General features: G+C 40.6%; 8 protein-coding genes across 11 annotated transcripts; 2 read left to right on the plus strand and 6 right to left on the minus strand.

Moving 5' to 3' along the window:
- Positions 1-2,405: 2,405 nt before the first annotated feature.
- On the minus strand, positions 2,406-30,542 carry klhl4 (kelch-like family member 4). Of its 2 annotated transcripts, XM_061079584.1 has the most exons (12): positions 30,433-30,542; positions 26,359-26,822; positions 17,966-18,133; positions 15,039-15,175; positions 14,467-14,663; positions 11,215-11,427; positions 9,897-10,083; positions 9,595-9,819; positions 7,535-7,697; positions 6,036-6,248; positions 4,160-4,331; positions 2,406-3,814 (listed from the first exon to the last, which is right to left on the minus strand). In XM_061079584.1, exons 2-12 carry the CDS (start codon positions 26,814-26,816, stop codon positions 3,755-3,757), a joined length of 2,193 nt encoding a protein of 730 aa, XP_060935567.1. In that variant the 5' UTR covers positions 26,817-26,822; positions 30,433-30,542; the 3' UTR covers positions 2,406-3,754. The 2 variants fall into 2 exon arrangements, with proteins under 2 accessions (XP_060935567.1, XP_060935568.1); XM_061079585.1 differs by lacking the exon at positions 26,359-26,822.
- A 2,425-nt stretch (positions 30,543-32,967) lies between these two features.
- ahnak (AHNAK nucleoprotein) lies at positions 32,968-63,361 on the minus strand. 2 transcript variants are annotated; one of them, XM_061080267.1, is made up of 7 exons: positions 63,146-63,361; positions 55,814-55,876; positions 52,453-52,514; positions 52,189-52,345; positions 51,869-52,086; positions 43,034-51,767; positions 32,968-42,865 (listed from the first exon to the last, which is right to left on the minus strand). In XM_061080267.1, exons 4-7 carry the CDS (start codon positions 52,343-52,345, stop codon positions 34,449-34,451), a joined length of 17,526 nt encoding a protein of 5,841 aa, XP_060936250.1. In that variant the 5' UTR covers positions 52,453-52,514; positions 55,814-55,876; positions 63,146-63,361; the 3' UTR covers positions 32,968-34,448. The 2 variants fall into 2 exon arrangements, with proteins under 2 accessions (XP_060936250.1, XP_060936249.1); XM_061080266.1 differs by having other exon boundaries at positions 32,968-51,767.
- Positions 63,362-75,944: 12,583 nt separating this feature from the next.
- eef1g (eukaryotic translation elongation factor 1 gamma) lies at positions 75,945-83,124 on the minus strand. Its single transcript, XM_061079263.1, has 10 exons — positions 83,074-83,124; positions 82,093-82,251; positions 81,805-81,868; positions 80,881-81,023; positions 80,565-80,708; positions 80,333-80,462; positions 79,090-79,291; positions 78,308-78,480; positions 77,127-77,251; positions 75,945-76,311 (listed from the first exon to the last, which is right to left on the minus strand). The coding sequence occupies exons 1-10, from the start codon at positions 83,083-83,085 to the stop codon at positions 76,153-76,155; spliced, it is 1,311 nt and encodes a 436-aa protein (XP_060935246.1). The 5' UTR covers positions 83,086-83,124; the 3' UTR covers positions 75,945-76,152.
- A 172-nt stretch (positions 83,125-83,296) lies between these two features.
- Positions 83,297-85,675, minus strand: polr2g (RNA polymerase II subunit G). Its single transcript, XM_061079768.1, has 8 exons — positions 85,568-85,675; positions 85,179-85,288; positions 84,806-84,965; positions 84,563-84,613; positions 84,397-84,462; positions 84,124-84,195; positions 83,934-83,967; positions 83,297-83,587 (listed from the first exon to the last, which is right to left on the minus strand). The coding sequence occupies exons 1-8, from the start codon at positions 85,577-85,579 to the stop codon at positions 83,574-83,576; spliced, it is 519 nt and encodes a 172-aa protein (XP_060935751.1). The 5' UTR covers positions 85,580-85,675; the 3' UTR covers positions 83,297-83,573.
- A 329-nt stretch (positions 85,676-86,004) lies between these two features.
- Positions 86,005-90,553, plus strand: si:ch211-175m2.5 (uncharacterized protein LOC568697 homolog). Of its 2 annotated transcripts, none has more exons than XM_061079324.1 (6): positions 86,005-86,099; positions 86,220-86,378; positions 86,469-86,630; positions 86,719-86,818; positions 87,125-87,255; positions 89,364-90,553. In XM_061079324.1, the coding sequence occupies exons 2-6, from the start codon at positions 86,325-86,327 to the stop codon at positions 89,652-89,654; spliced, it is 738 nt and encodes a 245-aa protein (XP_060935307.1). In that variant the 5' UTR covers positions 86,005-86,099; positions 86,220-86,324; the 3' UTR covers positions 89,655-90,553. The 2 variants fall into 2 exon arrangements, with proteins under 2 accessions (XP_060935307.1, XP_060935306.1); XM_061079323.1 differs by having other exon boundaries at positions 86,292-86,378.
- A 10,754-nt stretch (positions 90,554-101,307) lies between these two features.
- On the minus strand, positions 101,308-128,339 carry LOC133011964 (neuronal acetylcholine receptor subunit alpha-7-like). Its single transcript, XM_061079911.1, has 9 exons — positions 128,270-128,339; positions 119,210-119,349; positions 117,080-117,124; positions 116,057-116,166; positions 107,085-107,332; positions 105,557-105,751; positions 104,592-104,678; positions 102,033-102,142; positions 101,308-101,913 (listed from the first exon to the last, which is right to left on the minus strand). Exons 1-9 carry the CDS (start codon positions 128,337-128,339, stop codon positions 101,308-101,310), a joined length of 1,611 nt encoding a protein of 536 aa, XP_060935894.1.
- Positions 128,340-133,500: 5,161 nt separating this feature from the next.
- Positions 133,501-134,061, plus strand: LOC133011401 (uncharacterized protein C3orf85-like). The gene is made up of 2 exons (XM_061079132.1): positions 133,501-133,658; positions 133,992-134,061. Exons 1-2 carry the CDS (start codon positions 133,501-133,503, stop codon positions 134,059-134,061), a joined length of 228 nt encoding a protein of 75 aa, XP_060935115.1.
- Positions 134,062-135,563: 1,502 nt separating this feature from the next.
- LOC133011836 (neuronal acetylcholine receptor subunit non-alpha-2-like) lies at positions 135,564-141,192 on the minus strand. Its single transcript, XM_061079749.1, has 6 exons — positions 141,111-141,192; positions 139,409-139,560; positions 137,470-137,514; positions 137,067-137,176; positions 135,832-136,735; positions 135,564-135,728 (listed from the first exon to the last, which is right to left on the minus strand). The coding sequence occupies exons 1-6, from the start codon at positions 141,190-141,192 to the stop codon at positions 135,564-135,566; spliced, it is 1,458 nt and encodes a 485-aa protein (XP_060935732.1).
- Positions 141,193-144,179: the final 2,987 nt, after the last annotated feature.

A 144,179-nucleotide genomic window follows, 5' to 3' on the forward strand; every position in this document is an offset into this window, starting at 1 on the left:
CTTTTTGTCTTCCCTGAATTCGGACAAGAAGAATTTGTTGCGGTGTAAAATCAATTGTCCATTACCTCGAGAGAGAAGACCAAGCGTTTGGCCTGACACGGCGTTTCATTGCAAGTTATCAAAAGTGCCAAGATAACAGGCTAATTTAAGCAGGATTGAGGAGACAATCTTTTCAGGTTTTTTATGAGCCGACAGTTTGTTGTGGCACTTGTAGAAGGATCCATCTTGTTTTCTGTCCCTGTGGTAAAGATGATCTCACGGTCTGTTTATTTTTTTTTCAGTCTTTCTTCTTTGAAAACAAAAAGGCAGCGTTTTATCTTTGTAATGGAGCGATTCTTCTCTTTTAATTTATGCGAACTGCCTTAACACCTAAATCTAAAAATATATACTAAATGAGAAAGCAGCCGGGTGCACATATGGTTTGTATTCGCAATCTGCAATCGATATAGTACATTGTTTGCTACTCAAGCTGTGCTGTTGCATCTTGCTCTCATCACTTCCCATCTCTCACTGTCACCAGAAGAATAAAATAGGAGGGAGAGCTGCTCACTCACTTCTAAAAACAAAAATCAAAAGGAGCCTAGGAGCAGAGCTCAAAAATAGAACAATCTGTCTACATTTGTCACACAATTGTGTGAGGTTGTTCAGACTTTGGTGACGCCGAAATCCCTTTAAAACCTGATAAATCATCTGTCAAGTCACAACTTGTCTCGTTCGTTGGGCTCTGTGCTTTTCTTTTAACTCAGCGAGATGCTCGTATGAAAGTTAAGGATGGTGGCGCCTTAACAGCCAATTTCCCAACATTTCGTCATCTTGTCTCGATAATTATGCAGGGTGATTAGCTCAAGTATTTGTCCTTGGAATTCTTAATGGTGGTTGACATTTATTATGAACAGTAATGGTATTGGAGATCTTTGATTTGCCGTTTGCAGTGGTGAGCGCTGTTCGGTACCACAGTGCAACAGCACCCTCTCTTGATAATTTGTGATATGATTACATCACCATGAAGGAGCTCGCAAAGTGTGTGTCTGTGTGTGCGTGTGTGTGTGTGTGTGTGTGTGTGTGTGTGTGTGTGTGTGTGTGTGTGTGTGTGTGTGTGTGTGTGTGTGTGTGTGTGTGTGTGTGTGTGTGTGTGTGTGTGCGTGCGTGTGTGCTTGTGTGTCTGTGTGAGATTCAAACAAATACAACTGCAAAACTGAATTAAGATGAACACTCAGCCAAATCGAATACAATTGAAGTAACTAGCGTCAACTTCTTCAAACAGAAAAAAAAACAGAAAAAAGCTAAAATGCCTACATACTGCTCCTGTGGTGTCATCTTAGTGTTTGTAAGCCCTGACATTGATGTTTTTAGCCTAAATGTCCTCTGTGATCCGTGAACGCGGCTCCAGAGGAGGATAACATTTGTTTTTCGTTTTTGGATGAACCATCCCTTTAAGACTTTGAAACTGATGACTTCTAGGTGGTGTATTACGTCAGACCCTCATCACGTGGCGTGGACTCTCCTGTTCTTTATCAGTGTTTTTGTGTGTTTCTAGGTGCGGTTGCCTCCCGATGGGTGGTACCTCCACCGAGTTGACAGAGCAAGACCAACAGATGTGGAGTTAAAGATATGAAAAACAGATTGGGAAAGTATAAAATCTTTCACCTTTTGCAGCATTCCTTTCCAACGCAGGAAGAAAGGCAATGGAGCCATCATTACATTCTCATGTTTCAACAGCCATTAAAAGCCTATGCCTTTTGAATTAATTGCACAAAGATCTATTGAGATAAATGTTCTACATGTTCGGGCTTTCAGTGATATTATTCTCTGAGGACGTTGACGAAGGTTAGAGGTATTATCCTTTATTGATTTCTTTTATAAGATCTGGCAGCCGGAGATGCAGATAAACAGAAATAGAAAGTTTACTGAGGGAGGCTCATCTGAGATATGGATTGTGAAAAAGGGGTTGATCTTGCTGTAATGTGTTCCTAATATGTTTGTGTTCTCTAAAAACCCAGACTGGTTTCTGGGCACATATTACACTGATTTGTATGCAGAAACAATTGTAATCTAAGCAAACATGCCAGTGGAGAGTGGAGGGACTGAAACTATTTGGAGAGTAAACAACGAAGGAGAAAGACGGCAAGCAGAGGCAGTTGGTCCTTCAATTTGTTGGTGAGGAAGTAAAAAGCTGCCCAGAGCTGAACCAACAAACAGGCTCGCTCGATTTAAGAAGTGGCTGCAGTGACGACGACAAGACTGAGGTTAATTCTGACATCAGAGTAGCTTCCCGGTCTGTTAAGGTGAAAGAGCGAGCTTAGTTTACTTAAAGCAGAACAAAAGAAATTAAAGATCTGCCCCCCCAGGGAACCACATTCAGCTCTAAACATGGATTTGATCATGCAGAGGAGACTGAAGTCCTTTTATTTATAGGTTTGGCATGCTGTACAAAATTATGATAAAAACATAAAAAGTAACATTTGGCCCCAAAAAACATGTTGTAATTACAATTACAAATAGATCTCATCGTGAGCAGGTCGGTAATGATTACTTTTATGAGCAGCTTGACTACAAATCCTAAAAAGTCTAATCCGAGTCACGTTAGAGAAGTGCTGTGAGTTTCTGGTTTTCAAGTGCTGCACCCAAAAAAAAACATAAAACAGCACTGTGGATGCACCCGGTGACACTGAGCCACAGTTTGAAGTTTCTCCAGGGTTCATCCAACATCTGAGCCATGAATGTGATGATCAAAAAGGCATTGAGGCTCCTACAATACAGAAGAGACAATGATCTCGATGTGTAATACTGTAAAATTCAAACAAAAACATTAGCTCACCTCGCATGCCCAGAAATGAAGCCGACAGAATAATAACAAGTGTAGTCACCAGTGCTCTGGTTCAGGCGAGATCCCATCAACAACAAATGTAGTTCCACAAAAACATTACACAGCAATGTGAAATATCAATATGATATATTATCTGTAATTCACAATTTTGTAAACTTTTATTTAATGAGCAACAAAACCTCTTCTAAGACAAGCAAATGACTTTGGTGTTCTGCAGCTACAGGTTCAATAAAAAAGAAAGAAAATGTCCAAATATAATATTATTATTCAGCAAAAACTTTGATTTAAATCCCGAAGTCATCAGCCTCAGTGGTCACAGTGGTTCTTCATCACTAAAGAGAATCTGTTTGGACCACCCACTAAGGAAAGACACTGGTACATAACATTTCTCACTTCGTTTTATTTTTTTATCAGAGTGGCTATAAAGGGAAATATAAACCCAAAAAATATACTGTGTGTGATGGCACTGAGAGGAAATGTTGGTGTATAAATGTAAACGTAACCTGGAGGTCGGCCCATTTACTCAAAATGCAACTTTTTACATTTTATCTTACAGACACACGCAGAACTTTCCATAAAACTAGCGCAACAAACCAGCAACAACAAAGGTTTGGCACTGATTCGCTGCAGCTTCGCCAAGTCTATGAAAATTCTTGATCGGTTGAGAATGTGGAGAATGTGCAGAGCGGAGCAGAGTTTCAGAACAGCTCCTCCCCAGTGGGCAGACATGTCCACTAATGATAGAAACAATGGGTGAAGGCTCAGTCTGTGTTTCCCTCAGAAAAATCATGGATTTAGAGCAAAAAAAGAAAATAATGATGAAAACATGACTCTCGAAGGAGGTGTCCTTGATCTGTTGTTTTGTTTGTCCACTTTTTCTTTGCCGCTCTCTCGCTTGTTTTCCCGCGCTGTCATGAGACAAAACACTCAAGGCAATTTCACCACCACCACACAGGTGCCCGCCCGGCCGACGTTCAGAGGGACCTCCTACAGGAAGACAGAGAGGTTAACATGCAGCTTCTCATCTGAGACCGTCTTAAAAAATAAAAAAGCAAACAAATAGGAGAGTTACAGAGGCGAAGAAAGAAAAGCAAGCTGTAAAATATAGATGGCATTCGTTGACCTCAGCAGATTTATCTTCCTGACGGGCATTAAGTGGAACCCTGGTGTTACATGTGCAAGAACAACCTACAATCCCATTAAAATGTATCCAATTAAAATGTCAAAAGTTCCTTAAAACTAAATGTGCATTGCTGTATTTCTTATTTATATTAACACAATAGGGATTTCATTTAAGCCGAACTTACAAATTATTTAGTTTTGTGTCATTACCTCAGTCCACTCGTTGTTCTGTGCATCATAGGATTCAACAGTGTTCAAATACGATTGGCCGTCATATCCCCCCACAGCATACAGCCTGTCGCCCAGCAGGCACACACCCACTGCATCGCGGGGAATGCTGAGGGAGGACACAGTCGTCCACATGTCCGTCTTTGGGTCATACCTGTAAATGCAATTGTTTTGGTCAAATGGTTGTTTTTTGCATTATGGATGGTGAAGTCAAACCCCCTTATGTGCACTATAAATCACAGCTGTATGAATGGTCACCAGGGGGAACTCTTCGCAGCACTGTAGACACAGAACCAAATTGAAAGTTAAAAACAAAAGTGTCTCTGGAACAGCAGCTGGTGGACGCTGGGTCCACAGAGACCTGAACTCATCAGCGAGGGCAGAAAGCTGCTGCACACAAAAAAAAGTCCTTTGCACCAAGTTGGCCACTTCCATGAGGAAAGCAAAGACGCTGTGCGGGTCTAACTTTGTATGAATTCAATGAAATGAAGTTATTCAAATGTTTTTGTCATTTTTAAGCAAAATAACCAAATGCTTGCAACCTAATGTGTGGAAAATAATTATGAAATAGTGGATTTAAATAACAGATCCCAGCAGACTTAGGGAAACAGCCTTTATCACACGGATGTGGGACTGGATAGGAACTGATATAATCAAAATGAGGCAATTTAACAAACTTATTCCTCTGATTAAAATATTAAAAGTTCCAAGAACAATGCTGATGCATCAAATATTTTTAATCAAGTTTACAAAATTGCTTTGTGAGTCTATTTAACTCTAGGAATATTAAACATTATAAAATAAATTAAAAAAACAATATGTAACCATCAGAAAGTATTAAACATGCATCCTGTCAGTTATTAAAAGGTTCATGGATAATTAAAGAAGCAGCATTGATCGTGGGAAAACTACGTGCCAAATTTATTTGTGGGGGTTAAGAAAATTATTTGACCCGTTTCTATCTATCTATCATTAGTTCTGTGAATATAGTTCTTTATACATTTTCTTTATATTGATTTTATCCTTTTTATTTCCTATTTATTTTCTTTTCTTTAAAAATTGTTTCAAAGTGTGCTTTCTGATTCTCTAGATTCTTTCTGTTTGTTTTGAATGTCCTCGTCCAGCACCTTGAATCTACTTCTGTGTGTGAAATGTGCTTAGTAAAAAAAACTGCCCTACTGAGGAAGATTAGCTTAATTTTCTCAGTTCCACTTGCAAAATGGCATCAATTAGTTATTGAAAATTATTGTTGCACTGTATGGTTAAATATGAAAATAATGGAAAGCATATATATACACTGCATTCCTCCATTAACATATGTTATCTATATTGCTTATCCTTTGAGGGTCGCGGAGGAGCTGGAACCAATACTAGCTGATAGGGAGAGAGGTGGGGTACAACCAGTCCATCACAGGGCTCACACATGGAGACAAAAACTCCACACAGAAATGAGGAGAACGTGCAATCTCCAAACAGAAAGAGCTGTAGAGTTCAATTATTATTGCTGCGAGGCGCTCATCACTGCACCACTGTGTATTCTGAGCAGTGAATTACAAATGAAGGTTCTGTGCTGGTGTGTTATTTTACCAGCATACCCAGCAGATGGCGCCAGATACCATCAAATACAACCAAGTGTGGAAAATATGATCTCTTCAGTTTAGTATCAAGTATTGCAACACTGACAGGTCTGAAAATGCAGGAACAGGGTGGAGATCCCCAGGAGTTTAACTCTCCTTTGTTCTCATGAGAAAATAAGCAGCCACTCCTAACTGAGCTGGGCCAAATGCAATCCACAACAGCCTACCCAACGTTTGTGTGTGTGTGTTTTATTTCCTCTAGGGCAGAAGCGTTTACAGACCTCTCAACACAATCGGAGAGTCTAGAACAGTGGTTGGAGGCCGGGGCATCGTGTCCGCCTACAGCATACAGGAAGTTGTTGTATGTCGCCACACCCACACCTCCTCGCCTCTTGGCCATGGGCGCACACATGCTCCACTTGTTGGTGTGCGGATCGAAGCACTCCATCGACCTCAGGCACGAGCTGCCGTCTCGACCGCCGACTGCAAACAATCTGAGGAATGAAACAAAACGGAGTCAACATCTCCAGCGTTTGACATGGATGTTCAGTCCTGTTGAATAGAAGAGAAGCTGAACTCAGCTGTCAGATGTTTGTAAAAAATAGAGACAGAACATTGTCAACGTGACAGATTTTATAAGATACAGCAGCACACAGTGGATAGCATTTTTCAAAGGCCCTTTCCTTGAGTGTTCTCTGCCACAAAGATCACATCAGTATTTTAAGTGCATGTAGCTCACAGGCCCGACAGTAGGAAAGGAGAGGCGAGGGAAACAGTTTCCTTGTTGTCTATTTTTGACCTAGATGCAGAAATAACTCAGCATCGACTTTAACGCTGAATGCTGGATGCAGCCGAGCAGCAGCGGCCTCTTTTCTCCTTCAGCACACAGACATATTTAAATGAGACGGAGAGTTGCGTTATTTTTGCCTAATTTACTCTCAAACGGGGTTGTAAGGCATTAAACACGTACAAATATACAAAGTGTTTTGCTTTCATAGACTCCGCTTACACTGTATGAATTACCACGCTAATCAGAGGAGCTCTGTGCTGCTGCAGCCACACTGCAGTTCATCTCATACAGACCACAAGAAGCATTATGTTGTCAAACTATTACCAAACTAATGCTGCACTTCAGCCTCTCCTGGGCCCGTTCACATTGACTTAACCGAGCCTGTTCTACCGCATGCTCCATTCCAAATAACACATTGTGCCAAATATCTCTACAAACAAGGCATCTTTACAGTTATTGATTTTTAGATTTCTCATCATGTCAAATCGTATGAAAATGAACATGCAGATGATTAAATCTACTATCTGCATTTCTTTTTCAGTCTGAAACAGATTGTACTTGCAAGGAAAACATTTTTTCTTACACTGAATTTCACAAAAACACAAATTAAAGTTAGACAATGATTTCCTTGCTAAAACTAAACAAACTGCCCAAAACATGCAAGAGTGGGCAAGAACACTGGTATTGTTTGGTTGTTACAGTACTGGAATATGAACCTTTTTTGCATTTAAATAGAAAACTGAACCTCTTGGCACCCCCTTCAAAGTCATGCACCAACAGTAGTATTCCTTTTCGGTGTAAATTGCCTGTACTCTGTGCTTGTTGGGGCTTCACAAATACCAGTTGAACTCAACCTGAGGCAAGATTATATTTCAAAGCAGAAGAAAAGCAAATATAATTTGCCCAAAAGTTTAAAGTTGCACATTTCCTATCAGAAGGTTATGTTGACAATATTCTGGATGTCTGATTAAAACAAAAAGTCCAACCTACTTTCCATTGAGTGCTGTGACTCCCATGGTGCTCCGTGGTGTCGACATACTGGCCACGTAGTTCCACTGTCTGGCCTGCGGGTCCCAGCGCTCCACTGTGTTAAGATAGCTCCAGCCGTCATGGCCGCCGACAGCATACATGGGGCCCTCCAGCACGGCGATGCCTACAACAATGGATACAGGTGGTAAATGTTAGTGAGCAAAACCTATTGTTTGCTATATGGTTTTGGGAAAGAAGAAGAAAAGTTGTACCATTACATGATTTGAATTCTATAATTGCAAACAATCATGAACTGGGTAGAATCTAGAAGTACCAGAAATCTCACAAAATCTCGAGAACCTTTCATCTTTTCGACTTCACACTTGTAAAGTGTATTGTTACAGGTCCAAGGAGGTGCAGTGTTGAATTGGGTGTCACTAGGACACGAGATCTGTTCGGTTTTAATAAACTTTGAACAAACAGATGATCAGCGTTCACTGGCAGTGGCGGCTGAACCGCAAGACACATTGTCGATTATGACAACAGCTCCTGTTCGGGGTTCTGCTTCGAACTTCACTGAACTTCGAACAAACAGGTGAGCAGCTGTTGTGCATCAGCGGCTGCAGGGCGTCAGAGTCCAGCAGCATGTCTGTGCATGACCTGCCTCATTTACTGCAGGTCACTGTTACAGCCTTTACAAACAGGCAGGTTTACAACAGGCACTAGAGTATTTAAATTGTGTGTTTGTTCTAGTGTGTTTTTTTTATGAATTGACAGTTTGTGGTTCTGCTACAAAATCCACCTGTTTTGTAATGACTTATAATATTTCAAACAAAAATCAAAGCTACATAAAGAACCTCTTTGAAGCTAATGAAACAAAGATTTTTCAAACTCCCATCAAGACACATCCTGTAGGCAAAAGGAAATATAAACCACATGTTGGTCACAAAACTATTAAAATAAATGAAGTGGCATTTCCAAATCAAACATTTCCTTGTTTCTTGGAGAGGTATATTTCTCAGTTCGAACCGAGCCGACTGAGTCATAGAGCTGACCAAATCTTTTCCAAAAAAACAGGAAGACTATAAAATGAAATAAATAACTGCATTGTTATTCCTCATTCCCAAGCCACAGAGGAAAGTGGTTTTCATCAGTATCAAAGCAAAGGATGTTTTAACACAATGGATTTTTATATCACCACCCTTTATTTCCTTTTCGTGGGAGTTCAATTATTCCGAGGGAGCACGAGGGCGAGACCACATTCAGAGAACCTCGAATGACACAAAACATTCGGGCAAAAACAATTCGCATATTGAGGCTCGCTTATATTACTATACAGGGGTTTTGGAATAACTAAATAAATATTTTTCTTCTTTACCCGTAAAGCACACAGCAGGAAGGGGCCGTGCATGCAGGGATGTTGATAGACACTAAGCTCTAATATATCCAGACTCAGAATATTCACAGAACAAGCCAAGCAGAGAGAGATAGCTGCTACAGGAAAGATGAAAGACAACACAGGTAATCTGTACAGTGTGATCTCCTGGGCTCGCTGATACTTCCAACCACACGGGGCGAGTGAGCCGAACGCTTTGACAAGATCTTCCTGTTCTGTTACCCAGACTGTTTCAACTGTGAAGGAAAATGTCTCTGATATGAGATTTATTGGGTTGGGAAGGGTGAAGGAGAGTAGGGCCAGCACAGCCTGCCAAGCTTTGATAGGGGAAAGGGGGAAATATCAAAGGTCTATCTCAAAAAGACATGTGTAATTTTTTGTACAGCATGCCAACTGTGACCCCTTCTGAGCATGCATCCGGACAGTTCTGAGAAAAGAACTCCAGGAAGCACGACGGAGCTGAAACTTCAAACACTTAAATGATTGAAAGAACTGTATTTTATCATGAACACCGTCTGAAAACAGTAGTTTATATAATAATAATAATAATAATGATTGTGGACAGAAGTAAGGAAAGATTACAGGGTATGTACATAAATTTCCAACGCTTTTATGAGAAAAATTCTTTCAATGTATTACCTCTTTACTTTTGTGAAATAAGTGAAGTACAGTATGACACACTTACCTAGTCCATGTCTGTGTGTTGACATGGGCGGCATGGTGGACCACACTTTATTGATCGGATTGTAGCACTCCACCATGTTGGATGTTTTGAGTCCGTCCCTCCCTCCGACCACATACAGCTTGTCGTCTATCACCGCCACGCCAAACTGCAGCCGCCGTCCGTTCATCACTCCAACCTGGACCCAAGTGTTTGTCCGCAGGTCGTACTTTTCTATGGTGGTCGAACCTTAAACCACAGACACGTAAAGTATTATTATTCAGATAAGCTTGCGTTGATGTGTATCATTAGCAAATGTCTCATACCTTTGGTGGCATCCATCCCTCCCACAGCGTAAAGTGCTCCCACAGTGGACTTTCTAGGTTTGGTTCTGGGGCTCTGAAACATGGGTCGTCGCTCGGGCAGGAGATGGTACTTCATGGCCTCCATCAGCAGCTTTTGGCATTCCAGATCATCAGAGAACATCTTGTTGTTTTCAAGATCTGCAAGGAGCTACATTACAAGAAATCTGTCAGAGGGTTTTACTGTTTTAATGTTAATATGAAGAAAGCTTTAGATGGGATGTGATGCGATGGCGATCCAGAACCTGAGCTACATAGTTAATGATTTTATTCCAGAATAAAGACATCAGTCATCTCTGTATCTCTGTTACTTCAAAGATTAATCAATTTTCTAAGATAAATAAGAATATGTTTTATAAGACGGACTTGAATAAATACAAATTCCTCTCTTCAGATGGGGTAAAAGTCAGTCCTAAAAACGTTATTATAAAAACTGATAACATATTGTTTATTTCTCTGCAGCAAACCAACATATTTTAAACCATTTGTATTTAGGGAAGTAATCTGGATGCATTTTCTAAGCAGTGCATCACATTTTATTTTGGAAAACACTTCTTTTCAGATTTAGGTGACTTATCTCCATATACCCTTAAACCTGGGCTGAGATGTGATAAAGTAGTTTTTTATGTTTTATTGAATAGTCTATGTGACTGAAAGTTATACCTGTATGTATTGATCTTGTTAATCCATTTAGTTTGTATTAAATAAAAGACATTCCGAGACAATGAAAGACTTAGATCATGTCTTCCATTGATTTTTCATGCATAAAAACAATAACTTCAATGTTTTCCATCAATTTAAATAAAATAAAATATGCTAAACTATAACATAATTAGTTTGGGGAAATAATCTTTAAATAAAGCAGCACTTTTTAGTTTTTTTTAGATGTTCATACCTTATCTACAATACAGGCTTCTCTGTGTTTGATGTTATACACATTTGGATGACAGAGTAAAATATTTGTTCCTCTTAAAAACAAGACATTCATAAAAGATGAGTTTCAGTCAATAACAATTCAAACCAAGCTACAAATCTATGTCCTGACAGCGCACATAAAATGTCATGTGTTGCTGTCATGCTGCCTCTTTGATTTATCTCTGCGAGAGGAGAGTAATTTCACTTCAGGCACTAGAAAATGGGTTATTGACACTTTAATTGGCAACTATTTTGATATTCAGTGAATCATTAACGTTTTTTTCAAGCAAAACCTATTTTTCTCCCACTTCACAGTGTGTAACCCTGATTGTACCTTTTTTTTAAGGCACCATCTCCATAATCTCACCTGTGGAGGAAGAAGAGGCAGGCGGATGTAGGCGAGCAGGACGCCGAGCTCCTTCTGTCGATGCTGCACATCGTACCGCACCCACATCATCAAAGCCTGGAAGATGGTCTCCTCGTCGGGAACGTTGATGTCATCGCTGGAGAGCAGCTTAACAATCTCAGCCGTGGGGAGCAGCAGGAACTCTTGGTTCTGAATGACCTCCAGGAAGTGTTCCTGGAACATGGGAGACATGGAGGAGGCAGATAATCATCAGTCATTAACCGGCACCCTGTGTGTGTGTGTGTGTGTGTGTGTGTGTGTGTGTGTGTGTGTGTGTGTGTGTGTGTGTGTGTGTGTGTGTGTGTGTGTGTGTGTGTGTGTGTGTGTGTGTGTGTGTGTGTGTGTGTGTGTGTGTGTGAGGGCAACATGTCACAAGGGCAGAGAATTGTTGAAAAATGAATCGGAGGAGATAGCTGATGCCAATTTAGACGTCTCTATCTACAATTTCTAACATAACTGATCCCCTCTTGAAATTTTGGAGGTAGAGATGAAGCTGTCATCTGCTTCACTTAGCTCATGAAATCAAATGATCCGCACAGCAGCCAGCTACAAATCAATCCGGCATAAAGCATCTTGAAAACAGCCTCTTCATAAGCTAATAAACCATTTTTGCTGCTGATCACATGGCACTGCTGAGCCTTTATAAGCCGTTTAATGAGAAACAGATAGGCACTGCACACCAGCATTACCATTACGCCAACATGGTGTCCAGCTCCAAGTTTTGTGGAAGCTGTTCTCTATTGCTTTCCTAAAGATTGATATTCCACTTACTGGCTAGAAGCCCGGGCGATATTACAGCGCTGCATGGCTACCTCCTCAAGGACATTGTCTCTTCCTGTTCCATTAGAGAGGATGCTATATAAAACACCCTCCCTCCCCTCCAACTTTATGGTATGTCCAACATTAAAACACATGAGACACATACATGCAGAGCAATCTATGGGTGTCATCACACCCTGATTCATTTCTAAATGAGACGGTCCACCATTAAACATTAAGCTCCCAGAATAACTTTGACAAATCAAGCTCTCACTCTGGAGTGGATGCTCCACAATTACGCAAAACAAGCGCGTTATTGATCATCAACCTGCAGCAAATTACAGTGACTTGGTCCGATCTATTACGAGACCAGGTTTCAAGAGCTTAGTACAGACAGGCTTAATGAAATGAGGGACATCTATTGATCTGTTGTGGTAATGCTGAGGGGGAAATTCCACCAAAGTCTTTGACATTGCTTGAGACCAATTATTTGTAATTACCCACCCGGAACAGAGGATGAAGAAATTGAAAGCTCAACGGAGTTTCATAAGCATTTAAAAAATGTGTTTTCAAATACTGGCAAACTCATTGCAGGGCAAACTGCTTGGAAAACAGGATCAGCGGGAGAGGATACATATTGATTAAAGTGGTGCCAAAGACTAATTGTGTAATAACAGTGTTTTCTGAAGTGAAGCAATGCTGATGTTTAATCAAAGTGGGGGGGCTGGGAGAATTACCTTTCGAGAACTTTTCCATTACCATCTAATTTGAAGAGGTGCAAAGGGACAGACGACTTCATCTGGTTAATTCCAAACATCCTGCAGTATTTGTTGAAATATTTTATCTAATATCATAATTGTATCATGTTATCAAAAATTATAAATAAAAATATACCAATCATTAAAAACCGGTAACTGGATTTAATGTTGTGGCAGACGAATGTATTTTTTTGATTAGCCATGAAACCATGGGAAATAATTGAATCTAGAAAATAAGGTTAAATCCTATTACTGGTGATTCAGACTGAATTCTTTCAAAACAGGCCGCGGATAAACACCCATCTGCAAAAACATTGAAAACCAGTGGCTGGTTTTGCTGTGCTGGCTGCTCTCTATTGCTGAAAAGATGTCCTGTCAACTCAAACAATGAAACCTTACATTTTCATCCAGTGCAACATGAAATGGGCGACTTTTTCATACAGGAAAAGGATGTCAGAGACAGATCTTGGCTGCCACTCTCAACCAGGAAAAACACGCTTATCAAAACCCAACTCGTTCCGCTCAGAACCCAGAGGATGGACTTCCAGGAAGCCCACCGCTTTCCCTGCTCGTTACTGAAGTGACTGAACAGGAAGTTGGCCCTCTTGTGCAGTTTGATGATTAGATTAACCTCCTGGTCCTGGATGGGGCTCTGTGTAAACAGGCTGAGCAGATGTCCTTTAGGAGATAAGGCCCTGCTTGTGCTGTCCCCTACGCTATAGGCCGGCAAGACGCTATCTGACAAATATGTGCATGAATCTTAATCCGATGCAAATTTTCCTCACAGAGATATATAGAAATCACATTTCCACGAGGCTGGCGGTTCAGTAATCAATGTTGTGCAAGGAGGTATCTCTTACTGACAGCCATATAACTAAATTAGATGACGTTCGAGCATGAAACTATTCAATTTCTATTCAAATGTGCCCATCGCTCATTTCCTCGCTGAAATTAGATGATATAAATAACCAAGACACCAACAGTTCTTTCCTGAAAGGTTATGACAGGTTATTTTAAATAACTAATCTCCACACAGAGGATACCCCCAAATACTACAATGTGTTGTGAACAGTATATCCATCCACGACATCATCTATAAATATTGTATCTACTGACTGAACTGACAAAATAACAGTGGTTGTCACGGAGGGTATGATAAGAGTTTTTGTGTTTCGACTGCTCCACTGATGAGTCAGTACAGCAGATCACAACACTAACACTTGATTTGCCCAAGGAGCAGTGCTCAACCCACTCATTGGCCTTTCAGCAAAAACATACTTTTACCAAATTACTTATATTTCCTTGTTTTTGCCAAAAGTTATGTTTCTTTTATCCTTTTCTTTGCCCTTACTTTTAAATGAGGTTGAATTGTTAGAGCTGGTTTCATATTTTTGTTTTTGCAAACACTTTGTAGCATCCGCTCTGAAATCAATTGTATTATTATTATTATTATTAATATTAATATTATTGTTATACCAACAAGGTCGTTGTCACCTCTCACCTGTCGTGAGGGTATAATCTGAGATGTGAGAAAAATATTATTAAGTTAAGTGTTGAGATTGGACCTTATTTTCGTTCCACTACTGTGTCTCCTATCTGCTGTGGTCTCTCTGTACTCTGAGAGTTCAATTCTTTATTACAAAATAAATAATGTATCCCAACCAGCCATGTAAATGTAAACATGTTTGCCTCCTACCATGGTGTAGTGATGAGCCACATTGAGCAGGTCCACGCAGCCTTGGGCGTCTGCGAAGGAGCGTATTCCCAGGCAGTTGGAGGGATGAAGCTGTTTCATCAGAAAGTTACAGCAGACCTGGATGACTTGAGGAAGCTGGAGGAGACAAGCTGCCGCCAATAAACTCTCAATGGTCTCCTCTTTCAGCTCAAGGACACCTGCAATATCGGGACAGGAAAAATGCCTCTTAAAGTTATGTAGCCGTAAATGGGTAACACAGCGGTGGGAGTATATAATCAAGGCAATGGTAAATATTTGCACTAAAATTTAATTAAAAAACATGTAGATTTATGTGGAATGGTTTCTCGTCAGAGTATTTGAAAATATTGTGATAATTGATATTCAGATACACAGGGCAGGGGGATTTATCAAAGGGCAATTTGTCTGGTAAAATAAAGTCGTGTTATGTTGAAGTGCTACCAGGTCGCTCAGCCCAATGATGAATTGCCTTATTGATTCGTTTTAATAACGCTGGATTTCAGAAGTCTCATAACGACTTACAAGAGCTAGTGAACGTCTTTATGAGCACTCACCAGTGTATGCGAAATGAACCAGAGATCTGAGCGCCTCGGGATCCACTCCCTCCATCTTGATCTCCTCCTGCTTGGCCTCTCTCACGTCGCTGGTGAACATCGCCGCAAAATAGTCCGACACAGCACTCAGAACCAATCTGCCATACGGAAAACATCCCGGATTAATGCTCTTGTACTGGACATTAGTTAGATTGTATGTGGGAGACCTATACATACTGACTATCTAAAGTGATTAGTGAATCAATCATAAGAGAGAGGGTGTCTCTTCACATTATCCCCTAAGTGTGATAATTCCAAGCACCACAGCCGCTCGTGTGCTTTTGCACTTTGCTAGGTCACTGTGAGATATTGAGTAACTTACTGCTCACCCACACGTTCTGTATCATTCCACTTTGTCAGAGTATGATGAATGAAATCACCCCACAGACTCCTGCTTCTTGTTACGTTAACTCATTTGTCTTGCTCGCATAGCACAGCGGCTGAATCATGAAGGAGAAATGAGATCATATGGCTTCACAGGGAATTGAGATCAAGTGGCACAGTCCAACAGTCTACCACCATTTGCATAATCTATTGGTTTCTAATATTTTCAGACACATTATACGCGTTATGTAGGTAGTGTTTCTCTCTGTCGCAACGATTACTCAAAATCTACTGAACCAATGTCCAGGAAATAGTTTTGGAGGGTGGAGCATCAATCAAGGAAGAACCCATTACATTTTGGAGCAGATCCAGGATTTTTTTCACTTTCTTTAACATGACGTGATAGACGGTTAGCCGTGGTGGAAATATGTGCTCTCTAAGCGCCCCTTTAGTTGTGTTGAAGATTATTTTTAATAGATCAAATTGCTAAAACCTCCAGTGGCTCACACTGACCCACATTAAAGCATTGACAAAATGATCCAGACCCTTCTTTGTAGAGGCCCCTTCTGCAACAGCTGTAAGTCTGCTACGAGCTTTGCAGTTCATCCCATTCTCCCGTGCAGATCCTCTCAAGCTCCCACAGATTGGATGGGAATCGCCATCTTCCACAGATGCTCTGTGCGGTTTAAGTGTGGGCTTTGGCTCGGTCACTCAATGACGGACTGAGACTTGTCCTAAAGCCAGTTCAGCCCTGTACTGGCTGTAAGCCTATGTTTTGGGTGAGTGTCATACTGAGAGGATGTGAAGAGAGGGTAAGCTTCCTTCAAAGATCTTCCTGCATTTAGTTGCATTGCATCACGATGCTGCCACCACCATGCTTCACCTTGGGGATGGTATCAGCCACATAATGAGTGGTGCTTGGAGTTTACTAGAAAGAATTCTTAGAATATTGCCCGAAGGGTATTTTTTTTCGTCAAACTATGAATTGTTCTTCCTTCAATTGCCATTGGGCAACCTCAAGGCAAGATGTCATCTGAGTTTTACTCAAAAAATCCTTGAATCTCTCTAAGAACAGACAGAACAGGCTGAAAAGCCAATTCAACAGAACAGTCCTGCAGAGAGCAAACCTGTATTTCTCAATTACAGAGGCCACTGTGGTCCTGGCTACACAACGCTTTAAAAAATGTGATTCCTGTCACACCAAAGTAGAATTTGACCATGGAGGTCTGCAGAAACTTCACTGGTTTTTCTGGCTTGTTGTTTTGTCCTGTCTTGCAATGTAAATTGTGGGGCCAAATATGTGCTATATCTTAACTATGTCAGTGTTTTCTCAACAATGATTAAAGCAAAGAGGATGTCCTTGATCACAGAGTCTGAAAGCTTTTGTAAACTATGGCACTCAGTTGAGTGCTTACATCCACCATGAAACCACATTTAACATCAATACATCTGGGTTTTTATTTGAAACTGCAGGAAATTGCACACACTAATAAATATCAATCCCCTAAACATGTCTGTTTTTTTTTCATTAAGAACCATGAATCATTCTCAGGGGATTCAAGGAAAATGTTGAAAATCTCCCTATGTCGCAATATTTACAAAAGCGAGTTTTTATAAATTCCTGAATCTGCCCATTTATCCAGACTCACACCAAAATTTACTGGATTCTTAGTTTTTGTGGTTTTGTTGAAATATGTTCAGTTGTTTCTCTGTAATTTTGATCACAAACAAAAAACAACAAACAGGCAGGGGGAGAAAACATAACCTCCTCAGCGGAGTTAAAATGATATTTCATTTTATGGTTTTCAATGATGTTTTTTAAACAGCAAAAATGTCTTAGAACATTTGACATTGCAGGTTATTGAATGAAGACTGCAGTGTAGAAATTCCCATGTACTCATTTAAAATTAATCACTTTCAACACTTCCACACAGTAAAGAGTAAATTTATTATATTGTGTGTAATGTATTATGTCTATACATCATCCCTGCTGTGCTTGGTTATGCTCTGTGAGCAAATATAAAACGGCACTGAGACAGGCAGTCAGAGAACTGTTCATTTCACCCAACTAGGTCAGTGACTGATACTTTTCTCCAGCTCTCTCTGTGGAGCCTTCTGGTTTCTGTTTCAGGAGTCTGGGTGAACAAAATGCGCCGGCGTACAAGTGCCTGCGTTCGGTGTACACGATGCTTCTCAGCATTCAGCGGATGTTGTGCAATCACATCAATTTAGCCATTCAACCGGGGAACTGGATGGCCAAATATTGACAGCTCGTGTAGCGGATCACAGTGTTCGTCCTTGTATCAAATGTACAGTGGGAATCAGGAAGGGCTGAGGTGAATTTAGATTACAGCAGTGAGCATTGTTTACGTGCAAGTGAACACCGGGTTTGCGTATCTATCAACTGTAAATCAGAGGAATCTGGCTTTGCATTTCAAATACATAATAATTTATTCACCAATATGTGAACTGCTGCCCAGACCACCGCCTTAATGTAACTCTACACTAAAGCTGATGCAAGCGTGATTAACGCAATCAAAGCAGGCAGAAGTGCTAGCACCGACCTGTGAGCCGGTATCTTGTGATCCCCCGCTATCAAGAGGACATCACACAGCTGCTTGTGCTGCAGGTACGTCTCCATCTTCCGGAACGTCTGCTCTGCGTGGTTGGTGGCCTGGAAAAACTCATCTGAGGAGTTGGTGTTCATTCTGGAGAAGGTGCTCAGAACCAACCTGGAGGGAAGGCAGAGAAAAGAGATGTAGTGTGATTAGAAAATAACAACTAAAGGGATTAACCCTGTCTGTGTTAATGTAAGATTAATGCTAGCATCGTAGCTCCTGTGCTTCTGAATGCACATTTTTCCTGCTCTCTGAACATTTCAGCATTTCACCATCAGGTCCCAAATCCTCCTTCAATAACTCTTCTGAACACTACATGAGTTTTTTTTATTCGCCCTTTACTATTCAATTTAGACATAGAAGTTTGTAAACAGTAAATGAGGCGGCTGTGGTTCAGGAGGAAGAGCAGGTCGGCCACTAATTGGAAGGTCTGCGGTTTGATCCTCGCCTCCTCCAGCCTGCATGTCAAAGTGTCCTTGAGCACGATGGGAAACGCAGTATGGAGGTGTGTTTATGAGTGAATGTGACTCATGGTGTAAAGTGCTTCGTCGTTAAGACCAGAACATTGCTATGCGGTCAAATTTAAACTGGGGAACAACAGCCTCACTTGAAGAAACGGAGAGAAAAAAAAGTGACAATACAGGTGAAATAGATAAGAAAAGATTAATTAAGGAAGACAAAATAATTCAACTCATTATTTATTTCTCTAATTTTTCGTCCTCTTTGGCCAAGTATGAAATAAAATAAATTATGGAGCTGTACACAGTAAGATAAGCAATGAAATTGTTGAGGACACAAAAGAGCTTATTCAGACACGTGGCTCTTCTCCTCTATTCTCTGCGGTGAATCTGCATCTTTCTCTAAACTGAAATTAAAACTGTTAAGACTAAACTCCGTACATAAGTGGATAACCAAGCTCTTCAATCCAATGGGACAAGCAAGCACAACAATGGATGCAACAGCTTCCCAGACGGAATTTCCCTGTGAGTGTGCGTGCATGCCTTTGTTCTTGTGTGCGTGTGTCTGCATATCTGTGTGTGCACATGTGTTGTGCTAAGAAGCCTGTTCTCTCGCTGCACTGTGGCAAGGCTGGTTCTCCGTCCCCAAAGGCTGCTAGATTACATGCTGTTTTACAGGCATCCAAGTAATCCCTCAGACTCGTGGCAAATAATGCGGCCCAGTCACTCTGGTGTCCTTCACAGAGCGAGTCCGCTCATTGACATTTAGGGTTGTTTGCTACGCCACATAAACAGACCCGAGCCGTCTCTCCGAGGGAATTTACTGTCGGCTCAGGGTGCCTCTGCTGCGTGAGCACTGATAGCGCCCGAGAAAAAATGTCACTGCTATTTAAAGAGACACTTTATGTCCTCGCTCATTACCGCTCATACGCTGATATGAAAAACTAGTAAAGATAGTTACAGATACGTCAATACAAATGAACTGAAAAGCCTGCAGTGCTTGGGAGCAGAATAAATAGACACATATACTGCGAGCAGGCAGGGTGGAGGGGATGGTGGCCCGTATTGACGTCCTGATTAACACACTATTATACAGTTTTTAGCCAAGTGTGTGACTTTCTCTGATTTGATTACCAAAAGCGAAAACATTTTCCCTCTGGGAATTCTTTATATTGCTCTCCAGTCACTGCAGTATCCTATAGTCTAATCTTTACCGGGAGACTTTATGCTAAATGCATGAGTAATTTATTGCCCTGTCAGGGTAATTCCCCACTGACTCTGGAGTCTTGGAGAGGAACACCAAACAAGACTGAATAAGCAATGGGCCATTAAACTGAGATGCATTGCCTTTGTATTGGCTCCTGGGCATGCTGTACGGATTTTTCATGTCTACCAATCTCTCCGACACTAATTGCTTTGGTATCACATTCTAGGGAGCAGTAAATTTCTGTGAGGTGTATGGTTCGCATTCTGTAGTGGGTCGGATCATCAGAGGTATAGCCCAATTTTATTGAGGCACTAAAGCCCCAGAGCACCTTGCTTCTGAGAAACTGCTGAAGGGACGTTGCTATGCATCGCATAGAACCAAGCAATTCAATACGAGACACAGGAGGGCCTATGGATCTACAAACTATTAGAATGGGCCTATGAGAACCATGAGAAGGCAAATTAACCAAACAAAATAAACTTGAATAGAGTCTTCCTTTATCCTACACATCAGATTTCCACCAGTGAGAACATATCATCTGAAGTCTTGTCACTCGCTCCTCGCACCTTCCCGGAGCTTTCGCACCTCAACGTAACTAATTGGATCCCAAAGAAGAAGCCACATCTTCAACTAACTCTGCTGTGCAGGTGAAACAGACCCTATGCAGCTTATTTTCTTGCTGTGTTGTCAAAACTGGACGACTATTTTAAGGGTGTCTTTGATAAAATCCATGTATATTTTAAAGCAAAAGTTAAAGACAATCTCAGGTTTCTTGTTCCTCATAGACCAGAGTGCAAAAAAAGTGCAACACAACAAACAACATAAGCAACAGAATAAGACAATGAAGGTTGGGTGTGTTGCGTGTGATAACTGGTGATTAAAGTGCACATCCACATGTAAACAGTAAAACGTAGCCATGTTTGGCAGAATTAATTATAAATAAATAATGGATTCAAATCTGAGAATAGAACTGTGGTTAGTAATGTATATAACCCAATATGTTGATTGTTAATTAATGATCAAATATTTGATCAATTAATAATAAATACACAATATATGCATAGTGCAATGTCCCTGTACCAATCTAACTGCATATATAGATGAAAGTACTAGCATATATGTTAGTAAAATAGTAATAGAGAAAACTGTAATTGTATTTATAACATTATGTAGTAAAGATATTATAAGTATGTTATTGTGTATCATAAGTATAATATAGTATTATGCTAAACTACTATATTACGAAAATTTGAAAACAATTATAACAATAGTACTAAAAACTTTGATACATATGCAAATAATAATAAATATAATTAAGAGTGATAATAGGTGTTATAGTTGTGATGATCGGTCGGTGTCTAGTGCAGGCTTGTCCATTGAAATGTCCTGTGTGTGTGTGTGTGTGTGTGTGTGTACAGGCTGTTTAAGAGTCTGACAGCTTAGGGGAAGCAACTGTTGCAGAACGTCATACTGCTGGTTTTGATGCTGCAGAACCTGCGGCCTGATGGCAGTGCGACAAACAGTCTGTGTGGGGGCTGGAGAGGGGGAGAGGGGGGTGGTCCTCCATGAATGAAGAGGCTGTGTGTGCGCAGCTTGTCTGTAAAAAATATCCTGGATAAGAGAGAGAGGGTCATCAAGGTCTTTCTCTCTCTCTCCTCTTTATATTACTATCAGTAACATGTAGGAAATGCATGATATTACAGGGGACCTACTTAAAAACATCCTGCTTAATGTCCTTCCCTGCGTTCCATCTGCCATAATCAAGTTCTCACTGTGCTGACACTGCCCTCTCAGATGAATGGTTATACGCTTCAAGATGTGCTTTCGTCAGCCCAGATTAGCCGCTGGCTGTAAAAGTTATGAGTCAGACGTGTTGCAGAGAATCCCAGTCTTATTCCAAGTAGTTTCAACTCCTTCCCTCTGTGAGAGGGAAAGTCGTGCAGCCTGACCCGGCCAAATGGGAAATGTCTCTTTCAAAATGGATTGTAACATCCATTTATTCCTGAAGTCTGCTGTGTAGCCCGGGTCGGGTTGAGAATCCAACAACTATGACAAAGCCTCGTTCAGAGTGTGCCAAGTCCATATATTCCATGAGATCTTTATGGCTCCGTACTTTGACAGGTGTTGTGCTGCCATTCGGCTTTGTGCGGAGAGAAATACGTACACTGACAGTAATCACTTGATCCCGGCACAGAGACTGAAACGATAACATTGCACAAAAAACAATTTTCCTCTCTGCGCTTTTCCTCAACAAGGCTTACGACAGACATTCTGCTTCTGATGCCATTGTCGCGCTGGACACACCTATCTAATATTGATAATGCTGGAGGTAATGTAACTGCGTGCAGGACCAGTGCCTTTTGGAATCTGCTCCAAATGTGGCCAGCGGGCCCTTTGTGTGTGAGAGTGCAGTGGAAAAATTGGCACGGCTATTAACGCAAAATGAAATATTGCCTTCTTATAGCTTTTACCCTCAGCCTTTACTGAGAGAGCGGTGAAAAGAAGTGGAGAAGTTCCTGTCAGCATAATGTCTGCGAGCAGGTAATGAACATCGCAGGTGGGTTACTGATTCATGTTTTGAATATTAAGGAACTACACCAAGAGGGGAGAAATCTGGCTCAGTGAAAATGAAAAATTATGAGTGAAACGATGCTTTTCTTTTATGATTTCAATTCTGCGTAATTAACTTGCACATATAAGTGAGATATCTGTTTAAAGCCATGCGGAATACTGTGCTATGTGACATGAACATATTTCAAAATAGAGGCTGCGCTCTTAAAAGAATGGTTAATTTTAAAGGTGTAGTAAATTCTAATATTATAAAATATAACTATATTTTATTGTGATTTTAAGTCCTTCTTCATAGATTCACTTACATCACCAAGCTTTGCATTTTTATTCTGAGAAATGTAGTGTACGGTGTGTGTGTGTGTGTGTGTGTGCGTGTGTGTGCGTGTGTGTGTGTGCGTGTGTGTGCGTGTGTTTGTGTGCTTTGGGGATTGGGGGCGTCCTGTAAGTGAAAAATGTGCAGATCTTTGCAGAAAGCTCCTCACTGCTTTGCTGATGGCAGGTTAACTCGCTTAGTGCATGAGACTGTTGTTGTGTTGTCCATAATTAATTTACGACTGATGTTAGTGGGTAAACAAATTAATCCACAACACTTCAGTGGATGTTTACAGATCCAAATATGTAGATCCTGCATGTTGTTTGTCTATCTAGCTAGGCATTAAACTTTAAAGCTTAAATGTCATAATATTTGTCTGGTTGAATTATTTCTCAAATTATTCTACATGCTATTATAGTAATCCCATCATGATTGTCTTTCGATGCAAATTACTGAATGTGAGCCTCAAGACACTGGTGAACTAAGTCATGACCCCTTCATGATTCATAGAAAATTCATAATTGGTTCCATTTGAGGGGGAAAAAATACCAATCATCATTTGACCAGAAATAAATAATAAATCCAACGTGTCATCCTTCTCACTGCTGAAAACTGGATGTTTTGCTTCCATTTCCCTTGTGTACAGAATGCTGATCTGGCCAAGTTAAAGAATCAATTACATATGATCACAAAATCTCCTAATCCTCTGGGATACATTGCAGAGATTACCACGGATCTCCTGCATTTTGCCGTTTGCAGCATCTTAAAGACGCCTCCGCTGCACGAATCACATGCAGACCGAGACCCTCTAAGCCTTGTGGTGTTATGAGCCATCCGACAAATATCTGAATTACTGCTGTTGACAGGGGGGGAAAGGGGGTGGTGGTGTTTCTTTTTCCAAGGTGGTAGAGAGAGAATTGAGATATCATTCAAACTAACAGCCCGCTGACTCAAGCCTCTGTTAGTGTTTATGTGGGAGAGGTCAGGGTTTCTATTCCACTCAGGTTAACTTCTGTCGTATATTCTCTGCCCACAATGGGCAGAGGTTATTTGGATGAGAGTCGGGAGGATAGCACAAACACACAGTTTACAGCATTGGGATTAAAGGTTGGAAACAAAAGATGTTATATCCTATTTGATTTAACAGCTCTGTATATACAGTCTAGTCTGTTGGATGAGAAAGGTTCATTATATTCAGGGGGAGGCATCTTAGAATGAGAATAATTTCACCAGCATAGACCAGGATATAAAGGAGTTGCTGCCTTTTTGAGTTATCTCTAATAGTCACGGCACCCACACAGGTTTTAAAATGTGCTACTAAACATAATTAACTACATTTAATAGAAAAACATTTTATCGGCTCAAGGTTTGAAGTTTGATTTCCTGCCACAGAAACACCAGATAACTAATGATTTATCCTTATTATCCTATAAGTATAAAACTTCACATCTTACGCCCACATGTTAGCATGAGATATAGTTTTTTATTGACTCTGCCACTTAGATGAGACGGATTGACAACAATCTTGAACACTAATAACAGAAGTGAGAAACCAAATCAATGAAAACATGGAAGAAACGGATGGGACAGATTTGCTGTGCACATTATGTGAATGAAAGTAATCACTGAAGGGGGCATGCACCACCAAATGACTGACACGTCTTTTTGAGGCAACAGAGAAACGGCTAAAAAAACTTTTGTATATTTCACAGCCGGCAGAGCTCATTTCTGGAGCCAGCCTGAGGGATAGTGACAAATTACGTGTCAAAGATTTATGATGTGAGACGTAATAGGGCCACCCAGCTGGTGAAGTAGATGAATGTGCATATCTCAGTGACATCCACACATCTGCTTAGCCGCTGATGAACATGAACAAGCCATGACACAGTCCCTGACCTAATTCGCTGTGCAGCTACGTACGTACTACAGTGAATGTCCATACGTTATTTACAGACATGAATTGTCCACAGGCTTGCTGTTGGAGCCACTGAATAATCAGACAACACTGATTCTTTAGCCTAATTTACTTCATTGATTTATTGAGATTGTCTCAAAACATTGTGCAAAACAGATTAGGTAGGAGAAAAAGAATCAAACCCCTTAAAATGTATTTCCAATCAGATTTAATTTCTGACAGTCAAATTCAAAAGAAGGAATCGCTACAATCCAGTACATCTGAGACAAGGATATATTTTATTATCCAACAGAGAAGAACCATTTAATAATTCAGTATCATTGTCAAAAGGATGATGGCCGCGTTGTATTTTACATGGCCAGCATGAACTCAAGGTCCCCCTGAGAGCTAGAGAGTTAGACAATTTTACTGTAAGGCACATCTTTTATGAATGCTCTTTTCACACATAGGGACCCCAAACATGAACATCTGCCAATTATCCCAACACGGAGAGCAGAGAATTGAGCCGATTCCGAAACTGCATCTTAACTCAGAATTATTCATGTGCTGTTCAGGGAACCCAACCGTCCACTGGCCCTGGCCTTTATTAAGTGCACATTGACACATTTTTGGCTGTATATAGGTAGAGAGTGGTTATTTACGATTGTCTGTTAAATCACAGCGAGCTCTCTTTATAGAACAAAGGGGGACAGGTTCACTTTCGCTGTTCACTTCATCACCAGCTGTATGGGGCAACAACACGCAGGAATCAGAAGAGCTTAAAGGAGCAGTCACCTCAGAATGTCACAGACAAGATAAAAGGAGAGCTGGTCTTTTCATCCTTGATGTGGAATGATTCTAGTGTTCTGCCAGACAGCATCCGTACGCACACACACACACACACACATACACACACACACACACACACACATCTCTAACCTGTTTACTTCCTGGAAGAAGATGTAGGTTCACATCGAAGTGGGGGGGTGTACCTGAAATGGCATAGGGGGGGTGTACCTGAAATGGCAGTGGGTGGGATCGGTAGCTGAAGAAAAGATCTCTGATCCAGTAGCTTTACACTAGTATTTTGGTGCAAAATACATTCAGTAACCATCGTGCTATCTGCTAGTCACGATAGCTTCTTGCATTTAAAGTGTTTTGCAGCATCAGTCTAGATAATGCATGTGATTTCACTACTTCCTCTTTTTATAGGTCCGGTACATGAAGTAATTGCCCTTTCCTGTATCCACTTTTAGATCTATGAAAGAACGCATTAGTGTGCTGTGTAAAAAACGAAATACTCTGTGGAGCTGAGCGAAGGCACAGTTCATGTATTCTGGACCACAACACAGAAAAGGTGGGGAAGAAAAAGCCTCGGCTTTCGGTCCACTGAATAATTAAAAGGATGCTTTATTGGTTTATACAACCTAACATGCTGTGGACAGTGAGGGTGAGCTGTCCCTAGGTGAGCCCTGGTAACAGCTGCCTACTCTGAATGAATTGGAAATATGATAGTTGTGCAGATCATTTAACCTTATTCTAATTAAAGGATGTACATGCATCCTGGCAGTCTAACGTGAATGAAGTTAAATTGCTGTAGCATGCTCTTCATTTGATTTCATTGTTAAGGTATATTTAATCTCTGGAACACATTTGAAGTATTTTTCCTATGTGATCTTATTTCCTGATCAAAACAAATCAGTCTCACTCTTTAATCCTGGAGTTCTGCTTCAGACATCATACTTTCTCTATGAAATATAATTAATTTTCCTGTGAAATGTGAGGGCACCATGTTTTCCCAAAATGGCATTATGCTAACCGAGCATATGCCATGCACAGTGAGTGATGCGGCGCCTCAATCTTTGCCTCGTAAGTATTGTACACCTAATAACATACCTCTCTCTGGCCTCCACCTCTGCAGGTTCCTCTGTGCTGCTCTTCACATTTTCCTGGCCAGTGTTGGGGTCCTCTTTCCTTGTGGCATTGGGTGAGGAGCTGCTCTTTATGGTCTCCTCGTTGACCTGGAGACCATGGATGGTGTTCTGTTGGTGCCATGATTGTTGCCCTGCTCTGACATAGACAGGCGTGGGCCCTGGTGTTGGTGCCAAGATGCTGTGGGCCGGGCTGCTAGTCTTCCGTAGTGCCCCAACACCTCTGTCCCGTGAGTGACTCTTCAGCCGACCCTGGGTGGGCGTCCCTCGGTGGTCCAGGCCATCCTGTTGGATGTAGCCTCCCACCCCGCCAACGCCACCACCTCCGCTGCCAGCCGAACCTTGGGATGAATGGCTGAACCAGCGCCAGCGAAGCCTGAGGATCTGCTTCACGTCAAATTCCTTCTTCCCCGACACAGACATCCTCCTCTGGGTTTGGAGATGAAGGCAATGGTACGATGATTCCCCAAAAACATGGAGAGCAGAGAGGAGAAGAGCCCTGGTTTCAGTCCTCTCTGACTAAAACGTGCCTCTTCTCTTCCGTTATTGTCTCACTACTATCATGACCGCCCCCTCCTCCTTCTATTACACCTCCGTTGTTCTTTTATTGGAGATGGAAAGCAGTCCTCTGCAGCTTTTGTTCCTGTGCCTGCGACTACTACCCTCCCTCCAACTCTCCCTCTCTGCCTTTCTCTCTCTCTCTCTCCTTCCTCCTGTGCTGCTGCTGTTTCTGTTTGCTGCTGCTGCTGCTGCTGCGCCGCTGGAGCTGACTTAATGCACATGCATGATCCACACACCCTCCCCTTCGCCTCCTCTGTTTCGCCTTCTCTCTCTCCCTCTCTCTCTGCTCGTCTCCCCTGTGCACACACACAGTGAGAGACAGACACATATACCCTGGAAATTAAATGAGAAAATCTTCCCAGCCCTGCCTCTGCTACTCTTCTGTGTGTCCCTGTGTGACTATGTATGCTTGTGTGATATCAGGGCTGCCTGCTCTTGCAGGGGGAGGGGGGGGGGGGGGTATCATTGAGCCAGGATGATGAGGTCACACCTTAACAAAGTAAATCGGTGCTTGCCGAAGGAGAGAACGAGGAAGACTACCAACTACACTGCATGATCTGGACTCTTACTTGGAGCTTGTAATCCATTCATGTATATACACACATTCTCATGCATTCAGAAAAGCAGGGATAGATAAATAAATGACTCATAAATAACCAACTCACACTGTTAAAGGAAAATGAAATTTATCTCATACCAACACGCACATGTGCAGCCTGCTATTCTCTCATCAAACAGGAACCCAAGGGGGGATGTCTCAGTGCAGGTAGTCATGCAGAAAAAAATATATTCTCCTTCAGTCCCTGCTTTGAAAGCCCCTTGTGATTACAAGTGAAAAACTACATAGTGATGAACCTTCAAGGTCAGTCAGCTGCCGCTTCAACAGTCAGGGCTTCATAAAACCGTCTCCTACATTTCAAAAATAGATCCTGCTGCTGCGGTTGCTTAATACTCCTCCAATGTAGGTAATTGATATACAACAACTAAACCCCTGCTTAAAGGCACAGGGGCAGGGAAACAGCATACAAGGTCGTTTAGGTACATTTGATCAATCCATTTACAGCATATGAAAGGTCTGGCACATGCTGTGTGGGATATCTTGTCATTACTATTGGATCTGGATGTCTCAGCTACTTTATTATGTTCCAAAGGAAACTGTATATGCCCATGAGGCAGGCAGTAATTCCTTACAAAATGATTGACAGACTATAAACCACAACATTCCTTACACCTGCTTGATGCTGCATATAGCATCTGGTGAGGATTTATGGATATTTTCATTGAAATAACTCAATGTTAATGCTGAGATCCCTATTCACACTGTTTTCACTGTTTATCACTGACATTCACATTCCTGCAACATGGATCGAAATAAAAACACAGTCTTTCTGTACTCGCTCTAAATTTCCACCCCCGTGACAAAGGTGAAAGAACATTACACTCAAACTGCTGGATTTCAACACTGCACAATCTCTAATCCGCCTCCACCACCTCCCACTGCAGGTTTGTTACCGTGTCCACTAATATCCACCAGGAGGACAACAGCGGATCTTATTTGATGGGAAAGTTACACAGGCATCAATCTGATCTATAAAATATGTTTAAATATCTTCCACTCACAGATTGCACATTGCCTCTTTTCTCTGATGATAAATAACGTATTTACAGCTGAGGATGCATGGACACGGTTTCTAGCCCCTCACATAACACATGGGCTCATTGAATCATCTGGAAACGCCTCAGAGCCCACTAGTCCTTCCTAGCTGAGAATGTCACTTTAAGTCTAAGTCCCTGTGTTCTTCACACATGCCAAACAACAACACACAAAGGATCATAAGATTTTCCGACGTGATCAAGAAAAACGCAATAAAACATTTTCAGGTCAATGCATTATTCAAATCATTTCTATGGTTACAATTACAGAAGGCTGAAAGACAACATGAAGTGTGTGGCTCATCCGATGTTTTTCGCATCGTATAAAGTGTTTATGCTAATGATACAATAACAATGGTAGAGCTTCAAACATTGTTTTCATAGTCAAGAGGCAAACCACTGAATTAATAATAAGGACCTTCTCTGTATATACAAATATTTTCAATAATATTATGCGATTTTGGAGCCTAACTGGTTAGAACTGGGGATGCAAATTACTCAGTGGGTTTACACACATGCTTTGAGTTGGTGTATCTTCAACAGCATCAGCTTGGTTGCCCTGGGCTTCAGTTGTCCATAAAAAAAGCCATTTTGGTTTGCTACGCCGTAGACCTTCACCTTTTGACTTTGACCATTTCACAACAGAGATACAATCATCCATAGCGTACTAATGAAATGAATTAATACCATGAATTAATTGTAGAGGTTTTATTGATAATGCATTTGAGTATGTTGTCCACACTTTTTATGGTGTTGGACTGAGTGACACTATAACCACTTTCATTATATTCCTTAAATAGCTTGCAATATATTTATGTTTAAATGTACAATAAGTAAATTAATTGTGTTATGAGTCTCTATACTCTTCTACATTAAGGATAAGAAATGCTTAATTATAGGCCTTAGAATTGACAAAATCATAAATAATATTATTCCCCACGCTGCAACTTATTATGTAACTAAACAACCTAATTATCATATTTCTTGTTTTTATTTTATATAAAATTATCTTTAAATATAGCTGTATTTGTGCTAAACTGCCTCCAAAAAGCAGATAATAATAATAATAACAATAATAATAGGCTCAAGGTTTATTAAAGTGAGATATGATTTAATGTATGGAAACAGATCACACTGGGTAACCTTCCTTATTCTTGCAGGAGTCAAGGACACCATCTGGCTGCACTCTGCATCATGACACATGGGATGTCAGACTGGTGTGGTAAACCAAATTATCATCTAACATCTGCCTCCCCAGTCAACATAACCTTTTTTAACTGGACAGGACAGGTAGCTCCAGATGCAATAGAAATCAAGATGTCTTGATTAAATGTTGATATTTTATATTATTATATATACTGCAAATACAGCTTAGATCAATATTATTCAAACATTTCAAAACTGTATAAATATGAATGTGATAACAGTTCAGCATTAATTAATCATAAAAGCATAGGTTAATCTATATCTAAATATTTTACATACACAGCATCTTATCTCAAGCATACTGCTCATATAAATAGTGATTTGAAATTTCAGAGCAACATATTACCCTCAATTATAAGAATATCCAGGTCTTTGCTGAAACATCCGTGATCTTTCATGTCTGTGACCAGGGTTATGAAACGAGTTTGAGCCTGAAAGCGTGTTACTGTACCTCCCGAATCAATGGGAGAAATGGTTTAAAACACATATGAATTAGATTAACCAAGGAATCAGAATACATGAGAAAAATGTTTTAGTCTCTTTCTGACTATCCCATCGAATGTGCTAAGGCATTGGTGTTCATTCACCGTCGAAAAAAGTCTGTCATCGTGCTTCTTACCTGGAGAAAGGGATTCTATTTGTACTCTTCAGCATTCGACCAGTGGAATTATCGTCTAAAATGAAAACATCCCAGAGATACATGGAATCCAAAAAACGTACACATCACAGCCGTGCAGGACTGCTCCCCTTTTTTTCTTCTCCTGGGTCCTTTCCTTTCTGTGTCATGCTCCACAAAGGAAAGGGGCACTTTCCTCTTTTAAAGGAAACTCCTGAAAAAGTTCCTTCCTTTGCAGTACAATTGTGCACATGCAGCCATGAGTAATGGGATCACATCCTGTGTTCGAGGCACAACACTGCTCTCACAAAGCCTCACCCTAAGAAAACTATAACACTTGTTTTAATTAATCTGGTCAACGTGGGAATATCTCACATGTCTGCCTGATAAAAAAATAATATTATTGAAGAAAGCCAATGTTTGTTCACAGCAAATACAGTTTAATTATTTATGATGCCAAAAAGATAGTCATCGATGTTAATGAAACAAAAAGTAAAACTGAAAATGAATGTGATCGAATTTATTTTAGCATTAACTAATGTCAAAAACCTCTGTTTAAAGTCTACAGAGTTTTCATGGTGTATATATCAGATCCTTGTAACAGTGGTTTATTGTAGTCCAACCACTTGGTGGTGTATTTTCCATTCCTCAAAGAAGACACATAAGTACACTGTTCTGATATTCCAGGGGTTTCAAAGGACCCTACAACATTTTCATTTTGCCATATTTATCTTGTTATCTGTATTCATCTCCACATTAAGGCTAAATTTGAGTGAAAGGACCAATGAAATAAAAGTCAGTGACAGTAATAAGAGGGATTCAATTTTACTTATTACCATGGATATGATCTTTCCCTAGTTTGTTAAAGTCCAAAAACTTTTCCATAAACAGTATGTAACTGATTTTAAAAGTAATAATGTATCAAACGAAAATGTGAAAACAATGTGACAATGAAGAAAATTTGTAATGATAATCGATCATCATCATCTACAGCTCCCCTCTCCTTTATGCAAGACATACGCTGTGTCCAAAATCACTCATAATCACTACAGTCCACACTATAGTGAGTTTGCCATTTTGTAGTGCTGTCTGACTGTTGAAATAATCACAATGCATCATTAAAAGAAGCGTATCAAGATGGTCACCAAACAAGCAACATATAGCCATCATGCATTGTGTTCATGGTGAAGAGATGAGAGGAGAGAGGGCAGGAGGAATAGCCCAACCTGTTATACAAAGTTAAATATGAGCAGGGTAGTGCATTATAGCACAAACTAAGACAAACAACTTTATTTATACATTTAAAGATGTTCATTCACCGTGTTTCTTTACCTGAACATAGTAATTCTACCTGTCTGATTTTTCACCGGCCAATGTTGTTGCATGTCATAATCCTGTGACAATGATGTTAAAAAAAGGAAAAGTGTCCCCAAAATAATTATTTTTCTGTTGAACTTACCATAAAGACCTCTACAGAGAAGACCCTAAGCAGTAAAGTAAGGGGTGAATGAGTGGATAATTTCAGACACAGCAACAGTGTTTTGTTCAACATTCAGCTATTTCGCCTGCCACTTTATTGTTTTTGTTTGTTATGGCACAAGACGTCTTTCTCTATTTATTCCAAATGTGAAACTTTCAGTTCCTATCGAAGAAAAAGAAAAGCAGCCAAATCCAGGCTTCATAAATTCTTACAGAGACTACTTTTTAGTGTCGTCAAGTGTCCCGTTATCATGTCAATTATATCTCAATGTTTTTGAAATTCTAAAACATATCTCCTGTTTCTTGTTTGGTTTATTAAGGTATTTTTTTTAGTAGACTTTGCAGTAGATGTGCAGGGTAATCGTAATTGTCCAAATTCCATACAATTTAACTTAACTGAGATATGTACAATCCATACTGTATACTATAAAACTTTGCATGTCCTCAATTCAGTTCAGTACTATTTCAGGATGAAACAGGGTACTCTAAACGTTTCTAAAGGGGCCTGCCCAACATCTTGAAATATACCTGTTCCATTACATCATTACTTTGATCCTTTTTTTTTTAATGGAAACCTTACTGTTTGTCCTGTTGGATAAATGCACTGTGAATATATATATATTTCTATGTGGAGTGATACAGTCCACTGTTTGTTGGTGTTTGTCATGACCTGTTTACTGAATTTAATATATCACTGTATCTGATGTTAGCTATATGTAGCTTTATCAGTCGTGAACAGCATATCACCAATGACAAATCTTCAAAATACAAATAATTAAACTAGTCAGATGAGTTGTTGTATGATTGTTAATTTTTCAGTCAAAATTAATTAATAATTCAAAAGCTTGCCTCATCTCTGCATAAACGTTTTACTAAGTCCAGTGTCATATGAGTCCAATTACCAAATATACATGGGGAACTTTTCTATGTTGTGCACCTGAGCATCGTGAAGGTTATTGAATATTTGAATAACTTTACTGTAAAGTGGAACTAACTTAATCCTAAGTATTGATCATATATCATATTACATATAAATAGTAAATACAGATTGAAGAAACATTATTAATTCTATAAATTTTTTATTTAGTTTCTTTGGCAGAATGCAAACAAAAGAATAGACCCAAAATATTGTGTTCCATTTTCATCATATCTCATCCAAACTATGCAACTCTTTATCAATGCATATGTTTGGATACAAATGAAATACAAATGTCTATATTTGTGACATGGCTTTACATATTCATAAGCAGTGTGTACAGAGAGTGACAAAAGAAATAAAATACAGAGGATCGTAAAAAAGGTAAGAATGAAAATGACAAAATAATGAAGCAAAAACTGTTTAAAACAAGTGACACAAATGCATATTTTGGGTAATTCACATACAATTTGAAGGTGAATTGATTTGCTTAAAAATGAACAGAGAAGTACTGACAGCATTTTAAAGAGTTGATAGTTTTTTCTAAACAGTGATTGTCTTTGCAATAATGGTGTATACAACACCATCACCCTTCAGAATGTGAATGTGTTAGCGACAGCCAGTGGCGGACTGCACTCATTTCAAAGTGCGCATTGTTTCGAAGCATTAGGTTAGAAGTTAGAGTGATTTTTTAAAAAGCGAACTTCCTGTAAATAGGACGTCACATTAGTTCAGTCTGTGAATATATGAATGATTTAGTGAGATAACAAATTAATGAATGAATGAATTAAAATATACAAAATTAATTAAACTGAATCAAGCAATGAAAAATAATAAATAAAATTAATGAGAAAAAAAATTGAAGACTGCGTGTGAGACAATTTCAGAGAAAATTCTGACTTAAAAAATGTATGATTTGTCATTACCACTCTGTGAATAAACCTCATAATGAATTCAACCAACAAAATAACAGACTGAGTTATTGAGAAAATACCTATTTCCAGAGACTAATTTTTATCTGTTACATTAGTTAGCCTCCAAAATTCGAGGTCTGATGCTCCAAGTCCTCCCCTGGCCAGCTCTCTGTTACATAAATATACTTCTACAACGGTTATATTATATCAAGGCTTGAAAATAAAAATGATTTCATTAAGAAAAACTGGTAACTGTTTGTATTTGTGTTTTGTGTATAAACAGGATTTTCCTTCAAAATAACTAATGTAACGATCTATTCTGTGCAATAGACCCCTGGATACAAACATACCACACCCGTTCATTAAAACATTGATTTCATAGAATGTAGTAGGACAAAATGACAAACCCTGTAATAAACTATTGATGGATATTCGGTGATATGGCATATTTTCAATAAATCTGGACTATGTACAAAACAATATTTATTATTACAATACAAATTAATCTTATTTACAGTTTGAAGGGATTTTAAACAATCTCATGCACTCCTGACTAATTATTAAAAAAAAAGAAAAAAATTACTTATTGTTAATGACATTAAGATCACTGTGTGTCTTCAGAGATTAAAACAAAGTGATGTTTAAAGAATTTACCGTTCTAAGAGAGTATTTTTGACTGTACAAGAGAGTTGAATTGGCTTCATAACCAATTATTTTTTGGGTGAGACCGATAGTTCAAGTCTTGGGAACCTAAAACCGCCTCTTGAAACACTGTCACTGCTGGAAGATGAAGACAACCTTGACTTTTTAGAGGGTAGGGACAGACCTGCACTTCCCTCTGCTCCTGCTTCACTGCCCTCACCAAGTGACACTTCATATGAGCCCTTAGACTTTGCACCAAACCCTCCAAAGGTGCCAAACTTCAACTTGCTTTTCTTTCCTTTGACCTTGCTTCCTCCCATGTCTAATGAAACGTCGCCACCCTCAGCATCTAGGTGAACTGAAGGAGAACTGACTGCAAGCCCTCCCTCATCACTCAGAGACGACGATCGATGCCTTGATTTCTTGAAAAGATCCAGTGAGGCTGACTTGCCTTTAGTTGACACACCAAGTCCAGGATCACCTTCTAGTTTTAATTCCCCAGTGTGTACACTTAGGTCTTTACTTCCTTTTCCACTGGCACTGAATTCTCCCTCAGGTCCCCGAACGTCACCTACACTACTGCCCTTTGCTTTTGATTTGCCAAATAGTTTTGGCATCTTTACCCTTACTTTACTTTGCTTTAGTTCTGGACTGGCAACCTCAACATTCTGGGCACTAACAGACGGAGGCTGTAGATTTATTCCTCCAGTTACTGAAAATTCAGATTTGACATTTCCTCCACCTTCTTGGCCTTTTAGCTGAGGGAGAGCAATACCAAATTTTGGTACCTTGATTTTGGGGAATGTGACTGTACCCTCTGGGTATTGAAGGCCACCACTTGCACTGCCCAGTGAAAGATTTGCATCAGTAGTCATAGAAGATCCATCAGAAGCAGCGTTCAGGCCTACAGATGGCAACTCTATATCAGGTGATTTCAGTCCCTCAGATAAAGACCCAGCGCCTTTTGATTTAGGTGATTTCATATCAAATTCCACATCAGGAAAATGAAGCTTACCAAACATAGGCTTCTTTACCTTTGTTCCTTTGACATGAATATTTGGTGTGTCTACATCAACATCTACAGCTGGTGTTGCTATGTCAAAATCAGGTTTCTTTGCCTTTGCTTTCACTTTAGGAAGCTTAAATTTACCCCGTTTCCCCTTTACACTGATGTCAATATCAGGGGCATCCAGACTTGCTTCAGTGTCTGGGAGATGTACATCTGTTTTGGAACCTTTAGCTCCCACACTGAACATGGGTTTTTTAACCATTATATCAGGACCTTCAACTTCTGGAGATTTCAGTCCAAACTTAGGACCCTTGAACTTGGGAAACGTAACACCTGTCTTTCCACCTTCTATTGTCATGGTTGGTGATTTGAGTTCAGGTCCTTCAAGCTTTGGAACTGAGACATCAACACCCCCTTTAGGAGTGGAACCTTTCAGATTGAAATCCACACTGGGCATGGAGAGTTTAGGTCCTGAAATATTGGGCACGTTGAATCTGGGCCCTTTAAACTTACCACTAGAACTCTCAATGTCAGCATCTAGTCCAGTGATATCCACTTCAGGTGCTTTAATATCAATGTCTGCTGTTGGAAGGCTGACATCAATTTCTGGGCCTTCAAGTTTAGGACCTTTACCACCAAATGTTGGCATTGTAAACTTGGGCATTTTAAATCCACCTTTCTGACCCTCGAAGTCTAAATCTGGTCCTTCAATATCAACCTTGGGAGCTTTTATGTCACCCTCGATCGTTGGACCAGACATATCAACATTTCCCTTCATGTTGGGCCCCTTCAGACTAAGATCCCACTCTGGAAGCTTGGGTCCTGACAGTGATGGCAATTTGATCTTGGTTCCTTTGAATTTTGCATCAGGACCTTCAATGTCAATTTCTGGCCCTTTAATGTCAACCTTAGGTACGTTCACATCAATATTAGCTTTTGGAAGGTTTACGTCAACATCTGGACCCTCCAATTTAGGGCCCTTGAATCCAAATGAAGGCATTTTTATATGAGGCATTTCAAATCCACCTTTTGGACCCGAAACATCAACCTTGGGGCCTTTAAGATCAATCTCTGGAGCGTCGATATCAACACCAGGTGCTTTTAAGTCTCCTTCGAACTTTGGCAGTGACATATCACCTTTAAATGAGGGCCCTTTCAGATTCAAGTCAACATCTGGCATACTGATCTTTGGTCCGCTGATGGTTGGCATTTTGAATTTGGTTCCTTTGATATTGCCACTAGGACCCTCAAGGTCAACATCCGGTAAGCTGACATCAACTTCTGGACCTTCAAGTTTTGGACCTTTCACTCCAAAGCCTGGCATTTTAAATTTAGGCATTTTGAATCCTCCTTTTGGCCCCTCAATGTCAACATCTGGTCCTTCAATGTCAATTTTGGGAGCTCTGATGTCACCTTCGATCTTTGGAACAGACACATCAACATCTCCCTTCATTTTTGGCCCCTTTAGACTAAGGTCCCACTCTGGAAGCTTGGGTCCTGACAGTGATGGCATTTTTATGTTGGGGGTTTTGAATTTTGCATCAGGACCTTCAATGTCAATTTCTGGGCCTTTAATGTCAACCTTTGGTACGTTCACATCAATATTAGCTTTTGGAAGGTTTACATCAATATCTGGACCCTCCAATTTAGGTCCCTTGAAGCCAAAGGAAGGCATTTTTATATGAGGCATTTCAAATCCACCTTTTGGACCCGAAACATCAACCTTGGGGCCTCTAAGATCAATCTCTGGAGCGTCGATATCAACACCAGGTGCTTTTAAGTCTCCTTCAAACTTTGGAAGTGACATATCACCTTTAAATGAGGGCCCTTTCAGATTGAAGTCAACATCTGGCCTACTGATCTTTGGTCCGGTGATGGTTGGCATTTTGAATTTGGTTCCCTTGATATTGCCACTAGGACCCTCAAGGTCAACATCCGGCAAGCTGACATCAACTTCTGGACCTTCAAGTTTTGGACCTTTCCCTCCAAAGCCTGGCATTTTAAATTTAGGCATTTTGAATCCTCCTTTTGGCCCTTCAATGTCAACATCTGGTCCTTCAATGTCAATTTTGGGAGCTCTGATGTCACCTTCGATCTTTGGAACAGACACATCAACATCTCCCTTCATTTTGGGCCCCTTTAGACTTAGGTCCCAATCTGGAAGCTTGGGTCCTGACAGTGATGGCATTTTTATGTTGGGGGTTTTGAATTTTGCATCAGGACCTTCAATGTCAATTTCTGGGCCTTTAATGTCAACCTTAGGTACCTTCACATCAATATTAGCTTTTGGAAGGTTTACATCAACATCTGGACCCTCCAATTTAGGGCCCTTGAAGCCAAAGGAAGGCATTTTTATATGAGGCATGTCAAATCCACCTTTTGGACCTTGAATATTAAAGTCTGGAGCATTGATATCAACATCAGGTGCTTTTATGTCTCCTTCCAGCTTTGGAAGTGACATATCTCCTTTAAATGAAGGCCCTTTAAGATTGAAGTCCACATCTGGCATACTGATCTTTGGTCCACTGATGCTTGGCATTTTGAATTTAGTTCCCTTGATTTTGCCACTAGGACTCTCCAGGTCGACCTCTGGTCCTTTGATATCCAATCCGGGAGCTTTAATATCAATATCCGTTCCTGGCAAGCTGACATCAACATCAGGTCCTTCAAGTTTTGGACCTTTCACTCCAAAGCCTGGCATTTTAAATTTAGGCATTTTGAATCCTCCTTTTGGCCCCTCAATGTCAAAATCTGGTCCTTCAATGTCAATTTCTGGGCCTTTAATGTCAACCTTAGGTACGTTCACATCAATATTAGCTTTTGGAAGGTTTACATCAACATCTGGACCCTCCAATTTAGGTCCCTTGAAGCCAAAGGAAGGCATTTTTATATGGGGCATTTCAAATCCACCTTTTGGACCCGAAACATCAACCTTGGGGCCTTTAAGATCAATCTCTGGAGCGTCGATATCAACACCAGGTGCTTTTAAGTCTCCCTCAAACTTTGGAAGTGACATATCACCTTTAAATGAGGGCCCTTTCAGATTGAAGTCAACATCTGGCATACTGATCTTTGGTCCGGTGATGGTTGGCATTTTGAATTTGGTTCCCTTGATATTGCCACTAGGACCCTCAATGTCAACATCTGGCAAGCTGACATCAACTTCTGGACCTTCAAGTTTTGGACCTTTCACTCCAAAGCCTGGCATTTTAAATTTAGGCATTTTGAATCCTCCTTTTGGCCCCTCAATGTCAACATCTGGTCCTTCAATGTCAATTTTGGGAGCTCTGATGTCACCTTCGATCTTTGGAATAGACACATCAACACCTCCCTTCATGTTGGGCCCCTTTAGACTAAGGTCCCATTCTGGAAGCTTGGGTCCTGACAGTGATGGCATTTTTATGTTGGGTGTTTTGAATTTTGCATCAGGACCTTCAATGTCAATTTCTGGCCCTGTAATGTCAACCTTAGGTAGGTCAACATCAAAATTAGCTTTTGGACGGTTTACATCAACATCTGGACCCTCCAATTTAGGGCCCTTGAAGCCAAAGGAAGGCATTTTTATATGAGGCATCTCAAATCCACCTTTTGGACCTTGAATATTAAAGTCTGGAGCATTGATATCAACATCAGGTGCTTTTATGTCTCCTTCCAACTTTGGAAGTGACATATCTCCTTTAAATGAAGGCCCTTTTAGATTGAAGTCCACATCTGGCATACTGATCTTTGGTCCGCTGATAGTTGGCATTTTGAATTTAGATCCCTTGATTTTGCCACTAGGACTCTCCAGGTCAACCTCTGGTCCTTTGATATCGAATCCGGGAGCTTTTATATCAATATCAGTTCCTGGCAAGCTGACATCCACATCAGACCCTTCAAGTTTTGGACCTTTCCCTCCAAAGTGTGGCATTTTAAATTTCGGCATTTTGAATCCTCCTCTGTGTCCCTCAATGTCAACTTCTGGTCCTTCAATGTCAACCTTGGGAGTTTTGATATCACCTTCTATCTTTGGAATAGACACATCAACACCTCCCTTCATTTTGGGCCCCTTTAGACTGAGGTCCCAATCTGGAAGCTTGGGTCCTGACAGTGATGGCATTTTAATTTTGGGTGTCCTGAACTTTGCATCAGGACCTTCAATGTCAATTTCTGGCCCTTCAATGTCAACCTTAGGTAGGTTAACATCAATATTAGCTTTTGGAAGGTTTACATCAACATCTGGACCCTCCAATTTAGGGCCCTTGAAGCCAAAGGAAGGCATTTTTATATGAGGCATGTCAAATCCACCTTTTGGACCTTGAATATTAAAGTCTGGAGCATTGATATCAACATCAGGTGCTTTTATGTCTCCTTCCAACTTTGGAAGTGACATATCTCCTTTAAATGAAGGCCCTTTCAGATTGAAGTCCATATCTGGCATACTGATCTTTGGTCCGGTGATGGTTGGCATTTTGAATTTAGTTCCCTTGATTTTGCCACTAGGACTCTCCAGGTCAACCTCTGGTCCTTTGATATCCAATCTTGGAGCTTTAATATCAATATCAGCCCCTGGCAAGCTGACATCCACATCAGGCCCTTCAAGTTTTGGACCTTTCCCTCCAAAGTGTGGCATTTTAAATTTCGGCATTTTGAATCCTCCTCTGTGTCCCTCAATGTCAACTTCTGGTCCTTCAATGTCAACCTTGGGAGTTTTTATGTCACCTTCTATCTTTGGAATAGACACATCAACACCTCCCTTCATTTTGGGCCCCTTTAGACTGAGGTCCCAATCTGGAAGCTTGGGTCCTGACAGTGATGGCATTTTAATTTTGGGTGTTTTGAATTTGGCATCAGGACCTTCAATGTCAATTTCTGGCCCTTCAATGTCAACCTTAGGTAGGTTAACATCAATATTGGCTTTTGGAAGGTTTACATCAACATCTGGACCCTCCATTTTAGGGCCCTTGAAGCCAAAGGAAGGCATTTTTATATGAGGCATGTCAAATCCACCTTTTGGACCTTGAATATTAAAGTCTGGAGCATTGATATCAACATCAGGTGCTTTTATGTCTCCTTCCAACTTTGGAAGTGACATATCTCCTTTAAATGAAGGCCCTTTCAGATTGAAGTCCACATCTGGCATACTGATCTTTGGTCCGGTGATGGTTGGCATTTTGAATTTAGTTCCCTTGATTTTGCCACTAGGACTCTCCAGGTCGACCTCTGGTCCTTTGATATCCAATCCGGGAGCTTTGATATCAATATCAGCACCTGGCAAGCTGACATCCACATCAGGCCCTTCAACTTTTGGACCTTTCCCTCCAAAGTGTGGCATTTTAAATTTCGGCATTTTGAATCCTCCTCTGTGTCCCTCAATGTCAACTTCTGGTCCTTCAATGTCAACCTTGGGAGTTTTTATGTCACCTTCTATCTTTGGAATAGACACATCAACACCTCCCTTCATTTTGGGCCCCTTTAGACTGAGGTCCCACTCTGGAAGCTTGGGTCCTGACAGTGATGGCATTTTAATTTTGGGTGTCTTGAACTTTGCATCAGGACCTTCGATGTCAATTTCTGGCCCTTCAATGTCAACCTTAGGTAGGTTAACATCAATATTAGCTTTTGGAAGGTTTACATCAACATCTGGACCCTCCAATTTAGGGCCCTTGAAGCCAAAGGAAGGCATTTTTATATGAGGCATGTCAAATCCACCCTTTGGACCTTGAATATTTAAGTCTGGAGCATTGATATCAACATCAGGTGCTTTTATGTCTCCTTCCAACTTTGGAAGTGACATATCTCCTTTAAATGAAGGCCCTTTCAGATTGAAGTCCACATCTGGCATACTGACCTTTGGTCCGGTGATTGTTGGCATTTTGAACTTAGTTCCCTTGATTTTGCCACTAGGACTCTCCAGGTCAACCTCTGGTCCTTTGATATCCAATCTTGGAGCTTTAATATCAATATCAGCCCCTGGCAAGCTGACATCCACATCAGGCCCTTCAACTTTTGGACCTTTCCCTCCAAAGTGTGGCATTTTAAATTTCGGCATTTTGAATCCTCCTCTGTGTCCCTCAATGTCAACTTCTGGTCCTTCAATGTCAACCTTGGGAGTTTTTATGTCACCTTCTATCTTTGGAATAGACACATCAACACCTCCCTTCATTTTGGGCCCCTTTAGACTGAGGTCCCAATCTGGAAGCTTGGGTCCTGACAGTGATGGCATTTTAATTTTGGGTGTTTTGAATTTGGCATCAGGACCTTCAATGTCAATTTCTGGCCCTTCAATGTCAACCTTAGGTAGGTTAACATCAATATTGGCTTTTGGAAGGTTTACATCAACATCTGGACCCTCCAATTTAGGGCCCTTGAAGCCAAAGGAAGGCATTTTTATATGAGGCATGTCAAATCCACCTTTTGGACCTTGAATATTAAAGTCTGGAGCATTGATATCAACATCAGGTGCTTTTATGTCTCCTTCCAACTTTGGAAGTGACATATCTCCTTTAAATGAAGGCCCTTTCAGATTGAAGTCCACATCTGGCATACTGATCTTTGGTCCGGTGATGGTTGGCATTTTGAATTTAGTTCCCTTGATTTTGCCACTAGGACTCTCCAGGTTAACCTCTGGTCCTTTGATATCCAATCCGGGAGCTTTTATATCAATATCAGTTCCTGGCAAGCTGACATCCACATCAGGCCCTTCAAGTTTTGGACCTTTCCCTCCAAAGTGTGGCATTTTAAATTTCGGCATTTTGAATCCTCCTCTGTGCCCGTCAATGTCAACTTCTGGCCCTTCAATGTCAACCTTAGGAGTTTTGATGTCACCTTCTATCTTTGGAATATACACATCTACACCTCCCTTCATTTTGGGCCCCTTTAGACTGAGGTCCCACTCTGGAAGCTTGGGTCCTGACAGTGATGGCATTTTAATTTTAGGTGTTTTGAATTTTGCATCAGGACCTTCAATATCAATTTCTGGCCCCTTAATGTCAACCTTAGGTAGGTTAACATCAATATTGGCTTTTGGAAGGTTTACATCAACATCTGGACCTTCCAATTTAGGCCCCTTGAAGCCAAAGGAAGGCATTTTTATATGAGGCATGTCAAATCCACCTTTTGGACCTTGAATATTAAAGTCTGGAGCATTGATATCGACATCAGGTGCTTTTATGTCTCCTTCCAACTTTGGAAGTGACATATCTCCTTTAAATGAAGGCCCTTTCAGATTGAAGTCCACATCTGGCATACTGATCTTTGGTCCGCTGATGCTTGGCATTTTGAATTTAGTTCCCTTGATTTTGCCACTAGGACTCTCCAGGTCGACTTCTGGTCCTTTGATTTCCAATCCAGGAGCTTTAATATCAATATCCGTTCCTGGCAAGCTAACATCAACATCAGTTCCTTCAAGTTTTGGACCTTTCATTCCAAAGCCTGGCATTTTAAATTTAGGCATTTTGAATCCTCCTTTTGGCCCCTCAATGTCAACATCTGGTCCTTCAATGTCAATTTTGGGAGTTCTGATGTCACCTTTGATCTTTGGAACAGACACATCAACATCTCCCTTCATTTTGGGCCCCTTTAGACTAAGGTCCCAATCTGGAAGCTTGGGTCCTGACAGTGATGGCATTTTTATGTTGGGGGTTTTGAATTTTGCATCAGGACCTTCAATGTCAATTTCTGGGCCTTTAATGTCAACCTTAGGTACCTTCACATCAATATTAGCTTTTGGAAGGTTTACATCAACATCTGGACCCTCCAATTTAGGGCCCTTGAAGCCAAAGGAAGGCATTTTTATGTGAGGCATGTCAAATCCACCTTTTGGACCTTGAATATTAAAGTCTGGAGCATTGATATCAACATCAGGTGCTTTTATGTCTCCTTCCAACTTTGGAAGTGACATATCTCCTTTAAATGAAGGCCCTTTCAGATTGAAGTCCACATCTGGCATACTGATCTTTGGTCCGCTGATGCTTGGCATTTTGAATTTAGTTCCCTTGATTTTGCCACTAGGACTCTCCAGGTCGACTTCTGGTCCTTTGATATCCAATCCAGGAGCTTTAATATCAATATCCGTTCCTGGCAAGCTGACATCAACATCAGGTCCTTCAAGTTTTGGACCTTTCACTCCAAAGCCTGGCATTTTAAATTTAGGCATTTTGAATCCTCCTTTTGGCCCCTCAATGTCAACATCTGGTCCTTCAATGTCAATTTCTGGGCCTTTAATGTCAACCTTAGGTACCTTCACATCAATATTAGCTTTTGGAAGGTTTACATCAACATCTGGACCCTCCAATTTAGGGCCCTTGAAGCCAAAGGAAGGCATTTTTATATGAGGCATGTCAAATCCACCTTTTGGACCTTGAATATTAAAGTCTGGAGCATTGATATCAACATCAGGTGCTTTTATGTCTCCTTCCAACTTTGGAAGTGACATATCTCCTTTAAATGAAGGCCCTTTCAGATTGAAGTCCACATCTGGCATACTGAATTTTGGTCCGCTGATGCTTGGCATTTTGAATTTAGTTCCCTTGATTTTGCCACTAGGACTCTCCAGGTCGACTTCTGGTCCTTTGATATCCAATCCAGGAGCTTTAATATCAATATCCGTTCCTGGCAAGCTGACATCAACATCAGGTCCTTCAAGTTTTGGACCTTTCACTCCAAAGCCTGGCATTTTAAAATTAGGCATTTTGAATCCTCCTTTTGGCCCCTCAATGTCAACATCTGGTCCTTCAATGTCAATTTCTGGGCTTTTAATGTCAACCTTAGGTATGTTCACATCAATATTTGCTTTTGGAAGGTTTACATCAACATCTGGACCCTCCAATTTAGGTCCCTTGAAGCCAAAGGAAGGCATTTTTATATGAGGCATTTCAAATTCACCTTTTGGACCCGAAACATCAACCTTGGGGCCTTTAAGATCAATCTCTGGAGCGTCGATATCAACACCAGGTGCTTTTAAGTCTCCTTCAAACTTTGGAAGTGACATATCTCCTTTAAATGAGGGCCCTTTCAGATTGAAGTCAACATCTGGCATACTGATCTTTGGTCCGCTGATGGTTGGCATTTTGAATTTGGTTCCCTTGATATTGCCACTAGGACCCTCAAGGTCAACATCCGGCAAGCTGACATCAACTTCTGGACCTTCAAGTTTTGGACCTTTCACTCCAAAGCCTGGCATTTTAAATTTAGGCATTTTGAATCCTCCTTTTGGCCCCTCAATGTCAACATCTGGTCCTTCAATGTCAATTTTGGGAGCTTTGATGTCACCTTCGATCTTTGGAATAGACACATCAACACCTCCCTTCATGTTGGGCCCCTTTAGACTAAGGTCCCATTCTGGAAGCTTGGGTCCTGACAGTGATGGCATTTTTATGTTTGGGGTTTTGAATTTTGCATTAGGACCTTCAATGTCAATTTTTGGGCCTTTAATGTCAACCTTAGGTACGTTCACATCAATATTAGTTTTTGGAAGGTTTACATCAACATCTGGACCCTCCAATTTAGGGCCCTTCAGGCCAAATGAAGGCATTTTTATATGAGGCATTTCAAATCCACCTTTTGGACCCGAAAAATCAACCTTGGGGCCTTTAAGATCAATCTCTGGAGCGTCGATATCAACAACAGGTGCTTTTATGTCTCCTTCAAACTTTGGAAGTGACATATCTCCTTTAAATGAGGGCCCTTTCAGATTGAAGTCGACATCTGGCATATTGATCTTTGGTCCGCTGATGCTTGGCATTTTGAATTTGGTTCCCTTGACATTGCCACTAGGACCCTCAAGGTCAACATCAGGCAAGCTGACATCAACTTCTGGACCTTCAAGTTTTGGACCTTTCACTCCAAAGCCTGGCATTTTAAATTTAGGCATTTTGAATCCTCCTTTTGGCCCCTCAATGTCAACATCTGGTACTTCAATGTCAATTTCTGGGCCTTTAATGTCAACCTTAGGTAGGTTCACATCAACATTACCTTTTGGAAGGTTTACATCAACATCAGGACCCTCCAACTTAGGTCCCTTGAAGCCAAAGGAAGGCATTTTTATATGAGGCATTTCAAATCCACCTTTTGGACCCGAAACATCAACCTTGGGGCCTTTAAGATCAATCTCTGGAGCGTCGATATCAACACCAGGTGCTTTTAAGTCTCCTTCAAACTTTGGAAGTGACATATCTCCTTTAAATGAGGGCCCTTTCAGATTGAAGTCAACATCTGGCATACTGATCTTAGGTCCGGTGATGGTTGGCATTTTGAATTTGGTTCCCTTGATATTGCCACTAGGACCCTCAAGGTCAACATCCGGCAAGCTGACATCAACTTCTGGACCTTCAAGTTTTGGACCTTTCACTCCAAAGCCTGGCATTTTAAATTTAGGCATTTTGAATCCTCCTTTTGGCCCCTCAATGTCAACATCTGGTCCTTCAATGTCAATTTTGGGAGCTTTGATGTCACCTTCGATCTTTGGAATAGACACATCAACACCTCCCTTCATGTTGGGCCCCTTTAGACTAAGGTCCCAATCAGGAAGCTTGGGTCCTGACAGTGATGGCATTTTTATGTTAGGGGTTTCGAATTTTGCATCAGGACCTTCAATGTCAATTTCAGGGCCTTTAATGTCAACCTTTGGTAGGTTAACATCAATACTAGCCTTTGGAAGGTTTACATCAATATCTGGACCCTCCAATTTAGGGCCCTTCAGGCCAAAGGAAGGCATTTTTATATGAGGCATTTCAAATCCACCTTTTGGACCCGAAACATCAACCTTGGGGCCTTTAAGATCAATCTCTGGAGCGTCGATATCAACACCAGGTGCTTTTAAGTCTCCTTCCAACTTTGGAAGTGACATATCTCCTTTAAATGAGGGCCCTTTCAGATTGAAGTCAACATCTGGCATGCTGATCTTTGGTCCGCTGATGGTTGGCATTTTGAATTTGGTTCCCTTGATATTGCCACTAGGACCCTCAAGGTCAACATCCGGCAAGCTGACATCAACTTCTGGACCTTCAAGTTTTGGACCTTTCACTCCAAAGCCTGGCATTTTAAATTTAGGCATTTTGAATCCACTTTTTGGCCCGTCAATGTCAACATCTGGTCCTTCAATGTCAATTTTGGGAGCTCTGATGTCACTTTCGATCTTTGGAACAGACACATCAACATCTCCCTTCATTTTGGGCCCCTTTACACTAAGGTCCAAATCAGGAAGCTTGGGTCCTGACAGTGATGGCATTTTTATGTTGGGGGTTTTGAATTTTGCATCAGGACCTTCAATGTCAATTTCTGGGCCTTTAATGTCAACCTTAGGTAGGTTAACATCAATACTAGCCTTTGGAAGGTTTACATCAACATCTGGACCCTCCAATTTAGGGCCCTTGAAGCTAAAGGAAGGCATTTTTATATGAGGCATTTCAAATCCACCTTTTGGACCCGAAACATCAACCTTGGGGCCTTTAAGATCAATCTCTGGAGCGTTGATATCAACATCAGGTGCTTTTAAGTCTCCTTCAAACTTTGGAAGTGACATATCTCCTTTAGATGAGGGCCCTTTCAGATTGAAGTCAACATCTGGCATACTGATCTTTGGTCCGCTGATGGTTGGCATTTTGAATTTGGTTCCTTTGATATTGCCACTAGGACCCTCAAGGTCAACATCTGGCAAGCTGACATCAACTTCTGGTCCTTCAAGTTTTGTACCTTTCACTCCAAAGCCTGGCATTTTAAATTTAGGCATTTTGAATCCTCCTTTTGGACCCTCAATGTCAACATCTGGTCCTTCAATGTCAATTTTGGGAGCTCTGACGTCACCTTCGATCTTTGGAACAGACACATCAACATCTCCCTTCATTTTGGGCCCCTTTAGACTAAGGTCCCAATCTGGAAGCTTGGGTCCTGACAGTGATGGCATTTTTATCTTGGGTGTTTTGAATTTTGCATCAGGACCTTCAATGTCAATTTCTGGGCCTTTAATGTCAACCTCAGGTACGTTTACATCAATATTAGCTTTTGGAAGGTTTACATCAACATCTGGACCCTCCAATTTAGGGCCCTTGAAGCCAAATGAAGGCATTTTTACATGAGGCATTTCAAATCCACCTTTTGGACCCGAAACATCAACCTTGGGGCCTTTAAGATCAATCTCTGGAGCGTCGATATCCACATCAGGTGCTTTAAAGTCTCCTTCCAACTTTGGATGTGACATATCTCCTTTAAATGAGGGCCCTTTCAGATTCAAGTCAACATCTGGCATACTGATCTTTGGTCCGCTGATGGTTGGCATTTTGAATTTGGTTCCCTTGATATTGCCACTAGGACCCTCAAGGTCAACATCCGGCAAGCTGACATCAACTTCTGGACCTTCAAGTTTTGGACCTTTCACTCCAAAGCCTGGCATTTTAAATTTAGGCATTTTGAATCCTCCTTTTGGCCCCTCAATGTCAACATCTGGTCCTTCAATGTCAACCTTTGGAGCTCTGATATCACCTTCGATCTTTGGAACAGACACATCAATATCTCCCTTCATTTTGGGCCCCTTCAGACTAAGGTCCCACTCTGGAAGCTTGGGTCCTGACAGTGATGGCATTTTAATTTTAGGTGTTTTGAATTTGGCATCAGGACCTTCAATGTCAATTTCTGGCCCTTTAATGTCAACTTTAGGTAGGTTAACATCAATACTAGTTTTTGGAAGGTTTACATCAACATCAGGACCCTCCAATTTAGGGCCTTTGAAGCCAAAGGAAGGCATTTTTATATGAGGCATGTCAAATCCACCTTTTGGACCTGAAACATCAACCTTGGGGCCTTTAAGATCAATCTTTGGAGCATTGATATCAACACCGGGTGCTTTTAAGTCTCCTTCAAACTTCGGAAGTGACATATCACCTTTAAATGAAGGCCCTTTCAGATTTAAGTCAACATCTGGCATACTGATCTTTGGTCCGGTGATGGTTGGCATATTGAATTTAGTTCCCTTGATATTACCACTAGGACCCTCAAGGTCAACATCCGGCAAGCTGACATCAACTTCTGGTCCTTCAAGTTTTGGACCTTTCCCTCCAAAGCCTGGCATTTTAAATTTAGGCATTTTGAATCCTCCTTTTGGCCCCTCAATGTCAACATCTGGTCCTTCAATGTCAATTTCTGGGCTTTTAATGTCAACCTTAGGTATGTTCACATCAATATTTGCTTTTGGAAGGTTTACATCAACATCTGGACCCTCCAATTTAGGTCCCTTGAAGCCAAAGGAAGGCATTTTTATATGAGGCATTTCAAATTCACCTTTTGGACCCGAAACATCAACCTTGGGGCCTTTAAGATCAATCTCTGGAGCGTCGATATCAACACCAGGTGCTTTTAAGTCTCCTTCAAACTTTGGAAGTGACATATCTCCTTTAAATGAGGGCCCTTTCAGATTGAAGTCAACATCTGGCATACTGATCTTTGGTCCGCTGATGGTTGGCATTTTGAATTTGGTTCCCTTGATATTGCCACTAGGACCCTCAAGGTCAACATCCGGCAAGCTGACATCAACTTCTGGACCTTCAAGTTTTGGACCTTTCACTCCAAAGCCTGGCATTTTAAATTTAGGCATTTTGAATCCTCCTTTTGGCCCCTCAATGTCAACATCTGGTCCTTCAATGTCAATTTTGGGAGCTCTGATATCACCTTCGATCTTTGGAACAGACACATCAACATCTCCCTTCATTTTTGGCCCCTTTAGACTAAGGTCCCACTCTTGAAGCTTGGGTCCTGACAGTGATGGCATTTTTATGTTGGGGGTTTTGAATTTTGCATTAGGACCTTCAATGTCAATTTCTGGGCCTTTAATGTCAACCTTAGGTACGTTCACATCAATATTAGCTTTTGGAAGGTTTACATCAATATCTGGACCCTCCAATTTAGGGCCCTTGAAGCCAAAGGAAGGCATTTTTATATGAGGCATGTCAAATCCACCTTTTGGGCCCGAAACATCAACCTTGGGGCCTTTAAGATCAATCTCTGGAGCGTCTTTATCAACACCAGGTGCTTTTATGTCTCCTTCAAACTTTGGAAGTGACATATCTCCTTTAAATGAAGGCCCTTTCAGATTTAAGTCAATATCTGGCATACTGATCTTTGGTCCGGTGATGGTTGGCTTTTGGAATCTTGGCCCCCTGATCTTGCCACTAGGACCCTCAAGGTCAACCTCTGGTCCTTCGATATCAAATCTTGGGCCTTTAATATCAATATCAGTTCCTGGCAAGCCTACATCAACTTCGGGCCCTTCAAGCTTTTGATCTTTCACTCCAAAGCCTGGCATTTTAAATTTGGGAATTTTGAATCCTCCTTTTGATCCCTCAATGTCAATTTCTGGTCCTTCAAAGTCAACCTGGGGAGTTTTGATGTCACCTTTAATGTCAAATGTCTTCACTGGCATGTTGAGTTCGGGACCTTTGACATCCATCTCGGGGGATTTAATACCAAATGTTGGCATTTTGATTTTTGGCATTTCAAATCCACCCATGGGTCTTCCAATATCAATCTGTGGACCTTTGATGTCAACATCGGGTGTTTTGAGGTCTCCTTCAATCTTTGGAACTGACATATCCACGGAACCTTTGAGCGTGGGCCCTTTCAGATTAACATCCACATCTGGCATGGAGATTTTTGGTCCTGAGATGTTTGGTATCTTGAATGTAGGTCCCTTTATCTTCCCACTAGAACTCGGTAAGTCAACCTTTGGTCCTTTGATATCCAATTTGGGGGCTTTAATGTCAACATTTGCTTCTGAGAGGTTAACAACAACTTTAGGGGCTCTTATGTCTCCCTCGGTTTTTGGACCTTTTATTTTGAAATCCACATCTGGCATTGTCGGCATATTCAATTTAGGTCCTTTGAGTTTTGGTCCTTCAATATCTACCTCTGGTAATTTGATGTCAATGTCAGAACCTGGAACATCAACTTTCGCTTTTGGAAGGGACAGATCAACGTCTGCGCCCTCTGTGTTTGGACCCTTTATGTTGAGTGACGGCATTTTAAATGAAGGCATTTTAAATCCACCTTTTTTGCCCTCAATGTCAAATCCTTTCCCTTCAATGTCCACCTCAGAAGTTGTTATGCCTCCTTCAATCTTTGGAAGTGAAGCATCGACATTTCCCTCAACTCTAGGACCTTTTAGTTTGAAGTCAAGATTTGGGATCTTTGGACCTCCAAAATCAACCTGAGGTGCTTTCAGTTTTGCATCAATCACTGGAGATTTAACATCAATCTCATGAGTTTTTACAATCTTTTTACCTGCTTTCATTTTTGGTACAGACACATCAGCTTGAAATTTTGTATCTTTCAGGCCATTGGGTCCAGCTTCATGTCCCTCAATGTTAATATCCATTTTTGGGATATTAATGTTTGCATCTGACCGTTCCATATCAACTTTGTCCCCTTTAATGCCAACCACAGTGGTTTTGACATCAATTTCTGGTGCTTTAATGTCAATATCAGGTTTGGTTCCTTTGATTTTTAAATCAATGCTTTCAACACCAGCTGTTGGTGCTTTAATAGCAACCCCATGACCACCAAATGATGGTATCTTTATCTGAGGCATTTTGAAATCCCCTTCATTTCCCTCAATATTTAAATCTGAACCTTTGACGTCTACTATCGGTGCCTTCATTTCTCCCTCAGTCTTTGGTACACCACGTACATCCACACCTGCCACTGAAATCTTGGCAGGCCTTGAGGAATATCCCGATTTAACAGTGCCAATTGTTATTACTGATCCTCCATTCTCGTCAGCAGAGATTACCTCTGCACCTCCTATCCCTCCTATTGTAACATGCTTACTCCCAGTGTTTGTGCTGTCTCTTAGTGTCATGCCTGCTTTAGACAACTGGGTGCCTCCATCTCCTTGCTCTCCACCTCCTTTTGAGATCTCAAAACCTGCCTGGCTACCACCTGTTATTCCAAAGTTTGGTCCTTTAAATCTGAGACCTGCGCTTCTTTCTTGTTCTATCTCTCTTGTATTTGTTGTGGTCTTAACACCCCCACTGCCCCACCGTGTCTCTGTGGAGCTAACATGTGGCCCAGTGTAAGAGACATTGCCTGACTCGAAAACTCCCTCCTCTGTTCCCTCTTTACCTGAAGGGCTGCCATGTGAGATTCTGAAACGAGGAGAGCCATCTGCAGATTCGTTCCTTGGCCCCTTGAACTCTGTGCTTGAAACCTCAAGCTGCTCACTTGTGCCACTTGGCATATCCACTGTGTAGGTAGTAATGCGGCGGGTGATGGTAGTAATTGTGCTGCCATCAGTGCTTGTGCTGCTGTGCCGCTCTGTACGAACATCAACTCCTTCTGCAAGGTCCTCAGACTTCAGCCTTGGTTTGATTTTCTTTGTGTATATTCTCTTATAGTCCTCATCATCACCACTCTGTAAAACACAAGAAGAGACACTCAGCATTGCATGCATTTTGTTTCAATAGATTCCCTATACAAATGTCAGATATCATAATACAAAGAAAAAAACCTTACAAGGATGATGTCTGGACTGGAACCTCCAAACCGGGTCTTCCCTTCCCATGTCAGTGTACCCATTGGTGAACGACATGGTGTGCTCAAGGGCGAGCAGCAAGGGGATTTGTTTTGTAGTTTCAGTCCAACCTTGTGGCGGTTCAACGTCTTTAGTAGGTCAGCTGTTTCTTCTGAGCTCATGTTATCAAAGTAGATAGTGGCTCCCACAATTTGGTCACCTGCGATTTAAGTGGAGGCAGAACCGGAAGGTCTGTTAAGAATACTAGTGATGACTTTGAATTTTGGTCGGATAGATCTTAATTCAAAATTCAAAATTCTACCTTCATATACTTGTCCAGACCGTGCTGCAGGTGACTCTCCTTTCACCTCCTTTACAAAGATTTCTCCTTCACTCGTCCGTTCAATGGTCAAGCCAGTTTCTTCTGCACCCTCCCAGTCTGGAAAGAGCACTTCCCTGGTGTCTTCCTCTTCAGCCATCTAGGGTTTAAAAAAAAAGGTTGATGGGACGAATGTATGCATTTGCATCCAGGTATAAAAGAGAAATATATAACATACAAGGAACTTATTGTTACTCCATAAAATACCTTTCTTTTTTGCTTTCCACTATTGCAGCCTTTGTACACGGGAAAGTCTACCTTGGTTGTCCCTACAAAAAGAAAGCACAGGGATAATTATTTAGACAAAATGTGACAGCATGTAAAATGTACATCACTTTACATCCACAGAGTATTGTAGTATCCCTACAAGCTAGAAGTGGGGTCTAGCTTGTAGTATCCAATATTAAACACTAGATGATGCTGAAACCCTGTCTGACAATACAGCCTCTAACTCCTCAATACACCAAACCATTCTCTCACTCCCTCCTAGGTGCTTTGTTCTTTCGAATCTTTTATGGTTTCAGACCACACCCTGCCTAGAGGATAGCAGCCTGATCCTTTGCCTACACCCCAGCCCCAATAGCAATACAGACAACAATGAGAAGAACTGTCTTGCTTTTGGAAAACACACTGAAGTGCACACACGCACGGTAACATATATTGTAAATCAACATTTTACCACACCTTCTCATAAACATACACTCTCATAAACATCCACAAACAGTACTTTCATACCACAACAGGTACACATTTGTTTATGCTCATATACACAATGCAAACCAAAGCATCATTTTGTGCTCATTAATGAAAGTGACACATAACTTTCCATCTAGGTTGTCCCTATGTTTGTGATAATTGTATTGATGAAATTCACTGTTTCGAGAAGTTGATCACATATAAGGAGCACTCAGCAATACATAGATAGAGAATCTCTTTTTATAAGCACACAATGATGCAACAATTGACCATATTTCCATCAGCTCATTTAAAGCCAGTTTACAGTCATGCTAAATTTTTCTTTGCCTGTGTATATGCATTGTAGTAAAAAAAAAAAAAAATCCACTCTTACATATTAAACCAATTAAAGCAAGACAATATATAGACTGGTCCTGCATGGTTGGGAATACTGGGAAATGCTTCCAATGCTTTGATGTATCATTAAGTCCTCTCTCTGAGTTTGCCTTTTGCAGACACGGAGGACTTAATGGGATGAGCCAGGGACACTAACTGTGATAATACCAGGCATGGATGACTTTCATGCCAAAGACAATGGTAACCACTTAAAAGCATCCACAACCTGATCTTCTTCCCTTTCATTAGTCAAATTAGCTTGAAACATATCTTTTCAACACCTCAGTATCCATCACATTAAATGCATCAAATACAGCAGATAAGTCCAAATGGGGGGTAGAGGTGCTGGGGTCCACCTTTTCCAATTAACTCATATAGATTAAAGCTGGCACTTCATCAAACCTCCCTGATCCAACTCTGAACCAAAATAATGTGTGTTTTCCTCATAGGTTGCAATCAACTCATTTTACACATTCACTTCCTCTCCTCACTCAGTTGATGAAAATACACCAAAAATTATCTTTTTCTTTTTTCCCCTCACTATCCAAATATCTATTGTAATAATTACCTTTTATATTTGAACCATTTTTCCACTTCTCCCTATTTTTTCTTGCTCAGAGGCTCTCCATGATATATATATATATATATATATACAACACATATATATATAACTATTCGGACCACCCTTGTTCTCACAGCTTTGACATATTTCTGGCAACAAACTGCAGGCCTCACAGCAATATGGGAGGGAAGTGGGGAACTTAGGGGAAGTTGGAAAGAAAAGGAAATTGTTCAAAAAAAATGAAAGTGAGCTTGATAGAAAGTGAGCAGAGGGGGATGTATGGTTGTGAAATGGCTTTGTGAAATGTAAGCATACACGTCTACAGAGAAAAGCAGGTAATACAGCCATTTTATTTTTTTTGTCACTGATGAGTATCCTCAAATGCTTAAAGTACTGCATGGGGCATCCTTGTTACCCCCAATCCCTGTTCATTCTTGCATAAATTTAGGCCTAATCTCATTTAACCCCTTGGCCCTACCCGTACCCCTTGAGAGGGTTATCTTGCCCCTTGGAAAAGAGTTACAAGGGGTAGCGGTTGAAATCTTACCCTACGAATTGGGACAGCCCTTCAAGAAGCTGTTACATCATCAGTAGTCATCGATGTAAACGTTTTGCCGGGGATGTCATTGTAATAACATTGTTAAGATCCTATATAAACCAATGCTATTGTTTGCGGTTACTTAAGTGACAAACCTATAATATACAAATAACATCTATGCTAATGCAGATGAATCAATGACATTTGAAATTGAAACCTTGGCTGCTCTGCATTATTTCACATATGAATCAAAAGCACACAGCTTCAGTTTGCTAGCAGGGTCAATTTTTAAATACTTATTAATGGTGAAAATACTACATTTGTGGGTCTCTCTCCCAGCTTGCCGGTGATTCGCAAGGCATTCTGGGTACCCCTAGGTATGTAGTGAGGGTTGGAAAAATCTCAGTTTCAAGGGCTTTAAAGCTCTACCCATCTGTCTGAACAGGTATTGGGAAATCCTACGCGTACACATGAACGCGTAAAAAGAAGGGTAAGGGATAAGGGGTAGGGGCAAGGGGTGAAATGGGATTGGGTCTCAAGCGGCCATCCCTTTTTAAACAAGCTTAGAATATGCCATAACAGCAGAAACTAGTTTAGAGAAAAGATTATTCCAAATAATGATCCAACAATATCATAGTATTAGATATGGATTGTGTTGTCGACAGATGCTAAATAAGTAAGGCTCTGTTCTTGAGGTCATAAGACAGGCAGACGGTCTACTAATCAAAGCGATCAGGCAACATGACAATTAATTAGTCCTTCCCTTTCATTTCTCTGAATTTCATGTCAGTGCGTGACATTCCTGGTGTCACATGTCCTTAAATTTGATAAGTGATGTCATCTGAAACATATTTGGAGGACACACAAAGTAAGAATTTTGGAAAAAAGCCTTGAAGGGATAAAAGTAAGGTAAACGGAGACCTTGCCATCGATCATATTTGATTATTTCCTGGAATGTGTTTTGAGCTAGGGGAGATATGGGGACAGCGGGGGAAACAAAGGCTTCTGTTAACCAGAGTGCAACAACAGAACATTTTTGGATACGCTCTCTTATGACTTGTTATTGGCCTACAGAGGCTGGTTTTTGCTAGCTTCCTTTGCTGACTACAAAGGCTGACTACTGTTTGGCGGGCTTTTGCTAAGGTTATTTCATAAGAAGGGGAAAGGGGTCCCAGTAGAACAGGTGGTCACTTGGGAAGGAAGGAGGGGAGCAAGAGGAGGCACAGCGAGTAGAGGCAGAGAAGTGTCAGGTTTCAACAAGACAGGCCCTTCACAGCTGAACGACAGTGACATGACCTTCCAGGTTCAAAAGAGTCTTCACAAGCATTCAAAGAGAGGTATGGTGTCTGTGTAGTGAATGTGTGTGAATCGTTTGCATCAAGTCTAAGGACACTTACCTTGGATTGCTCAAGCAATGCCGAGGGCTTCAGTCTGTTGCTGTGGTTCTCTTTTCTCGACTTCTGCTGACAAAACAAGGAGATTGAGGTTTAGTTACAATGATTTAACAAATAAAATGATCATGGACAATACAGAGTAAACCCGTCCTGAATTCATTATCCATCTCTTGTGCAATAAAACAACATGTTTAAGCTGCATATTTGACAGATAAGAAAATAAATCCCTCACATACGGGTGACTATTGCCCTGAGAATTGTGTCCCCACATGAAATAGAGCCACACACAATCAGGATTTACTCGCAGAATTTTAGTGTATGTGCTCAATGGACCTTCCACGATCAATCAGAGCCTTCACCGTCTAATTAACCAACCAATAGTAAGAATATTGTCACCAGAAAGTGATTAAGCAAAAACACCTTTAAGTAAATGCATTCAGGTGCATATACATTCAGGTAGAGGAACACACTAACACAATATCTATCCAGGGTTCTGTTCACCAAATCCAGGTTTTTAAGAACTATTGAAATAAAATATTTGCTAAAACATGTTTGGGAATGCCTCTGTTCTACATCTAGTGCTCGGCTGGGAGACAAGCATAGAATTTTGTTGCAACTGTATTCATTATGTTGATTCTACGTTTTAATTTTGCATTCCAAGTCTTTGTTACTTTTACTTGCTGTAAATACCCCAACATCTTAAAAGGGTTATTGCTTCAACCCACCGGCATATCGTAAAACAAAGCCTTCTCTTTGTCAGTCTCAGCATAAACAGAACCAGACTTGATGTGTGTAGAGACAAGCATCTACCGGTGGGAACATGTCCCTCAGGAAAATTCTTCTTAGAGAGACCTCCAACCCCATCATTAACCGCCCCCTCTTCAGGTCCCTATTTTCAAATTACTAAAGTGCTCATTACTATGGTTAAAATGATGCCAAATAACTGTGTGTGACAGTGAACCCATGTCTAAACAGCCAGTCTTTTAATAATTTGTCAAACACTCAATGCAGCTGAGAGAAAGTGAGCAAATCCTTTAAAAGCAGTAATATTGGAGGCGAGAGAGCATGTAAATGCTTTCGAGTTTTGCCCAAAGATGCATTGTTGTTGACTGCCTTTTTGAACTGGTCCTATAGACCAAAATGGATGGGAAAGAGCTGAGATACATATGTGGGTGTCATTATGTTTGTGTAGAGAGACTTGTGCCACAGCAGCTGTGTACACTCTGCAGCCCATACTCTAGTTACAGAGACACATTAATCAGACTATTGTGTTGGGGAGTCATTCAGGTAGACAGCCTACTGAAGGACATTTTTTCAAAGCTAAGGTTAGATTAGATTAGTGAGAACTGGCTTATATCAGTGATGCCCAAAGCAGAAATAGATAAATTGTATTTGACATCTCTGTAAAAAGAGACATTATGTATTTTGTTGGCGGAAATGTCTTAGTTGTGTTGACTGATGTGATTTGCTTCATCCAAAAATATGACAATAGAAAAAGCAAATGTCGTTGAATGCATGCAAAATATTTCACAAGGGCCATATCTTAGTAAACATACTCAAAAGATAAAATCTAGGTTGCCACACCTTGTGTACGCAATACCTTGCTGAGACCACATACATAAATACACACAGGTATGCACAGTAAAAGGAAACATGGTCACCACCAGTAGGGAGAGCAAATAGAAACATATGCTGTTGTGAAGAGTAGGAATACCACAGTCCACGAGGCCGACCTATGTGCCGTGCTTACAGAGGGAGCAGCTCAGTGCACAGCCCCACCCAGGCCTCCAGTCACACACATTCCTTGATAGAGTCGTCAGTCCAGCTGGAAGGGAGCCCAGCCTCTCCCCACAGTGACTAACTCCAAAGAAATGTCCACTTTCTCTCTAACTTTGTATCTAGCTTCATGCTATGTTGCCTACCCTGCAGCCTGCTTGAGTGCCCACTCCCCTGCTGTCTAATCCACGACACCCCCCCACCTACAGGTTCTGCTCAAATAAACAAGAATTCCAAGTTCAGTCAGACATGCACCTTTAACTGCATCCTGAAACGATGAATGAGCTCTGAGATGATAAGTTGAATGCATCCCATTTTCATCATCCAAATCATCATCAATATTATCAGTTCAGCTGGAAACCCTTGGCATTTGATTGATGCAACAAACAACAGTAAACACCTCACTACTGTCTATATCAATATATTCCATAATATCCTTCTTTGGATCGAAGGCACTAACCTGAATGGCTGACTTTTTGTTTGTTCTTAACTAGGTCGCAGCACACTGGGTATTGTTCAAAGTGGTCCTGGTCAATTGATCCTGTTGATTGCCAAATCCCATCAAATTGGCTGACAGAAAATAGGAACAGTGTGACAATGATTAAAGCTCAATCGTAAGTGAATCAGGCACAGCTGTGCTGGTGAGTGATAAGATTTGATTATGAGCAAATAAAAAGGCCCCAGTGCAGAGAGGGAGAAGGGAGAGAGGAGCAGTAACCAAATCATTGGGGTCAAAACAAAATAGACTGCCTGTTCTCGACTCTGCATTGTAGTTTGATGCAGCAAGTGCAGTAAACACAAGAAGAGACACAGCAGGCCTCGCCGTGGGTTCTCTCCTCCCTCGAACTGGCAGATAGGACGTGCATGTGTGACGCATATAAAAGGAATGTGAGTCAAAATAAATGCTTCTTTTTTGCACTCCATAGTCCACATAGCCCTAAACCAAACCACAAGTCCTGCAGGAGACCAAAGCCTGCCCACTGACGCCAACTTGGCCTGTTGCTGATTAAACTATTGTGACTTTGGCAGGAGGTCGCGCACCAAATGGAAAAACTAATGAAAACCCCTTAAACTTTCTTCTCTTGCTTTTATGAGATCACAAACAAGACCAGGAGTTGTGCTGAGATTACATTTCGACAACACTTTGATTTCCATGTACATTATACGTAGAGTTTCAAGTTCACAAAAGGACAGTGGCATAAAGTCTGAATACTGTATGAACTGGTAAATGCCAGATAACTCCTGTGTCCTGATATGACTCATTGTTCTCTGTCACATCCCCAAATATCCAATGAGGCACAATCTCAATTTGAATTTCCTCTCCCAGGGTTTATTCCATTTTTTCTTTCTATGCTAAAGTTTTACATGGAATTCTTTACTTGTCATCCTACGATCATAACCTGCAACTGTGTAGCACCTGGATATCCCTTTACGACTTTGTATGAAATATTGGTCTATCCACAAACGTGACTTAACAATGGAAGAGAACAACAGTAACATATTTGCAAAAAGTTACACAAGTTTTGAAAAGAGAAGTGATCCTGGACTGGGTCTTATGGTTAGTTTCAGAGCCAAAAAACATCGTGCAACCAGCACATGAAAAGTAGGCTGAAGAAAAGCACAGCCATATTTCTGGCGAGGACATGTATTGCATATCTAGTTAAACTAGAAAGAGAGAAAGTGAATAAGGTGACGTTTTTAGAGCTCTGTCATATACTTAAGATACCAGTTTAAGTCTGCAGGCATCCATAACAGTCTAATAAAGGCCCTGTCGTGTATCTGTCTGACTTTAACTCAATTTATTATGGCAGTTCGGTTTGTTTCAGTCTTCCACAGCTGTTGTTTGAACAAGAACAAATGCAAGTCCATTCATGGAGCAGGCGGCAAAAAGGTTAAGAAGAGGGGGCTAGATGGATACCATGGCAGCAGAATGTATATATAGACAGAAAACTACGTTAGCTTTAGAACTGTAAGCATATGCGTTCGGGTTAGTAACTGTATTCACACCACACCAGAGTAGTGTAGAGTTGTTTAGAACAAGAGCATATTGGATTCTGAGGAGTGCAGTCCTTGAGAATCTTGTGCCAGATAAAGAAAGCCTAAACAAAGCTGCATTTCTAAATTTACATTCCATGTCCTGCTGCCCTGACATTTTGTGTGCCTCATTCCAAAGGGATTCTTTGTAACAGATGCTCCATGTCGTTCCTTGTGCATGGCAACAACATGGTGTTTGAAGGGGTTTGGGGTGCAGGTCAGAAAGTAAGTGGGCGGACACCAGGCAGTGCAGTAACACTTATTGTTGAGTAGTGCATATGTTTGGCCGAACAACAGTTACTTAGTTATTAGAAAAATGATTCACATCCATTTTTTTAATTCCATGCTCGCTAAAGTCCCACCAAGGTTGAAGCTAATATAGCCTGTGAACTGTATCCACAGGCATGGGTGGGTATTAAGTGTAACTAATGATGACTCATCATAACTCTCAAGGAACTATTTCTCAATAACAAGTCTGCTGGTGCTAATTGAGAGGCACTCCACAGAGCATATGGAGGAAATGCGGAAACATTCCAAACCAGCAGTGGATGGATGAGAAGGGAGTGGCTGCTGGGTGGATTGCCTAGAGAGACTCAAATCGCACACTACAGTTTGATGTTTATTTGCAGCTGGAAGAAAAGAAAACGTCCCTCACTGGTACAGTTGTGTATCTAAAAGCTCCCTATTGTTTTATTGAACCAGCCTCTAGGGTGGGACTTCAGTGAGTCTGCTAGAACTCCAGGATGTCCAAGAGCCCAGCTTTGCTTTCAGATAAAGGCCAAGTGTGAAAAAAACATTGTAGTTTGATCGCATTCACCCTCCCCTCTTTCAGTTGATTCATGACATCCACCTCGCTTTGCCTCTCCGTGCTGACCCTCCTTCCAACCACCCAATCAACAAACCCATGAGGAAATGGGAGAGGAAGTGTGCGAGAGACCAGTTTCTTTCCGTTTCACACTGGCACGGCTGCTCCTCGCAACTGAACTGCCAGTCAACAATGGAAAGTACATAAAGTGGCTCTGGTGGAATGCTGTAATAAATATTTTTGACATGATCAAACTGAGGTTTTAAACTGTCATGACACATGTCCTTAACTTCGGGGGAGTAAAGACGCTATTCATCACATGGTAGGCAAGTCTAATAAAATAACCAATAATGGCACGTCACAGCTGAATATCGGGCATGATGGCTGAGCAAGAATTTATCAATAAAGCTTCTTAAAAATACATTTTTGTGTGTGTTTTTTTCCCATTTCAAATGTCTTGCATTAATTAAGGTGATATCTTGCAGTAACATAGCCTCAACACTGCTGCCGTGATAATATGTATTTAAATAAACCGTATTGACCTCAGGCCAACATAAGGTTGAACTTAGCGTTTTTGCTGCACACAGTCAGGAACCATTTCTCAAAGTTACCTGACTTGAACCATTAGTTGCGCATTTAATTTGGCATTAAAACACTTCCTGTCGTAATTCAGTATTTTTCGTGTCATCACCAGGTAAAACATGTATGTATGAAATGCTTGGAACACTTAACATATTTGAGCTCAAATACACCAACTACCCAAACCCCTTTGGCCCTTTAGACCATTTGTCTTTCCGAGCAGTCTGTGTCACAATCAATCACATTGACAAGGGAAATTTGAGAAATGCCAGACGCTCATAGCTATGGGGCACTCGGCATGAGTTAAGTGTGCATTGTAGAAAAGTCTGCGCAGACCAAAAGCAGCTCCCTCTAACACTCCTCTAAACTCCTCTGACTCTTGGGTGTGGCTGAGGCAGAGCGCTGTGGAGGACGGGCAACTGCACACAGGCAAATTTGACTTTCACGTAAGATTCAACAAAGGATTCTGTCTGTTTTTATCCGCTTTTTTCTCCACATGAACAAATACATCACTTGAAAAGCAGACCAGTAATCGATGACTCTAGTTCAAACCACACCTACAAGATGCCATTTATGCCTTCAAAATATCTTAGGCAGAAAAACAAACATTTCTCAACTTCTGGGTTTATGAAACAAAATTCTCTGTTTCTGCAAATGTGTGAAGTCTTTGGTCCCCCTCTACGCCTCAAGCCTGGTTTCAATTAGCTTGTCTTTCCAAACCACTACATTCCATTGCTCCCCTCCTCGCCCCCGCCCATCCCCCTTCACTAACTCACTTTCTGGCTATTCCCCCCCTGCTCGTCGTCTCCCCACTCTCCTCTCCTACACACTCTGGCCAGGAGCTCAGGTTAAAGGAACGAGGTAAAAGACACAGTGAGAAATCGCTGTCTGCCAAAGACTTTAAAAAGTAAGCCGTAGTTAAATATATGCTCCTCAATGCGAAGCAGCACTGATACTTTGGAACTTGAGCTGGAGGGAGGTGCAACAACTGATACTCATATCAACCTTGAGAAAAGATCACCACATTCCACAACAACAGACTACATTAAAAAGAACAATGTATGAGATTTTAAAAGTTCATTATGATAGCGCTTTATATAACCATGTGGACAGATTTAGAAAAAGTTATGATTAATGCTTTTCATTATGCTTGAGGCCCCAGGAAACTCAATTTAAGGACTGCTGTACGTGACGACCGTCTGCAGCATGTATGAGTTATTTTTCCTGTCTTTTCGGTTTTTTTTGCTGTAAAGGGTGTGCCTCTCCGAGGAGACAGCGAAGCAAGAGGGGAGGGAGGAAAAAAGGAGGGGGTGGAGTGAGGTGAAGGAGAGGAATCCACACCCAAGCTTGTAGCTGCAGGCTTACAAAGGGAACTACCTTTACTTTTTAAACTCCTAAAGGCTCAGCAAAAGGTGCTGGGAAGATAAGAAAAACACCTGTGCAGTATTAGCAACACAAAGAAACCTAACTCCAACATCAGCCTTTTTGCCATTAAGCCTTTTTTTTGTGAGAAGGATACAGCAGATGTAAAAAAAAGTTTGCTATCCCAAACACTAGGGTTATGTATATATATATATATATATATATATACAGACAGGAAAACCATGTTGCACAATATTAAAAATACTACACGAACAAAGAATGATGAGATATTATCTCGTCTTATCTAAAAGGGAGAGAAATTATATGGGGGTCCTCTATAGTCTCTCTAAAACAGTTGGTCCCGGAATTTGATGCAACTTGGATAACAAGCTTTGTGTACAGTTGAAGGGAAAGTGAAGTGCGCAGTCAAGTCAGCATTCATGTGGTGTCTGTGGGTACACACCCACTGCTCATGTGCTGCACTATTTTAGATCAATAAAGTTATTATGATATCCAAACAACATTGCTGCCACTTTTCAAATATCACAGACACTCTTGAGCAACATTAAAAGTGTTCCACTGGAAAAGTTCAGGAAAGTTGAATTCACAACTTTGATACTAGCGCAATTTAGTTCAATAAACTTTGTTGAACTTGGAGTAAGTGCATTTCTATAATTACAATCACTTTTTAGGCAAAGCACAACAAGAACAAAGTTCATAAACTCACTTTTTTAAAACATTCATTTTAGTCTGGGGAAATAATAAACGAGCATCTTTACCTTTGCGCAGTCTGTGCGCTCAAGAAGCCTCACTCCAGCTTGAGCATCCTGGAAAACGTGTCAAGTTCCCAGTCCAAAAGCACTTCTTCCAGTCCCAGCTCTGCAGTCTGTTAGGATTCTGTCACTCCTTTCCTTTTTCTCGATCAACCAAGTTTCCAGGGCGTATTCTCCCCCTCTCTCCCTCCCTCCTCTGATGTGAGTTGATTTTAACTTTTTCTTCTGTGTGGCTGAACCTCTGGGCTGAGCAGAGTGGTTGGCCAGGGAGCTGCGTAGCACTCCTGTTCTGCAGAGGGAGGGGAAGGCAGGGGCGGGAACCGGTGAGAGGGAGTGGTCCTCGGGCAGCCGGGACCACCCACTGCTTCACACAGAGCTCTCAGATGACTTGGAACAGGAAAAGTAACTGCTGCTTTCAAACATATTCATTGTGAAACACCTATAATTCAGTTTCAATTAATAAATATTTGTAATCACGGATTAATTCACGGCAGTCTGTGCTTTTGAAAGTGCAGTTATCAAAAGCACCTAAACGGTCTAAGTGGTCCATAACTGAGAAGATATTTTAAACCTCATGTGACTTTTTTTGGGGGGGAATGGCTTTGGATATTTTTGCTTCATCATTGCTGCCAGCAATAATGCCAAAACTGGAATTTTTTTTTTACTGTTTGAGCTAATTCAAGGCACACAACGCAGTGCATACACTGGGGTCAGCTGTTATCTGCCTTGCATAAATGCTTATACGTCTCTTCAAGGCATTCACAACCAACCAAATCTTATTCTTGTTCTTCTTCCCCTTTTCCGTCTTCTATTTAAACAAATTCTAACTTTTAACTAAAATAGTTTTTCATCTGTTTTTGTCTCACGTTTCAGGATTGGATTGAAGTAAACAGGGTAACGCACCACAAAATGGTTATCATATGATAGACAATGACATAAACATGTTATTACAGCATCTAAATTACTGCACACAAACTGACAGAAAGTTATCATTAACAAAGTGACTCAGGGAAGGAGTCCTTTACTTACGAAAGAGTAAAATGTCTATTTACATGATTGGATTTTATGTCTTCCTCATTGTTTGGTTAGAAAAAGGCCCACCATGAACCCCATCTGTCTGCATTGGAATGGCAGCATGTTTTATATTAAATAACTTATCTCTGTTTTGGATTTAAAAAAATAAGTTTATGAAAGTATACTTTGAACGTTTCATTTTCCATCCAAATATTTTAAGATAAAACCTGCTATTGTAAATGTAATCTCAATAATTGTTTGCATAAGTAGTATTCTGTCTTACCTTTGTTATTTTGTAATAGCAAGAAAGATTTTGGCAAAGTGAAAGTCTTATGTTCATATAGTCTTCATCTTCCAGCCCGCTGTTATTTCAAGTATTTTAAGAATACTTTACATTTATGCTGCAATAAATAATGTTTTTCTCCCTTTCTCACAATATGTCCGTGCATCAAATTGTTGTCTCCACACAGACATAAGAGTCTTGATTCTACAAGATGTGGTGCAGGACCAGCCAAAGCAAACTGGGTACATCCTGAATCACTCTGAATATTTAAAGAACATTGTTATTTTACACTTTCAAACTTTTCCTTTAGAAAACTCAAAACAAAGTTGTGCATTGGTGAAGTTGAATGTGTACAATGCATCCGTTTCATCGCAGTGGAGAACTGAAAGAGATGGAATGAGCCTGTGAGGGAGTGGCATATCGGGTGTGGCCTCGGTCTTACTCAGCCTGGGATTACAGGTAATGTCGCGTCAGCAAATGAGACCTTACAAGCTTATGAATGAAAATGTTGGATAAAATATGATTTCAGTAATTAAAACAATGTTTAAGTTGTCTCATGATGCCACACAGACTTGTAAATGAAAACTTCCTCTTCAACACCATCTGCCATGTTCCAGATGTTTTTACATTTTCAAAAGTAATTATTGTTATCAGGGTTTTATCACTGAGTTTAACTCTCAATGTTTAGGTTGCTATGTTCAAATGTGGAGATGCAGAAGTTCATCCATTTATCCATGTTTTTTATATTGTCAATCACTTAACCACGTCTATTAGCCTTCAACTATACAGCTATTTCAACCATTTACCCATTGCATTTTCAATATATCAGATGTTAATATTCTTAAACTATTTATCCTTCCCATTAAATATTAAATCTATTGCTTCTGGTTAACTATTTAGCATTTACTTTAAGTTAGCTATATCAAGCATTTAACCATTACTTTAAGCTAGCTGTATCAAACATTTAGTAATTACTATAAGTAAACTTGATCAGGCACTTATCCATTACTTTTTCAATTCATCATGTTTTAACATTTCTAAACAATTTTGCATATTCATTGCTTTAAATGCTAATTACTAAGTAATCTAAAAACGGATGCATTACTTCTAGCTAAATATTTTAACCATTAAGCCATTACATTAAGCTTACTTATTGAATTGTCAATGCTGTTGTTCGAACTATTTGTAGAAATCGTTGTGACTTTAAGTTTATCTCTTTTTTTCACACTCAGTGATATCTTGTAGTGTTTCGTAGCAACAGCTGACTGAATATTAAACCAAACCACAGCTCTGCACTCTTTCATCCTACACTACACTTCAGCCTCCAACCACCGCTGTGGGACCCTGTGGAACCCCTGGTTTCCATGTGTGCAAACTTCAGATGGGCTGTCCTGTGTGTTGTGGGTGCATGTGTTGTGTGTGTGTGTGTGTGTTAGTAAACATGGCCTCTGAGTGTGCTTGGTCCCCTCTCACGTCAAAGTTCAGCGTCCTGGAAACACCCCTCACCTCCGTGTCCATATGTCGCAACCACGTGCTCTGCGAGGTGAGACACTGGAAACAATGTGCGGCGAGCAGCGGAGGGAACAGAGGAAATAGCTGCGTGGCTCTGCTGGCTACGAGCAGGGAGTGGCACACACCACACACGGACATGTGCACACGCACCTCGTGCTTGTGCATGCATGCACGCTCGTACACACGTTTTAATATTACAACATCCCACCATTATGCCAGAGAGCTCTGATTTAGTTTTCTCTCCAAACAGGGGTCAGCTCTCCCACAGAGGGAGGACCCACTCTGTGTATATGTGTGTGTAAGGGTGTTATTCTGCGTGTGTAAGTGTATTTGTAGTTGTGTGCACACAGAGATAGAAGTGAAGGAGTAATCCCAACTATGTGTAAGATAAGCAGACACCCTAAAGAATGAGTGAAGCGTGTGGAATTCACTCTTTGGACTGTAACAATCTTTTTTAAACCAAAGAAATGTAAAGGTCAGTGACACCTTCACCTCCTATTGACAGAGGTCTCTTATGTCTCAACAAGATTTGGAAATAACACATGCATATTGGCGTTTTTTTACATGGGAAATGTATCAGATTCAAGATTTATACCAGAATCTTTAAATCATCGTATTTTGATACAAATGAGTGTACGCGACCAGAGTAGGGATGGTACGCTCAATGCCGATGTTTCAAAGCGATTTAGGCTCTTATTTTGAAACACGAGACAGGAAGGACTTGTTTTCGGCTCGCATGACGCAAGTAATGGCATCACGACTTGACAGTGACGTTCATTATCACAAAATGATCAAATTATCATACATCATCCGTTATTGATCGTACAGATATCGGAGGGCAATGTTATTGTACAGATACCATAATGATCGTACAACTGGCAATACTGATGCATGTATCTTCAACCATTTTGACTATTAAAATGGTGTGTTTAAGGGTGTCTCTAAAAAGTTCAACAACAAGCTGCATCTGATTCGAAATTCTGCCTAACCATAACAACAGAGCTGTTTTCCAACAAGGCAACCTCCGCAGAAAGTCCGGACCCAATTCTCCTGACATCCTCCTATGGTTTCCTTTCACAAATGCACAACGCAGCAGGAGAATGCGTCCAGTTGAGGTGGGGGGGGTACAGCGGGCATCAGTTAATTCTGCAGCGGAGATCACATGATTTTGTTTATGTCATATCGACACCAGCATCAGCTGTTATCAGCAAACACTCTCTTGGCATTTCCTCCATTGTCTTCTACGTGTACGGCGCTGCTTTGTCCTCCTGAGATATTTCTTTTGTTTTTTTGGCCAAAAATACATTATTGCTGTAATTACCTTGCTTTTATTACTTGACCTGATTCCTCATATATTGCCTACTTTGTTGAAAGGTGATATATGACCTGCCACAGCACCTGTTTGCTTTGCTTCACACATGTTTGACTTTTTACCACCGAGGTGTGGCTCTGTTGCTGCCTTTGAAGTACAGTTTCAGTTTAGAGTGATTTCTGCTTACGGGCAGACAACTCCTGTGAAGTGTGCGAGTGTAAACAGCAGGACTCCTGTCCCAACTCCTGTGTGCTGCCCAACGACCTTTCTGCAGGTAATCCAATGTTTATGGTGTCACATAAAATCCCCACAGTATAAACACTTGCAACGCTGTGTTGCTTCACTGCAGAAGAACAATATTTTATTACACTTTCTTAAACTGATGAGCTGAAATAGATTTTAAGAAAGCTATCATCAGCCATCATTGATAAGCTATGATGGGCCGAGGGTTCACTCCATTGCGGCTTTAGAAAATACAAAAGAGCAACCAAATACACAAATGCACTGCAGACACACACTACACAACCAAACATACACTCTCCAACATGTTTGTTGTTGGCTTGTGTTGTCAATTAGCACATGTTTTTTCTTGAGTTGCAATGCGCTGAGCTGTCTCTGCCTCCGTATTTCACACTTGTGAAGTCAAAATAAATCAACAGCACGAGTTGGAGGCAGGAGAGATAGAGAGCGAGCTTCTAGACGTGTAAAATGTGGGCTGTGCAATGGCTATAAAATTAAACATCTGCACCATGTCCTGAATATTTTGCACGTCTAGTGCATGTTTTTATAGACTCAATCCAGTGTGCCTGTCACTGCTCTGTGGCAGGTCACTTGAATACAAGGATATGTGGGAATGGGTGTGTTTCCTGGTCCTAGGTGTGTCAGCCAGTGTGAACCAACGCAAATAGTTTGGCTCAGACGCACGATGAGTCACGGCCCATGACTACAATGAAAACAGGGAAGCTCAGACTGTAGAGGGAAGGAAAATCAGGGGATTAGATAGATGGACGCTCGAAATGAGGGTGTGCGTGTATATGTGAATAATCTCTCCTGCACAATAAGACAAGTCCCATGGCAGTGAGCAAAACTCTAACTTGTGATATGGTCAGAGCAAAGTGACATCACACCTGGATCTAATGATTATTTAAATACCATCAAATATGCTTGAGCAACTATTTGGCTCTGCCGGGAGTCATGAGAGCCAGATGGGTGGGAACTGCACATTGGATTGTGCAACGCAGTTTAATCAGACACAAAGGAATTATCTGAGAGACAGAGAGAGAGAGAGAGAGAGAGAGAGAGAGAGAGAGAGAGAGAGAGAGAGAGAGAGAGAGAGAGAGAGAGAGAGAGAGAGAGAGAGAGAGGGGAGAGAGAGATTTTGAGTTATTAACCCCAAAAATGTGCAACAGCTTTGAAAGTAGAGTAGGACAAGGTTACGAAGGACACAATTCTCGAAATATATTTGCAAAATGTCACAGGAATTGGAATTGGAATTCTTTCCTAAATCCAGACAACGTGGGCAGAGTACTTGGCAAATGGTCTGTTTGTATTAGACATCAAGATTGTTCTGAGAACATGAGATACTTTAGAGGGATTTGATTTCAAATAATCTACTCCTGATAAAGTAGCTCAGTGTTTACTGCTCTTTTTATTCTAGTGTGTGTCTGCTACAGAAGTCAAACTCAAATAGTTTGAAAATATGTCACGTATTCAGGAGCTGGTGTTTCTGTAATTTAATAATCTATTGTTCTGAAATGAAAGCATTGGGTGAAATTGTAAACAAAATGCTAATTTACATTCACAGCAAACCTACTCAAAGTGTCGGCTTTCAGTGAGACGGCTCTTATTTGCTACATTTGTGTTCACTTGAGAATGTCAGTAAACCCAAAGGTTCAGGCTAGGCCAGTTTGCTTTTGGAAGGATCATTGTTAAAAGCAGGCACTTTACTACACAAACCAGATTGTGTGTAAGTAGAAGAGTTCTTTGTAAACCAACTTCATTGGATTTTTTTCCACACAATGCAACATTGTCAATGTTGTGACAAGTGTTTGAGCAGCCAATGCTGAAGACCCAATGAGATAAACACTGTCAAACAATCATTGTCAGTCTAGCAGAAGGTCAAGGGAAACATTGAGAAAATTCAGCTTGTGTTCTTCATGATAAGAAAGAGAACACAGTTGGCAAAGATAACTTAAAAAAGCTGAAAAATAAGCAGCATTGATGGTGACCTATCATATGTTCCCACCACTATTTCCAGTGTATTATCTAAGTGCATTCTCCTCTGTTTCTTTTTGTCTTTTTACTGTTTGTTTCAATAGAACAGGACCCCAGTAAATACAGGACAGTGTCAACAGCGGTGGATCTGCAGGGCCGAGGTTGTAAATGTGAAATAATATTAGGAGTCAGAATGTAATAAAGGCTTGTTATTTGTCATCAGCGGCATCATCTACTCTTTCAGCTCCCAGTGTTTGACTCATGACAATGATTTTTCTTATCTGCATTGTTCGGTACATAATAACGTTAATTAAATCAAGTCATTGACTCCACAGATTGTTATTACATCTCTTTAGATCCACATAGTATTTATTTCGCGTTGTGAGAATAACCTAAATGGAATCAAGTATCAATAAGGCATCGTGGTATAATCCCATGAACTGTAATAAAATATGGATGAGAAAAGAAAAGGAAATTGACTGAGCAGGTATGTAATTACCGTCTGAAAATGAATAACCTGACTTTCTACTTTTTTTGCTCTAGGCTATTGTTTCAGAGTCGTCCCGAAACGCAAACACAGCTACTTACTTTTACCTATTTGATTAACGTCCAAAACTATTTTACAAATACGTTAGAATTTCTTCTATACTGAGTGGTGAAGTGTTATCAATCAATTCAGTAACATTTGATGATTGTTGCCAAATGAATGCTACTTTATTCTTGTAGCTTCGTCAGAAGATCTCATACGAAAATATTGCACCAGTTGCTCCATTGTACTTATTTTACAGGAATATACTGTAGTTACAGGTCAGTTAACTTTACACAAAACATGAAACATGTTATAATTGTTTATAACACTTCTCCACAGATTGTTGGAGATTAGATCATTCAATCTGAAAACAGCTGTCAGCTGCAGGGGAAAACGATGCTCAGAGAGCGATGACAGGGAACAAAATAAAGTTAAGTTGAACTTAAACAAAGAGCAAGGCTCACTCTGAAGCTGAGGCAAGCTACAGTCAGGTGATAATTCCCTGTAAGGTCATCAAAAGCCGCCTCTTTCACAACATCACGTTGTTGTCACATTCTCATTTGAGGCATAATCATCATAATAAGGATTTATAGCAGTTTGAACACAGTGTAATTTCTACTTTTATCATTTTTCCTTTTTCTCTCAAACAGAAACCAGTGAAGCTTTAAATATGATTGCAAAATAAAGAGATGTAAAGATGTAAAAGCTAAGAAACCGCCTCATCAACTTCGTGAAGCCCTTTTTAAAATTCAATTAAAGTTAATCTAATTAGCGATGATAATTTGATTTCCTTCATCCTGATCAAATTCATTAGGGACCACAGAAAACCCACAGCGATGGCGTTCCTGTTCGACACATTGGCAAAAAAAGAATAATCCTCAACTCAATTCCCAATTTATTATTTGTTACACTGGATCCAGCGTATTCCCATACATGTGATGTTGTGCTTCGCTGTCCCTGGAGCCCTGTAAATACATGAGCTGGAAGTTCTCAAAACAAAGTGGACACAAAGTACCCACTGGGAGCTCAGTGTGTCCATGGAGAGATTACAGCCACAAAGAAATCCCACTCAGCTAATGACAGTGTGCAGTACTCAAGATACACTATCTTGCAGCGCACAGGTCACGCTGCCTGATATTTGCCATCGCCATAGTAACTCATCATCTGTAATCTTTGTGGAATTCCCCGCAGTGTGGGCTTCCTTACTCAACACACACACAAACACGCGCATAAACACACTGATGATTCAGAGGAGCGGGTTGTGCCTTTGGTAAGAAAAGAATGCAAAGGGGAGAAAAGGGGAATAAGAGACCAACTGAACTGTGGTTTCCACAGCACGTTGTGAGTCACGAACACGAGGGAGGGACGCAGAAGAGAAAAAAAAGGAGACTATTCTGGGATGGCTGCTATAGCAACATAATAAGCAAGGGGGTAGGTACTTGCAGGGATGTTTCCATAGCAATGCCCTGTGTGTGTATGGATAAATATCACATGCCACGAAGCTGTCTGTAACATCATCAGAAATTCTCCTCTACTTTATTAACCACAGTTTTTTGTTTTTTTAGTGATGATCTCTACTCCCTCCTTCCTGTTTCCTCACAACAGTGTGTGGACAGTAAACTCATCTAAACAGACTGACACAGGGAACACCTTTCTCAGGTTGGGTCTTGCTCCTACAGTCGTTGTGCAGACAGCGTAATCGTGTTTCTGGAAACGCAGCTTCACTGTTGCCCAATCGTTTCGAAGAATCAGCTCAGAGACGATGAAGCAACCCCACAGATTTGACACAAAAGTATACCTGTGTTTCCTATCTACTGGATAAACCCACTGTGTGATCAGTTTCTTTACAGTCTCTGAAAATCACTCACTCTTCAACTGTTCTGAATTATTTACCCGTTCGGAGCGATAAGGGGGATAAGATTGTTTTTTTTTGCAAGAGTGTCTCCTCCCTGTGAATCACCTCCCATCTGTTGTGTTTCAACACCAGAAGATACCTTCCCAGCACATTCCAGTCATAGCTGTTAATGTTCCAACACTGCAACTATTTCACTGTGTTGAACGTAAAGCTCCCAACAAGTCAATACATGAAGCGGGGATCAATTTCTCCCCCAAGCGACTCAGGGGTATCTTTGCGTAACCTCGCTAGAAGCTCCTCAAGGTCTCAACTGCCATTTTACATGAATGAGTTGCAATTGAAAAGAGGAAATCAACTGTTTTGAAAAGAAGTGAAACTATGTTAGTTACTTCAAACTGCTGGTTGTACGCCCTTAAACCTGCAATTTAACCTATTTACAAGAAGAGAGACAGTTGTACTTAAGTTTTCAAAGGAGATAATAGACAAGGCCCATTTAAAGATTGAAGGCTCAGTACACACCCTACACCACAAAGCAGCAGACACTAGGATGAGTCACTTTTTATCATAAAGTTACTTTTTGCAATGCTGGATGCCAAGTTGTGCACCAACTGGAAGAATGAGGAAAGTCAATGTTTTGTTATTTTTTCTATTATACTTTTATTTCATTGTGTTACTTCGGTTTGTTTTTCAACGCCAGGTATCAATATTTATGCGCATGGTAGCCATGGTAGTGCATATTACCGTTTTTGCTGTAGTTTGACAACAACACTCCTCATGCTCCACCTCCAGATTCTGGTAATATGAGACTGAGGCAACTCTGGGGTTTCATGTCCAAAAGTGCAGGGGCTGTCTGTTTTCCCTCTGCCGTACCTCTCCTCCGCTCTTCCTTCATGTCACACACTTTCCTCTCCTCTCTCACTCAGGCAACCTCCGTGGCTGTGGCAACGCAATCTCACACGTCAGTGTAATAATCGCTTCTCTAAAAAACGAATTGTTTAAAGGTGTAAATCGAAGGCATTCTCGTAGAGTCAGGCCTGCTCGGTTACTATATCAACTTGCCTTTCCCTGCCTTCTTCAGCTATTTCCCTTCAGCAGACCCACCTTTGACCTCTCTCATTCCATTCCAGTGCTGAATTACTATGCTGTTTTTAGTGCCAAAGAGAAATGTGCAGCTGAGACCCCATTAAGTGCACGAATAGGAAGGAACGCCCCTCAGCCAGGAACAGAGGTTAACATCCGAAGATCCCTTTTTATTGCCTCATGAAAGAGATGCACTCTGATGTATGCAGATGTGCATTTCGAAATTTTTGCTTCCATAATGCTCTTCTCCATTCTTAGATTTATCAGACGCCTTGCTTGGCTCTGCTTGAAACCCAGGTAGTTTTCACATGTCCCAAGATGCAATTCAACTGCAAAGAGAGCACACACGAGGTGAATTAACCCTCAAATGCTGACTAAGTGTCCATTTTCCTGGCCCCATTCCTACTGCTGGAGTTTAATGTATTTTTGCGGGACTTGAAACCCAACCCCAGACAGCGTCTCGGGAAAACTCCATAAAACTTTAAGGGTGGGACTATGTGTGGTGGCTGTGTGCCGTCTCTGTCCACCGGGGAGACGTCCCTACAACAATGACACACTCTACTATTGCCTGATAAAGCTGCAGAGAGGGGCAGAAGATATCTAGTGGAGGACTTGCTGTGACATTTATAACCCTCAAAGACAATCTAAACATTCTTCTCTCTTTTTAGTAACAAAATGTTTGAGCCAATTGACGCTCCTCCGAGAAATCAGTGTTGGATTTCCACCTCCGACTCCCCAGTGTTAGCTCTTCACCTCTCAGTTCCCAGCCCTCCACCGACCACCTCAGTCTTTTCCAGATGTGCGTCCTCAACCGCCATATGCTCAGCACATGCATACCATGCCTAAAGCTTCGGGGGTCTGACAGCCACACAGGGACCTAGTGTGGCGCAACAATACAGCCTCTCTCTGTGTTCCTCCCTCTCCGGCACTCCTCACTGCTGCAACTGCTTTTTAGAGAAATCCCCCTCTCATCTGCGGACTTAGGGAAAAAAAAAACACGACCGGGGAGCGAGGAATCGAAGAGAGAGGAAGGAAAAAGAGGTAGTGAGTGTGCGGCCAAGAGAGAAATGAAGACCAGGGGGAGGAAGGTTGGCAGGACTGCAAGAGAAAATGTTGCCATTGGCATAGGACTGCACATTGTTCTTGTGGCTTACTTTAGTTGAGCTGTTTAACTCTGCAGTTGCTTGACACAAACAAGGATCAGAGTGTTTTATGGACTTTGTGTTGCTACTTTTGCATAAGAAAATCACCCCAAAAGCCGTAAAACCGTGTGCGTTGTGTTGACATTGAAAGTATCTGTGATTGAGAGATGAAAAGGCCTTTGTAACGCCACTCCTTCGGCAATCAAAGGGTTAGTCATCAGCAGTGTTGTAACTGCTGCGATGCTGTGGGTGAAGCCGAAGTTATTTGCTCAAGTTACAGCCCTCTTCCACCGTGATCCACAGGATGGGTGAGTCATGTGTTCAAGGACTTGGGCGCTTCACTGTTATGGGAACATTTCCATTTTCTGATTTCCATGAGACCACAGAACAAACTAAAATGGCCTCCCTGATTCAATACTACAGTGGATGATGGTTGCGCCAAAGGGTTCTTGACTCATGCTTAGTAAGCTGGAAAAAACGACACATTTGACTCACTCCGGGACGTGCATCTCTCGTGTGTGTCAGAAACAAAGAGACCCACCCAGGGTTTTCTAAACCTCAGAACAAAACAAAAGAGAACTGTTCTAAAAGTTACCCAACATCACAGAGATATATTTCGAGATAATGTGAATTCATAATGTTAACATCACTAAATATTATATGGGCGGGTCTAGTTGTCCTGGTTTGCCCTACTGAATGTAGAACAAACAGAGAACTAGACAAAGAAATAAGCTAGGGCAGTGGTGAAAATATAAGCCTGGATGCAGGTGTGCAAACGCACAACAAATGATCCAAAGTGTTGCACAAACTTTCACACAGTTGGGTGTGGCCGATCAAATCAAGTCGTTGTCTTCGCCCTGGTAGCATTGTTGACCTGGCACATACAAATTCACTGGCTTCATAAACACGTTTGTCCTCCATCGCGAAAAAAGAAAGCTAATTAAAGGATGTTTTTTTACTTTTCATGGTCTCTTGTTAAGGGGAATAAGGATACCATCTTACAGAGGTAGGCTCTGAAACAGGCCTTTTTGCATTAAAGCTGGGTGTGATCAAACCAAGGGATGTTTTGTCAAATCGCACAACAGTCTGCCAAAAAAACCTTGGTTGGTGTGAGTCAGTTTCCAGGCATTTTAAGTTCATCAATGCTTATTATAGTTCATGTACGTAGATTTGACTAAAGCATTTCGATAAACTATATGGTACGAGTCTTGGTATCTTGTTCAAGAATCAAATGAAGTTAGTTTTGTTTTTGACTGTTTTTCATTAATTGTTTCAGGCTTCCTCTCCTTGGGGAAGCACAAGTAACATCAAAACAAGAGCCCATAGTTTAAAGCAGATGACATTCTTGTCTTAGTTTGTGCAAACCACAGAGCACTAGCCACTCATTTGTTCTCTGCTGGATAAGGCTCATTGAACAGTTTCTCAGTGTTAGGTCTTTGTCTGACCTCTGCAGACGGCAGAGGGTACTGCAACCAACACTGTTTAAGGCAGAGCAACTGCTTTGGGGTACGAAAGCAAACGAGTTTTCCATATGCTTAATGCATTGTGTCATTACCAAATTAATATTAAGTATAAAATTAAGTACATGTAGTTATTCTTAAATGTCAGTCTCTTGATATGGAGCTAAGAAGTTTAGATACAAGATTTCATCCAACCACACCCAGTATAGATGTTGGGTGTAGTCATTAGAGCGCACTGTTACCAAAACAGTGAGTCAGTGTATCAAGTGAATAATTACTTTCTCAATTTGTCTTTTTCCTGGGTGGTTGCCTTGACTGTAATGGACTTACAAAGATAAATGCGCTTGTAGATGAGTTATCACTTTTATAGTCATTTAGAATGAAATCATACACCAGACATGAAATCCCACAGATTGCATTATGGAAAATGCTTTATTTCACAGGTTGAACAAAAAACCAGTTTGGGGCCACTGAAATATTTCATTTGTCTTTAAACACTGTCGATCCAAGTCGTTCTTGAAGATAAGTAAGCACGTGTTGGCTGAAAGTCCATAGGTTTAAGTTTTGAAGCGCTGAGTGCTTTCTTTACACCGTCCTGTCCCAGAGTCCTTTTCACTTGAAGATCTTGCCCTGGTTGAAGGCTTTACCCACATGCTTAAAGTCTCCCTCCCAGGCAAAGTACTCCTTCACCATGAGCTTGCACTCCTCGCTGTCACAATCCAGCTTGCGCCAGTCATATGATTCATAGTCGATCTGCCAGTCTGGAGCCAGCTGGAAGAGGTAGAAACAAAACAATGAGTTATGTGATTGGTAGCTAATTACCCTAAAGGTTTGACCAGCAGATAACATAGACACCCTTGGTAATCAGACGAGTACTCAGGTCAGCATATCCAACAGGGAATACTTCAAATAGAATGCATTCAAAGGCAAACCAGGCAAGATGCAGCCAAAGAATTTACAACTGAGTAATTTTCTTTGTCTCCATCTCACTGTCATTTTGAGCCTCAATCCAGAGATGGAGGCTCAAACTAAAGCTGGACAGACAGCTCAACTTAATACTGAAATTAAAATTTTGAATCTATGATGTTGAATGTGCCCATAGCATGAACCAGCCTTTTACTCACAATCAGAGTTGACTGGGATGAACATGGTCTCAAGTTTGTCTTCCCCCATCAGATTAAGACTTGGTGCCATGAATAGACACTGCCTTGCCCAAAGACAGGGGACACACTGCTTTCACCACAGAGGGATGACTCCTGTAGTGCAGGCCTATTTCTACCCAACAATTATAGTCTGCATTTTAAAAACACAAAATTGTCTACTCTTAAATGTCAAGTCGTATCTTTTAAAGAATGTTTACAAATCAGACAATACACGTCTTCAGCCAGACCATGTATACCCCGACTCCAAAATAGCTTGCATATTTTTTAGAAGCAGATTAGGACATTAGTCCAGCAACTAGGCAAACATACCGTCTTTGTCTGAAACAAACTACTTTGACAAAACTGGCAGTACATGCTTGAGAGTGGTCATTGGGTGAAGTCCGGACGTCATGCTAAGTGTGTTCAAAGATTGTGAAAACTTACAGGGAAAGCCAGCTCTTGGCCTCTGAAGACCCACAGACCAGAGATGGCGCTGTCATTGTTGGTGCCAAACAAGCAGACACTAGCAAAGGCAGTCTTTCTCAGTTTGTCCAGGCGCTGGAACATACCTGTTAATTAACAACATTTGAGTCAATGACATTTTAACAATCAATAGCGACATAAATCAACAATGTTAAGTGTGGAAGAAATTTTACTCGACAGTGAATAATGCACCATTTGCAGTATAATAAATACTCCAGAGAGATTCTAGGTGACTCAATTCCCTTCAGCATCTCAAAAATGCCAAAAAGGCTCAAACTAAGAACTTAAGTGACATTTCATTACCTCGGTCAGTGGTTCTTAGTGTAACCAAAGCATGAACCAGCCTTAACCTCACAAACAGAGGTGACTGGGATGAACTTGGTTTTTATTTCTCTCTTCCCCCGTCAGATTAAGACTTTGTGCCATTATTGGACACCGCCTTGCCCAGACAGGGGACACGATGCGTTTACCAACGGGGCGACTTATTAGTGCAAGTGTGTATTCTTAAATAAGTGTTTTTTTTTTTTTTTTCTTATCAGCCAATTACACACCTGGTTTTTCCTAATTCTCAAAAGCACTCAAGAGCTGAATAGCTTGAGTAAAAAGATTGTTAGAGAACCAGCGGCCACTTAATTCTTAAGCAGCATTGGTTTATGTTCTTAGAACGTCAGAAATCCACTTCCCTTAAATATGCGTCAAAACTACACTAAACAGATGTGGGTTACAGATTTAGGCTTAAAACCAAACACACCACACCTTAAGCAAACTTTCAAGAATTCTCTAGGCCCAACTCAAAAACACATCATAAACTGAGGTGGATTAGGTGCAATTATTTTGAGCAGCAGCTCGGAGTCGACATTCAATGACTGGATTATTACTGCACGTCATTCACATTCTCGCACAATGTTTCCTTTCTTGAGGGTCATGGTAGAACACAAGATTCTACTAGAGATCAGTACTTGTTTTATAAATTACATCAACCTCAATTTCTAGGCTCCCTTTCCAAACACTGAGCTACTAGAGTATGTTGACTGAGAAACAGGAGTTTAAATCATTGACTGCACAGTGAGAGAAATTACATGATGCTTTAGTTACTTCCTTAGATCAATGCATTTGTTCTAATGGCTGCTGCAGTGTCTCACCTGTGATAAGGTTGCAGCTCTTGAACGCCAATGTAAGCTCCTCTGGGAATTTGTACTGGCCGTACCAGATGGAATACCCCTCTTTGTCAAAGTGCTCCCAGAAGTGGGGAAGGGCTACTGTCAGTGTGTCCTCGTTGGAGTACTTCCTCTTGAACTCATCCATAACAAATGCGCTAAAAAACAGAAAGGATCAGGTCATGTACACATCTGCTTTCTATACATATGAGAGACAACGTGAGCAGATATTGTAAAATAAAAAAAACATTTTGAATCTATGATATTGTTAAATGTGCCCATAGCATGAACCAGCCTTTAACTCACTGAACAGAGATGACTGGGATGAACATGGTTCTGTTTCTCTTCCCCTGTCAGATTAAGACTTGGTGCCATATCTGGACACTGCCTTGCCCAAAGACAGGGAAGTGGGGGGGGGGGGTCCGCACACAGCTTTCCCAAGTGAAGTTTACAGGCCCGTTACTGACCAACACACTGTACACCAAACATCTTTGTTTGTGAGCAATTCAATGTGACACTCAAACGCGTCACGGAGAGTCAACACCCTCCACCAACTAATTAGTGCTCATTTTAACTTGAGGGAAATTACTCAGAAATTATTTGCTGAAGTGATTGGATGGAATAAGACCGTGTACACATTTGTCCATCTAGATCACATTCAGAAACCTTTTAAATATTAGCTAGACGTGAGACAAATCTGGAGGGCAAAATTAAAATGCATTACAAAAAACTAACCCCACGGAGAAGGACAGCCTGCAGATGTTTACCTCTTTGGCAGGTGTGCATAGGGGTCCTTGGCTTTGGGCTCAGCGGCCAAAGCAACATCACACTCATCCAGCTCTTCTGGCTCAGGCTTTTTCTCTTCCTTTTTCTTCTCTTTCTTCTCCTGGGGCTTGGCTGCCTCTTTTGGTGCCTTCTCTTTCTTAGGGGCGGACTCTTTCTTGGGCTGCATCTCTGCAAACTTCTTGGCTGGAGAAATGGAACAATGAAAAACATGTTCATGTGTAATGTCTTTGGATTAGCCCTCTCTGGGGCTACTATCTGGCAAGGACTTAGGAAATAAAAAGTGAACTATTCAAAGCAATTTGACAAGATTTGCACAACGCCCATTTAGATGTAAAAAAAAAAATATATATATATATATATATATATATAGGCTACAAAACTAATTCATTTCAGCTGAACAAGAATTTAGACAAAGAAAATGACTAATGTCACTCATCCATTTCAATACATTGTTCAGTGGTTCTTAGTGTAACCAAAGCATGAACCAGCCTTTAACTCACGAACAGAGGTGACTGGGATGAACTTGGTTTTTATGTTTATCTTCCCCCGTCAGATTAAGACTTTGTGCCATTATTGGACACCGCCTTGCCCAGACAGGGGACACAATGAGTTTACCAATGGGACGGCTCATTAGTGTAAGCATGTATTCTTTAATAACAGAAAACAGTGCGATTATTGTTTGGTTTTTTTACTGATCAGCCAATTACACTCCTAGTTTTTCCTAATTCTCAAAAGCACTAAAGAGGCACTGAATAGCTTGAGTAAAAAGATTGGTAGAGAAGCAGTGGTTACTTTAAAATAATTCTTAAGCAACATTAGTTTGTGTTCTCAGAACATGTCAGAAATCCACTTAACAGATGGGTGGGTTGTGGGTAGCCGATTTAAGCTTAAAACCAAATACCCAGACCTATAGTGTTCAAGAATTCTCTATGCCCAACTCAAAATCAATCATATATAACATAGTGGTGAGGTGGACGAGGTGCACATATTTTTAGTAGCAGCTCTGATTGTAATGCGTTTGGATAAGCCTTCTCTGGGGCTACTATCTGGCAAGGACTTCGTAAATAACGGCAATTTAGATGAACACAAACATAATGCTACAAAACTAATTATATATTTCAGCTCAACTAGAATTTAGAAACAGAAAATGACTAATGTCGCCCTTCAAAAGAGTTGTCATGTACTAATGTAGTGTGAAGTCTGATCTCATTATTGTTGAATTACCATCAAACTGGCCCATCTTCTCACACAGCTTGACCTCTCCGAGGACCGCCTTAAACTGGGGCTGGTTGACGCAGGTGACAAACCAGCGGGTCACGTTGGGGTACGGCTGACGGAAAGAAGGCTCAAGGACCTAGAGGTTAGAAAGAAGAGGTTAAATCTCTTGAAAGAGCATCTAGACTCAAATCCCTACACATGCGACTTGTCAATGTTAGCTGTGGTGTGCACGACAAACCTGTTTGTAGAGCCAGATCATGGAGCAGGCCGCAGTGATGTCTGCTAGGCTGATCCTCTCTCCCACAAGGAAGGTACGGGTGCTCAGGTGTTGGTTCAGCACTGTCAGGACTTTCTTCATGTCCTCCTTGGCCTGCTCTGTTGCCTGCACAGAGCCAGATAAAAACATGACGATGCAGGATTACATTTGAAACCTACTATATAATTAAGTGCCAAGTCACAACAGCAGGGCAGTGCACTCTGGCCAACTTGCACCCACTTTCCACCAAATAATCATTTAAGTCTTATGTTTGTTTAAGAATTGCTGAGTAAGATACCTGTTTGTTGAACTGCATGATTCCCAGGGTGGGGAAGACCCATGCGCTGGCTGGTGGGATGATCTCAGAGTCAGTGAAGCTCACCCACTGCAGCACCTGGGCTGCGGCCTGGGGAGTGGCACCACGCAGGGCCTCATTGCTCACTGCAATTGAAAAATTTGACATTTAAGAATCAATTTAATGCACGTTGCCTAGCGACACAACAGTAAAATATTTAGCCAGCCAACGAGTGGACCTGATAATGGTTGTATTCCTTTTTAGGCACAGGTAACCATATGCTACTGATGGCCCAACTCAACAATGAATACATTGTCCACTGCGAAAATATATTTAAAGAATCTAAACTTAATTTCGCTTACTGGACAGACACATGCAACTATGAAACTCTAGACCTCTGACAAACATGTAAAGTCCTCAAAGAAACTGTGCAATTAAATCATGTGGTAACATGATGCGCGCTGATTTTTTTTTTTCTTTCCCCCTAAGCCACCAAGCAGCTGTTGCAAGGCCAGAATACCCTCACTGGCAGCTTACAGTCAGAGGTGGAGTCATTCGTTTAAGTCTGTCAATTGTGAAGGCAATAAAAAAAATACACTTTTTGTTTAATGTGCCCATAGCATGAACCAGCCTTTAACTCACTGAAACAGAGATGACTGGGATGAACATGGTTCTGTTTCTCTTCCCCTGTCAGATTAAGACTTTGTGCCATATCTGGACACTGCCTTGCCCAAAGACAGGGGGGGGGATCGACACACAGCTTTCCCAAGTTTAGTTTACAGGTCCGTCTTTGTCCTTACAACCATCTTGATGTCACCAAATATTATCTTGCAACCCCACCAGGTTGAAAATCCCTGTTCTGGATTAACATCCGAACTCAGGGTTGGTAAAACTAAGCATTTGATTATTGATCAAAGTTAGACTTACGGTAATGAGCAATGGCATTGCTCTCAAACAGACAGAACCCGTCATCTCCCTGGTAGGCTGGTACCTGTAAACAAAACAGACTTATTTAGAATCTACTATTCACACATAAGCAGTGTAGTCAAACCAGTTCAAAATAAGTGAAGATGTTGACGTGACGAACATATACTCATCGTTTGTTATATTCATCCCTAACATTGAAACCAGAGTGACTAAGACTTTGAGACTTTGAATTTAAACACAGCTTAACTCAGACAATACCATTAAACCAACAAAACCGGTAGCACTCACCTTGCCCAGGGGGAAGTTGCTGAGGAAGGCAGGAGTGCGGTTCGTCTGCCCGAAGGTGAAGGCAGGGGAGCTGCTGGCGATCTTAAGGCGAGCGCCACTGTACTGGGCTGCAATCTGGGCCTTGAACGCCCGCCAGTTCTCTGGGTACGAGTACAGAGTCTGTAACGAAGAGACAAAACAATTTAAAATAAAACATTGATTTAATTTGTCACAATTTTGTATTCAGGATAGCTACATGTTGAGTTTCCTTAAGGTTTTCATATCAATGTCATTTAAAGTCCAGTTAAATAACGTTGGAACTTCTACAGCTAAAACTGGTATCACTCCAGTTACAGGGCATGCTGGGACTTTGAGTTTTGATGACGCCATTTAAAATGAATGAAGCCATTTAAAACCTGATGGTTAGCCCCATCTTACACTCTTAAAAGTAAAAGGGGACATGGTGACACTTTCAAAGATGCCTAAATATAACTTACAAAAGCGAACTACCAAGATCAAATATGGTTTAGGATACGAGCCACGAACAAAAACCCAAGATATTCACGTGGCTATTTGTTAGCTTCAAAGGCTAACTAGCATCATACTCGCTCATAGAAAATCAAAGGGGTTTCCTTCACACCCTTAAGCTACAGAGAACACTCAAACTCAACTCAAACCGGGCGATAACTAAACTGGGATTAAAGTGAGATATTTAAGAATGTAGCAGGTAAGTTTCACAGAATGAAAACAGCTAATGGTAACGTGGCACTAGCCTGCGCCAGGAGAGGGGCGTCATTCACTGGCAATGCTACGTCAGTGTAGCACAAGCTAACTGAATGAACATCTCCATAAATACACACGTTATCTGCTCCATCTGACGCTCAGGACACGGATCATAACGAAAGAAGTCCAAAAAGAGCTCGGATGCGACTGATGTAAAGCGGATTGAGTCAGAAAGTTCGCACGCAGTGGATTCAGTGGCCATCTCTCCATTTTACTCACCCCTGCCGCCATCTTCAGGACGAGAGAAAGAAAGAGCGAGGGCGCGCTCCTCTGACGTATTTACGCCCAACAGACGTGCGCGCCTGTGACACTTCCGCGTTCACATTTCGGCTCTGGCTTTGTACGTCAGGGTGAAGCTGTGCCACGTTTCAGCACAATGCCATAGATTTAAAACTAGATAAGAATGTAGGTATTTAAAACAGACAAAGATAAGACAAATATATATAAGAACAATACAAATACTTTATTACTGCTCACATACAGAAAAACAAACATACAGTTGAGATGGAAATAAGAATTCCTAATGAGAGAAAAAACATAATTCATCACTTCCAATATAAAAAATTGAAATACAGTCTGTAGAGCATGATAATGAAACAAAAGTAGCTGTGGGCTTAACTGCCTGTCACCAAACCATATCAACACTGTAGAAAAATATCAATTATTACAAAGAAAGACACTACTACATCAAATGTTCCCCGTGCATCCTCTGGTGTGAATCAGCTCACAAGACCTGGAAAGGAGAGAGGATGAGAACTTCAATAAAAAAGAAAAAATCGCAGAGCAATAACTGTGGTTGTAAGACTAGTTAGCAACACTGTGGTTGTTACTGAGTTTGACCAAACAACAAAGAGATATCCTGGGTATGTTGAGACAACCTGACAGTACAAGCCTAAGAACACCTATATTTGCTACATAAAATAAACTAAAACAATTTTTAAAAAATGTATCAAACTATTAATCACAATAACCTCATTGTGTTGAATAATTTCATATAATTTAATAGATATAACAATTAATGACCGTCTAATGAGCACATCTACCACCTGTATGACAGTGTTCTGAGGTATAATACTCACCCAGATAGTCATCCATGAGAGATCCAATAGCAAACTGAAAAACAAAGAAAAACTTGTTTGCATAATCCAGTAAAATAACATACACTGCATAATTTATGAATCACCTTGTAACATCTGACATATAGTCACACATCTTTTCCTGTATTGAAGCAAAAACATTGGTCCTTTGTTAAAAACAGAATACACTTACAATGTCATTCTTGTCCACTCTTGTTCCCACAATCTTGAGCCGGATCTCATCATCTTGTTGGATAACAATGTCCTAGAAGAGAACAGAGGAAATCATTAAAAACACGTTTTCCTTAACACAAGTGTGATAACAATGATCTGAATCTTCATATTTAACCGTTAATTTTGAAAAGCTGTTAAAACCCAAAACAGTGAAATATTTTCAGCCGTAAACTATTTTTTGTTTAATAATTATGTTATACGATATAATACATATAAGACTAAATATTCTTACCTCATCAACTGTTTTATAACAAGGAGGGTTGGAATTGGGGTCAAACTCCATTTCTGAAGGGATGGACTAAAAAAAACAAGAGAAGACAAGATATATGATATAAAATATAAACATGTACCAAAGGCAAGCAATTCAGACAGCAACTGTAGATGCTACAGGGACTCACATGGCGAGAGATGAAGCAAGACATGGGACCGATTTCTGTGAACAATCCAACCTGTAAGAAACAGGGAAATAAATAACAAAGTTCAAATCTGTGTGATTCAATAACAAAGACTTTGATTCCACTTAAACAAATACCAAAATAATCATCTTGCTCAAAATGACAACATACAAATGTATCTAACTGGAATCACAGTGTGTACATGTGAACACACGTTTTAACAAGATGCACTGCACTGTTGCTCACCTTGTTGACTTGAGTGACCACAGCGTCCACCACTTCCCCCTTAAATGGGCGGAACACAATGGCCTTGTACTTGACTGGGTACAGGACGAACCCTCTGCCTGGCTGGATTACACCTGCCCCAATGTTGTCAATGGTGGTGACTGCAATCACAAAGCCATACCTGAAAGAGAGAAATTCACAAGAGGGGTCAAATCCATGCTGGAATATGAATGCATCACTAAAATATTAATATAATAGAGTTAACTTATGTAAATATGCATGTGGTTTAAGTTTGTGGAACTTCACTAACATCTGATCCATATATCATCAACAAGATTGATCAATCCATTAAATTGAAATCTCCTGCATTCAGCTGAGTATTGCAGTCACTCACTTGCCAGTACAGGTTCCCTCCACCTCTGTGAAAAGCTTCTGCTTAACGGTGTTGAGGAGGTTCGGACCAAAGTACCTCGGGTGTAGCAAGATTTCATGCTCCAATGAAATCTGTAACAGAAAAAGTACAAGAATTCCGTTATTAATAATGCAATAACGGTAAAAGAGCAAATGGACGTGATATGTCTGTGTTTGCTGTCCATGCGATGCAAGGGGGACATGTGAATGTGTCAGCATGTGATCGAAACAAAAACAATACTGGAGAAGTTTTGTTTAGCGACATTAGCAATGCTAACCAAGCAGCGATCACGGTAATCAGACCTTTCTAAAATAAAGGTCCGTTCTCTGCCATCAGCCAGCTCGTACAGTGGGAATAATACTCGTACTTACATGGTAAAACATCTCGGGTATGATCTCCAATTAGACCTCGGTTAGTATTGTTGTTTTGAAAACTCAGAAGCACCGCATCTCAGTCTTTGAATGGAAACCGGACGCTGGCTCGCTACACAGTCTCTTCCGGGTCAGTGGGTGAACCGTCGATGAAATGAGACTGTTGTGGTTTTCCAGGAAGAATTCGGTCTCTGGAATACATATCTGATAATATCCACAAATAAGTTAATATATATGATAATAAATAACTAAATACATACTTATAAGCATTGAGTAATGATTTATTTCGACTCATAACAGTAGACAATAGAAGCAAAGCATGGCAACAGTCCGCTACAGTCCGACCCCAACGTTGTGGAGGGGTAGTGCAGGAGGGCGTCGCCAGACAGCGGGCTTGACTCAGTGCTGCCCTGTGATTGGCCAGTCCGACTGTGCTCCAATGTCAACAGAGATGTTTTAATCATAAATCACTGGACTAGTTTCCCAGGATGATCAGCATCTGATCATCAGTTTTTCCAAACTTACCTAACAGGTAACTGTGATGTCAGTCAGTATGTGATGGGTTGAATTTTAGTACGTGAGCTGATTATATTATGATCGTGACTGATTTATCAATAATCTCTCGTCTTTCTTCTATGGACACGCCCTCCAGCCGCTTGCCTAAAAAGCAGTTCGGCGACATTACAGGAACCAAATAACTTTTGCTGTGATCTGACCCTTCCAGGACTCCGTAACTGTGCAAGTTCCAGGCAGTGTCATGGCGAGTAACCTCATCTCCAAGGTGTTTCGTCCTCCTGTGTTCACACAGCTTGTAAGTACTCGTGTATTCTCTCAATTCTCCTCGCTGCCTTTGGCCCCGTCCCCGTATGACCCCCATGTTCCTCTCCGGTACCGCGGCCAGGCGGCGGCGCTCCGGTCCCGGGGGAATGTGGCTGCAGCTGCTGGAACCAGACTTCTGTCCAGTGACCCTCCTCCTCCGGAGAAGATCAGCCGCTACCCAGTCCCCAACAAGAAAGACTTGCCTTATGATATAGTGGAGCTCATGGAGGAAGTTGAGTCCAAGGTAAAAAAGTAAATCAACACGTGAATAAGTGAGACATTCAACACTGCTGCACTTGTTTTAAATCCTGTTGTTGCTGTTGTGTTCACAGGGAGGCTTTTTGCCAAATGTCTTCAAAGTGCTCTCTCACAGGCCTGCAGAGTTCAGAGCTTTCTTCACCTACTACAATGAACTAATGAACAAGGAGACAGGTGTGTGTCCTTGTGTCCATGTGTCTGTGTAGATGTGTCTCTGTGTGTTTCTATGAGGCCGGTTAAGTGGTATGTAGTTTTTCCACCATGGCCTCCCTGAAACAGTATTGACACTTATGAGGGTGACGACACCTCCTCCACCACACGATGAAGGTGATTAAACAGTGTCAGGATGTGCAGGTTATGCACAATATCAGTTACATATCATTTAGGTGTACATGCGTCAGACACTGTCTTTGTGTGTTGTTAGTGTCCACGTGATGTTTGTCCTGATTTCACATTTATTCAGTGTCTAATGTCTTCCAGGCAGTTTAACCAAGGCAGATCGTGAGCTGGTCGTAGTCGCAACCAGCATCCACAACAAGTGTCTTTACTGTGTGGTGTCCCACAGTGCACTGCACCGCATCTTCTCCAAGAAGCCCACTCTGTCTGATCAGGTATCGCCTTTTACTGATTGTTGGCCATAGATATCAGACCCCTAAATATGCCTGTTTTTATCTGTGAATACTCCTCTCTCGCAATGTTTAAGAAAGAGGAAAAGAAATCAAATCCCAGATCCGCGCCAAAATGTAATGTTTTCTTTCTTGGCCCATGTCCCATCCTTCCACCAAGCTTTGTGGGAATACACCGCGTTCCACATTATTATGCAAATTTGATTTAATGGTCATAAACATTCATTTTTTAGTTTTTGAATTAAACTCATGGATGGTATTGTGTCTCAGGGCTATTTGGATGGTTGAAATCAATCTCAGACACCTGTGATAATTAGTTTGCCAGGTGAGCCCAATCAAAGGAAAACTACTTAAGAAGGATGTTCCACATTATTAAGCAAGCTACATGTTTCAGGCAAAATGGGGAAGAAAAAGGATCCCTCTGCTGCTGAAAAGCAGCAAATAATGCAATTCCTTGATCAAGGTATCACAACATTGGATATTTCCAAAAGAATTGCGCGTGATCATCGGACGGTGAAGAAATTTGTCACTGACTCACAGCACAAGCGGGTTCGTTCAGACAAAGGCAAAATAAGGAAGATTTCTGCCAAACAAATGCGTAGGGTTAAGAGAGCAGACACTAAAATGCCATTGAATAGCAGCAAACAGGTGTTTGAAGCCGCTGGTACCTCTGGAGTCTCGCTAACTTCAAGATGTAGGATGCTCAAGAGGTTTGCAAGTGTCCTTAAACCTGTTATTCGGACACCCCTAAACCAAGCTCACAAGCAAAAAAGGTTGTACTGGACTCAGGACTACATGAAGACTAACCTCCAAACTGTTTTATTTACGGATGAGTGCCGTGCAACCCTTGAAGGTCCTGAAGGATGGAGTAGAGGATGGTTGGTGAATGGCCACCATGTCCCAACAAGGCTGAGACGTCAACAAAGAGGTGGCGGAGTCATGTTTTGGGCCGGAATCATGGGGAGAGAGCTGGTCGGCCCCTTCAGGGTCCCTGACGGTGTGAAAATGACCTCGGCAAAGTACGTAGAGTTTCTGACTGACCACTTTCTTCCGTGGTACAAAAAGAAGAACCGTGCCTTCCGAAGCCAAATCATATTCATGCATGACAATGCACCATCTCATGCTGCAAAGAATACCTCTGGGGCATTGGCTGCTATGGGCATAAAAGGAGAGAAACTCATGGTGTGGCCCCCATCTTCCCCTGACCTTAACCCTATTGAGAACCTTTGGAGCATCATCAAGCAAAATATCTATGTGGGTGGAAGGCAGTTCACATCAAAGCAGGTGCTCTGGGAGGCTATTATGGCATCAAAGACATTAAAGCCGAAACTATCAAAGAACTCACAAGTTCAATGGATGCAAGAATTGTGAAGGTGATATCAAAGAAGCAGTCCTATGTTGACATGTAACTTGACCTGTTAAGATGTTTTTGATTAAAACTTTTTTTGATTTCAGTTAATATGACCTTAATGCTGCAAATTCAACAAATGAAAATTTTTAGTTCTTTACGACCTATAAAATATCTTGAAACTCTGAAACTCAGAAAGTCTGCATAATAATTTGGAACACTGCATTTTGAGTTTTTTATTTAAAAAAAAAATACTGTTATTATTGGGAAGTTTGGTCAATAAAATTTGAATTATACTCTAACAGTTGATGACTTGAAAATTATACTGACTGGCTGTGCATTAATATTTAGGAAAATCTGAGCAAAGTGTAATTTGCATAATAATGTGGAAAGCGGTGTATGTTCCGTAGTTTGTGTAAACCTCCTGCACACAGAAACCAACGAACAATCAGACATTGTGGGGGGTGGGGGATAACATCCTTGGTCGAGATGGTGACTCATCACATACACACTGACACTGTTTTCATGTTGCAAAATTTCACTGTGTTTAATCGAAGAAAAGGAGAAATAGATCTTTCTTGTTCCTTGTATCAGTTTCAATTATTCCCATTTTCACATCCATATATTTCCCCTCCTTGATATGACTACTGATATTTTCAGTTTTTTTGGTTTCCTTCCTTACTGTAAAACAAACAAGGCAAACTAAATAATTCCACTAACCAGCCCTCTCCCTGCCCTCATCCAGGTCATTACTAACTATGAGAACGCAGATCTGGGACCGAGGGAGCGTGCCATGCTGGACTTTGCAATGGCCGTGTGTCGCAGCGACACCATCACGGAGCAGCACCTCCAGTCTTTAGAGGAAGTAGGCTTTGACTGCGAGGATGCCTGGGACATCGCTGCCATCGCTGCATTCTTTGCCATGTCCAACCGGCTCGCCCACCTCACCGACATGAGGCCGAACCCAGAGTTTTACAACATGGGCCGTGTTCCCAAGGACAAGAGCAAGGAGAAGGCAGGCGGGGAGCGCAAGTGAAAAGTGACACAAACAATAGTCCTGCCCAATGCTTGTGTTTGTGAGTGTGAGTGTGAAGGAGAGAAAGAGATGGGCCTGTCTATAACTCCAGGACTCTGTTACATGCATATCGCTCTTGTCTACAAATAATATACGTGTTCAATTGATTACGTGAAAGCGACAATTTGATTTTGTGAGTTTGTTTATTTACTTTGACATTTAGAATTTTTGGTGTAAGTTTTTTATTTGACACTTGCCGTGGTGGTGGTGGAGGAGGGGGGCGGGGATTGAAATATTTTTGCAGTTGTATGTTTGCAGTGTAATTATAAAGTTCACAATAGCATCAGTTGTCTTTTAACTCTATTAAATAAGATCTTTTCGTATATATTATATTTTAATCTACATGATAAATAGCTTAAATTCAGTCCCAAGGCAACTCTTTATCTTCTTGTTTATGAAATCAAATGAAAGAACCTTGGTCACCATGTGTTGCCGAATGATGTGTTCAAAACATTATTCACCAGCTCAAAACCATTTTTTCTGCTTAATTACATTTTCTAGATTTTTACGCTGCTTTTTCTGACTCCAACACTAAACTCTCACAAGTATACAAAATTTTCTTTCATCTGGACCACAGTGCTGGCCCAGTAACACACCACCAGATGGCACCATACACATGTACATATTGAAATTTGTTAAATTACACCAGCAGAACTGAAGGGCCTTAACTTAATCTTCACTTAATCATCATTTCAAATAGATTGTTTGATATTTTATAAATCCAGATCATTATCCGTATCTGTACGAAAAAAGATAAAGATCTCTGCATTATTTCTTGAGAAATTCACAAAAATATAAAAACTAAGCCCTAGCTTGTAACCCTAAAAATGTATACAAACTTAACCACTCAAATACATAAAAGATACAAAAAATAAAAATACTTAATAATCAAAATCATGATTGTTCACATTCATTTATTTGTCGTGTGCTACATCATAGATTAAATTAATTCTGGTAGAAAGTGAAAGCTTCGCATATTCAGGGAGACATTTGCCCAAGTGAAAAAGTGTCATTTCATAAGAGACTGTGAATGTCAAGTCAATGTCGGATTTCCGCCCGAGGAACCAATGTGCCTGAAGGTCATCTAAACGGGATATCTACTCCTTATTCAGGTACAAACATAATCACATTAAATTCTTCTGAAGAGCTGAAGACACGTTGTTCCACTCACATTAGTCAAGGTCGTTTTACTGAGAGTTTCCTCTGGAGGACTCTCTGAAGATCAGATTCAAATTTCTGCTTTTAAACATCGATATCAACTTCAGCGATAAATATGAAATGAAATGAAAGCTAATTTGACATATGAATCTGTGGACCCTAGTCTCTCACTGTTACTGAGAAGAGGATGAATGGCCTAAAAACCTGACTGTTCTTAAGTAAATTGTGTCTTCAGTCTACACCCTCTTCCTCTTAAACTGTAACTTCACATCCAAAGACAATAAAAACCCAAAGACAGATGTTCAACAGGGATGTGAAGGCACAAGACGGGGACCTCGTCTTCTGTTGTAGGATAAGTTGATATAAGGCGTCAGAAATCAAAATATGAAGCATGAACCTTCACAGTCGGAAATCCAGGTCTTTTGGTTCATGAGGCATTTGAATGGTAAACAAGGAGAACTGATCACTTCACTAAAAACATTTGCTGCTATACCAATGTTTTGTTTTTTACGTTTGAAGAAGTGGTCACCAGTTACTTCAATTGTGTTAGATTTGGCTGAAATGCAGTTTACCCCAGAAACCCCTTAAGTGTTTTGTTGACTCAAACACGTCACCCACCCCTCCATCGCCATAGTGGTGAGGAGATAACGACTGGATATACATTTTTGGGTGAACTATCCCTGTAATGTAAAGCCCTCTCGAGGCAAAACATTTACTTTGAGAACAAGTAAATGTTTTTACTAAAATACCCTCTACGTGTTATATATAAATATTGTGCTCACATGTGACGGCTGGACTTATGTACAGATTTTCATATGGACAGACAATCTCAAAACATTTTGTCTCTGGCCTCAGGTTTTTGCTGGAGTAGACTCATGAAAATTAGCCATCAGCATTTGGCAGCGTACATGTTATGGTCTCCTTTTCTTGTATTACCAGTGCAGTTACAATTATTATACATTTTTAAACATTTATAATCATAGAACCATCAAAAAATGTTCCAATATTCATGTTTTCTTGGCTACTTCTAAAGAGTAGTTGTATTATATACTTAAAATTAAAACCGTCACACGAAGTGAGAAACAGAGCATAAAAGAATCATAAAATATAATGACATATATACTGATTAAATGAGAACCCTAACCCTATTAACAGATGTTTTTACTCTTTTAACTATGCTTTACTTAGACAGGAGGGATGTTCTCTCGCTGTGACTCACTGAAGTGAATGCAGATTTACAGAAGGTCTAGAACAACAAGGCAGCCGCACATGGGACATGAGCAAATGGACAGATGCAAGGATGAGAGCAGTATCCCCTCCTGTTAGGAATGTGTAATTTCCCGTAAAAAGTTTGTGTTGACATGTATGAGTGCGAAACTACATATATGCACCATCTTGTGTGTGTGTGTGTGTGTGTGTGTGTGTGTGTGTGTGTGTGTGTTGAATGTGGCTGCTTTGTGAGGATTTGCAGCTGGGGTCATTAATTGCGTTTGATTGAGTCTCCCATGTAACAGAGCAGCTACTTGTTCCCAATCTGGGAATCGAATCCCCACAGACTCGACATCTGAGATAGAACATGCAGTCAGCAGAGATGGGCAAAAGTACATCAAAATGTATTTTGATACAAAATACAAATTACCCCTCAAATTAACGTATTAAAATGAAATACAAAATACTGGTTCCAGAAAATGTAACAAAATACAATACATGTATTTTGTATTTTAAAATATAGGAAATACTTTTTCTGGATTTTCCGCTTTCTCACAATTTGGTATAGCAGAGCATTCAGGTTTGGGCTATATAATGTACACAAAGTACATTCTGGTGAACCCCACAACCAGGAAGAACAGTCACAGAATGTCAGTGTTGTTTACGACATGCAGTGGGGTCTGAGCTAATGAGGTGAGGAGATATGCAGTGTCTGTGAAAATGCTAATCAGATAATGGCAGAGCCTGGGTAGAGCCTAGCTTACAATAACTTTGATTTAACTTGTAACCACAATAACACAACACATCAATCAAACTTATAAACACCACACAGAATCAAATAAACAGTCTTGCTTATTCTAGTATAATAATTAAGCCCAGTATGTTACCAGTCCTCAGAAAGGGAGAAAGAAAGTTGCAGTTCAGTTCTCAGTTCTGTCAAGTCTTCTAGCTGAGAAGTCTCTGGTTGGTCGTAAGGTTTCTGCTTCCGCGGTTCTGTTGAGCTGTGATGCTCTTGCTTGTTGAATTTCTTACCTGCAGGACACAGAGTCGCTGCTAGGAGTTTAGTAGAGGCTTGAGTTGCGAGGAGGTTTCCTTGAGAAGGTGAGCTGGAAGACTGCACCTCTGACCTACCTCCGGTTGTTGGATGGGAAGAGGAGATGTGCTGCTGCTGCCCAGCCCTCTCCTAGGCGGTGCAGGAGAGACGGCTGGTCGCCTGCTGTCCTCAGTGGTGGTAGATGGAAAAAGAAAGAATTGGGGGAGGCCTTGGTCTTTTATAGACCCGGTTGCCCCCAGGTCATGGGACCAGAGTGGCCAATTGGAGTTGACCCCGGTGGCTCTTTACACCTTTGTGTGAAGATGTCCAGAACAGAAGGAACCTGTGGCCACCTGGGTGACTGAGTTCCTTGAATGTCTCAGAACAATGGAACCTGTGGCATCTTGGGAGATTGACTTTGCTCCAGCACATGCGGCATGTGGTTACAAGTTTTTCCACACATACAGGCCGAAAAGGAGGCCTGTGGTTTTGCACAAAACATTGCCCAACACTAAATACTCAACAGTAATGAAATACGTATTTCAAATACAAGTAATAGAAATACTGCCCATCTCTGGCAGTCAGTCACACAGCTGTGACACGGAGAGCTATAGCAAAAAAAAAACACTCCATGTGGCAAACACATAGAGGTCAATTTGCAGTAAAATTGTTGGCTGCATCGTCATCCTCAAATGTCAGATTTTTAAATATTCTAAATGAGTGACAAGAGTCATTATTACATTATGCATCATGAACTGAATCTCTTCATAATATTCCTCCCCTCAAATGTTCCTGACATTGATCCCTATTATCATTTCCAGTTTATTCATGTCATTCCAGCCACATCTGTAAAACATACAAGAGATAAAATCATTGTCTCTCAGGACCCTCCAGCAAAAACATGCAGTTAAAAGACAATAAAAAAAAGCAGTTTTAAAGACAAGTGTGATAATTATAACGTGCAATCAAGTGCCTTTAAAATAATAAAAACATAAAAATATGCAAAATTATTTATTATGCCTGGGATTTAAGTGTAGGGGTTATGGCCTTTAGGAAGAAATTTAATTTAACAGTTTCCCATCCCTGTCACAATGAGGTAACATACTGATGGACAGGTATGGGTAATATATTCAGGTAATCTTTTGGTTGTTGTTTGGATTTTTTTTGAAGTTTCAGGGATTAATATATGTAGCAGTTCAAGCGTGATGCAAAATAGGTTCAACAGAAACGTCAGTCTGCACATCCTGAATCTGATCAGGGAGCTGGTAGACCTGTCAGAGCAGCTGTCACGTAACTCATCGTGATGATAAAAGTCACGACGCTGACTCGCGGTTGAAGGAAGAGAAAACATACTTGATATCACTGTCATGAGGAACTCAGGGCTGGAACCGAAGTAAAAGTAAAAATACTGCAGATAACGTGTAGCTTTCTACATCATGTCTACAGAAACAGATTTACTGCTCCAAATCATCCCGACAACTCTGAAGCAACCACTAATGTGTTGCTTCTCCACATGGCTGAGGCTCTTTCATGACCTCTCACTCAACCAGTTTGAGAAGTGTTTCAGATTAGGCCGTTCCAGACGGATAATCCAAATGCACATTCGCTCAGATTACTTCATCCCTTGCGGATTACAGGTCATGCATCATCTCGTATTTGCTGCTAAAAGAGAGAGATAGAGAGATTCATGCAGTTGCTGTTTTTATTTGTTTGCGTACCATTGCTATTTGTATTGTGTGTTTTGAATGTATGGCTGCCTGGGCATTGACAGGTAGCCTACATTATGCTGTGTAGACCCCCTGCCTTTTTCAAGATATTCAATAAGAGTGGAGATCAGGTGCTGTCAATGTGGTCATCCAACTGTGACCTGCAGCCTGTCTTCTGAGCGCTGCAGCACACTGGAACTAATAATGTTAGTGTTGGATGGGAGATTGTTTTATCTCTGTGATGTGTTTGGTTTTCGGCTTCATTCCCATCTTAAACATCAAAGCCTTCTATCTCCTTTGTATTTTTTTTAAGTCTCTGTTTTCACCGTGTTTAGGCTTCAGATTATAGCTTGAATCTCGGGTTGTAATAACTATTTCAGAATTCTGCTCTTTCTGAGTTTGTCCTTGAAATGTGGCAAGATCATCAGCTCGGCAGACTCTTGTGAGCGTGCGCAATTGCTGTGCTCATTTTTTTTTTGTGTGTCACGAATATGAATATCATTTGACTGGTTTAATTGCAGCCATGGGTTCAGATGGGATTTTCACATCTCACATATGAAACAGGCGTTTTGGCTCAGTGAGAGAGAGGAGGAAACCCCTCAGGACAGTGACAGGAGACTGATGGATGACAGGACTCCCCTGCCCAGCCAACTCCGCCATCGCTCCCTCATTTGGTGAAGCATCACATTTGCATTCAGGCTGTCCCCTCTTTTTCCCACCCACTGAAATGAATCAGGGCTTATTACAGTAATGAAAGTGTCATGGCAGAATTAATTAAATAATGCCTTAAGAGATTACTGAAACAGGAAGGCACAGCGAAGAAATGTAAAAATAGAAAACAATAAAGAGAACGGAGACAGAGAACAGACCAGTGTGTGAAGGTGAGAGATTGTTTACACCCGAGGAGCAGGTGGCCGGGCAACATGCAGGGCAAAGAAGGGGAAAGAGCGTCATCTGGGGTGGCTGAAGCATCCAGCAAGGTCGTCAGGCCCCAGGGGATTGTGGGAGTGTTGTGTCCATGGGGACTGGAAAGAGAAAAGCAAAGAGTAAGAAAGAAATCTGCTGTGGAGTCCCACCTACCCAGAATGCACCTGCCGTACAAACGCACAAACACACAGCGACAGCTTTCTTTGAACTAATAAAGCCAGCCCAGGAGTTCAGCAGGAAGAGGTCACTTTCATATTGGATGATAATAAGACGGAGCTTCAGCCCAAACCTATTTTCTTATGGATTTTTGTTATTTTTTATGGCCTTTCTGCTTTGCCCCACAGGCACCATCGACTTGTTTATGGTTTTAAATGTGACAATAATGCAGCTGTATATTATTTACTGTTGTTGTTTTTTACTATTAGTGATTGGATTTTAATCAGTGTTCCAAGACAAAAAAGGAAGAAAAGCATCTGTGTTTTGATCCTTAACTTCTTGATTCCCCGTGAAGTGTACATCAGCTGCACGCTGAGCCCAGCAGCCTGACCGTTTGACACCATGAACGTGCAATCTGGTGTCGCTAAGGCCCCCACTGAGCACAGTGTGTGTGATTGTGTTTTTGTTGATGTATACAAGCATGTTTGTGTGTGTGTGTGCGTGTATGTGTGTGTGTGTGTTTGTGTGTGAGGCACCCAACTACCCAGTCTTCCGCTTGCACCTGCCACCACTGGGGCTCTGTATCGACAGCCTGACAAAAACAGCAACAAAAATAACTTAACGCAACGACACTTGTTTACATGTTGTGATCTCAGGAGCCTCTTGACTGTGAAGGTCTGGCTGAATATTTCAGGCACTTGAAGATTAGCAGCAGAGTCTGGCAGCTGAGATGTTTTCTTTTTCTCACCGGGGGGTTTGCTGTGCATACCAGGCGGCCTTGATGAGATTGGGGATGCATGCATCTGTTCCAACAATTTCTTTACCCAGAGACTGTTAACTAATTTTCATAATGTGAGACATAAAAATAAAGACATGTTAGACGTAAGGACGAGTGTTAGGAAGGGCAGTGGAATTTGTGGAGACCTTAGGAAAACTGTTCACGAAGAAAATATAACAATTTGCCTCCGTTTACAGTTGCAAAAATAAAGTCTATTTTTCTCTCTAGGATTCCTCATAATATCAACATTTACATTCATATATCTTCTAAAACCAGACTGATGCTGCCACAGACTCCATGGTAGTGGTGCATTTATGTCGTGTTTAAGTCCAAAAAGCCTCCATATTGTATAAACATTAAAATATGAAAGCCTACAGGATAGGACAGAACAGAAAAAATAGCTTAACATGGTGATTGATGTGTTTTTTCATTTTGTTGCATATTTGAATTCGAAGCTTGTATTGTTATTGTTGTGCTCCCTCAGCCCTGAGGGAATTTGTCTCAGACCACATAAGAATTGACAGACTTCTAATTAAACATGAAGAGAAAAGTGTTTGATGTGGTGTATGGTTGCTATTGGTCTAAAACTTTTTTCTCAATTGATAATATCAATCTTTGCAGTTTTACGAGTGTCAAACAGAATCAATGGAGCACATGTTCTTTACATCTTAAACATAGACTAGTTTTCACACACGCCCAACCATCCACCCACCCCCACACAGAGACACACACGCACGCACGTACACACACCCTATGTATCCAAGGATTCTGAGTTTATCCTCAGTTATGTAATAATCTGTGTGGCCCACTGACTGAATGTTACCCCTTTAGTCCTATCTCTGCTTTTGAATACTCAAAAGAGGCTAATTCAAGAGAAGAAATATAATAATATACTGTGTTTATAATATATGCCGCTTACTCATATCAGTCCCCTTCATACAAAGAGCAGATAGTGAGAAGTTTTAACTTCATAAAATATGAGACTTTGGGACTGAGGGCGATGCCAAAGAAGACCAAGATTCAGGAAAAGATTTTACTCGGAGGACAGTTGATTCCATTTGAAAAAACGTAGGATTTCAGTCTCCCTTTAATCATTCAGGGGTTTGTGATAGTTTGTGAATGTGCAGACACACGAACATCTAACTTTATCTCTAACAGAAAATAAATACACCAACCATTAAGCCTGAAACATGGGCACTGTCTTATCGATTGGAGTTCTTCCAGATAACATCAAACAATTGGAAGTTGAGATGAAGCTTTTGTTGGTCGCACAAAAAAGAAATCAGAGCACATTTCCTAGACCACAGAAGGAAAACATGCCCCACTTATTTATTTTTGTCTCGCCTGCTTTTTTGGCCTATTTCAGCTAAAATTTTCATTGGATATCCTCTCCCATAAATTATTTTATTTTCCTTCTTCATCATAGAACAAAGACCCTTTTCCAATCAATCTCTCATAGATTTCTTATTTTGTACATTTCAAAACAATGTATTTTCCTTGTCCTGGTGATATTCTTTGACAGTTTGAACTCCCTGACTGGATTTAGGACTTACAGTTGAGACTGAACTTATTACTTTCCTTTTTTCTCTGTAATGGCACATCCCGGCCCATTAAAGTGTAGAACAGAGAATATTTCAAAGTTATAAAAGTTGGGGACAAAAACACCAGATGCCATAATGTCTTACTAATCTGCCTAATTCCTAAACATTGTTTTTATTGATGTGCTCGTCCTTAAATGTTTCCCGCTCGTTTGCTGTTTTTACAACTGAGTCACAACCATTTACACAGTTCATTCCAGTTTCCTCTGTGTTATCCTCATTAACAGACCATACTTTTACATTGAAGGCATCTGGCTGATGTGTTTTCTTCCACGTTGCCAGCTCTTGTGAAGCAGCATGCACTCTGATTGAACCTGTAACTTTTAGATGGAGTTTAACAGGCTTGAAACTATTGAAACTATCCCAGTGAGTTTCACTTAGCTGTGATTTAGATTTAGCTTGGGATAATGTGTCAATAGTCCAATTTCTATACACTACAGTTAATCTATAAGGTGTGTTATGACCCCTGACTAGAGGGTAATGCTTTCTGTTTGTTTGTAAAATAAAAAAATAAATTATGCTTGACGGATTTCCACGAAACTTGGTGGGAGAATGGGATATGGGTCAGGGAATAACTCATTAAATTTTCATGCATTTCATAACACTTTCTGTAACATTGGAAGATGAGGAGTTTTTTTTCATATTTTCGTTGATTTCTCAGAGAATCATTCATGGCTTTCAATCAGGCATGTTTAGGGGACTGATGATTATGAGTGTGTGCAATTTGGTGCAGTTCCAAATAAAAATAAAATCTTGTTGATACTGTATTATGATATGTCTTTTCTGTGGCGAATCTTCCAGATGATCAGATAATGAGCAACAAAGCACTAGATTATTCCAATTAATTATAACAAGAAAATTCTTTCTGAGAAAATTTGAATGTGTACTGGATGCTTGGTACCAGGTGAGAGAGAGGTTGAGAGAGCGAAAGAGAGAGAGCGAGAGAGGAGCAGAGGATTCAGTGTGTGTCTGTGTGTGTATCAGATGCTCGGTGCTTGTCGTCGATTCCTATACTTCCAGTAGTAAGTAAAAACTCAGTGTGGATGGGAATTGAGCCAAACTGCACATTTCATTATTTGTGGCTGTTTTTATTTTTATGTCATGCTATAAGTTTCTGTCGAGTAACCATCTGGGGGCTTTTATTTTGAAGAAGGGTGCTACACACAAGCATTTCCCAGAGCCGCTTATACAGAGAATAAATAGACTTTTATTGACATGGAGCCAAAAGTTGACACTTGGACATAGAAAGAGAAAAAGAGATCAATACTCTGTAGCTACAACAAAAAGGTGTCTATGAGGCGGAGATGGATCTTCACACATTAAGAACTTGTTGCATGGATCAGTGAAATTGCTCCCTCTACAAAACACAGGCAAGTCGCTGACACTAGGCCTTTTATACATCTACAGTATATATCTCCGGTGACATGGCGGCGTATAAGTCCTACTGTCAAGCCTCCTGCCCGTCTGTGGTGTCAGAGGTTCAAAAGTCACATTGCTCAACACGTCCAAATTCCTGTTCACCTTTAAAAGTACGCAAATGAGTATTTTTACAGCAGTTAGACAATACTTTTCAAACTACTTCACCCGTTTCCTGCACATAAACTCATGATGTGTACAAGGAAGCTGGAAGTCAGAGTGTAGGGGGGGCTCCACCACCCCCGATTGGTGAGAGGCTGTAACGGCAAGGCAAAGTTCACTAAACAAATCAATGGAAAAAAGGCTAATTTCATTTCACTTTGTTGGGTAACATTCTGAGAGTAGCAAACGTTAACCCATTATTACTTTTTGTAATATTTGATTTCACTTTGTGTAGCCTATCCGATGCACCAATCTAATCACACATAATGCACTGCTGCACTGCATTTACCATGACCTCATTATATAAGAATTCTCTCTGCATCCCCAACTCTGACTGACTTCCAGTGTCCCTGGATGTGTTTGTATTGTGCACAACCAAAGATGTATTGTACAGTTTATCATACAACATTTCGAATGCGCTTTAAAATGACTTTGTGTCTTGAGTTACTGGTCAACACCAGTAAATGTGAGCCAATGCGATGGTTTTTCCTTTTAATATAATTTAACAATATAATTTCCTTATCAGACTGACCCAAACTGTTGATTGAGACTGAATTCAACAGGCAAGTGAAATAGCATCCTACCTAAGTGTCAAAGCAACAGAGTTTGGTCCGATGCTGTGTTGATCGAAGTAAAACCCAAAATGATGAAATTCACAGTGAGACATCTCATTTTAGTAACTAATCTAACATCATAACAGGGATGGTGCGTCCTCTGAAAAAAAGTCTGTGTCGTCTTTATCAAGAGTTCGGAAAGTGAACAATCAGTGTACGAGCTCACAGTGAAGTGATATTTATACATCTGTACACATGGATTTTGTACATATATGAGAAAATAACAGTTTAGATGACTGAGGAAGAGGCAGTGAGGTCGACCGTGACGCTGCAGTAACAAAATGTTTTTTAAATGACTGCTGGAGATAAGACAATGATATTTACAGTGTTTTCAGGGTAAAGACGACTTTTCTCATCTCGCCTCAAATGATATCTTAATTACTATAAAAAAGAAATCTATGCTGTGCACTTCTCTACTGCCCCAGTGATTCTCAACCCTTTGCCTCCAGTCTACCCAGGTGTCTTTACTGCTTAGCCTGCATGACAAAACATATGAACTTCATATGAACAAATTGTGTCTGACATTAAAACAGAGTGGGACACTTCTTGATTTGGATTTTCAAACAAAACGATGTCTCTTTCTAATCAATTGTTATGTTTTCTGATTTGATAAATTGACTACATGATTCAGTTACTTGGCAGATCGGCCAGGCTCTAATTGCATGAAGTTTCTGGAGATACTATAATTTGTCTCATAAAACACAGCATGTCCCTGCTCTTATGACAATGGTGTGTCCAGATAGGTTGAGGATCACATACAGTACTGCTCTTGTTCCTTTACCCCTCCGCTTCCTCTCTTCACCTATTCTTCTACTTTTGCACCTTCTTCATTACCTCGCTCCTGCTGCTGCAGCCAGCTATGTAAAGTCCTTGGAAACAGCCTCTATGAAGTTGGGCGCTGACATGAGAATGGTGAAGGTGCAAATGATAGAGAACAGAGAGAAGGCCACCAGGCACAGCCTGTCCACCACCGCTGCTGCAAACTTCCACTCGCTGCAGACGGCCGCTACCCGGTCCTGTTCACGGAACCGCTGGGCTATGTAGGACACCTCCTCCAGGATATGTTGGATCTCTGGTGGGGGAATACCAACCCCCATCCCGAGGCCTCCAACGCTGCTGCCAACTCCTCCAGGTGGCTCAGCCTCGTCACTGGGAGTGCCGTAGGCACGCCCACCCAACGCTACCCCGGAGTCGCTGGAGGGTGGGCAGTGTGGGCCCTCTATGTGGTGGTAATTTCCAAAGTAGAGGTTCATTGAACCGTTGGAGGTGCCGGTGGGGCACGGGGGGCAGGATGTCTGTGAGAGGGGAACGCTGAGGCTCGGTACTGCGCTCATCTCTATGGAGCTGGTGCTGGAGTGGTGCTGGGAGGAGTGCCGGTACTTGTAATTGGGTCGCTTGCGCTCATCTCCAGGTTGTTTCATACGAAGAAACCAGGCGCACCAGTTTAACAGAACCACCCGAACCTGAAAGGAGAGAGTATCAGAACATGTGAACAATGACCTTCGTATGTTATTCATAAAGACCTACAAGGTTCTCTCACAGTAGTGATTATTATGTGATTAAATTCGTTTCAGTCGCTCACCCATTTGGGCATCTTTCCTCCATGAGGGTCATGATGGTGAAACTGCAGGACGATAACAGTCACCACCACTGACATTCCCACAATCATCATGGTGCTGGCAAAGTACTGAGCTGCACAAAAACAAATCAACATGTTTTTATTTTTAGTCTCAGTTACAAATCAAGTCAAGCTTTTTAAAGTCAAGGTCTTTCCCTTATCATTCGCCCTTGAACTAACCCAATAGCTCTACTACATAGCCGATAGCAAACATGAACTAACAGGTACAACATTAACCTTGGTTCCAAAACAGTCCAAAAAATAGGTTGATTTCATGCCCAAACATGAAAAGAAAACAAGTCTGATAAATCTGAGCAATAAGTTACATTGCTAGGGGGCAAATATGCCCACTTGAACTCAGACAGGGGAAATAAAATCTTTGGAAAAATGCTTCAAAACAGAGAATAGGGGTAAACAAACAAAAAAAAAGTCCAGCCGAACAGAGAGAAAGAGAATCAGAGGAGGAGGGAGAGAGGGAGATTAGTGCTGGTTCTGGAGGGATCTTTTCACCCGCATCAGGGAACAGCAGGGGAACATTAAATAAATGCTGTGCACTGAAACGAATGCACACACACACAAACACACATATACACACACAATATCTGAGTTCCTGCCCTCCTTTCTATTGCAGAAACCTTGAAGGTAAAGCAAACAGCTAAAGTTGATGACAGTCACTGAAAGTGAAACTTTCAGTCAACTCATGAGGTCAGGGATGTGACCTTGTTTGTCAGATCTGGGAAATAAAGATGAATGAATAGAAGGAGGGATCGTAAAGAGAAGAGTTGGGGAACAGAATAATAAAACACAGAGGAGAGAGCCAGAAATGGTGTTAAAGGATGTGTTTATGAGAGTTGGAAGGACACGGGTCCTGTGTCCTGACTGCTTTGTGATCAGTCACTAATGACTTTATGAATACAGTAACGGAAGCATTGTTGTTCATTCATTCAAACCCACAGTCATTCACTGACTACATTATAGATGAATTAAAATGGACTGAGCCAAATGGTCTCGGAGATGGGTCTAAATAAATTAACTAAATGAAAATGAGCACACTTATGTGGTGATTAGGGGCTGATGATTAAAAGACATGTGGCCTGATTCTGGCAGCGGTGGTGAGCATTCATTTACAGATGAGTTCAAGCAGCTACAATAACTCACAGTGGCTGAATGTGAATGTCTTTTAAAAGGGACATGAGTCATTTTAACAAGGCTCCTAAAAGTGTCCCAGTTGGCCTCGTCTCTAGGTCATGGGAAATAAAAACAAATGGATTAATCACTTTAATCACTATTGATGACACACTTATCAGAGGGCAGTTAGCTTTAACCATGTTCAGCATGACCAAACTATGTTCAATACACTCACGATACGCTATTGATATTCTGGTTATATTTACACCATTTCTCACTTTGCCCTCTTTGAACTGTTCACTGACATGACATGTTACAAAGGACACACGTACAAGACAAAAGCATAGACTGTATTTAATGATGGTTGACACGGCCGCATTCCAAAAGTTAAGCCAAATCATTTTCATCATAGTGGCTCTAGTGGCTGGCTACCCAACCTTCTCCGTGTTAGCGAATGGGACATGGACCAAAAAAGGCAGAAGTGCACATTGTTCTGTTTATGTCTTCACACCGATGTTTGTCCAAGCCTAAATGTCCCTCTACCGGAAGAAGCAATGCTACCGCGCTAAAAACATGGTGTAAATAGTGCTAGTCCGGGTCGAATTTGAATGTTGGACACTTGGATGACACCACAGGAGCAGCATGGAGGCATTTTCTGTTTTGTTTTTTTACTTTTGAAGAAGGACTTGCCATTGACTTGAATTGTATTAGATTTGGCTGCAACGCTGTTTACCCCTGAAACTCCAAAAGTGTTTTGTGAACTCAAGCACTTCACCCACCACCTCCAACATAGTAGCATACTGGTGAGTAGATGAGTTGTTTTCATTTTTCTGTGCACTATCCCCTTAAACCCCAAAGGTTAAATGCCTTCCCCCATCTTGGTCTCTTCATCCATTATTTCTTCGTTCTATCCTCCGTTCCCACCGGAGAACCAGACATTATGAGGCCTATTAACAGTACTGACAGCTTTAGTTCCGGCCACCCAATTTACTCCATCCAGAATCCGGGGAGAAGTGAGAATGATGTATAGAAGCCCTCGGGCTACTCAAGCCAAAGTCAAAGCCCAGACTGACCCAGAGAACATACAGTACAGTATACAGTATTTATAGAGATAAGGAAATTGCCCACATTGAAAACACTCAATAATTAATGCATGTTTTATATTACTGGTGTTTACTGAAGTGCAAGAAAGTCTCAGAAGGACCCTCACATTTTTTACTGTTATTCATGTTTATGTATTAATTGACTAAACCAGTATTACATTCACTTTAGTTTGACTGTTTCCTAAGGGATATCCTTTCCTCCCTTGCAGTTAAGTTATTTTTTAAGATGCAATGATTTAAGAAGGACTTCCTAGTGTTAATACATAGAGAAATAGACATAAATACAACCCACCGATCAGAGGAACGGAGTCGGACGTAGCCGGCATGATCTCTGCGACGAGAAGCATGAAAACAGTCAGCGAGAGCAGCACCGTGATACCTTTAGGGCGAGATAGAAAGACCCACACAGGGGGAGAGAGAGAGAGCGAGAGAAAGAGATCATGAGTATTGACATAATGATGTGATAAGGGTCACTGGTATGTGAATTTATTCCTATAATTACTTATGTATGTAATCAGTAATGTTCTCAAGACTGCAGCCATTTCTCAGCTCCTGGCTCATCTGATCTATCTAATGTAGTTTCCAGAAAGTCCTCAAACGGTCTGATATTGTAACTGGTGGCTGCTCATCCACAGATGGTTTTTCATTGAGAGTCTCAGGCACTGAGGTGAATCCAAAATAGATTAGTGGTGAGCCTCTTATTTTGAAAATCAATTATTTCAATGTAATTTAACATGTATTTACCAGGACCTTGGTGTAGATAAATATGCGTGCACTTAAAGGTGTTGTAAGTATTTGTGACTGTATTTGTATGCACATGCACATCTTTCAAAATAAACTGGTGTTTTGGTTCCTGTTGCTTAAAAACCTCAATAGTCAAATTTATTTATTTTTTACTCTTTGGAATCCCTGCATTTAAAAAACTGATAATAAATGTTGGATCAATAACACATTTCTTAAATGTCAAGCAGGCAAAGTAATTTCATCAAAGAGCCAAATAATAATAATGGATCTTTCAGGCTGATATTGATAATTTCAAGATTAAAAAGTCTGATAACTAGTAGTATATAGTTTTTCAAACATAAGCACAAAAAAAGGATTAATAGGCTTATAATTTATTCACTACTTTTGTTTTTAAACCAAGATACAAAAAAATGTTTGTAAAACGGATTTTACAGTGTAAATCTCACTGGCCAGTCACTGGTCCAGCTCGATACAAAGAATATTTGTGTTTGTGTTTCAGCATCCCACTCTCACCCAGAGAAATCTTCTCCCCAGAGTCTGCAGGCAGCAGGAAAACCAGCAGGGCCAAGCCCGAGATCAGCACACAGGGAATAAGCAGATTGAGTCCATAATATAAAGTCCTGCGGCGCATGGTGACTGTAAACGTTACATCAGGGTAGGGCTCCTTGCAGCAGTCGTAGTAAAGCTCATTACGTTTTGCTGGCACACCTGAGGGAGAAAATAACACATGCATATATGTTTTTGGTTCAACTGACAATGTAATTGGATTTAAGATTTAAATAGCAGTATAACAACAATAAAAAAAATGTCGTCACTCTGAACAGGCTCAATTGGAGTCAATCTAATTTGCTTTCAATTTAACTTTTTGTTAATGGTTAATAAAAAGAAAAAGAAACTCAGTGACATTGTCAAAGTTTAAAAATCAATGAATCACTGTCTGTCGATTTGCTACAGAAGAATTTATCTAAAAAACCTCAGAGTAGACACTGGGGCTTTGAGAAAATCTAATGGCAGACAGAAGTTTCTGGATTTCAGGGCTAGAAGCTGCCCATTCAAAATGTGGCTGTTCATCATCATCACAACTTTCCTGTGATGTCAAGCATGATGTTGTGGTGCAGCAGGTGCAGGTTAAAATTAATGGGAGGGTCAGGGCTGAGGTCTCGACAACTGTTCATCCAAAAAACTTCACAGTCAAAACTGCACTTCACGGGGTCCATGACATGGTCGGACGGGTGATTTGTTAGAAAAAAAACGAAGGACGGAGGGACAGACAGACAGACAGACAGACAGACAGACAGAGAGATGGACAAACTGATTTCTGCAATTATTAGTACATGTTCCGTTAGCCATAAAATGATGAAAGCAACACAGTGGCATCATTTGTGATTTTTGCTAGTCGTCCCTTGTACTCTAACTGGAGGAATGTGGATTGCTGCACTCACATATAGGTCCTGGCTGCACGCTGGCAAAAAAGTGTCAGACATTCCTCTCGCAGACCATCTGCTGCCGTCTGAAACCCCCGTCCAGCTAACCATCACCCAAGGGGCACCAGTACTGGGATCTGCTGTTCCTGTCCCAGCTGGAAACATCCAGCTTGGGAGTTCTTCCAAAAATCATTTCAATTCCTCTAGATACAAACATGCAAATGATTTCCCACAGTGAAAATCATTTGCATGTAATAAGACGGAATGTCAAATGGACTTTAATGTTAAGTATTTGTAGGCACTTGGCAGGTTTTCCTGACTTTTTTCTCAGTGTTGAATATTATAAGATCATTGAAAATAATAATTTATCACCCGTCTGATGTAGATTCACAAATCTTACTGTTCAGGCTGAATACAGCATAATTTTCATTATTGTTATAACCCCCTAAAGGAACTGGTTTCAAAGTTTATTTTCAGTCTCATGAGATGATGAAAAAATTATATATTTGAGTTAAAATATATGCACCGAATAATATAATCACACTGGATTCTCAAGTACAGCAATCTATTCTGGTGACAGTACCGGCAGTGATAAATACAAACCCCAGCTCTCTTACCCACTAGGTCCCACTCTCCGTTGGGTATGTATGTGGACGTGTCCACGTCCAGCATCTGGAGGTCCAGCAGCCAACCGTTGTGCGTCCAGGAGCCAAACTTCAAGTCACACTTCTGAACGTCGAAAGGGAACCAACGCACGTCGATGTAGCAGGTGCTCTTTAAGATGCCAGGAGGGATGTACTGGCAGTAACCTGAGGCATTGACCAATACGTTGGTGTGGAAGGTGGCGTCGAACCGCTCATCCGCACTGGGCAAATAACAAAAGGGAAAAATGTCCGTGTGAGTGTGTGCACTTTCAAATACAACATCAATGATAATAATGTGAACATGAGCTCTATTTCTCTCTAAATCGTTTTTTTTTAACCTTTTTAAGTGATTTTAACATCAGGACATGCTAAAATTAGCATGAAATTAATTTGACCTATTGCATAGAGATGAAGACTCATAATGAAAAAAACAAAATATGAACTAATTTTGTTCTATTTTTGCTTTTATCAAAAACAAGTGACTGCTCATTTGCGGATGCATGGAAAGCCACAACACAGATTGTGGACATCCCAACACTTTAAGTCATTGCTACATTATAACTCTGTAGTCCTGGGTCGGACCACACCCTCAGCCTTCATGTTAATCTCGACTACACAGGGTTGACTGTATCAGAGAGCGAGCAATCAAACCACCTCTGTGGTAATTATTACCACAGTAAGTAGAACCACAAAAACACACACACACTCCTAATGAAAACTAATCCTTTCACGGTAAAAATGAATTAGTCAGCCCATTCGTTCCAGCCATGTCATCACTGTTGTCAGTGTGTATTTGTGAACCTTTGCAAGTCTCTCTTTGCAACTGGCCTGCTGCTTTGGTCCATCACCACACACACACACTTCCACATGCTGAAACCCAGGTGAAACCCAGAGTGCATTAAATACTCACTTCTACTACTAGTCCAAATATGAAGACAAAGAAAAAATTGGGATGATATGAGAAAACACAACCGATGCCCCCCCGGTGTAGCCCTCTGTTCTCCACAACCTGCTGGGAAATATAAGATCAGCCTTGGACAGCTTTTTGGTTTCATGGCTGATTTGGCCTCACCTGCCAGACTCCCCACTAAGTTGAAAAGTCAATGCACTAATTGAATAAAGTAGGATCTTTATTCTAGGCGAGTGTTGGAGAAGCACACGATACCTTTGGGGCTTTCTGGAAAATAAATTCTTTAGTTCTGGTAGCCGCAGCTAAACTTTCATGAAATATTAAAAGACCGTCTCACCTAGTGCAGATGAGAGCGTGAACTATTAAATAAAGTGCCAGAGGCCAGAACTGAACTTTACACAGTGACCTCTGTTTTTTTTCCCCCCGTGCAGTACATAAGCAAAATTCAGTTGTGGGAATTAAAGGGTTTCTCCTCCCACCAAACGTCACTGAACCTGTAGTGATGACACCAGGGCAGATAAGAGATATGTAATCATCTACACGACTAAACATTATAAATACGTCTCTCTTTTTCTCCCACAGAGAAACCAATTTTGTTTAATAGATGTCTTAAAATGTATCTGTTGTTATATGCTATCATTTGCATCTACATAACATTTAAAGACAGCAGGTTTTATATCTTCTCTCGGTTGTTTTTACCTGGAAGACAGTATCCAGCCAACCATCAGAAAACCATGCAACATTCACGGAATAAGAACATCTTTTAAATCCCTACTGATTTCAGTTTTCAGGAATAAACTTAATGAGGTGCAACCCAGTTTTCACAGTTCTCACTAAATAAAAGTTTTAAAAAGTTAAAAAAATTATCCATGTTTGGGATTAGGAAGGAATCTCTTTGGACTTTGAATTAAACATGAAACATGAAATAAAACTGACGACACAAATAGCCTTCATAATAAATGTTAACATTTAAACGTTGATATCCTCTTGAGGCTGCTGTAAGTAATGAATTTGTATTCATTAGTATATTCTGAATTTACTCCTGTATCCACTGCTTACATAGGGGATACTGTAAAAAAAAACCTGAATAATCAAACAGGGGAAATAACTGAGTGAAGATAAAAGGGGCTCTTCTGTAAAGCCTGCTCTTAACTTACAGGAGTCAGGAGGAAAAACTGTGTAAAATCTAAAATACACCTTATACCGGCCAAATACGATTTGTCACTAAACTGAACACCACACACATACAGTAAGAAGGCACACAGTACACCTATACATGCACACACATCAACAAACAAACACACACACTCAGACACATACACAATGCATTCCCCTGTGAGAGAGATAACATATCAGTGTCTGAAACATCCTGGAGCCTCATTCAGTCACAACAAACGTCGCCTCCGTCGTCCCAGAATTAAACAAATTTCAGTTATCTCTAACGTTTTACAGATTTAGAGATTTATCTTTTTTAAGGGGATGATGATAAACAAGTGTAATTTATTTCTCTAATGTGCTGTGGACCCAGCTGCTGGTGGAAGGATTGTTTGAGTTGGCCAAGGCTGAGTAACACAATGAATTATTTAAAGCTTTGGCATTACTTTATAAGAAGGTGTGTGTTTTACTGCAATCTCACACACATCACAAAACACACTGTGCCAGTTATTCTCATGTGCAGAACAAAAGAGAATAGACGGCTAACTTAAATTGTTTTTCAAAAAAATATTTTTTCTTATTTAACTAAGAGTTTTGATTTTATGTGAATTAATGATTTGAAATTTCAACAGATGTTCGAATGTACACAATTTTATAATTATGGACACGACTGGAAAAGTGATAGCCCTGGGATAATGGCTGTGTTCCTACAGCACACATACACCCAGACACACACACACACACACAGGAGTACTGTGGACGTGTGAGAGTGGGACAAGGTGTGAACAGAACCTAACCGACAGTGACAATGGTGGCAGTGACAGGTTCCTGCACCATGGGACATGAGTCACAGCGCTTTTTTTCGTCACTCACTCAACACCTGCTGCTGCCCACACAAACACACACAATGCACGTGCGCACGCGCGCTCACACACACACCTGATAGAGGGAAGTGACAAAGTGTAACTGAGGCTGAAAGAGAGCCATGCAGGGGTAGAATGAATGGTCACATACCATTAACTTGAATTACGACCTCCAGGTTGTGTGCCTTTGTAGAAGCACTTATACGAAACATTTTGATGTCAAGTTGACCTTTGACCTTTTGCAAATCAAACGTGGACTTTTTGCTACATTCAGAGAATCAATTATTCAGTTATGGCAAAATAACTTTGACTTTGATGACCAAATAGTTCATTCTTCACTCCCAGTGGGCGAATGTGCCCAATTTGAAGACATTATCTCAAGGCAACAACAGGACAGATGGAAGTATGAATGGACAGACAGACAACCTGAAAACATATTGCCTCAGGCCACAGCTGTCGTCGACGCTGAGGCATAAAAAACATAATCTTCAGAGTGATATCATTAAACCAGACAATGATGTAATATTGCAATCATGTCGCTTAAAATCAACTTTAATACTTTGGCTTTTCAGGTTACACAGGCTCAAACAGCGACAAGGAAAAACATTTTATCCTGATTTGTTTTACTTTATTTCTTTTCAAACATTCTGAGATGATTTTCAAATCAGATAGATAATCCAAAAGAGAATATAATAATCCACGGAGAAAAGCAAACATCTTCCCTGAAGCTTTTTTGCCGTTCACAGTTCAAATCTACTGTGGGTCAGCAGATCCACCTATCCATCCATGTAGATTATGTCATGTCCCAGTAGTATAACAGTAAAGTGAACAGCCTCCGGGAGTCCTGAGATTAGCCATTCTGTCTGACAGCCTGAAGGCTCTGTGGTTAACAGACTGCACCAGGATGCCGCAGGCAACATTTACAGTATTTCTGCAATTTACAGTGAGATATATGTAGTCATGGGGACCAGAGGCAGAGCGCATGTACACATATGAGCAATGCTGGGTGCATTACTTATATATGTCTTCAAATTATCCTTTAAGTCATGGAAGACGGCACAAATTGTCAATAAAATAATATATTACATAACGTGTAAATCTAGTGTTACATTACAAACTAAAACTATGTACAAACAAACCTGCAAATTCTTATAAACTGTATAATGAAATATTAATTCTGGTTGATATGCAGTATTTCTCTTGAGGTCTATAGATGTGCTGGGCCATCCTTTGTCTCTTTGGCTCCATGATGCTCAACTTGTTAACAGAGACTTTTATTTATAGGACAGTATCGACACAGGATACCTTCCAACTGCACATTAGTAATCCTTTGCAAAGGATACTACTCATCATTCTGTGGTCAGACAACTCATTTGTTGCTAATATTAATGTTGGTACTTTTACATTTTCGGCCTGAGTTCTTTATAAACCTCGACGTCTTAGGGACAGTGCATTTTTTCATTTCATTTCCAGAGAATTTATTCATTCAAGTGATCAAAGAAAAGGCATCAAATTAGCCCATCTGTCCCTTCCTTTAGCCATCCATCCATCTAAAAAAACAGAAAGTATCCATTTATCCGATAAGTTCTCCTCTCGTCTTTATGGCCTGTCACACTGCTTTTGTCTCTGTTGTATATCGGTCTTATCCGCTGGCAGAATTAGGATTCGCTCTGTGGTTTACCTGAGTTGGGCGTCCTTCATGTGCCTCATCGATCCTCAGTCAAGTGAGACCATTGACTTTCCCCTCAAATGAAAAGAGGAGGTCAACGGCTTGAAAAGCTTTTTCAGATCTGGATATTATTTATACGAACACAATGCATCATGCAAACACACAAGCACACTCACATGCACACTGGCTGTCAACATTAAGTTTACATCTGGTTCCATAGACTCCACAGACCCACTATTCCAGAACTGAAGCAAAAATAATATTCTGGATATGAACGATGCCATCTTGTGCATTTGAAGCCATTGCTGATCGGGGGATGAAGCCACGGTAGTGAGCTCCTTTCAATAAAGGTGTTCGACCAACTACGAGTACTTCTCAGCTGTCAATTTTAAAGTTCAACCCTGTTTTTACAACATCAAATACTGAATTAAAACCAAACTTGCCAAAAAAAAGAGCCAAAATCATCAGGTAATCACCAAAGTCATTAGAATCCATCCTCAGGAGAGTATGAGCATCTGTGCAACATGAGGTAATCCACTGAAAATACATAATAAAGACATAAAGATGGACAACTTGTCTCTACTTCCTCCTACAATCCAGAACTGAATCCAAAATATCCTGAATCTTGCATCCAAAACGTAATTTGGCATCACCGTCTAAAGTGACCTGGGATGATGACTTATCTTTAAGTCAAAAAAAACCATCTGCAAAATCCTGTTGAGAAGAGCCATACGTTTCTCTGTCTGTTCTGTCTTACTGAAATTGTTCCTGGTGATCAGGCTCACAGTAGTGTTATAACCTCAGCAGAGAGGAACCAGTGATGTGAAGCTGAAGAGAAAATTCACAGCAGAATTTACAGCCGAACCACAACGTTAACAGGCCCCCGGGGGAGAAGTGGGAATTTACAGTTTGCAGCAATGAAATAGATCACTGCCGCAAAGACACACACACACACACACACCAAACTAATTACCCTGCACAACTCTAAGTTTCCATCTCACTAATACAAAGTTATACTGTAAATCTGTGCAAAGCGTAACAAGTTACGAATATACAAATAAATAAAGACAGAAGAGTGTTTAGCACCACACACATTCACACACTATCTCACAATTACACACCAGTAATGGCCATTACTCAGTGGTTCATCGGTGCACAGCCAATAACACGCCAGTCTTACTGTGTTGAATAGAGGATGCAGTCAATCTCATTAGCATGCTATTGAGACGAGCTCTCACCATGAATCCATTCATTCAGTTCTACAGTTTTAATATGAAGTTAATGATGGTTAGAGGCGCTGTGGTCAGACATGACCTCATCGTGCAGCGAATTCAAGGAAAAGAATAGTGAGATGTAAAAGGAAAAAGCGGATTTTGTCTGTGATGAGTCATTCAGCTCAGTTTGAAACCTCTCAAATTGCTTCTCAAATTGTCACATCATTGTGCCAACACTGTCGCACACAATCATGTTTCACGTTCGCATGAACTAAGAGTCGTGGATTTACCATCAACACCAGATCCATGCAAACAGCCTGGAGAAAGGAACTTGTTATTCATCAATTCCAATTCAGACCAAGGAGTAATAATCACTGTGTGTCCAAACTTTTCATGTAAACTGATCCTTCTCACTATTAGAATTGTTAAGACATTGATTTACTTACTTTGGATGCATTGGATATTTGAGATAAGATAAGATCAAATGCACCCTGCTTCACTAAGATGGAGATGTGTGTTTACCCTGAAGCTCTTACACTTAAAGTGATGAGAAGAGACTCAGAGTGTACATAAAGATGGATGACTAAAAAAAACTGAAGCCTGGGCGTCTCAATCGACACCTGGCGGTTGGCTGTAGTATAGGTCATAAATCCCGCCTTCTTCCTATTAATGGCACAACATGTTGTACAGATATTCACATTTCCCCTCAGGGTGATCTGCAATAACTTTCCTGTTTGGCAAAGCAAATTAGTAAAATGTGACAGTATTTCTTTAAGAGGACAGAGTTGTTGTTATACGAGCAGATTTTGAGCAGGAAAAGAGAATGTAGTTGAGCGACTATAGCAAGACATAAACAGGTGCATTGCGAGAAGAGGGAGAGAGTGATACGCTGACCCTTTGATCGACAGAGACGGGCAGATGGGATGATTTATAAAGAGGAGTCAGCGAAGGCTGGGAGCGATAAAATACGGAGAGAAAGGGTTGATTGAATCGAGGGAATTATAGTGAGACAGTGAGTTATGACGGAGAGACAGAGGGAAACACGAATAGAATAAGATGAGAAGAGAGAAGGAAAGGAGGGATGCAGGATGGAGGGTGAAGAAGAGGAAGCAGAGGGTAAAACGCAGGAATCGGGGAAAAACGGGGGGGGGGGGGCATAGAGATTAGGTTTGGTAATCCTGGCAGGTCTGAACGCTGAGCTTTTAAAATTTGGGTTAATACCCCCGAACCTTTTGTTTTGTCCTCGTGTTTCCTGTAATAGTGTTTGTGTGTATTGGGGGATATGCAGACATGAGGAGATATATCTGGGGCTCCTCTCACATCCACACAATAACATCAGGGAAGACAAACTGTACAGCTTCTTTTTTATCCTCATGTAAATGTGTTCAAATCTATCAAATCTTCTGTTTTACTGTGTAATTGTCTTTATCTTTGTTACTGTATCTATCATCAGTATCCATTCATCTTTTTTCCCCCAATGTCTCAGGCCAGATCATCCGTCTCTCACTCATGCACGCAAACGCAGAGTAATTAGTTGTTTTTGGGGAGAAACAACTGGCCTACATTTCTAATTGACTGGAGGAATCCTTGCAGAGTAGTGTGAAGAAAACAGCACAAGTCTGACCTGAATCACAGCAGGCAATGAGCTCCATCACCCTTATTAATAAAGATAAAGACTTTGACCTATTCCTTAACTGTTCTCATTACTGTGGTACAAACAGACTTTTATAGCTCTTTGTCAGCTTTATTGTAACTAGCACGACAAAATCAAAACCCCAAAGAAAGTGGTAGCCTTTACCATCCAATGCATTATAATTTAGTGTGATTGACAGTTTGAGCTGAGACCAATGGTATCTCACTGTGAACAGAGGAATCTCTGTCGGCCTTTCAACTACAACTTGGCAGATAAGTGCCGTGCCGACTGAAGTTTTTTGATAAGCTATAAGATCTATATGAACCCTTGGCAACCATCCAACATCCGAGAAGTGCATTGCTCTGGAATTGAGGGACGACCAATGACCCACAAGAGTTGACTTTTCTCGGCACCACTGTCCCAGCATGCTGCTTTTCAAAAATAAACTAGAAAGGCACTCAGTTCTTTCGAATCAGCACCAAACTTTAAAAGGTTCACTTCTTACCAATATCACAGCTTTGCACAAAGTTTAGTCATAATCAGTTTTTGTGTAATATTGCTTATAAACAAACGCTGATGAAAACTGAACCTCTTTAGCAAACGCCAAAGACAAAACAGTTGCAGAGGAGCAGACTTTCAAATGGAAGTTTCAAGGTTCGACTCAATTAACAGTACAGATGTCAAAAAAACAAAAGGGAGCCATTAGTGATCTTCTATCTCGCGATGCTGATCGTCGCACTGCACTTAGTTGCAGTGCGGCTTAGTTATTACGTAACAGAAGCTCTGACATCATCAGTAACATCATGGATTGTTCCACTTTCAAGGAAGATACAAGCTGGATTAATGTAAGCCAAGCAAGCACCCGCTACTAACAGACACAGTTTGTATGGTCACAATATTTTTGTCATCGGCAGAGGATGGAAGAAGTGTAAGATCACCTACAACTTCAATAGAGCAAACTTTTATTGACCAAATTATTTGCCCCCTTACTTTGTTTAGTTTAAAGCTACAAGTGGATAATTATCCCTGGTTATTTTGATCAATCATCAGCAGATATCAGAGATCAGATGTAACACACCTTAGCATTAGCAGGTGTTTCAGCATTTTCATCACAAGGCGCCTTCTGCAAAGACAGGCTCACCACAGGATGATCAGACCTGGGTGTTCGTCCCTAACCTCACGGAGCACAGTTGGGGTCTTTTAAATATATTTTTTCTAGTTTTCTTCTCGAGCAAACTGTCATGGGTTACTGGATGATTTAGAAAGTCTGATTCCTGACACTGCTCTGGTTTGTAGAGAATTGGATACAATATGAGAGGGTCAGAAGGATTAGAGTGAGATCTAATTCTTAAGAGAAATAAAAATAGTCTCTCTGACAGATGTTGGATTAAAACACCTATTGGATTAGATCAGACAACAACAAAATAAAGCTATATTAAAATAGGAGGTCACAACCATTATAACTGAGGTCGGACCATTTTGAGCAGCAGACAGTTCTGACCTGTTGTAGAGGAGGATGTCAGGGGTCCAGATCTGGTCTGAAGGGAAACGCAGGTTCTGGACACCTGGGTATTTTTCTGGATTCCAGCTCAGGTAGATATCTGTCCAGTACTAAGACCAGAGGAGAGATTCTGAATCAAGAATTTGAGGTGATGGTATATTTTTTACAATGCTCTGTAAAAACTCATATTGTGCAAAGTCTCGCTCAAATAATCTTATTGAACTTTTACAAGAAAATGACACTTTCACTTGGAATAAGACAAGCTGCTTCTGGCCAAGAAGAAATTTGAGGGGTGAAATCATTCTCTCAGAATTATTGTTTTATAAAATTAAACAGTAATTACTTTCTTTCTACTCTGATTATGTGAGAGCTTTCTTTTCAATCCTGGTCAGAAACACATTCAAATAGTGGAACTAGAGAACAATGAGAAAGAGACAGTTCCTTAAAATGGTGTTTTATTTTAAAAACATATAACGGATGTTTAATTTTAATTAGATCAGAATTACATCAGTTAGGTTAGGTTCAAGGCTACGCCTGAGACTTTTGCTCTTTGGCATTATGTCCATATACAATCAAGCTGACGGCCATGTAATTTCATGCACTCTTCCTCCCTCCTCTTCTTCTTCCTCCTTTTATCCCACTTTATGCTTGACAAGCTGCCTGAGGTGGAGGTTTAGTGCTGGCACTGCACAAATACATACACGTTACAGCATTGAAAAAACTGCTGTTGGCTTGAAAATAATTGAATGGATGAGCTAACACTTACCAATGTTAAGTGCATATACAACAAACATTTCACTATGCATATTGCTTTAATTATAAACATCCCTTATGAGTCATTAGTCATTTAAAGCAGTACACAGTTTAACTTCATTACCATCGACAAGTTCTTAATGCAGTGGTACAAGTCATTTGAGGAACACAGTCACAAAGTCTTTAAAGAGACCACTGTGAAATAACATTGTAAATATGATTAAAGTCCATTATATGGGTGACAATGTGCTGTTCCCCAGCTTGACTCACCAGCTGCAGCCAGGCATTGGTCATCAGCACTTGGTTCTTCTCGTCCTGAGAGAGAGGAAGAGGAAAAATAAAGTTTTGTACAGTTTCTTTTTTATGTCATCATTCTAAAACTTTCACTCACAAAATTAATTCACCACTTCCAAAACTCATGACTACCTCTCTATCTATGAAAAAGTAGTAATTTACTTGCATTGAATCGTACAAATATATATGTAGTTTTTACATTAAGGATTTTAATTGTGTTACATCATTAAATACACCAGACTTGTGATACTGACAGGCATACAGTATATGTGCAATTTATTGTATATGGTGAAAATATTGCTATTTGGTTTTTAAATTATTGATCTTAATGTATTCGGAGAAGCTGGTTGTATTGTTGTGATATATTGTCGTCTATTTTGTACTAGAACATAATGGAGAAATACAGTAAAGTCTACTGAAGAATACTTCAGAGGATAGGGAAAAACACAAAATATTTATTTTGAAATGCTCCTAGTTGGTTGGGCGTTAATAAGTAACTATTATAGTAATTATTGTACTATTTACGATATAATTATATATAAATAAAATCTATGTATAAAAATAAACAAATGAAAATAGTTATATGTCTGGACTGAATATGAAACTTTAACTGTTTTCAAATCCTACTGTGCATAAAGCATTTGAGAAATGATGCTGCTCATATTCTAGCTACAAGGTGGAATTAGCATTTCTGCAAGCATCAGAGTTTCTCTGCTCTCAGTGTAGACTTGAAAAGTCAAAACAGAAACGCCTGCACGGAAAGAAAGAAGAGAAAAGAGGTTTGATTTTATACAAAGAATTGCATATTTTCTCCATTTATCTATCCATCTCTCTCTTGTTGCTTTTCTGAGTTAAAAATGAAGGCGCCTATGGCACATTCATCTATAATGTGTTTCCTGGAAGCAGATGAGCCAGACGAAGGAGTCACAGCTGAGAGTAATGATTAGAAAAGTGGATATAAACAAGTTTTGAATCACCCAGTATTTTATCTCTCTCTGTGTGGTTGTATGTTAGAAGTGTTATGAAATTAAATGAAATGAAATGAATGAAAACGTATCTGTGGGTCATATTAAATTTTGAAGGTCAATATATTAACTTCACTCAAGGTCAGAATGCCTGCAGCTTTTTGTGAATAGTGAGTATTTACGGAATATACAAACTGACACAGACTTTACTTTTCTTAATCTACTTGAAGTATATTATTTACTGTCTGATTCTGAATCATATCAAATTTTTCTCATTGCTTAGCTGTGACTAATCAGCACTCACTGTTTCATGGCAACAAAACCACACTGTGTAAATGAGAATCTGAATAAACATAAATCATTCCTCCACCGTCAGACAGATTAGACAACAAGTTCCAGGAACAGGGACAAACAATCCTGAAATTGCCCCATTGTGAAAAGCTTGAAATCCTGGGGGAAGGACACGCACGCACGGTCTTTCTGTTGTTATAAGTCAAACGTTAGAAATGAAGTACTTCTGCCAACACTAAGCACAGACCCACTGCTGGATCTGTCATTTGATCAGACTGAAACACAGAAAACATACTTTTATAGCTCACACAAAAAAAATGTATGGGCTGCTAAGATATATTTTTTATAAAGATTGGTACCTATGCACACATAACTACTATGTTTTCTCTGAGAATATCCCGTTGTTTCATCCCTCCTGTAATCAGGAGCTGTCAATTGCCTTGGGCCATGAGTTGAGAAGGGGCTCCTGAGCACAGCTGATTACATTAGTCAACATCATCAACAATTTTGTTAGAACTCTTTTACATTCTATGATTGGCCATGAGACTGCAAGGAAAGGAAAACTCTTAACAAGGCCCCATGCTACAAGGTTTCTGAGAAAAGCTTTAGAATTGTTCATAAGTTAACTTGTGGACAAGAAAGGTTTAAATGCGTGTGTTTGATGGGACTGATGATGAAAAGCCAAACGGCCTAAATGTGAAATTATTTATTTATTTCAAGTTTCCATTAAATCATATATCCTTCTGTAACAAAACCAACATGATACAAAACAAGACAAACCATACTCTACACCACCAAGAAACTGAACACTCAGCCACAAATACATGAACAATACAAAAACTTTTCTCACCACGTCTATGATCTGCAGCAGAGTGAGGCCCAGCTCCACCAAGATGGCCGCTGAGTCGTTCACCACAGGTCTCTCCAGTCTGTTGTAGTTAGCCAGCAGCTCTTTGTACAGCCTCCGCTGGTGTTCCCCCTGCAGGGTTTCTGCAGGAACGATAGATGGAAGAGAAAAGATGGTTTGTGTTATTCTTTTGAATACAAAGCATAATCTGTATAAACATATTTGAACATGCAGTTCAGGCTCGACCTTGGGTCTATGGTTTTTGTCCGACAAAACGATTTCAACTCAAAGGTCGCGACTCTGATAAAGCTGATAAATCTGCCATCAACGGCCTGCACATATTTCAGAATCTGTGTTAAACCCCTCCAGTCACTGCAGGTAGTTTCTGAAGGTCACTTCTTGATTTAAAGACGCAGTCGGTCGACTCTTTTTGTTTGCATTTAAAAAAACATAAATCCAGTGTTGAGACAAAATAATTCAAGGAGAGTTTTTAAAAACATCATCCATGTTTTGGCTGCATCCCTCCCTTTCCTGCAAATTGCACTATGGGCCATATGCTTGTGTACTGAGGCTGAATTCTAATCTGAAAAATAACTTTAATAGTTTCACCTAACCTTTTATCCTTGCTTATCTGGCAGCAGGCGGCAGCCAGACTTTAATTTATATTGTGGAGTTTCAAATGCACCGTCACACACTGTATCTATACAGAGTTTGTAGTGAGATGTTCCAGACTCCCACACTTTTTATCCTGTCAAGTTGTGTCTTTGTTATGAATGATGTATGAGAGAAAGGTCTGTTTTTGAGTGGAAATATTTGATGAATAATGAATAAATAAGCCCATGATGTGCTGACATATGCATATAAATCAGCAGAGTGCATCGTGCACAGTCTCACACAAAGTGGTGTGGCGGGGGGAGTCTTTAGGTCCATGGTGATTAGGATGATGTGTTTGTTGGCTCATCACCATTATTGATCCCCTCTGTCTAACCTTCCACACACATCCATTTGTCCCAAAATAAAGTCAGGAGCGCGCACACACACACGTCCATGAGTTCATGTCCTTGAAATCACTGATCTCTATACTACAAGAACGAACTGTGACAAAGCTGCTATATCTCAAGCAGTGCGATTGGGCACACAAAGGTCAATACAGTTGAATAACTTTTCAGACTGGTAAAGGATGTGGGCCACAACTGAAGCTGAGCTGAGCGTACAGGCCTGCAGGGTGAATATACTCTTGTGCATTTACCTATGCAGACCCTCCCTGTGGGGCATAAAAGCCCAAAAACTTTCTTATGAGCTTTTTATAATCCAGTAAATAAAAAAAACATCACGGATCGGTAGATTTAACAAGGTGCACAGCTGGAAACATCCATTAACACTCAGTGCAAGGCTCCTTCATATAAAAAAAACAGCAGATAATCTACCAGAAACTGGGAACGGGTGAAACAGAAAATGTAGCGAGAAAATTAAAGACATAGATGTAATGTGGAGGAGAGACAGTAAGGTTACAGAGAAGAAGGGGAGTGTGTGAGCTTGGAGGATGTGTGACCCTGTAAGCTGGAGAAGAGTGTGTCTGTGGCCAGGAACACTGCTGATTGGCCCATTAAGGCTGTAATGACAAGAGTTATGGCAGAAGGGAGCCTGAGTTCAGAGACAGAGGCGCAATGAACCTCAAGAGAAAACTTTTCACTGGAACACATACACACTGTGATTAATACATCACACCTCATCCTCTCCATTTATTCATCCGTCTTTCCGGGTTACACTTCCTCAGGTGGAAGTTGCAGACTTACATTAAAAACACCTTTATACCCACAGGGACAGATTTACATTTGTTTTTTTCAACACAAAACACCTATGAACAACAAATTCTGCATTTGCATGTAAATAGAGCCTGATCTGTAGTTACTCTCCCGCCCCCCTCCTCTCCCCTGTGTTTTATTACAGTCAAATGTGAGCCCAGGTACAAACAAACGTACTAAACTAAACTAATAAAGTCTGTGAATAAGAATTGAAGGCTCAGCCTCCATGGCTGCCTCTGTACTAAAACCCTGTTCAAAAGGAATTAAGCAATGAAATAAAATAAACCACTGCACCGACTAAACAGTGAACAGAATTCATGGGGGATGAAGGGATTGATCCACCTGGTTGGAGGATGAGGAGGGGGTTGTTGTTGCTTGTTTTCCTTATAATCTTGCTCATGAAGACGATATAAGAAGCTGCTAGGAAGAAAACATTTTCCAAACACAGTGAGGGGTCTCATCAAACAGACTCCAACAGAGGGAAGCAGTAGAGGAGGCGGCGGAGGGAGCGGGTTTGTCTCTCGGTTCATCTCACTGTTCTCCGACATGGTTTTATTTCAAAACATGATGGAAAACCCTGTGATGAGGTTGTCCTCTTTGTGGAGATGACAGAAAGTTAATAAAACTCTTAAACCCTCACATTTACTTTTGTTATCTTTTAATAAAATATGCTGTTTATATGGATTCACCCAACAGCACATGTCGTAATTGCTATGTTGTTGATATAAGGGTTATGCGATTCAAATTTTAATTCTAGACAAAATGTGAGTGAGAAATTTTACAGATTACAATATGTGTTGTTGTTAAAAGGGCTGCCGATAAATATCTACGGAAAAACCATGTTTCAATGATGCAATTAACCTTTGACCTTTTCCCCCACTAGATTCACATTCTTCACTAGATGTCACTTCATAGTTTGACCTTTTTGTGTCAAGTCAGAAACAATCACTAACACACAGCATTTACTATCATTAAACTTACATCCCAGCTAAAGAGAAGAAAATGAGTGTGTCCCTCCATGTATATCAATCTTGTGTTTGTGTATGCGTGTGTGTGTGTGTGTGTGTGTGTGTGTGTGTGTGTGTGTGTGGGTGTGTGTGTGTGTGTGTGTGTGTGTGTGTGTGTGTGTGTGTGTGTGTGTGTGTGTGTGTTAATCAACTAGAGTAAAGAGGTAGATCAATCTCTGTGACACATTGTGGGTCATTACAACAAATGTCAGGGGTCAGCAGAGAAGGTCACTGTTCAGAGGCATTATCCAAATGATCAATTATCGGTAATGATGTCAATTACCCATTAATATCACAATTTTACGACTAAATCGTTTAAATGTTTAACATCACAAGCAGTCATGTGTGTGTGTTAAAACTCTCCATGCACAGATGTATGGATGCTAACCTCAGTGACACAGCACAGTGAGGTTGCCCCTGAGCTCCAGGAAGTCTGCACATATAATTAGTTCTAGTTTAATAGACAGAACGAGGCTGCCTCTCAGCACCTCAGGGACCCCGAGAGCATCAGCACCCGAGGGAACCTTTTTTTTTTTCAGCTCAGCGGCACCCCCGATAACACATTCAACATATTCACAAGTTCTCCTTGAAGACTGAGAATTTATCAGAAGAATATTGGATTAAAGAACTCAAGAGGAAATGAAAAAAAAGACAAAGTAAAATGTAAATCTGCTCCGAGTATCTGAATGCATTATGCTTCATGCCCTGTGGTGGTCGGACAACTTGTCCAAGGAAGTGTCAACGTGCCTTTTATTAATTGTATACTAGCCTCCAGCCCCTAATTCAAAGTTTGACAGTTGTTCAAGTACAAAGGATATATATAATATTGTGGGTGTTTTTGGAATGGGAACCACTATTCTCTATTTGGATTAGAAGGAGCGCTTTAGCTGACAACATAAAGACAGACGGGTGGATTAAGAAAGTGACAACATTCTTACGAGTCAGGATGAGGCAGCTGCAGCTATGAACCCAGTAGAATACAAAGATTGATCATTTTACTCATCTAAAAAAGGAATAATTTCCATAGTGTGCCCCATGAAGAGGATCAAATTTCAAACACAAGGGATCTCTGTATATATGACCGATAGGAAGAGGTGAGGAAGCTGACTGAAGACTGTTATATATCGTATTATGGCTGTTGTATCCCACTACAATGTCAGAGGTTATTCAAATTTTAATAATTTTATTGTATAACTAGTTTAGGATTATTCCTTTGTTCTCACTTGGACACTACAACATTCTTTCTAAAAAACGTTACATCCAGTTTAATCAATATTAATTTAACAAATTAATGTTGATAGAACTTATGTTATAAGATGATCAATTGATGATGGATGGATGGAGGGGGAGAAAGAGAGAGAAAATTGTAAATTCACCCGTCCTCCATGCAGCATAACGTCAGGATTCAAAACACGTTTAAATGTCAAATGCTGCAAATGTGAGTCGATAACAGAAAATCAGAAGCACATTCTATCCATCTTCCTTCAAAAACTCTCTTTCTAGTTTTCCATCCTTCATCTCATTTCATTATACCTGCTTTTATTTCTCATTAAAAAGCCACAAAAAGGTTTGCCAAACAATTTCCCTGTTTCTCCATGCATTCTTTATTCTTCTCCATTTTTGAATGTGCCTCTCTCCCTCTATCAATGCCTTCGTCTGTTTACGTCATTCCAAACCTTGTGATATCCCCTTTTGATCCATTTCTCTCTATATGCCTCTCTCTCTCTCGTTCTTGTTGTTCCTCCAGTCCTTATTTTTCAGTCTGTCCTGACAGAACTTGTTTTCCTGCTTCCAGAGTTTTGTTTCTCATTTGTAATGAATGAACACACATCATATTCCAATTAACTGAGATATTTAATAGTCGCTTAAGACAGAGGGCACATGAGGCCAGAGCTGCTCTCCACGAAGTGACATGTAAAAATGTTTTTATGTGAGGTGGATACAAATTTAAGTACCGTGTGAAGTAAATGCACTCAAGGACATTATACTCTCTCTCTCCTACGACGCTCTCACAAACACAGATTAACATGCACTGAGAAATTCAGTTTGGCAATTCTGTCACATCTGAATATTTTTACTGGGTCAATGTGTTCACATGATGCTTCCAAACACATTCATAAGACCCAGGCAATGTAGACACAGACAGCCTGAGGGACACATTGTCCCTGTCTTCTTCTAACACACATGAAGATGCACACACCTTACCCTAACCATCCAAACTAGATGCCTCACCCTAACCTACACACTAACCCTAAAATTAAGTCTTAATTCATAACTTCAGAGTGACGTGACAATTTCTGTGTCCATGTTTTTCTAAAGCTGAAGTGTAGCCGGCTTCATCAACTGCTGTTTGAATGAATGATCTCTCCTGCTCGACAGACTCTGAAAACGGGGTTGGGGGGCCTCTCGTGTTGCCGGGGCCCTGATGTAACATGAATCCTGATGAATTCACAGCAAGAAAATCACAGAGCTGTGGTGACAAATGCTTCAAAAATATAAGAATTATAAAAGGATGTTAAAAAGACATTCAGTTCATCTCAGTTCAGCTCATCATAAATATGTGAACAGCAACTTCTCTGTTTTGAGGCTTGTTCGATGCCGATATAAAAGTCATATTACCGCAAAATCAACCCCTTATTACTTAGAATAATCTTATTTCACACCGTGGTACACATGCTGGATAAATCTCAACTATTGATACAAACAGTTATTATCCAGTCTGGAACATAACAGGGCTGGGATCCCAGAATGCTGTGAAACAGAGGGAGTTATGAACCTGGAGGGGAACAAGCTGCACAAAGACACCGCTGACAGATCACTACTCCCTGAGGGCCCGGACAGTCGGCACCACAGCAAACGCTGCCCATTAACAGTCTTTCTGATGCAAATAGCTAGTCTTAGAGTGAACGTCTGTGTGTATGAGGGGGAAAGAGAAAGATACACACACACAATCGAAAAGTCATGTGGAAGGAGCGATATACCTTGAGCCAAAAGGTTGTTTTTCTGTTAAATTCGGAAAAAGGAATTTGTACACGATCAATGCACACACTAGCAAGTGTTAAGGACAAAGTATAGAGCACTAGAACATGCAGTTTGTTTGCATAAACACTTGCAAGTATTTTTTTTAAGATAAAAGTACATTTGCAGTAGACAGTGGGCATGTTAGAAAGTATAAAAACGTTTTTTGTTAAACTAAATTTAACAAAATAAAACGTACAACACATACTGACTAAAATTGGTCCCTGTTGAAATTGTTGAAAACCTAGGTGGCTAGTCTATCAACACGTGTCAAAACACAGACAGAGAGACCGGGAGAGTCAAAGAAATATGAGAAAACGAGCACTGATAACAGGAGACACACAGCAAAGACGTTTTTAATACGGCAGCGAGTACAAAGAGAGAGAATTTAATGGTGGTGAAAATGTAATTGGAGTTAAACCAACAAGGAAAAATCCTTCAACTCTCTGTCACCATTAAAAAAGGTAGAGTGGTTACATTCACAATTGTGTACAGGTTGCTGTTTACACTTAGCTTTGATGTGACAGTTCAAGGCAGACATATTCTGATTTCACATAAGGAGTTGATACACATGCAAACTCCTATAACTTTATTAACATAGAACTTTTCTTAGCACGTAAGGCCTGTTAAAATGCTTAAGTACAAGACTAAGTCAACTACATGTTGACTTTGGAGTGGACTAAAATATCAATTATGTACCTAAAAAATTGATTATTATATCCCTTTTATATACGATTATATATGTTATTTACTATAAATTCCATTCACTGTTTTCTGGCTGCATTGGCTTGTGTAAAGGAGAATTCCAGCTGGCAATACAGTAAGTTGAAGGGAGGGTTTTAAATTACGGCCTCTGAAACCTGCATACACCACACAAAAAGGCACGAGAGGGGCTGCAAGTCACTGACAAGGAGTGACATGTAAAATCTGTGATGATGGGCGGGAACAGGGGGCATCAAGGAGAAAGAGGGGAGGATGAAACAGACAGATCCGGGGCAGTGAAGGAGGCCACAGAGATGAACTAATGGATTACAACCTTCTACACTTTCTGTAGCTGATGTGTGTCTATCGTTTTGTGCAAAGGAGTTTGAATGTGTATGTTTACGTGCTCATTACAATTGTGTGTGTTTGTGATGCTTAAAATGTCATGTGACGACAGCGGTGGGTGTGTTGATGAAGTTTTCGATGGACAGATTAATATAGCAGAGATTTATAATCTATGCTTGAAGGCTCGGAGCCCTAAAACCACTGGATGTTTAATCCTAATCCAGGAGCTAAAACCTCTGCACCGCTGAGTGCATCGCTGCCACATCTATACTGGTATGTTCATATAGGACAACCCTACACCAAATGCTGATGTCAACACAACTTGTTGACAATCGTAGTTTTGTCACCTTATACCTGACTGAAATGCTGAGCAAGGGTTGAACCAAACTGCATAAACTTCATGATAACAGGTCTGGGAAGGTGTGAAATATTGCTGAGCGTGAAAAAACTACGAGGCAGACAGAGAGAGGAAGAGTCTGAGAGAAAGCAGGTGACAGACGAAGACCTGGAGAGAGATGAGGCGCTGCATTGAAATCAAGCAGATGCTACCTCAGCATCTGAGCAACTTCAGTCTCACCAGTCTCTGATTCTCTGAGTGACGGCCAGGAAAACAAGTGTGAGGTGTTATCATATCCTAGTTGAACATGGAGCAACTGAAACATTTTACGATTCCCATAGTAAAAAAAACCTAAACTATAGTAATGCCTATGATGGCTCCTGTTACGTATCAACTCACTGTGTCTGTGTGCATCAAGAACAATTTTTCCGAAAATCACCTGTCAGTTGGAAGGAATCTAAATCGTCCTTAATGTCCTGTTTTGACAATTGTCTTGTGTTTCCCATGACAGACTAAAGCTGCTTATCAATTGTGCATTGAATGCACACATGCTCGGCCGACAAGCGGCCACGCTAATCCCCAATGCTCAAAGCCCCGGAAGCATCTACTCTCCTTCCAACAGTCAAATGCCATGACACAACTTTAGTAAGAAATCCGTAGATCTGCCCATATGGTTCCCAATTCCAATGCTTCAGACTAACTGGATTTCAATCTCAAGACTCAAAAACTGCAAAGAAAAACATTTTCTCATCTTGTTCATACAGAAAACCCCTTTGAATTCAATACGTAAGTCTAACCTACATGACTTGTGAAGCTGTATATTTATTTTGCGGAGCTCTCACAACTTTGACAACAGACAAAGCAGATGCTGAACACCAGCAGCGGGTTGGTCCTGTCCTGTGACCAACCCGCTTTATTTTGATCTTCAGTCTCTGTTTCAATTATTAAAGCTCAATCTTCCAATCTTGCCTGCGGGGTATAAAACCACTGGCTGGATCAGGAGAGGTGAGGACATGGTGGCAGCTTTTATGGTGGACACATGCACACACATACACATGCACTTAAAAGGTTTGATGGGAAATCTTCAGCAAAGCCGCTGCGTCACAAACTGTAAAGTAAGCAACCCAGATGGTGAAGCTGCTGCTGCTGATGATGATGGTGATAAGTTGGGGCTTAGGAGAGAATTATGGATGCACATCTCATTGCACATGAACAAGCATACATTAATATCGCTCTCTCTCTCTCTCACACACACACACACACACACACACACACACACACACACACACACACACACACACACACGTAATCGTGCACAGCGTTTAAAAGTAACTTAGTGTATTAAATCATCCTTTTAACGGGTCAGAACTATTGAGAAAGATTCAATTTCACATGCATGTTTTATATATAAAGATTCAGAAACCAGTATTATTAAACAGAACATTTGCTGACTCTGTAGTAAATTACAATGATTCAGTCCTGCGGGGTCTTCTCTTTCGGCTTCAAAGAAAAATATTAATAAGTTCCAGCTCTGTTATCCCACAATAAAAGCAATAGGCTTTTGATTAAAGTAAAATAAAATACTTCCAAATACAGTCTGGTACAAATATTGCCCAAACAACAAAGTTAGTTGTAGAAAAATGATTCATACAAAGATCATCAGGAGACAGATAAAAAAATCAATATAGATTTACTTTCACCTCACTACATGGGGATTAGTGCTTTCTTTGTCAAAATGATGAAGTTCTAAATCCCTCATTAGTGCAAACACATGCACTTACTAAAGAAAGTGTCTAAAAACAAAAGGAAAATTTCAGAGAGGCTCCAGAGCATCTTTCTCCTCACCTACCTCTGAAAAGCATCGCCGTCCAAACGTAAAACCCAAAGGACCATGCGCCCCAAAACTTGTGGCACCGCATCCTGGCACCGCTCAGTGGAACCGCCGGCCGCCGGCAGCGGGCTCTCAGTGTCGGCTACACAGGTGAAGTGCTCCTGTGTGGTGGTGGTGCTGTGGACATCAGGCTGGAGACAGAGGAAGAGGAGGAAAGGGGGGAGACTGAGGACGAGGAAGACTGACAGACCGGAATGAGAGTGGAGTTAGGATAGGCGCGTTCACGCTGCGTCAGGAACAGCTACACAGTCCCAAACGCGGCGCGACGCTGCTGCACGGGGGCGCGCGTCTGAGCAGTGCAGGAAACAGGCTGTAAACTCAAACATGAACACAACACAATGCAACACAACACATCAGACCACAACACAAACACAACATAAACAAACACAACACGAGATAACACAACATGGGAGCTGATCCACTTTTAATTATTACTTTAACACTGTAGCCTTTTGCTCATTTTCGTTTATTTCTCAGATGATGATTCGTGGATCCTGTTGAAAACAAAAATCAGACATGTTCAGGGGACTGATATTTATGAGTGTGTTCAATTTGGTGCAGATCCAAATCCAAATCTAGATCCAGTGAATTTAAATGTGGTCTCATACGGGGACTTGGCAGAAGCATGTTCTCTCATGAGAGCCACACAAGTTGTAGGTTGTTCACTTGTGAATTAATTAAAACCTTATCCTGTTATTCCCTTACTCCATGCTACATAGTACAACTTGGATTTGTTGAGAGATTGTTAATAGTTTGTGTAGTTCAACTTTTCTCGGGTCACATAAAGCCAATTATTAAGCTTCTTTAACTTTATTATTTGTCTTTTCTTTTGTTTCAACTTCATGGTTCACTCTTTCTGCTTGGATCAGGCTTCTTCTTTCAGCTCAAACGCTTTCAGCTTTAACCATTTGCACAGGACCAGCTCAGCACCAAACAGCAGAAAGACAAAGTTAGCAACTAGCTGGTGAACTAGTGGTGTAGTTTTTACACCACCGAACGAGAGGGAGAGAGAATATTGGAGTTGAATTCATCTTGTGTACAAAGACATCCCTGCAGACAAAAGCTATAATGTTCCTCCATGTTCACATCTGTTCTCTAAAACAGTCACCACATCAACTTTAGAAAAGTACATATCCATGTTGTGTTAAGTGCTTGTTTGGTCATTGAGTCTCATCCCTCATGTCAGTGTTTTTTCTTGACACGACTGCAGATCACAACCAGCTCTTCTTCCTCTTCTCCTCCCACAGCTGTGGATTATCAGGAGTGAAAGGGAAGTGCTTTCATTTCCCACTTCCCTCAGTCACAAATACTGAGTCACATAATTGCATCCTTTTTGGTGCATATTAAAATTACCTATTATTTATTCCAGCCCATAAATAGTTTCAGTTAGTAATGGGATCCAGCAGGGCAATGAGAGATTTCTCTAAATGATCTCACTGCCTGGCTCCCTTTCTCTCTCCCGTCTCATTGGAGCAGCGACGTCTCATCTAAGAAGTCAGTCCTGTACCACTGGTATTAGACCAGTTTTAAATTGTTCATATCCAACATATCTCTGTCTCGTGGAGCTCCAGCAGTGCTGCTGTTAGATGTGATTTATCTTTAGGTGGGCTCACTGAAAACTCTGATCACAACCTTCCTCCCGCTCTCACTGGGCAAACCTCGAGTGGGAGAAAAGGCGCGGTGACATTCAACTAATCCCAGGTTTGCTGGGGACCCAATTTGGAAATCCCCTGCATTGGGCCAACTGTGAAATGAAAGCTGAAAAGTTTGGTGTAACTTTACAGAGGTTTTGTGAAGAGCTGCAGTGCAAATGCCTTGTCAACAAAAGTATGACATTATTACTTGTAAAGTCCAAAGATTGTTTAGAATCCTAATTTGATTATATCATTTCAACTATAGGATGCATGTGTATATGCATATATATATATATATATATAGTATACCAACATTTTCTTGTGTGTTTTTATCATATGTATTTTTCCACCGATGTGTTACCTCTTTTGCACTTCCTTGTTTTACCCCATGGGAGGGCGGCTGCAAAACACATACTGTCACACATTAAAGAAAATATTTGCTCAAACACACATAACAAAAAACCCAATCTCTCACCTCAAGAAGTAGAAACACACCTCCTGCAGTGTGTTGACTTTTGGGACTGGCTCTTTTACGCCAAAAATAACAAACAGACACAGAGATGAACTTAAACCTGAGCCCTCAACTCTGGATAATGGAGGAACGACACTTCTCAACAGGTCAAACACTTGGTTTAATCATCAAAGACTCAGATTAAATGTATTAGTTTATTAGCTTATGTTTCAAAGACGGGAGCTGTTGAGTTGTTTTATCATGCTGCACTGCCATCGTTCCACTCCTCTCTGAATTAGCACAAAGAGAGAATCTGCACCACGACTGAATCTTTTTAAAAGCACTGATCCACTGAACAGCAGCAGAGAATAAAGACTGAGCGTTGAAAGGAGTGCGGAGGGAGACCTGAGGGAAGCCGTTAATTCTCCATCTCTTATAAATGAGAGGTTTTCTGCTAATGGACTCAAGGTTGTGGAGGTACCGTTTGTTCTCCTCTCTCTCTGTCTTTTTTTTCTTTTGGTCTTCCACAGCTTAAAACAAACACAGACAGAGCCCCATGATTCCTCTCATTTTAACTACAAACAACTGATAAACTCAGCGGTGATGATGACACGTTTCCTCATCTTGATCGACAATCCTCCAAAGATGTGTATTAAAGTTCCAGTCCCATATTTTGTTAAACATCCTTCTCACCCCCTTCCCCTGTTTCTAAATGATGTGTTTGAATTATTTGCTCATCCCAGCAGGGTGCATGTGTGTGTGTGTGTGTGTGTGTGTGTGTGTGTGTGTGTGTGTGTGTGTGTGTGTGTGTGTGATAGAATGGGGTCACATGAGTTTTGGTTTTTGTCTGAGTCGCTAGCTTTGATGTCTAAAAAAACGCAAAATAGCTTTTACTGTGACAGAGAGCGCACAGGTCCCAGAGCTATAGCCAAGGTGTGTGTGTTTGTGTGTGTGCATGTGTGTGTATCTATTTGTGGATAAGAATTGCTGTTTATGGTTGTGAGTGTGCATGTTGTGTGTGAGTTGTTGCGACAGTGCAGTTTAATTTTGAAAAATGATCAAAGTAACAAATAATATGAGGCTTTTTTCTGTACTTTAATACATGTTGTTACAGTTTGTATGAATATCTGCCCACATGATGAAGTTTTCCTCCGTCCTCCTGAAGAAACTCCTCCTCTGTCATTTGTCTTTGTTAGGTGGTGGCTCTGGTTATTATGGGATGTCAAAGAAAGGTCAGATCTCTCCCACTCATTTAGAAGTTTACTGTGGATAAGGTCAGTGTCGTGGAGGTCGAGGGAGAGACACAGCCTGGAAAACACAAAACAGTTCACAGCAAAAAGGAAAACAATCAATGTGTGATGAAAGAAAGAGTTACTCACATTGATATACACATACTTAGACATGGCTAAGTTCATAAATAGAAAAAGGTTTTCATAATTAATGTCTTTTATTCTGCCGCTGTCTCTTTGTGCATCCACTTATTGTCAGTTCGACTTATGAGTGGACATTTTCCTGTTGGCTTCGTTTGTGTTTGAGCCAGGGTGTAAATTTTACATCACACAGAAAAATATTCGCAGGAAGTCTCCTGATTTAATGCAGCACCTCAAAAAGTCGAAACTAAATTAATACTCATGGGAGCTGCTTTGAAATAGGAAACTTTGAAGCTTGTCTTTAAAAAAATAAAACAGGCTTTGAATCTTTTACCTTTCCGTAAGGTGACGCTGAACTCTGCATATATATTCCTCCCCCATTAAATGTATCACATAAGTAAGAGTTTTATTTTACACCTTCATTGCTGATTTTATGTCCTAAATTAACTGCGCCATCTGGCTCTCCTTTGTTTTCTTCCTCTGCACATTTTTTTAATACATTGCAGCACATATGCAGCTTTTAATACATTTACAAGAACAATCAGCATGTATTTTATCATTAATGTCACCGTCTTTAATGTTAACTAATGTCAGACTGACTGGTGCAGAAACCATTTAAACTGTGGTGAGCTCTCCACCCAGTGGACAAAATGTTGACGTGCACAAAATGATTGTATATAAATTATATTTGTATAATAATACTTCAATAACCACAAAGAATGATGTAGCATTATATGATTGCTGTTATATAATATAAAAGACAGACACTTCACAACTTTTTTAGAAAAAGACAATTTAAAACAATCAGGGCAATCAGTAGTCAACAAAAAATATCTAGCTGTTTGCACATATTGAACAATAAACTTTGTTCCTTTTAGACAGAATTAAGTTTGTATTATGGAATCTTGTTGATTTTATAAATAAAGCAAACACCAGTAGAGAAACATTTTAGTGGAACAATTGAGACCTTTGCTGAAATCATGAGTCGTGCTGTGTGTTTGTTTACATAGCAGACGGCACCATCTTAATGTTGAATCTCACAGCCATGACCTGTTCCTGTGGAGACTCGCCAGAGAGAGAGAGAGAGAGAGAGAGAGTGTGTGTGTGTGTGTGTGTGTGTGTGTGTGTGTGTGTGTGTGTGTGTGTGTGTGTGTGTGTGTGTGTGTGTGTGTGGGTTTCGATGGTCAGTCAGGGTCAACCTTGACCGGTCGGCCTGATGCTTGAGTCTATTCATTCTGGTGCTGGTAAATATCGGTGAAAGAAACTCTTGTTCACGTTCACATTCGGCTGAGAGATTCTGAGCTGTGACTCTCAGACAGCTCACTGCTCACCCTGCAGGTAAAGCTCACTCTTTCCTCCAAATTTTGGATCATCTTTTAGTTTTTCCTCTATTTTCTTCATCATGTGTCTATATAGCTTTTGTTGAATTTGAGAACATGAGAAAAAATAATTGCATGCAGATTGTCAGGTAGCAGGTAGACCAGAGACAAGGGTAGTTTTCTTTGTGTGCTAACAGAAACCTAAACTGAACAAATTAAACAGATGAAAAAAGGTTACCACCATGTTCCTGAGGTTGCTGGTGCAGCAATTACTACAATTTGTTCATATCAATCCATACATATTAAGTTTTGTGTAAAGAAAAAATAATATGATCATCTCAACCCTTAGAATTCCCTCATATTTATGGTATATTGTTATGGTAAGTTGATGTGCGCTTAACACTGTGTTTTAGGGATGTTTGGAGCCCCCTTCGTAAAAGAAGAGGAGGCAAAGCCTTTCATCAGACTGAAGAGACAGTCAGGATACTGGGATCCACACCACTCTCAGAACCAGTGGGGTTACACCATTCAAGAACAGGGGACACTTTGCCGTGTTGTGGATACACACCATGAGTGAGGTTGAGCGTTTTGTGTGATAATGATCTTTGTGTGTCAGGCCAACGAGTAGTGGACGGCTCCGTGGCTGAGTGAGTGAGATGATCACCACCTTGTCATTATGAGGTTTTATGTTGCAAGTGAAGGCAGATTTAGTACAACAGTATATTACCATACCAGTGCCCCACTGATAAACCCTGAATTGCAGTGCAGCTTTAATTATGATCCCTGGAACACATCACTTGCTTTTAAATGTATGATATCAATTTCTGTGCATTGGTTAGATACCGTTCCTTTTTTTAATGTCACTAATTTTGAATTTCCTTTTTCCTGTATCTGTCTGTGTTACAGTGAAAACAACAGACTGTATATGGAGATGCTGCGTAATGCTCAGGCTCACCTGTACAGTCAGACAGTTTAACACAGATAGACGCAAGGACAAAGGAACCTGAGGAGCGGATGAATATTGGTTTAGTTTTTCTATACTGTACTGTATCTGAACATTATAGTTACAGTTAGAAAAAAACTGGATAATATAATTTACAGTGAACAGTACAGTGGAACAATGAAGGCTTTCTATCTATCTATCTATCAGTTGTTTTTAGGTGTTTTAACTATTAGAATGATTAAATTAACATTTTATTCAATAAAAGTTTAAATAAAAGCAAATTAAACAGTTCAACTGTGTTTTTTAAAGATGCATGTTGTTTCTTCATAAACACCCTGATTAAATCCTGTGGTCTGAGGAAAGGAGAAGTGGACTTGATTTCCACATAAGAAAATAATAAGTAATTTCATAAAGGTTTATTTCAGGGGTAATATCCTGTTTTATAGACGGGATATTTTTGTCATATCTGTGATTAACCTCTGGGTGGTGCTGCCACCTAGGTGGTGCTGTTGATGTGTGCAAGCTTGGTTATAGTGTGTGACTTGAGTATTCCCCTTTTCCATTGAATGCAATATATATATAACTTTGAGCTTCATTTTACAAAATAGTTTTTTACATAAAACTGTGTATTCAAAACAACTATATTATTGTGATAAAGTACATCATGTCATACAAATACTGAACTTTAAAAGGTTGTGTAATTTAGAGAATTCATGTAAATGCATCAGATTGATGTAACTTCAAATGAATTGTCGATCAGCAGTGACCAAATGTAGTAAGTTCTTTATTTTAATGGGATGAGACAGACATCAGTACATAAGAGATATGGACATTGTTGTTGTTGACACGTTGAGCAACTAAGTTGTTTCCTTTTCTTATAATATATAACTAGTAGTTAGAGTAAGAGGTATTTTGTGCTTCAGGTATGTGATTATCTTAATGTTGTGACAGAATAATCAAAACGTGAATCAGATTGTTGAAGAGATAAATACAAAAATAACACAACTCATGAAAACAAAATCAAAGGAAATGTCCCCTAAAAACATGAAGTAATAATGAGGACATTAGTTTAAGTACATAAATTAAGCAAATTATAAAATCTGTGGTTTAACTTTATACTTTACGCTTAAAGTTTCATACAATTGAAGCTTAAATACTTGGCTAACATGACCAGTAGTTTTAATCTAGGGTACACTAACAGTTGTGTGCTGCTTGAAGCCATTTTGAGTCAAACTTGAAATTGTATGACTTTGGCAATTGACAGGCTCAAATGTAACACTGGTTTTACACAGCTTCACTAAGTTTGTCTCATTTATGTACAAACAAAACATTATGTCATCATGATAAAATCAAATGAAATGTACACATACTGACATAAAGAACACATTACACAGTGGATCTAGAGAAGAAACCTAACAAAAAATGTCAGTGTTCACCTTTAAAAAGCCCCTGCTGGGGCTTCCTCTTGTTCAAGTGTTTAAAAGCTTCTAGAAGGTGGATCAGCGGTTGTCTGTGAAAGCCATGTGTTATTGCCACTAGTGTGAAGGTGGATTCTCACTCGCAATAGGAGGAGGGATTTTCAAGAAATTTTGCAGCGCTGGAGTGAAGATGCCGATGGTACCCAGTATTGCGACGCTGAGGAAAGCCCACAGGAAGATCCTGTCTAACACCTGGGCCACAAACTTCCAGTCTTGTACCACCTGGGAAAAACAGGGGAAAAGAGAGATGTGAAAACAACTCCTTGACACATTAATCCGTTAAATGATAATTACTTCAATATTTGATGATTCATTCTTAACACACCTCGCGGATGAAGTGCTCCTTGCGGATGTGTCTGCTGATGTACCGCACTGAGTAGATGGCCTTCTCCATCATGGTCGCCCAGGCTTCGTCCTCCTTCCCCTCAGTAGTTCCATGGGCGCCGCTCCTCTGCCCGGCTCTCCGAGCTCCAGAGCGAGTCTTCAGCTCAGGGCTCTCAGGGGCCAGCTCTGGGTAGTGGTAGCGGTCGATGTGTCCGCGCATGCAGAGCAGCCTCGGGAGTTTTTGGAGGAAGAGGTTACGAACCCACGGGGACATGGGGTGGTAGGTTGCAGAGGAGCGGTGGTGGACGTTGATGACAAAGACGGTGACGATGATTGAGAGCGTGACGAAGATCATGATGAAGAGCAGGTACTCTCCAATGAGTGGGATCACCTTGGAGGAGGAGGGGATGATCTCCTCTATGACCAGGAGGAACACAGTGAGCGAGACGAGAACAGAGGTAGAAAGTGACAGCTTCTCTCCTTCGTCTGAGGGAAGGTAAAACACCAAGACGGTCAGAAAGGACAAACCCAGACAGGGGAAGATGAGGAAGAGAGTGTAGAACAGCGGTAGCCTCTTCAGAATAAAAGAGTACGTAATGAAGGGGTATGAATACAAGCCATCCTTCCGGTTTCCTCTGGCACCGGTGGCATTGAGGATCTGCCACTCCCCATTGTCAAAGAAGTCTTTTCGATCTACCTGGTAGTCCATCAGAGCCAGATCCACCATGTGGCCATCGTAGGTCCAGGAGCCAAACTTCATGGTGCAGTTCTGGCGGTCAAAAGGGAAAAAGGTGACATCCATTGTGCAGGCCGACTTGTAACTGGCAGGTGGCGTCCAGGTGACCATACCTGTGTTCTTGACAATGGCTTTGGTCATGAGGGAGCCCTCGAAACGCCCATCAGCACTGAAGAAATAAGGAAAGTCTTTTTCATCAGAATCACATTAACAGAAACGTTAATTTATACATAGATTTATTCTTCTTTACAATTACTAATAATTAAAACTCTCAAAGTTAATACGAAAAGAGTAGAACTTCTAATAATTAGTATCATGCTCGAAATAAGTGGATTTTGGTTGAAGTTTGAAAATTTAAAATGAATTGAAAACCACATATAAACAAAATTCACTGGTAATTATTTTGCATGGTTTGTTTTCTCTTATTAAAATAGTCAAAGCTTCCCCAGACATGTAATGTTTGTAAATCATTTGAAAGTGAATTTGAAGAGAACTCTTACTTCTCATAGAGGACGATGTCTGGCAGCCAGATATTTTCAGAGGGAACTCTGATGGTCGTGATTCCTCCATATTTGTCTGGATTCCATCGCAGCTTGTAATCGAACCATTCCTGGATCAGAGAGGGTTGTATCATTAGACCTATATATAAAACTTAAGAATAAGCAATTTAGCTTAAATTTATCACAATGAATACACATATCTTGCCCCCCCATTCACAGCATTAGTATTTGTATCTTATCAGACACCTGCCTTATTATCTTGATTTGCATTAAATAATAATACTAGATGATGTGAATTTTGTTTATTGACTCTGCTAAACAAATATCAGCTTGTGTCTTTTCTTGACCAGTAGGTTCAAATGGTAAGATTTAATGTAAAGATTCAATGTTTCCTCTTGCTTACCTGACACAGCCAAACATTAGTTGTCATGAGCTGGTTCTTCTCATCCTGGATAAGAAATAAACAACAGACCAAAAGTCAAAAAATGGATTAAAAACAAAAAGAAGAATAAGCATGTGAAGGTCAAGGGAACATATAATGGTCAAAATGAAAATAAAGGTTTCTTATTATGGAAATTCAAAGCAATTGGATGTAACAGGCTAGAGTTCCCAAGGGATCAAGACAAATTTAAATAAATGGACCAAATAAATAAAAAGTAAATACAATTAAATTGTATTTTGTGATGCTGTTAAAGATTCAAGGATGTTTGCAAATGTCAGAGTAATAAGCTTTAGATAAATGCTTTTACCTCATGTTCTTTTAATTCAACAACAAAGCTCTTTTGATATCTTAAATTTACATTGATATAGACATTAAACGTGCAGATATTAGTAGCCCTAGATATATCAAATTAAAATTATCCTCTATTTTCAAAGTAATACTTTCATCTCTATTGAAAAAAATGTCTGTTTGTATGAGATGTTTTAAGCACACCCTAATTCTGATGTAGGGATTCCATCAAAGCATCAGATGTTAGTGGAATAGATGAGAAGCTTGGTTACAAGCAAACTAAATCATCCTTTGCGTTCCCTCTGTGAAAGCAGACATAATCTCATTTACCTGCCTCTGCCACTTCCTTAGCAAACAAGAACAAGAGACATAAAACTAGAGGTGGGTGCATTGGACCGGCTGAAGCAATATAAATACAGCAGGAGTTAAATAGAACGGGGCAGGAATAACAGGAAATGAGAGATGGAGAGTGGTTAACAATTAAACATTTGTCGTCACATCACCAAAGTTTAAGATGAAGATTGAGACTTCAGAGAAATAAGAGAAAATAGATATAATTAAATATGTATGTGTTCAATGTATCCAGAGCTGACCCCGGCTGTCAGAGTGAGTTGGATGTTTTGGTGATCACACAAAGCAGAGGTGAACCATAATCTAATAAAAAAGACATGCAGCAGCTCAGATACACTCAGGGGACAGTGAAGCCGAGCTGCTGTAAGTCTGGTTTGCTCTCTGCCCTTGATCTATTCTAAAAAAAATCCAACAGAACATGGACATAAATCTCTACTCTCTGCAAAACATAAAGAGGCTTTGTTTAATTCATCCCAGATTGTCTTCTGCTACCACTTTTGTCAGGTGGAAGAATGGAAGAGTTAATCCTAAACTGGTTGAGATGCATATTTAAGGCAAAGGAGAGTGGTTCCTCTATAGGCTTCCTCCGTTTTCTCCCCTTGAACGCCTAAACCGAGTAAAGCATGCCTCTGAAATATTAAAGAAACACTCCACAGAGAGAGCGACTGTGCGCTTGTAGATATGAAGAGAGTGCTCCGGATCTATTTCAGGACCATGGAAAGCTCCGCACTGTGACACTGCAGCTGTTTGGTTTCAGCACCATGGACAGCGACACGGCTGAACCAAAATAACAACCTTTGTAAGAATTGATGGATGGATTTTAATTTAACTGTCTTCCTTCACTTTAATTAAGACTTCACCTTAAGTCTGTATTTTATAAGGCTTGTTCGAGTGAATTAGCTTTAGCAGTTAAATGATGAGGCTGACAATTTACTACTGATCAATATTCCATTCCAAGCCCATTGAAGTCTAGCAAACATAAGACAGGATTAAAGTGTCAGTTTAATGTGGGTGCTTACTGATGTGTTTCTGACATCAGCTTAAATTCAAAATTGTGAAATATGACTGTTTTATGGAAAAGATATATTGTTTGTAAGATGGATCCACTTCTTATTCCAGTGGTTTTAGGATTCAGTTTAGATTAAATTAAAGGGTACAGGCTTATTTTAAAATGAATACAATGGATGATAAACAAATAAATCCACTTGAAAACATGGGTGCGTAGACATGTTATTGCGTGTGTTTGTGCGTTCATCCTCACCACATCCACTAGCTGGGAGATCTTGAGTCCTAAACGTACTCTGATGGTGTCATTGGCTCGTTGGATTGGCCTGACCCAGCGCTGGTAGCCTTGGAAAAGGTTCCTCAGCAGCTCGTCCTCCATCTCCGCCAAAGACATAAACTCATTTTTAGCTGGAATAAGGAGGAATGTGGATTAATGACCATTCAGTGTTACAGTGCTCCGAGATACACATCTGTCTTCCACAGGTTATACATTACTTCTGCTATGTCAGTGGAAAGAAAACAACTGCAAATAAGTATGGGTAAGTCACTGAAGTTGATCTTTTCAGACCTGGTTGACACTACTGTACAAATCAACTTTTCACAAGGTACTCTTCAAGATTTAATATGGAGTTGGGTTACTCTTGTAGTATTCTTGAGTAAGTAACAGCACCTCTGGGACTATTTCCACCCATCTCTGTGGCCCTGCTCATTAACAACTGTGTGATGTTATAAATTGTGTTTGGCCGCTAATTAAATGTTTGGCCCAGGAGCACAAACAAGTTTGTCAATGGTTAGACTGTTTACAGTTTAATCACCAAGCACACGTCTGAGAAACATGAGAGCGAACTGAGAAGAAAGGAACTTGCATGTTTTACAAAGTAAGAAATTGATCCTGTGCATGAATTCAATTCAGGCTAAAATGTCTTGTTTGTTTAGCACTAACAAAATATATCCCATTAGAAATGATCAGTGCTTTTGTTTTATTCTATAACCAATAGGTATAACAAGTAAGAGTGTGCAAAACAAGTGGAAACAGTGGTGGATATCACAGGTTCTAATGTTCCAAATCTAGCTGATCTCAATCCATGTGGAGATAAACGTCTTTCTCTCTGGAAAATGACAAATGTTTGACATTTACTGGCTCAAATTAAGGGGGATGGGCTGCGATAACAAAACTGTATCAAGAAGAAAAGTCAGTATTCAACCAGCCTGAGGTGATCTGGTGTCTCTGAAGCGACAGAAACTGATTTTTTATATAATATTGACAAGACACAGTTTTGAAATTAAGACATTGAGAATCAAAGTTGTGTGTGGTGGAAGGGGAGGAAGAGTGTCGACCTTTGACCTTAAACCTGCAGCTGGTTCCACATCTGACTTCATCTGACTCATGGGTGAATAATGTAAAGTATCACCAGTCCAATCAAGTGCATGTTAATCCCACAGTGTCACCTCTGTGTGTCACAGTGAACGCACAGAGAGACATCTGACACTTGTTTTCCAGTTTGTCTCATCGACTTCAGCAGAGACAGAGCTGGGCCATGACACTATACTGATGAACTATACTGGAAGATATATAAAATCTTATTTGGTTGAATTGATGTGTGCCGATGACTAAAATAACTCATAACACAGCCTGCATCTGATTATTTCCATTTCATTCTTGTGATCACATTTACACATTTAGAGAAACATCAATAGTTCAATCTTTCTGATTTGAATAGAAATAACAGATATGGGGAAAAACGATTTCTGTAAGACACACTCTAATAGACCAGCAGTGAAGGAGCAGGTGTTGTTTGAGGGCGTCATTAATAGCTGTGTAGAGTTGATTTAAATCTTCATCGGCCACGAGTGTTGCACCACATGGTCTCTCGCCAGTCTTCATCCTGTCGTCGTGTTTCCACAAAAGAAACGCATGTCAACGCAAGTAAAGTCGCATATTTATTGAGTTTTCTTACCGGCGATGCTGGCGAGACACCGCGGACAGGACGTCCACATGAGGAGGAAGGGGAGGAAGAGGAGGAGGACCACCAACTTCATGATGACGCCGTGCTGGTCCGGAGGAGCGCTCCTGGAACTACACGCTGCGCTGCGCACACGGAGATGGACGAAACGCAGGGTTTGCCATCAGTGGTGCTCGGTGGCTCGAAGGCGGAGAGCAAGCTCCCTGCTGCCGGTGAACAGAGGAGGACGGCGGCGCATGTGGCCGGTGTCCGGACACTGTAGCTGTAGAGTGGGTGGTGTCGCGGGGAGCGGCTCTGTGGAGGAGAAGGAGAAGAAGGTGGGGGGAGGGGAGGGAAGGAGGAGGAGGAGGGGCTGAGGCGTAGTGTTTAAAAACTGCTCCGAAAATTGTAAAGCAAGTTTTATTATTGTGATGTTGCTGCCCAGTTATTTGTTTTATCACCTTGTAGTATTCTGCTGCGTTTACTATATATAAAAAAAAAAAAAACACTGGTTTTTGTTCGTCTCAAGAAACATGAAGTCATGACCTTGTATTTGAAAATATGTTTGCTTTGACAGATCTGTGTTACATCAATCGTTATGTGTTGAAATAAATAATAATGACAAACTCTGAACGTTTCATTATTCATTTTAATAATAATAATAATAACTGTATTTTCAGAATCAGGGTCTAATTGGCAGATGTAATCAGATCAATTGTCTATCCCAAATAGACTCATCCACTGGAGGGCGCTGATAGGAACACCAAACCCAGGACATCATATTATTTCGAGACAGCAAAGGTCTTTCTGGTTGAATAGGCAAATATGTAATGGTGCGGGAAATTAATATAATGGAAACTCACAGTAATCCCTCAACCTGAACTCATTATTGTGTCCACGTCTGACACGGTCATATCCATGGTTTCATAGCTTTATTCATTTAATTTGAGACAAAGTATTCCTTTAACTGGAATTGCATTGCTGTTATTGATCCTATGCTCCACCCACTAAAAGCAGCTACATACAGTGAATACTCATTTGATATGCGGTACATATAGCTGTATGTGGATGGTTTATCATTCTTTTTACAAATGAATGTTTAATTCTCCATGACACAAGTCAGTGTCATCAGATAGAGATGAAAACAACAACACATTTCATAGCTGATTATTCAGCTGCAGAGTGTGTGTAATGTGCTGCTGTCTGACAAATGTAAGAAGCAAGACATTGATGGGATCTATGAGAGTTTATTCCAGGTGCAGGTGAATGATATCGTTTTTGGATGTAATGAATGCTCTTAGTTCAGGATGAAAAAAAAAATGGATTGTTCACCGTGCAGCCAATGTTATGTAGACATCTGATATTATTAATCACCAATATGAGTTAATGCATAGTCTAAGGAATCAGAAAACTAGAGTGGTGCTTTACACCGTTTGGGGCGCGCCAACAGAAATGTTCTCCCATTCAACCAAGAAGAGGGACACTGATGCCATGTAGACAAAGACGTCCGTATATATTAATTAAAAAATGTATATATTCCCCGCAGTGTAGTGAGTCAAACGATGATGAAAACCCCTGAGCTGAACTTCAACATACAGTATGTGTCAGGACAGTGTAGAAAATGTGTTCTGTAGGTTATTGTTATAATTATTATTATTATCACCCTTAGTTGAATTTTAAGATCCTTTAGTGGGAGGTAAACATAAGGAGCCAATAATCTGCTATTTGGTCACAAATGCTCTGAGGTGGAGATGGTTTTGAAAGGATCAGCCTCTGAAGGATATGCAGGCAGATCACAATGAAGGCGAATAAAACTTTATCCACGGTGAATAAAGGAAATGTTCAGGAGAAGAACCTGTAACACTGAAGGTTCACAGACTTCATCGGGTGAGTTTAAAACCGAAATATTTCAACTCTCAGTTCCAGTAAAACCTGCTGGCAGGAAAGGTCTGAGGATTATATGAGAGCATGAAATATAAAAGACGGAATCGCTGCTGTGGAGTTTTAAAACTGCAGTTTACAAATATGCCCAGAAACACTTATCTGCAATGAATATCTTCAAAACCACAGTATCAGTTATTGAGTGTGTAATTTCGGTGAAATTACTGTAAAGAGGGAGCATGTGGGTCCTCACAAGTATAGTGAGATAAGCACAAACACACGGACACCAGCACAAACACACGCATACAGAGTATTCTGCAGTTAACCAGGCATGAAGCCCAAATTTTCTTTCTCCCTAGTACCCTCTCCTTTCTCTCTCTCCCTGTCTCTGGTACCCTCTCCTCTCTCCCTCCCTCTCTCTGGTACCCTCTCCTCTCTCCCTCTCTCTGGTACCCTCTCCTCTCTCTCCCCCCTGTCTCCTTCTCCTCCACGGGTTGAAGTGACGGGGGTAACGGGAGGCTGATTATCACAATGAAATTATCCTGATTTTCTGCTCCACTTGGAGCCGTGGGGTGGGCAGCTGCTGCCTCTGAGATCGTCCCATCCTCCTCGCCTCTGATCATTCGGAAACATGAATTCTCGCAGGCTTGAAACCTGCCGGTCCCTTCCTAGACGACTGTGGGCAGCTGCACAGTGTGTGTGTGTGTGTGTGTGTGTGTGTGTGTGTGTGTGTGTGTGTGTGTGTGTGTGTGTGTGTGTGTGTGTGTGTGTGTGTGTGTGTGTGTGTGAGTGTGTCAGTTACCGAATATTAAGGCGTTTGTGTGTTGTTGTTCTCGTCTGTTTGGTGTTTTTTTTCTTTCTTTCTCAGCTGTGGTTTAGCTCATAATTAAAATCTGCATAATTTGATTCGATTTTTTGGTGCAGAAATATTTAATAAAAAGAGGGAAACAGCCTTGTCTCCCACGGCCTACGGGTTTAATCTTAATCTGTTTGTTAAGGTTTTTTTGTTTTTTTAAAAGAGCGAGAAAGGCAGGAGGGGGGGATAAAGAAAGAAAATCTAACCTCACACAAGCTTCAAAGGAGAAATCAGTGAGTGGTCTCACACTGTTAGCCCACTATCGCTAACACCAGCACTTTAAATTAAAGAATAATAACCCGGTAAACTTTGGAATATCAATGGTTCCCAAATAAGCTTATAGAGGA

Source organism: Limanda limanda, chromosome 10 (assembly GCF_963576545.1).
Source record: "Limanda limanda chromosome 10, fLimLim1.1, whole genome shotgun sequence".
Classification (NCBI taxonomy): Eukaryota; Metazoa; Chordata; class Actinopteri; order Pleuronectiformes; family Pleuronectidae; genus Limanda; species Limanda limanda.

What these genes read in the sequence shown, in the direction of transcription:
- si:ch211-175m2.5 (XM_061079324.1), top strand. Translation starts at nt 86,325, where the DNA reads ATGGCGAGTAACCTCATCTCCAAGGTGTTTCGTCCTCCTGTGTTCACA. An exon ending in TGGAGGAAGTTGAGTCCAAG is followed by an intron (nt 86,631 to 86,718) that starts GTAAAAAAGTAA and finishes TTGTGTTCACAG; the next exon opens with GGAGGCTTTTTGCCAAATGT. An exon ending in ACTAATGAACAAGGAGACAG is followed by an intron (nt 86,819 to 87,124) that starts GTGTGTGTCCTT and finishes AATGTCTTCCAG; the next exon opens with GCAGTTTAACCAAGGCAGAT.
- LOC133011964 (XM_061079911.1), bottom strand. Translation starts at nt 128,339, where the DNA reads ATGCGGTGCCACAAGTTTTGGGGCGCATGGTCCTTTGGGTTTTACGTT. An exon ending in CCAATGCCTGGCTGCAGCTG is followed by an intron (nt 116,167 to 117,079) that starts GTGAGTCAAGCT and finishes CTCTGGTCTTAG; the next exon opens with TACTGGACAGATATCTACCT. An exon ending in GAGGAAAGATGCCCAAATGG is followed by an intron (nt 101,914 to 102,032) that starts GTGAGCGACTGA and finishes CTCTCCTTTCAG; the next exon opens with GTTCGGGTGGTTCTGTTAAA.
- klhl4 (XM_061079584.1), bottom strand. Translation starts at nt 26,816, where the DNA reads ATGTCTGTGTCGGGGAAGAAGGAATTTGACGTGAAGCAGATCCTCAGG. An exon ending in AGGGATGGATGCCACCAAAG is followed by an intron (nt 9,820 to 9,896) that starts GTATGAGACATT and finishes CTGTGGTTTAAG; the next exon opens with GTTCGACCACCATAGAAAAG. An exon ending in AACACACAGACATGGACTAG is followed by an intron (nt 7,698 to 9,594) that starts GTAAGTGTGTCA and finishes CCATTGTTGTAG; the next exon opens with GCATCGCCGTGCTGGAGGGC.
- polr2g (XM_061079768.1), bottom strand. An exon ending in GAGGGAACCTGTACTGGCAA is followed by an intron (nt 84,966 to 85,178) that starts GTGAGTGACTGC and finishes TCTCTCTTTCAG; the next exon opens with GTATGGCTTTGTGATTGCAG. An exon ending in CTTGCTTCATCTCTCGCCAT is followed by an intron (nt 84,463 to 84,562) that starts GTGAGTCCCTGT and finishes TGTTTTTTTTAG; the next exon opens with TCCATCCCTTCAGAAATGGA.
- eef1g (XM_061079263.1), bottom strand. An exon ending in GCAACTTCCCCCTGGGCAAG is followed by an intron (nt 81,869 to 82,092) that starts GTGAGTGCTACC and finishes TTTTGTTTACAG; the next exon opens with GTACCAGCCTACCAGGGAGA. An exon ending in CAATGCCATTGCTCATTACC is followed by an intron (nt 81,024 to 81,804) that starts GTAAGTCTAACT and finishes TTTCAATTGCAG; the next exon opens with TGAGCAATGAGGCCCTGCGT.
- LOC133011836 (XM_061079749.1), bottom strand. Translation starts at nt 141,192, where the DNA reads ATGAAGTTGGTGGTCCTCCTCCTCTTCCTCCCCTTCCTCCTCATGTGG. An exon ending in GTGTCTCGCCAGCATCGCCG is followed by an intron (nt 139,561 to 141,110) that starts GTAAGAAAACTC and finishes TCCTTATTCCAG; the next exon opens with CTAAAAATGAGTTTATGTCT. An exon ending in GACATCGTCCTCTATGAGAA is followed by an intron (nt 136,736 to 137,066) that starts GTAAGAGTTCTC and finishes TTATTTCTTCAG; the next exon opens with TGCTGATGGGCGTTTCGAGG.
- ahnak (XM_061080266.1), bottom strand. Translation starts at nt 52,345, where the DNA reads ATGGCTGAAGAGGAAGACACCAGGGAAGTGCTCTTTCCAGACTGGGAG. An exon ending in GTCTGGACAAGTATATGAAG is followed by an intron (nt 52,087 to 52,188) that starts GTAGAATTTTGA and finishes CTTAAATCGCAG; the next exon opens with GTGACCAAATTGTGGGAGCC. An exon ending in CCAGTCCAGACATCATCCTT is followed by an intron (nt 51,768 to 51,868) that starts GTAAGGTTTTTT and finishes TGTGTTTTACAG; the next exon opens with AGTGGTGATGATGAGGACTA.
- LOC133011401 (XM_061079132.1), top strand. Translation starts at nt 133,501, where the DNA reads ATGTTTGGAGCCCCCTTCGTAAAAGAAGAGGAGGCAAAGCCTTTCATC. An exon ending in GTTGTGGATACACACCATGA is followed by an intron (nt 133,659 to 133,991) that starts GTGAGGTTGAGC and finishes TCTGTGTTACAG; the next exon opens with TGAAAACAACAGACTGTATA.